The sequence below is a fragment of the Sciurus carolinensis genome, assembly GCF_902686445.1.
Source record: "Sciurus carolinensis chromosome 14 unlocalized genomic scaffold, mSciCar1.2 SUPER_4_x, whole genome shotgun sequence".
NCBI lineage: Eukaryota > Metazoa > Chordata > Mammalia > Rodentia > Sciuridae > Sciurus > Sciurus carolinensis.
Genome location: NW_025920103.1, coordinates 1808435 through 1952613, shown reverse-complemented (window position 1 = coordinate 1952613; position 144179 = coordinate 1808435). Strand labels below are relative to the sequence as shown.

At 40.6% G+C, this 144179-nt stretch overlaps 2 pseudogenes; one reads left to right on the top strand and one right to left on the bottom strand.

Moving 5' to 3' along the window:
• Positions 1-32350: 32350 nt before the first annotated feature.
• Positions 32351-124777, bottom strand: LOC124973076 (DNA-directed RNA polymerase II subunit RPB2-like; annotated as a pseudogene).
• LOC124973091 (uncharacterized) lies at positions 69486-69584 on the top strand (annotated as a pseudogene).
• Positions 124778-144179: the final 19402 nt, after the last annotated feature.

Sequence of the window (144179 nt, the reverse complement as noted above, 5' to 3'; positions counted from 1 at the left end):
AATCCAGCAGCAGTGCTGAGTGCCTCCACAGTCCTTTCCTTGGATAAGAGCTGACCTCTCCATTTCATTTTCCCTTAGATGAATTTCCAGGGTCTGCCCCAGTGTGACTCATTGACCACCTCTCTGCCCACATGCTCAACCCTGAACACCTCTGACATCTGCCTCCATTGTCTTGACATGCCACTACTTGTGAAGTTTCAAGGTCACATGCTTCATTGCTGATGACTGGGCATATTTTCCTCCAGATCACTTATAAAAACATCACCAGTGCTACTCACTGAAACTGGAAGCTGATACTATTCTTGTCAGAGTTACCTCTGTCTCCTCCCTGTCCCTACAGAATCTTCTTTTTCATTTGAACAACCCACACTGCCCACCCCATATTATGCTAACTATGGGTTTCAAAACATTGTTTTACAAAGAACTAAGGGTGAAGGGCTCTTTGAACATCTAACATGTTACTTCCATGTGTTTCTTAACTGTTGAAAATAGACTGGTTTATTTCCTACAAGATCCATCAACCAGGCCTGATTTTCCTAATCAGTTAATGGCACTTTCTCCCCAATTTCATTTTCTTGGTGGTTGAATGATTATATTTCTTATTCTGAGTCTTCATCTTGCCCAGAGCACAAGTGATGTTCACTTGAGTCTTCTCAGGGTCCTTGATGGACAACCTCCTCCAAAACTTATTTTTACCAATGTGCTTTACCCTCAGACAATATGAAGAGGTTCATGGTGCCATAGGCAAGGTTTATTTTTTTTCAAACTCTCTCTTTTAACAAAGCAGCTATTTTGTTCCACAAAGTGTTATGAGGACATTCATTTATTCAATAATATTTATTTTAGGTCTACTCTGTGCCATTTTCTTTTCTAGGTCCTTGGAATTTATCAAGGGACCAAAGTTTGCAGTCTGTGGAGCTGACAAGTAATTGCAGGGAAGTAGAAAGAGGAAGAAGAGAGAAAGAGCAAAAACCATAATTAATGAATTATATTGTATATTCAAGGGTGATAAGTGTGATGGCACAAAGGAGAGTAGGCCAAGGAAGACAGGGTATCCCCACTGAGAAGGTGGTATTTGAGCAAAGATGTGAGAGAAGTGAGGGTTTGCGCTGTGGGGATTAGTGGGGGAAAGTGTTTCAGATAGCAGGAATAGGTCTATCAATTGATGAGGCCTGAAAGGGCCCAGGAACACCAAAGATTGGTGGAACAGATAAGGCCTACAATTCTGCAGGATGCAGGTCCTTCCAGGCTATTAGAACCTTGGTTTCTGGACTGTCATGGTAGTATCTTAAGCAGGCAACTGCCATGATCCATGTAATGTATTAAGAGATCTACCATGTAGCCAGGAACAATAGCATATGCCTGTATTCCCAGCAGCTTGGGAAGCTGAGGCAGGAAGATCTCAAGTTCAGAGCCAGCCTCGGCAAATTAGTGAGGCACTGAGCAACTTAGCAAGAAACCTATATCAAAATTAAAAAATAAAAATTGTTTTGGATGTTTCTCAGTGGTTAAGCACCCTTTGTTCAATCCCTAGAACAAAAATGCTTACTATGTAAACAGTAAAATAGACAAGTCAACCTATTTGAAGGGGAGAGGAAGAGGCAACCTATCATCTGGCAGATCCAATACCCCAGAGTGTCTGCAAAGTCCAGTGTCAAATCTTCAAGTCCATAAAATATGTGTGTTTTAAAACATAGAATTCATTATTGTTTACGAGTGGCAAGTCCAAAAGTTTAGAGTAAGCTGTCACTGAAGAGGTAGCTCATTATGTCCTCTTCCAAGTTAAAGGGGGCACCACATAGCATGAGTGCAACATGGGGGTTGGAGCACTGGGGTCAGTCAGAGACAGAGGAAGGGAGAGGAAAATGTGAGCAAGAGCCCTTAGTGTGCTCTCTATGAGAAGGAAGAGGTAGGGTAGGGTAGACAGTTTTAGGGTTGACTGACTTAAATAATTTCAGTAGGCTCTGGTACACAATACTGACCTTTATAATCTGCTGTCTGATCCAAAGGGGATTAGAACAGGTGGATCATGGCCCAGGGAGTGCGATCTCAGTAAAAGAGGCTGTTGAGGGCATGGGTTCTGCCTTGGCTGACTCACATTTGAAAAGCCTACTCAGGCAAGAATTGTTTGCCATCTCTAGGAATTAGCTAAGTCTGGGGGTGGAAGAAAGTCCCTACTGGATCAGTAAGACCCAAAGATGTCAAAGTATCAAATATACAGAATAAGAAGATATGATTAATGCACAGTGGTTTTTATTAGTGCCACACATGTCACTTGAGACCCACAGTAACCTTTGGCCAACCAGGTCAGGATAAGGGGGAGAAGGAGAGTCTAACACTAAGGCAGTGCTGAGATCCACACCTCACAACTCTATCCTCCCCAAAGACAGAGTCCTAGTGGGGAGGCATAGAGTGGGAACACAACTGAGCCACCACCAACCCTCAAATCTGGACCCTGTCACTTTCCCTCCATGAGTCTTAGCTTCAGGCTCTGTGGAATGAGAACTATGTTTTGATGTTGCCAAAAGGACTGAATAAATATTGCTCATTTTGCAGATTTCTTTACCCAAGAGTGTTTGAGGTCAGTTCAGAAACAAGACTTTGAGTGACATCTTCACCTTTCTTCTCATTTCACTTTGCGTGATTGGCATTGGTGTCCTTGAATTATCCTTCAAGAAAATGCTGAGAGTTCCTTAAAAGCAATCAGTGGCCATTCATCAATTTATCTGTGGTACAAAGCAAACACTTCCTGCATTACTACCATGTATCACATAGTTTAAAGGTCAGAGAAAAAGAACAGAATAAGCCCCTGTCCTCAAAGAACTTATGACTTATAGGATAATACAAAGAGAAAGAACAAATTATAATACAAATGATATTTCTGCTATCACAACACAATTAAGATTATATCACAAGAGCTTAAAAAGACACAGCATTTGCTGAGCACAGTGGTACTTACCCATAGTCCCAGAAGCTCAGAGGGCTAAGGACACTTTTTTACAGTAGTATTATTGTTCATGTTTTACTGATAATAGCTATTGTACCAATGGCATGCCTTAAGAATTACCATTAATTTACCTACCTAAGTCATTCCCTCTTTTGCTCCAGCATGCTTTGATGTGTACCAAGATCCACTCAAGGTTTGCCTGTGGTATTTGTCTTGGGACAGAATGGACCCTCCTCTTTTTTCTGGTTTGTTTTTAAGGACTCGATTGTTTTCTGAGTCTGGGATCAGTTGTCTCACAGAATGCCCCTTTTTCTGAGTTGCTGATTGTTTCCTCACAAATAGATTCCAGCTAAACACTTTGGCAAGAACACGAGTATGTGAGCTCTTTGCACATCACAAGAGTGAGTTGTCAGAGCACTCTCATTCAGGTGTCCCACTATTGGTAAGGCCCCATATGACAGTTGGTTAAGGTGGTATGAAGGGTAAAAGTGATGGGGTGCCTGACTGTTTTTCACAATAAGCAGATCAGTACCCTAGTGTGCTAGCGAACAGTGAATGAGTCAAGAAGTCATGGAGGAAAGTCACCAAAAGGTCAACAAAATAATACTAACAACTGTACCTAATGAGTACTTACTGTCTCTAAGGCAAATGATTGATATCTCCATGGAATATCTAACTTAATCTTCATAATTGCCCAGCAAGGAAGGTATTACAGTCTTTATTTTACTAATAAGGCTGAGAGAGGTAACAGTGATTAGCCCTTGGTAACACAGTGAATTAAAGGACCAGCTAGTATTCAAATAGCCATCTGACTACAAATGCTTGTGTTACTAGGTGGTCAGACCACATTCTAACCACAAAGCAAGTTCAGTATTTGGGTAAAAAGCACATTCCCAAGATTAACTTACTTAGATTTCTTATTTAAAAGGATAATACAGTCAAAATATGCTTTAGAAAGTCACAAGAAGGGAATTAAAAAGAGCAAATAACTTCAAAAACAAAATTGCGTTAAGGCAATAGAAGAACAGTGCATCATTACAGATTGGATGTGCTTTTATAAGTCTGTTTTACCCTTTCAACCTCTGTTTTCTCTTTAATATTCCAGGCAGGCCAGGAGGAAATGACCATCCTACGACTTGGAGCATAGAAAGAATGTAGAAGAAATATAGGCTGCTGTGTCACAATTCAGAAATGCAGAAGTGGTAATTAGCTGCAAGTTTGAATTGGAGCTGCCAAGAATCATTCCCCTTGATGTTCGTCTCTTTTGTGAGATGCTGACTTGCAGGATCTGCTCAGTACTGTCAGTGGCATTGTATGGCAACACTCTTATAAACACTCTGCAGAGATTCAGTTATATGGGTGTTGTTATGAGAATGGTACAATTATGGTCAAATTGAAATGGTGATGGGGGACAAAAAGGAAGTGGATTGGGGGTGGACAAAATTGCTGTTTTTATCCAAATGTATTTTGACTGGTCCCCTGGTGTGAATGAGAAAGTAAATCAGGACAAACAGGTAGCAGAAACCCTGTTTGACGCCAGGGATTACAAACCCAAATTTTTACTGAAAAAAAAAAATCTTTTAAGAAAGGAAATATCACAACCTCTTATTGTCTTTGTGATTTTACAAAAGTACTATGATTATGTATGAGTCCAGGAAGTCCAATGATGTTTGGAGACTTAATGTCACTTCCTTACTTTTATTTAAACAATTCTATACTTTATTATATAGACTCAAAACATAAAACAAAAACTGACAGTACACAACTAAATAGACAAATTCACAAAATGGTAGACAATTCTGATCCAACTCTTCCAGTAACAGACACAATCATTTATAAACATAACCTTCTTTTCATATAGAAAACAATGCAACTGACAGATATAAATTTTATATTCTTTCCAAGTAAGCATGACATGTTTTTGAACACTGAGAACAGGCTAGGCCTTTACAAATTTCTAATAAAAATATAACTATGAAATCCTCACATATTTGAAAATTAAGAAATATGATGTAAAAACCCACAGATCTACATCAGAATGAAAATTTAAAAATATTTTGAACTGATAATTAAAATATAATATTAAAATTTATGAGATGCAGTTAAAAAGTCATGCTTAAAAAGAATACAGAGCTTTAGGTATTAGGAAATCCAAATTAACAAAGCATGCATAACCAAAACAATTTGTTTATAACAAAAAAACCCGTATCCTTATCCTTTCTCAGTTTTTTCTAAGTGTAACTTCTATAAATTAACAAAGGAATTTACCCCCACAATATTCTGGATGAGTTATTCACCCAATTACCCCCACAATATTCTAAGAAAAAAGATGTAACTACCTCTATAAAAATATTGCATCTATTGGCAAGGTCCTCAGCAAATTTATCCATTTTCTGCTCTTTTTGGTATATATGAGGGAACAACACCCACTGAGAAAGATCAAGGAAATAAACAAAATGTGGCAGGCAATGATGAAAAATAAAGAAACATTTTTTTAAAATAAAAAATCCTTGAAATAGGATCTTCCAGTTATAGATAAATGATTTCCTGCAGAAGAATACAACCAAAATAAAACCTCAATGGATGGGTCTAACAGAATGGAGGGAACTGAAGATCAGTGAACCTGAAGATTCAGCAATAGAAATTACCCAATCTAAACAACAGAGAAAATACACTGAAACACAAAAGAGAAAAATGACAGTACTTCAAGAACTGTGGCACTCTAGCAAAAGATCTAACATCCACATCTTTGGAGTTCAGCAGAGGAGAAAATGGGTGGGGTTAAAAAATTTCCAAGGAAAAAAATTTCCAACTATGAGTGACTGAAAAGTTCCCAAATTTGGCAAAAGACATAAATTCATAGACTGAAAAACATGAGTAAACTCTAAACAGGATAATCCAGAATAAATCCACATCATAGTCAAGTTTATGACAGCTGTTAAATTTAAAAAGAAAAGAAAACTCTCAAAAGCAGTGAGAGAGAAATGAGATCTCCCCCACAGGCAAGACCCAAGTCATATCACAGCAGATTTCTCATCAGAAAATGGGGAAGATGGTGGTACAAGACTTCAAGCATGTAAGCAAATAACTGTCAATCCAGTAAATATCTGGATTACTTCAGAAATAATGAAGTAATCCAGATATTTATTTTTGAGTGTTGAGGATAGTATTTATTTTCAGAAATGGGTGTTTTATTTTAAGAGATGCTGTGTTGTCTGGGCTGGTCTAGAAGTCTTGGGCTTGGCAGGACATGGTTGTACACACCTCTAATCCCAGCTGTTGTGGGCATGAGAAAGGAGGATTTCAAAGCCAGTCTCAGCAATTTAGTGAGAACCTGTCTCAAAAAAAAAAAAAAAAAAAAACATAAAAAGGGTTGGGGATGTGGCTCGGTGGTTGAGTGCTCCTGGGTTCAATCCCTGGTACCAAATCCAAAACACAAAACAAAACAAAACAAAAACCCAAAACTCCTGGGCTCACATGATCCTCTTGCCTCAGCCTCCCAAGTAGCTGTGACCATAGATATGCACCAGTTCTTAAGAGATTTTTTAAATCAAGAGAAGAATCTGTCACCAGAAGACCATGCTAAAAGAGTGGTTAATAGAAGTTCTCTGAAGAGAAAGAAAATGACAAAAAGATATCTTAGAAAATCAGACCAGAAGAAGAAAAACAAGAGACTCTTGCAATAGTAAATTATGGTAGATAGTTGAAGCAAATAGTATATCTCTGTTGGTTGTGATTCTCAGTGTATGCAGAGGGAATTATATCATAAATGGGGAAAGATAAAGGGACATAAAGAGAAGTAAGTTTTATACATTTCACTTGCTCTGCTAAAACTATGAATACTAGTAGACTGTGAAATATTAGGTATATATAATAAAATACCTTGAACAAAAATAATAATCTCTAAAAATATATTCAAAAGCACCATGAATAAATTAAAATGGAATTGAAAAATAAACAGTTAAATAACCACTAGAAAACAAGAAAAAGAAAACAAGAATTAAAATCAGGTGTTTGGGGGCTGGGGTTGTGGCTCAGTGGTATTAGTGCTTGCCTGGCACATGTGAGGCACTGGATTCAATTCTCAGCACCACATTAAAAAATTAATTAATTAAAAAAAGGTAAAAGAAGAGGAGCTTGGAACTTTTTACTCTCATGTTCAGAACAAGAAAAAAATCTAAACAAATAGAAAAGCAACACTTCTTAGATCCATCACAGATCCATAACAAAAGAGTGACTTGAAATTTGGACACTTAGGTGAATTCAAAGAATCAGTCTATGGAGAGCAGAAGTAACTAGGCCTAGGAACAAGTAGAATCAATTAAAATGTAATTGACCAGTGGAGGTGGAATATGGACTACCTAAAGAGTTGAACACTCCTGGGTCCCAACTTTTAAGATTCCCCACACTTTTGTGAGTTTTACCCCCAGGAGACTCACCAGGTTCTTTTCATGAAGACTCTGGGGGAAATTCCATCATGCTTCAGGTAGGAGGAAATAAAAAAGTCACCATTTTGAAATACACCCACAGAATTCTTTGTTTAAAACAAAGTTCTGCTCCCCAGAAAAACTTATGTGATTGAGGGCCATTAAATAGCCAATAAAATCCATTTCTCACATAAGGGGAGGGAAAAATTAACCAGCTGAAAAACTATTCTGACAGGGATTCAGGCCTGCCAAAGAAAACAAAACCCTCAGATTTAATCATTAGATTATAGACCATGTCCCCTTTTCAGCATCTTGCCACCATAACAACAGGGTCCATTATAATAGCAGTGGATTACAACTGGGAGAACTGAAAGACACAGACTCTTCAAAAGGAAGTTTCCAGGCAAACCCAAGGACAATGGGGGAGAAAAACAACAACAATAATCAAACAAGGACATGAGAAGAAATTGAGGTTTCTGACACCTATAGCTCCAGGATACATTAACCTCAGCCTAACTCCCAGCCAGAAAAACATACAAACTCTCATTAAAAAGCCTGTTTGCAGGGTTCAAGGAATAGCTCGATTGCAGAGTGTTTGCCTAGCATGAGTGAGGCACTGGGTTTGATCACTCAAAACATAAAAATAAACAAATAAAATAAAGACATGCTGTCCGTCTACCACTGCAAAACATTTTTTAAAAGCCTGTTTGCCTCAGTTTCTATTACTTGATATATCATGTCTGTCTTTCAACCAATAATCATAGGCATACAGAAAGTAAGAAAAACCATCTAGAGAGTCAAAGCAAGTATCTGATCCAGATAATGATATGATAAAGATGATAAAATCATCAGGTTGGGAATAATTAATATGTGAAGGGATCTAATGGGGACAACATGAAAGAAGATATGGGCAATACAAGTGGAGGGATGGACATGGTAATGAGAAATCAAAAAGAATTGATAGAATTAAAGACACTGACAAAAATTAAAAGTCCTTTGATGGATCATCAGTAGACTGGCTACAGCTGTGGAAAGAATCAGTGAGTGTGAAAAATGTCAATAGGAACTTCCCAAACTGAAATGCAAAGAAGAAAAAGAATTTTACCTTCCCCTCTAGTTCAGTCTGAGCCCACAGGGTGGACAACATGGCTGTTGAAACAATAGGGCTGACATGGTCAGGCTTTGTAGAATGGGGGTGACCAGAACATGCAATGAGGATTTCCAATGCACTCTTCCAAGAAGGGATCAAGAAAGCTGCTAAGCATGGATTCAATTAAAGTTGAACTATTTGGAAGGTACTGTGAGTAAGTAACTAAATGTGGATTTGCATGGTATAGCCCCCACCACAGAATTCTTAAGTTTCACCAATACTTCAAATGGGAGGAAGTTTTCTACTGCTTTGCTTAGTCTGGCACCATTAATTGTTTTGTGTTTTGTTTTGTTTTTTTATTATAAAATTCTGTACTTTTTCTGGTGCTACAGCAAACAGAATTCCCCTATTCTTTCTCTAGTTTCAGTAGCCCAGGAAGTTGCCCTGTGAGTGCATTTGAGGGGTCATGCTCATTCTGATAGTGTTGGTTGTCTGTTGAATAATAAGGGTGGCTGCCACAGTAAAATAATAGGGAGAAATTTGTGTGAATGAGGTGGCCCAGGAAAGACTGAATCAGGGGTTGCCAGTTAGGTGTTCACAAAAACATGAAATGCCATGTTCAGGATTGACTGCTAATATGATGTTCCAGTTAATGTCACAGTTTCCTGGTGGGCCAAGATTTTTCTTCTATCTGGAAGGTAACACTTGTCCACTGGTCAGTTCCTCCTGACAAGAAGTTCTACTTGACAATTACTGAGGTCTTTAATAAATAAAATATGGGGAGATGAATTATTATTTAATAGATGCAGTGCTGTTTGGGTGATTTCCAGGGTGCCCAGGTGGTACACTGGCAGCCTGAGGGCAAGAGCCAATGTTTGGACATCTTCTACTTAGTCTGCACAGAATTTCAGGTTGTGTTTTATTGATTCACATATTAGAGAAAAAATTTTAAAATAACTTCTCTATATTAATTAGCTAAAGTTTTTAAATAAGAAATTTATAATATTCTTGCTATATATATATATACATATATATATATGTATATATATACATATATACATATATATATATGTATGTTCCAAATACCAGGATACATATTTCCAATGCCAATTACTTTTAATATTTCATTTTCAATTTTCATAAATATGATCATTAGCTTCATCCCAGTTGAGTTATTTGTTAATTACTTGAGATGATTGACTCCCTCAATTGATCCTTCATATCAGACCAGAATATTTTTAATTGAGGGATAGTTCACAAAATACTGTTGAAAATATAGCACTCATTAATTCTTAATTATTTTTTCTATTCAAATGTGAACATATCAAAACCTAAAAATGTTTACAGGTTCTGTCTTTCTGTCTGTGCCTTTCAGTGTCTTTTTTTCATAAATATTTATGCAAGAAAAAATCATTTGATTAGTTTTTTTATATTTCATGCTTTGTTTTAAATTATCCACAATGTGCTAAAAGCTTCATAGGGTTGTATTTTAGCTGTCCATTAACTGAACATTTGAACTAAAGTCTCACTTTGAATAAATTTTAACTGAAATATAGAATGTTGTTCTCAAAATGTTAAATGACACACTGAGATCTTTATGTTGATTTCTAAAATAGTTCTTCCAAGGGCAGATATTTCTAATATACTACTGATAATGACTTCAAAGAGAAAAAGGGCATAATAGAATGCAGAATTTGTTGTTATGTATTCTTTCCAGAGCTACAGAACTAAAACTTGATAATTCTGTTGCATTTGGTCTATGTTGTGTGTGTCTCTCTGTGTGTGTATATATGTGTGTGTGTAAATATTGGTAGTTGCAGTTTATTTTCCAGTTGACAGAATATGATAACTAATATTAACAGCATTCAGAGTGATGTCTGATGATTATGTTTTGAAAATGAAATTCTAGTGACTTTTGATTTCATAAATTGAATTAAAAACTCAACTTTTTCAGGAATTAATTGACTTTTTATTTGAAGTATCCAATGACATTGATATGAACTGGAATTATTTTATTGTGGAGTTCTGATAACACAGGTATATATTGCTTTTTCTTTATTTTTTTACTGAGAGTCTTACACTTATACATAGTAGTTGGGTTCATTTGGACAGAATCAAATATGCGTGGAATTTGATTTATTCTCTTTGGTACATAATGCCCCCAAGTTTCCTTTCCTCTCTCTCCCTCTATTCTCTTTCCTCAACTCTATTAAACTTCCTTTCTCTTGTTTATTTATTGGACATATACTGCTTATTAGTTCACATTTGATAGGACATAAAGAAACATAAAGATGAAAATAGAGTATAATACATGTTGAAAATCTATCTTATATTGAGTTCAAAAGATAACTTTAAACATATTACTATAATTATACTTGCTAAATCATGTATTTGAATGCACATGTCTCATGTGGATCAGTTTTACACTGATTGTTTAACCAACTTGAACTCAAATTTCTTGAGTTCAATTGTTTCCAGCATGGATAGCAAAAGTATGTCAATATTTTGTGGGATTATATTTTCTTTTTTTTTAATATTTTAGTTGTATGTGGACAAAATTCCTTTATTTTATTCACTTATTTTTATGTGGTGCTGAGGATCGAACCCAGTGCCTCACCCCTACTAGGCAAGTGCTCTACCCCTGAGGTACAAACACAGCCCTGGATTATATTTTCAATATAAATTTCATAAACAATGGAATTTCAGAACTCATTTTTTCCAACAAGTATATATTTTTCTGAGTTTATTGCTGTTGATTAAAAAAAACTGTAATCAAACTACAAAGACAAAAGCATGACCATCCAGTAAATATTGAAATGTAGATTTGAGCAACAATAGGCATAGGCAATCACTGTAACAAACATCCATACAGATATGTTCTACTGAAGAACTGCTTATTCTCTACATAATGCATGTATTTCAAATATAGTTAATAAAAATTGTTAGCATTTCTCATTAACCCTGATGGATTTCATTATCTTTGAAGTTTCATTGCCAATGATGGCCCACTAGGTATTGATGAAGTGATTTGCCAGAATGGCCAGATAGAAGAGCATATTTAATTTTTTAATGCAATCTTTAAAGATGTCCAAGAGGTGGAGGATTGAAATGAATCTCCATGCAAGGTTTAATTTGGGAAATAACAAAGAATATGATTTCAACCTGCAGCCAGTTCCAGGTCAGGGTGGCCTTGGTATGTCCAAGGAGCAAAGGAATGTTTGAGGTTCCATTGGAAAAATGGAAAGGTAGCTAAAGTGTTTTGTAAAAAAAAAAAAATCATTGGCATTTTTAAAGTTGAGTGATAGTGAACTCTTATTGTTAAATGGCTACAGTTTGTAGGCATTAATTGTTAGAGCTAAAATAATTAAATCTTAGAGTAAGAGCTAACTGATAGAATTGGGCTTACAAGATGGCATGTCAGGCAATGTTTTAATATAAATGGTAAGTTGTCTGCTGGTTCCTGTTACAACATGATTTGGGCACAGAGCCCTCTCTTCATGGCCTGCCCCTGCTTTTTTTTTCAGGACTTGAAATAGGCAAATGTATGTTGGATGACAACCTTCACAAAGACATTCATTTTTTGGGTTTAGGAAATAACCAGAAAATAAGAACTGAATTTTTGGTTAGATTGCAGAATTAAATATGTGAAAGAAATCAGTTTACTGAACTAGATAATGTTCTTATCTAATGCTAAAGAGGAAATGGCAGAAGATGAAAGTGAAACAAAAATATGCCAAAATCATCCTGTTAATTAAACCATTGATAATGATTTTGTAAGATAATAATAAATTAGAATTGTGTTTATAAGCAATATGGGTTTGAAGACATGAAGTTTAACCTGTCAGTTGCCCAGGAAAGCTAATATTTGGTTATCAATGTTATTGAGAACATCTTCACCATAGAACCACATTTGAAATTATCACTTTGTTAGAGTGTTGTTGTTATTCTCATTATAAAAAATAAGTTTCATTATCTCCCAAACTCAAAAATCATGTGAAGATTGAAGTTCCCCAAAAGAGGAAAACTCAGGATATGATTCTGAAATATTCAGAATAAGTATCTGGATTGATTGCTGAATACAGTAAAAGTTAAATATCTCTGTAATTCAGTTGCATTTATTGAGTCTATTCAATAAATCTTATCTGATATCACAGTCATATGATAGTCTTATTCCATAATGAAAAGACTAAGAATGCTAAATATATTTAAAGGTAGAAAACACATCAGAATAAGGATAGTTGGATTCCATGAGGGAGGTGTGGAAGTGGAACACTAGGAAGTTGAAGGTCACTTTGACATTTTAACATAGCATCAACATGCCATTAATAACAGACACAGTTATTCATAGTGTAAACAGTTTTTTTCAAAACAGAAATGATTTCAAACTCCATTTTATATTACTACAAATAATTTAGAAAATGATTAATGAGATTATAATTTTGATGGAGTTTATCTTAAAATAATTTGTGTCACTATGGCTGGAAAGGATCAAGCTTTAATTAGACTCAGAAAAAATCCACAGTGAATAAAAGCAGGTCCATTTTCAGATGCTCAGACCTTCCTCTGCCTGATTCACCTTCACACTTGGCTATTGTTCAATCTGGTTTTTTAAAATTTTTTGTAATTGTAGATGTATGCCTTTTTGATTTTTATTTTTATGTAGTCTTCAATACTTTCCTGTTCCTTCCCCCTCCTCCCTCCCCTGTTCCCTTTCCTCTACTCCAGTGTTCTTTCTTCCATTTATAAGTAGTTTTGTTATAAATTAGAACACTACGTATTTATATAAAGATAAAATTAATTGTGATTTTTTCAATAATTACATAGGAAAATATAATCAGATTCATTCCCCCATTCTTCCCTTTTCTTGTCCTTCCTCCTTCCCTCTTGATCTCCTCCTTCTACTTCACTGATTTCTACTTTCATGGGATTCTTCCCACTGCCCACTTTTTATTTTTTCTTTCTTTCTATCACCCACCTATTATTTTGGTCTGGTTTCCACATATGGGAGAAAACATTAGACACTTGAATTCCTGGATCTGAAATATTAGACAGGGCATGATATTCCATTCATTTTCAAGCAAGTGCCATAATTTCATTTTTTTGTAAGGCTGAGTAAAACTCCATTGTGTATATATACCACATAGTTATTATTCATTAATCTGTTGATGGCATAGAGTCTGGTCCCTCAGTTTGGTTATTATGAATTATGCTGCAATAAATATTAATGTGTCTGTGTCACTGTACTGTGCTGATTTTAGGTCTTTTGGATACATATCAAGAAGTGGGATAGCTGGGTAATATGGTGGTTCTATTCCTAGATTTTGAGGAATCCCCATAAAGCTTTCCAGAGTGGACATACTAATTGGAAGTCCCACCAACAATGACCAAGTGCTCCTTTTTCCTCACATTCCTTCCAACATTTATTATTTGCATTCTCCAAGGGCACTCTATCACAAGCTTCAAACTTAATTTTATGTACAAGATTCTTCATCTTAGGTTTTTGTGGGTATCTTTTTGTTTGTTGTTTGATGTTTTTATGGTGTGAGGGATGGAAACCAGGGATACTCTACCATGAGTCTCAACCCCAGTCCTTTTTATTACTTTTTAATTTAAAACAGAGCCTTTTTAAAATGGTTGATGCTGGCCTCAAACTTGTGATCCTCCTGTATCAGACTCCTCAGTATCTATGATTATGTATGTGCTGCACTGTATCTGTCCTCACTGAATCTCAAATTTGACTACTAAAATAAATCAATAAGCATCTACAATTTTCCTATCAGAATTAATTAAGACTGTATGAGCCAATGACTTTTTTCTCATCGAGTAGGTATTTCAATTATAAAAGAATTATATTATTTATTCAGAACTACTCAGACAAGGTATGGTGGTTTATTATTCCCTCTGTGAACTTAACTCCTTTTAGCCTCCATTATACCTTCCTTTGCCTGTGAGATTCCTCCTCATTCTTGCAAATATGACTTCTGTATTTTTAGATATTATACCTGTGTTCCAAGAAATAAGAGAGGAAAGAGGAAATGCAGGAGTCAAAATTTACAAGTGTATTCTATTGAATTTACCAACTCCAACACTCCCAAGCAAAGAGCATGAAGTATATTTTGGCATAAACATTCAGATTAAGAGCCAGGTAGGTCACAGAGAATAATAATTGGATAACAATTTGAAGAGTTAAAAACAACCTTAAGATTTACCACAGCTGAAATTCAGAAGACTAAATAGTGAGTAGAGCATTTCACATTATCTGAAATCAGAAATTAGGCAAATAAATAGAAGTAAAGTTAAACAAACCTAGGTATATTGACACCAGAGTTCAAAGTATATAAGAATGCAGTTATTTGGAAATGAAATAAGTAAAGCATGCACATAGCTATGTTTGTGACTAAGAAAATTGAAATATTGTATATTAAATATAATTTCAAATTTCACTTTGTGCATTGAAAATGGAAAATAAATGTATGTGGTTCACAATTGTTTGTAAGGGGAAGTGATAACTTCAAAATACTTGATACATTTTTTTTTTTGCCAGTAAGAGTATGACTGTAAATATGTATCTTCATCATGACTGGAGTGTTTCAGAATTATAGTATCAATATCAGAGAGTGCTCAAGCTCACTATTTCTAAATATTTCAGTTTTTAGAGCCATTTTAGATTTATGGGAAAATTGAGAGTAAGATACAGAGATTTCCTGTCTATCTCCTACATCCCAATGTGCATAAGCTTCCCCATTATTAACATCCTCCACCATAGTGGTGCAGTCTGTATAATTAATGACCCTACATAGACACATCAAAATCATCCAAAGGCCATAATTTATGTTAAGAATCTCCCTTGGTGTGCATTCTATACAAGTATACTTTTAAAGAAAGCATAGGTTTTTTGACAGGGTGCTATGATGAAGAGATCTCATCTGTATAAGTGGTATGAATATTTACTTTACTCTTACTAGTCTCTTGAGTCACATGATATTTCATCCTAACACAAAGATAATATGAATATATATGGACAAGAATGTTAAAATTAATTGGGCAAAACAAAACATCCCAAGATATTTAAAGCATATGAAATTGTATATGTTCTAAAATTACTATGAATGTATGCACATGTGTGTACATATCCATATACATTTTTAAAAGGAATAATTTAAAATTTTATTTAAGTTAAGTAGTTCACTGAAAGTCCCAGAAAAGCTTTAACTTCATAAGCACTTCAAAGATGTAGTTCACTTATAAAGAAAAACATCAATTTTCCTAAACAACAAAAACATGTATTAAATTGTTAATACTTTAGTTAGAAACTGCCATTTCATAAATTACCAGTTTTTGAAATTTGTTGGTCAAGACCCTTTTTTAAAAAAATTAGTTTTAGATGGACACAATAATTAATTAATTAATTAATTTATTTATTTATTTAATGTGGTGCTGAGGATTGAAACCAGTGCCTCACACAAGCTAGGCAAGTGCTTTCCACTGAGCTACAACCCAAGCCCCAGTCAAGATTGTTTGACAATAATATTTTATGCAAAATTCCAATGTAGAAAGTGTAAGAAAACTGCTCCAACTGAAACAGAAGTCTCTGGAACTCTGCTCCCTGTCTCCTGGTCCAACCCAATTAAGGCTTCAGAGGCAACCAGAAGTTTCCTTAAAGCATTAAAATAGGCCATGAGTATACCTGTATTTCATATTAAACAATTTTATTACAGAACTTAATCTCATTAACTCACTTAAAAAAAAAAAACATGAGGAAAGGATAAACAAATCCAAGGCTCACTAGCCCTTGGAGGACAGGAGGAAACCCCGGACAGAGAACCCACATTTTTCCTTAGGCCTGATGTCTCTGTGTCCCTGTTCACCCGAGGCTTCCACTTTCTTTCACCTCCGACAAGGGGAGAAAACTGACTAGAAGAGTCATGGACCAGATGGTCACAACCAACTCTAAGGATATCTGATGCAAATGGCTTGTACATTCTAGTCTGTAACTCTGAGAAAGAAATCGGATATGCACTGTCAAATACCTACTCCTAAGTTTTACTGCCCTTTGATACTTGATATGATCTTTCACTATAGCTTCTGTTTATCCCAGAACCCAAACCCTCAAATCCATGTGCAGTTTCCTGTTGAAGTATAAAGTTGTTTGGGAACCACCTCAGTGGCTGTAGTGTGCATAAACTGTTGTGTGTACTGGGTGTCACACCCTAGGACAAGCAGATCCAGTGGCAGCCCAATGCAAGGGGCACACATGAACAATATTCTCACTGCTAAATTTCTTCCTGTTCTATTTGGGCACTCCGCCACATTCAAGGTAGAAATCTTGAGTGCTGTCCCCCCACCCCCCAGCCCCCAAACCCCAACAAATGAAGTGATGATCTCAGAGAACAGAGATCCAAGTCTTCACCATTAATTAAACAGAGCTTTCCAAGGTGCCAGGAATATTCTTAGAAGTGTACTGGGACGGGGCTGTCAGGGCTTGGCTCTCTGACTCAGACGGGAACTCAGCACAGCTTCTTTTTTCTGAGCCTCCAGGAACTTATAAATCACTCCTCTGATCTGTGACTGAAGCTGTGGTTGATTTTTAGATTCATCTACTGAGAACAATCCTGTCTACTCCTGCTTCCATCATCCCAGACTTTCTTGAACCACACTTTGCCTCAGCCTGTTTCGTAACTGGTTCTTGTTCATTGCAGGATTCCATTTCTGCTTGTCCAGATGTGTCTACACAAAATCATCTTTTTGCAGACTGCGGTGTCTGCCTTGGGTCCCTAGGGGGCACAGGCAGAGCAGGAAGCGGCCACATCCCGGGCGACTTTGCAGGCGGAAGGGTGTGGCGAGTTTGAAGAGGTGAGCACCAGGGGGTGGACCTGGGCGTGGTAGCTGCCTCTTCCGGCCATTCAGCGGCTGGTGGCATGTATGGCAGTCCGTTCCTGGGGACTGTGCGTGGTGATGGCGGTGTTACAGGCCAGAACCTGCATGGGGGGTGGGCGCTTTTTGTTTTCAGCGCGGGCCTCGGTCACAAGTGACGAGGGTGGCGTGTGAAGAGTTTGTCCCTGACAACTTCCCCAGGCCTTCCTCTGGCTTGGGACACCACCTGTCAGCCCCATGCCTCTCCTGGCTGGTCCAGGTCGTTCCTGCCTAATCGGGCGCCCCCGGTGCTCGACTCTCCATGCTCAGCGGTGGTGCGACACCCCCTGAACCGGTGGGCACCGGATGGCTACAGGCAAATGCTTCGCGACCCGGGTGCGACCTCCTAGGGCCTGGTTAGGTGCCAGAGAACCTCGGCCCCAGCATGAGGCGGCAAGCGGCAAAGTTTGGCCCAGGCGATCTGGGATGATGGGCTCTGCTAGAGCTCCAGCTGTATCAGTTCTGGTCCCTGCCGCAAGGTAGGTGGGCGCTGGGCGCTGTGGGGGTGATGGAAGGGTGCGGACTCGGGTGGGCACCTGCCAGGTGGTTTATGGTGGGCGTGGACTGGGTAGGCTCTGGCTTTCAAGCCCTGTCCCAGGGGCTCAGCATCGCGAACTTTGCAAGGGGGAACTCCTGCGTTTCTGAATTCTCTTCTGAGTCACTGGATTGGGACTGTGCTTTGCTATGTCTGGAGGCAGTGAATGGGTTATTGCGGTGTGCCTTTAATCCAAGCAGGAATTGGAAGAGAGGAAAACTGAGCTGTAGAGGGGAAATGCTGGGGAAACACCTGGCATGCACAGGGTTGTTTTGAGTATTAAATGGACAATACCCTTTCCAAACATGTAAGAGGGTTTTCGAATGGCAATCATTATTAGAGTCTTACAGAAAGATAAGAATGAGACTTGACATTTAGACTACTGAGAAAGAGGGAGAACATCAGTATAGGGCAAAGCAAAGTCAGCACAAGAAGGCAAGAGGAAGAATCATGTCATTTTTGCATATAGGGATAAAGGAGCCTTGTAATGTACCTGTTGTAACTATGAATGTAGCTGAGTGACAGAGTGCCTGCCTAGCATGTGCAAATCCTGTATTCAATCCCCACTACTGCAAAAACAAAAACAAAAACATGAACAGAAAACATGTTGGTTGACATTGTCAACTACTAGAATCAGTTGGGCAGTTGTGTAGAAGATTGGGTTGTGGGAAAGGAGATTAGAAGCTGTACTAAAGTGATAGCAAGGCAGCTGAAACAAGAGTAGAGTACAAGTGAAAGCTCCAACAGCAGGAGAGGCCTTAGGGATTTCCATTTGGCAAAGTGGACTGTGTGCATATGGAGAATGAAGAAAAGAATGATGTTGGAGATAATTCCTAGGTTTGTGGCTTGGAAAACCCTTGAAACTAATTATAGAAATACTTGTTTTTACTTTAAGATGAAGATTTTGAAATGGCTGTCAGGAAACTTAATGGAAAACTCTATCTGGATGATTCAGAAAAACATAGGCCATTAGAACAAAATCTAGCAGGTACGTTAAGTTTAAATGACTAAGTAGATTTTTTTTAAACAAATAATGTTTGAAAGGAACCTCCTGATCTGATGATGAAGAATAATCAATTTTATTTATTTAACATATCCTTGTTCCTGGTGATTTAAAATATTTCAAAAATGATGCTACCTGGAAAATGTGGTTCTCTTAGTGATCCTTGTTCCCACTAGTATTCATAGGTCTTGTTATGTGGGTTTTTGGATTACCTTGAGGTCCAGTGAAAAGCTGATCATTGTTGTAGAGTAGTTGAACTTAATCTAATTTTATCTTTTCTTTTGGTTGTGTTGTTTGGATTTTTCAGATAATGAGAACGAATGTGTTATTGTCTGGGAAAAGAAGCCTACAGTTGAAGAGAAAGCAAAACGAGACTCAGTAAAGCTCCCACCTACATTTTTTGTGGAGTCTGCAGTGATACTGATGAGGACAATGGAAATGGGGAAGACTTTCAGTCAGAGCTTCAAAAAGTTCAGGAATCTCAGGTAAGAACGTCTTCTTTGTTTTCCTTTTGATTCCATTGACTGTTTATGTAGTAAACAGTAGAATGTTCTTAGCAAATGGTAATGATGGGTGTGACTAGCAGATAGAGTGAATCTTAGTAAGTGGAGAGGCATATTATTTATGAATTGGTACACTAAAAATGGTTAGGATATTAAATTTTCCAAAATTGAGCTATAGATTTAAGGTGCAGTGCCAGTCAAAATTTCACCAGGATTCTTTGAAGATATAAATAAGCTAATTCTTAAAATTTCTATGGAAAGTTACAATTATATATTTGTTATTATTGATGACTGAGACATTATCAACCAGAGTTTTGAGTTTTGACCTAAAATGGATATTCAAATTTGTCCAATTTTTTTACTCCATCTATTGTTGCAATGATGGAACTTTTTGTGAAATCTATGAAGGATATTGATTTTTGAATGTTCAGGAAACCAACATTGCTTTCATGGAATAAGCCTCAATTATGAAATATGAATTATAAATTTTATGTGCATTCAGGTTTGAGTAAATTTTGTTACTGCTTTTGGATTTATATTTATCAGGGGTATTGGTCAGTAGTTTTTTCTGGTAATTAGTTTCCATATAAGAATTAATACTGGTATCATGAAATAAATTGAAAAATATTTCTGGTACTGTGGTTTCCTGAAAGAGATTGTGTTATTTGTAGCTATTTCTCCTTGAATGATTAGCAGTTTTTACTAGAGAAATCATATAAGATGAAATTTTATGAAGACTTTTTTAAAAAATACAGTAAAGGAATAGAGAACTGTAGGATATCTGTTCAGGTTATCTAATAGTTCTAGAGTGAATTTTGATAATTTGTGTCTTTCAAGGAATTGGTGTCAAATTTGTGTGCCTAGAGTTGTTCCTTTAAATCTCTTTTTAGTCTTTTAATGTCTGTAAGTTCAGTATAGTATCCTTTTTTATGTCTTTCTTGCTCTTTCTTGGTTAATCGGGTTAGAGGTTTATCAATTTCATGAGTACTTTTCCATTTCCACCAGTAGAAATAGATTTTGCCTTCACTGATATTCAGTCTGTTGTCTGTGTCAAATTTCATTAATTTCTGTTCTTTATTATTTACTTCTTGCCTTGGGCTTATTTTGCATTTTTTTTGTACCAGGGTTTGAACACAGGGTACTTAATCACTGAGGCATATTCTCAGACCTTTGTTTTTTTTAATTTAAATTTAATTTATTTATTTGTTGCCAGGGATGGTACCTAGGGGCAGTTAACCACTAATCTACATCCCCAGACCTTTTCATATTTTGTTTAGAGACAGAGTCTTACTAAAGCTGAGGCTGGCATTGAACTTGTGATCTTCTTTCCTCAGCCTCCCAAGCTGCCAGTATTACAGGAATCTGCCAGTGTGCCCAGCTATTTCTAGTTTCTTAAAGTAGAACCTTAAATTAAGACCATTATTTAAAGAATTTAACCTTTATTTTATTTCATTTTATTTATTTATTTATTTATTTATTTATTTATTTATTTATTTATTTATTTAATGTTTTGCTGAGGATTAAATCCAGTGCCTTACTGTGCTAGGCAAGCACTGTACCACAGAACTACAATGCAAGCCCACATTGTTCATATTTTTTTAAATTTATTTTTATTTTAAACAAATGGGATACATGTTCTTTCTGTTTGTACATGAGTAACAGCATACCATTTGCATAATCATACATTTACATAGGGTAAGGATGTTTGAGTCATTCCATTATTTTTTCCTTCCCCCACACCCCTCCCACCCCTCTTTTCCCTCTATACAGTCCCTCCTTCCTCCATTCTTGCCCTCCTCTCACCCCCCATTATGTGTCATCAACCACTTATTAGTGAGATCATTTGTCTTTTGGATTTTTGAGATTGGCTTATCTCACTTAGCATGATAGTCTCCAATTTCATCCATTTGCCTGCAAATGCCATAATTTTATTATTCTTTATAGCTAAGTAATATTCCATTGTGTATATATACCACAGTTTCTTTATCCATTCATCAATTGAAGGACATTTAGGTTGGTTCCAGAGTCTGGCTATTGTGAATTGAGCAGCTATGAACATTGATGTGGCTGTATCTCTGTAGTATGATGATTTTAAGTCCTTTGGGTATAGGCTGAGGAGTGGGATAGCTGGGTCAAATGGTAGGTCCATTCCAAGTTTTCTAAGGAATCTCCACACTGCTTTCCAAAGTGGCTGCACTAATTTGCAGCCCCACCAGCAATGTATGAGTGTACCTTTTTCCCCACATCCTCTCCAACACCTATTGTTGCTTGTGTTCTTGATAATCGCCATTCTAATTGGGGTGAGATGGAATATTAGGGTAGTTTTGATTTGCATTTCTCTTATTACTAAAGATGTTGAACATTTTTTCATTTGTTTGTTGATTGCTTGTAGATCTTCTGTAAAGTGTCTGTTCATATCCTTAGCCCACTTGTTGATTGGTTTATTTGTATTCTTGGTGTAGAGTTTTTTGAGTTCTTTATATATGTAGGATATCTGTTCAGGTTATCTAATAGTTCTAGAGTGAATTTTGATAATTTGTGTCTTTCAAGGAATTGGTGTCAAATTTGTGTGCCTAGAGTTGTTCCTTTAAATCTCTTTTTAGTCTTTTAATGTCTGTAAGTTCAGTATAGTATCTGTAGGCTCTCTCTTCACATTGCTGATAGTTTCCTTTGCTGAGAGAAAGCTATTTAGTTTGAATCTGTCCCAGTTATTGATTCTTGCTTTTATTTCTTGTGCTATGGGAGTCCTGTTAAGGAAGTCTGATCCTAAGTCAACAAGTTGAAGATTTGGACCTACTTTTTCATCTGTAAGATGCAGGGTCTCTAGTCTGATTTCAAGGTCCTTGATCCATTGTGAGTTGAGTTTTGTGCAGGGTGAGAGATAGGGGTTTAGTTTCATTCTGTTGCATATGGATTTCCAGTTTTCCCAGCACCATTTGTTGAAGAGGCTATCTTTTCTCCATTGCATATTTTTGGCACCTTTGTCTAGTATGAGAAAATTGTATTTATTTGGGTTTGTGTCCGTGTCCTCTATTCTGTACCACTGATCTACTTGTCTATTTTGGTGCCAATACAATGCTGTTTTTATTACTATTGCTTTGTAGTATATAGTTAAAGTTCTAGTATTGCAATACCCCCTGTTTTATTCTTCCTGCTAAAGATTGCTTTAGCTATTCTGGGTTTCTTATTCTTCCAGATGAATTTCATGATTGCTTGCTCTATTTCTGTGAGGTACGTCATTGGGATTTTAATTGGAATTGCATTGAATCTGTATACCACTTTTGGTAGTATGGCCATTTTGACAATTTTAATTCTGCCTATCCAAGAACATGGGAGATCATTCCATCTTCTAAGGTCTTCCTCAATTTCTTTCTTCAATGTTTTGTAGTTTTCATTGCGGAGATCTTTTACCTCTTTGGTTAGATTGATTCCCAAGTATTTTTTTTTTTTGAGGGTATTGCAAATGGGGTTGTTTTCCTCATTTCCCTTTCAGCTGTTTCGTTGCTTGCATATAAAAATGCTTTAGATTTATGTGTGTTGATTTTATAGCCTGCTATTTTGCTGAATTCATTGATGAGGTCTAGAAGTTTTCTGGAGGAGGTTTTTGGGTCCTCTAAATATAGAATCATGTCATCAGCAAATAGTGACAGCTTAAGTTCCTCTTTTCCTATTCGTATCCCTTTAATTTCTTTGGTCTGCCTAATTGCTCTGGCTAGAGTTTTGAAGACAATGTTGAATAGAAGTGGTGAAAGAGGACATCCCTGTCCTGTTCCCATTTTTAAAGGGAATGGTTTCAGTTTTTCTCCATTAAGAATGATGTTGGTCATGGGCTCAGCATAAATAGCCTTTAAAATGTTCAGGTATGTTCCTACTATCCCTATTTTTTCTAGTGTTTTGAGCATGAAGGGGTGTTGTATTTTGTCGAACACTTTTTCTGTGTCAATTGAAATAACCATATGATTCTTATCCTTAAGTCTATTGATATGATGGATTACGTTTATTGATTTATGAATGTTGAACCATCCTTGCATTCCAGGGATGAACCCCACTCGATCATGGTGCACAATTTTCTTAATATGTTTTTGGATATTGTTTGCCAATATTGTTTTAAGGATCTTTGCATCTATATTCATCAAGGATATTGGTCTAAAATTTTCTTTCATTGATGTGTCTTTTCCTGGTTTGGGTATGAGGGTTATATTAACTTCATAGAATGAGTTTGGTAGGTACCCTCCTTTTCTATTTCCTGGAATACTTTGAGAAGTATTGGAATGAGTTCTTCTTTGAAGGTCTTGTAGATCTCGGCTGAGAATCCATCTAATCCTGGGTTTTTCTTGGATGGTAGGTTTTTAATGGCTTCTCCTATTTCCTTGCTTGATATTGATCTGTTTAAATTGTGTATGTCCTCCTGGTTCAGTTTGGGAGGAGCATATGTCTCTAGATATTTGTCAAAATCTTCGGTAGTTTCTATTTTGTTGGAATACAGATTTTCAAAGTAGCTTCTCATTATGTTCTGTATCTCAGTGGTGTCTGTCGTGATATTTCCTTTTTCATCATGTATTTTAGTAATTCGAGTCTTCTCTCTCCTTCTTTTTGTTTGTGTGGTTAAGGGTTTGTCTATTTTGTTTACTTTCTCAAAGAACCAACTTCTTGTTTTGTCAATTTTTTGAATTGTTTCTTTTGTTTCAATTTCATTGATTTCAGCTCTTATTTTAATTATTTCCGGTCTTCTACTACTTTTGCTGTTATTCTGTTGTTCTTTTTCTAGGGCTTTGAGCTGTAATGTTAGGTCATTTAGTTGTTGACTTTTCATTCTTTTCTGGAATGTGCTCCATGCAATGAATTTTCCTCTTAGCACCGCTTTCATAGTGTCCCAGAGATTTTGATATGTTGTATTGTCATTCTCATTGACCTCTAAGAATTTTTTTATCTCCTCCCTGATGTTTTTTGTTATCCATGTTTCATTCAATAGTATATTATTTAGTCTCCAGGTGTTGGAGTAATTTCTCTTTTTTATTTTGTCATTGATTTCTACTCAGTCCATTATGATATGACAGAACACAAGGCAGTATCTCTATTTTTTTTGCATTTCCTAAGGACTGCGTTCATTTTTATACAAGTATTTAATGCAAGAATTTCCCTGTAAACCTTGTTTAGCTGCATCCTACAAGTTTCAATACGATCTTTTTGCTTTTATTGTCCTTGCCATTCTTCTTGACCTGTGCATTAGTTTAAAATACTTGGTTATTTTCCACATATCATTGCTCTTGATCGCTACTTTATAGTTCATAAATATTTGAATAATTTTAGTTGTTTGAGATTAGTGAGATCTGTTTTCATGATTGTTTCATGTGTACTTGATAAGAATTTTGTAGTCTGCTGTATTTGTGTATGGAATATTATATAATTGTTAATTAGGTCAAATTAGTTGATACTGTTTTTTGGGTCTTACATATCTTTGATAATTTTTTGTCTGCTTATTCTGTCATTTGCCAAGAATGTTATCAAGTATAATTGTGACTGCCTGCCTTTCACCAGATTTCACTTCTCATACTTTTTTTAGTATATTTTTAGTTGTCAATGGACCTTTATTTTACTTATATGCAGTGCTAGGAATTGGATCCTGTGCCTCACACATGCTAGACAAGCACTCGACCACTAAGTTAAACCCCAGCCCTCATACTTTGTGATCTCTTGATTTAACTTTGTTAATTTTTCAAAACTCTGTATTTTTTTGTTCTATTCTTTTATTTCCTTCCTCCTGCTTACTTTGGATTTAGTTTTCTCTTTTTCCAGCTTCTTAAGATGTAAAGATTTTTGGCTTGTGATCTTTGTTTTTTAGCGTTTACAGCTTTACATTTTTCTCTAAGCATTGCTCTAGCTGAATTCAGTAAATTTGGTAATTTTTGTTTTTTAAAATGTTTTTTATTTTTCAATTTTTTTATAGTGCTGGAGATCAAACATAGGACCTTGTGCTTGCAAGACAAGTATGTTACCAACTGAGCTATCTCCTCAGCCCCGTTTTCTGTTTTTAAGCCTGTTAAAGCAGTAAAGTTTGGTTTACAATTACTGTTATAAAATGCATCTTTAGAAATTATGATTTATAAAATGCCAGGGAAAGGAGTTACCAAATTTTTTTTTTGCTTATAGTTATTACTTACATATTTTATAGCTCTGTATTGATTCAAGTTACCATCTACATTGTATGTTCTCTCAATTCCATGTACTGGACTCATTTAGTACTTATTTAGTCCTAGGACAGGTCTGCTAGCAAGTTTTTTTCAATTTCTGTTTATCTGTGATACCTTAATTTCTCTTTTTTTCTAAATGGTAGTTTTGCTGAATATAAAACTCTTGGTTGAAATTCTTTCATCATTTTGAATATGTAATCCCATTGTTTTCTTTTTCTTTTTTTAGTTGTAGATAGACATAACTTTATTTATTTTTTTAATGTGGTGCTGAGGATCAAACCCAGTACCTCACATGTGCTAGACAAGGACTGTACCACTGAGTCACAACCTCAGTCCTATCCCAGTTTTCTGATTCTGATTTCTGGAAGTGCTTTGCTATTAATTCTTTAAATTTTTTTAGTTGTTGATGGATCTTTATTTTATTTATTTATATGTGGTTCTGAGAATCAAACCCAGTGCCTCACACATGCTAGGCAAGCACTCTACCACTGAGCTACAACCCTAGCTCTTCTATTAATCTTACTGAGCATCCCTTTATGGAATGAGCTTTCTTCTTTCAAGAAAGTTCTCTTAATATTTAGCCTTTGATAGTTCATCTGTGATGAATTTAGTGTGTATCTTTTTTATTGTATCCATATTGGAGTTCATAAAGACTTTTTGGACATTTTTGGACATTACTCAAATATTCTATCCTTTTCTCTCCTTCTGGGTTTTCCATTATGCATATGTTGGTATGGTTGATGGTTTCGTGTAGGTCTTTGAAACCTTTTTGAGTTTTATTCACTGGTTTTTTTTCTTTAGATTTCTTAGGCTAGATAATCTCAATTCATTTATCTCTAGCTTAATGATTTCTTTTGCCAGTCAGATCTGCTGTTGACCCTTGGAGTGAATTTGACTTTACTTTATGGAGCAGATTTAGGTTTATAGGAAGGTACCAGAGATATCCATGTATCTCCTGCCCTCAACATAGACATGTTCCCCTCATTAACATCCTGTATCATGGGGGCATATTTGTTACAATCCTAAAACCTGTGTTCATGCATCACCACCCAAAGTTTAAAGTTTACACTAGGTTTACCCCTTGTCTTGTACTTTCTATGAGTTTGGACAAATAATGAATGCTGTGTATACCATTATAATGTCCTACTATGTGATTTCACTGTCCTAAAATCCTCCTTACATCCCTGATCCCCATCCCTATCTGCCACAGATCACATGGTTGGGCTATGTTTTCTAGTATCTTTTAGTTATCAATGGACATTTATTTATTTTTATGCAGAGCTGAGAATTGAACCCATTGCCTCACAGTGCTCTACCACTGAGCTACAAACCCATCCCCTCTTTGTTTAATTTCTAGGGTTGGTTATGAAGTTGATTTTGATCATCTTTGTTAATGTTTTTCTTGTTTTTACAAAGGGGTGTATTTATAATAGCCCTCTCTCTACCATTTCAGAAGCGATAAATTGACCACTTTGTCTTGATCATCCTTCTTTTTTTTATTATTATTTTATTTTTTTTCTTTTTATTGTAAACAAATGGGATACATGTTGTTTCTCTGTTTGTACATGGCGTAAAGGCATACCATTTGTGTAATCATAAATTTACATAGGGTAATGTTGTTTGATTCATTCTGCCATTTTTGCCCTTCCCCCCCACCCCTCCCACCCTTCCCCTCCATCTATACAGTCCTTCCTTCCTCCATTCCTGCCCTTGATCATCCTTCTTTATCCCTCGTTATTTTTCTTGAATCTGCTTTATCTGGTAAGAAAGATTAACTTAATCATATTTTTGTGTTTAAGTATGTGTATTTGTGTGTTATAATCTTTTTTCTTAGCCACCTATATCATAATAATTCTCTTTGGACTGAATTTTGACAGTTTCTTTAAAAATCTAATTGGATAATGTTTTATTGGTGTTTAAACAATTTACATTTAATTTAATGTAATTGTCATGGTTAGACTTTTATAATTTTATATTTAGTTACAAGTATCCCTTTTATTTTTCATTACTGTTTTCATTTTTTTAAAAATTATTTTAATATCCTTCAGAATTCTTTTACATTTTATTGTTGTACCATTGTTGCGGTACTAGGGATTAAAAAAAAGAGCTTTGTGTGGGCTACACAAGGGCTCTATCACAGAACTATATCACTGTTGCTTTTAAAAATTTTATTTTGAGACAGGGACATGCTAATTTACCCAGGCAATCCTACCTCGACTTTCTGAGTCATTGGGGGATTTACAGGTGTGTGACAATATATCCAGTTGGCAATTGACTGTTTCATATTCAGTTATTAACTTATAATCTTGTTATTACTTAGCAGTTTCAGGAAACTGTGTATTCTTTGGGTTTTTTATTTTTACATTTACAATCATATCTTCAGTAAATATTGACAGTTTTCTTTTTTCCTTTCCAATCTTTATACCTTTTACTTCAGTGTATCTTGTGAATTTCTAATATATCTTCTGATATGAGGGAACATTCATACCTTGCTATTGTTCTTAATAAGAAAGCTAGTCTCTCACTGTTAAATATCATGTTAACTGTAATTATTTGGTAGATGTTCTTTATGAAATTTATTAAGTTTCTTATTCATAATTTATGGAGAGTTTTTATTATGGTGTTGGATATTGGCAAACAAATATTCTGCAACTATTAACATGAGCTAAGGATTCATCTTTCAGCTGTTTATGAGTACATTGCTGTAATCAGTTTTCACATGTTCAACCAGCCTTCCATCCTTGGAGTAAACCTTACTTGGTTGTGGTATATAATTCTTTTTATATATTGATATTTTTCTCCCATATTTTTAAAAATTGGTGAATTAGAGTTTTGCATAATGGGATTTGTTGTTATGTATTCATAGTTGCATATAACATATTAATGTAATTTGGCCAATATCACTCTCCAGCCAACCACTCCCCCCACCTCCCACTCCTTGAACCCTTTTATCTAGTGACCTCCCTTTGATTTTTAGGAGATCCCCCCCCCACAGCCACTTATTCTTTCTTTCTTTCTTTCTTTCTTTCTTTCTTTCTTTCTTTCTTTCTTTCTTTCTTTCTTTCTTTCTTTTGAAGGGAGCGGGTGCCAGGGTCTTGAGTTTTGGAAGAAATAATTCTATCCTTGTTGCCTGGGTGATGAGGAAACAGGCTGTAAGTGGTATAGAACCCCTTGAGCCATAAATCCCCAAATATGCAGGCAAGACAAGGGATCCCATTGAAGTCTGACAGCTCACACTTCCACCCAGGTCAGCTAGGTGGCGCAGTGCTCCATTGGCCACACCATTCTTGCTGACAGGCAGCTCATCTGAATCCTGATGCAGGCTATTAGCCCCCACAAATTCCAGAGGAACAAGCTGGGACAGAATGGTGCTTGAGAGCACAAGGATCAACAATCTTAGCACTGGCACCAGTGAATTTGCCCTCTGACCCCATGCCTCCAGGACTGGGAAAACCCAGGTTTTCTTCAGAGTAAGGAAAATAGCCTAGGGTCCTAGTAGCCACATGGAGAGATGAGTGGTGAGTGCTCAGCTCAGTAGAGCATGCAGTGTAGCACCATGGTTTAGGTGATCATTGATTTGTGACACATCACATTTCATCTGTCGGGTTTCTCATCCTAACCTATGAAGTTTGGAAAGGAGACAACTGGAACATGGGATGTCCATGTTCCATGTGAAGGTGAGTGGCTCCTCTAGAGGCTCATGAAGAGAGGAGTGAGTCATTTACTCAGCATGTTGGAAGGACAGGACGAACCTGACATGCAAGGAGAGTTCTTCTGTGCTCATTCCAACTGCCAGGCCCCTCCTCCTTGGCTGCTGCCTTACAACTAGGCTGAACCCAGAAACTTAACTGCTGGGATTTTTCCAAGAGATGTCAATTCAAAACAAGATGCAGAAATTCCTTGCCAATCTGTATTCACAAAATGGTTTGTGTTCTTGACCAGGTAGATACCACTCGGTCGCAAGGGTCTGTGGGATATTCACAAGAGTCTTCTAACCAACCCCAGGATGGAGCAGACCACAAGATGGAAGATGAATTAACAGGCTGGTGATAGCATGATTAGCACAGTTTCATAGGGAATAACACCAGGTTTGAACATAGACCGTACTGAAAGTAGAATGGTTCAAAGCTTCAAGCTGAATATTCAAAAGAGGAGAGTAAGGATATTAGGGGGATGAGAAAAGCTGAAGGTTGTTGGTGCTAGAAAACAACTTTGGACAAGAAACCCAATGAAACTCGCCAACATTCACGGTCAACCCACACACTCCACGACATATATTCAGTCTCATCATACACCACAAGTAAAGAAGTAGTTTTTGCGCGTTCATTTTCTATGCAACCATGAATACCGACCCTCATTCCCCTTTTAAGGACAACAAAGCCCTTGCAATTTCCTGTGTCTTTTCTGTTGCTCCAAAAGGACAGCAAAATATAAGAATCATGATTCCTATTTTTTTTTTTTTTGGCACAAGAACCATGTGAATAGGATTTCCAACCTTCACAGCACATTCCCCACAACCTAAAATTTAAGCCAGTTGATCCAGGGATATGCAAAAGTAATCCCTGCACTTCTCCTCTTGACGACATCCATCAATATTAACAAGAGTCTACAAAAGGGCTCCATTCCTCTTGACACTGGACTCCAATGATATTGGGTGAGTGGGTTGTAAATGCCCCATGATCCTCCTGAATTCTATTAACACAGGCTAACATCAATTCAGCCCCAAATCCTAACTTTATTCACCAAGAAATCACAGGCAAGACTCTGCAAAGCAAAAGTGTGAGAGAAGTTTCAGGGAAATAGCAGCTGTCTTTTGTGTTCACCTCTTGGTTTTCCAGTAGACATTGAGGTACACATGGAAAATGCTCCATTGTGGAAGTCCCCTTCATTGGCAGAAAGTGTCTCAGTGTGTCCAAGAATCCAGGAGAGTGTCAGGTACAAGTGCAGATGTCATTTTGAATTTCTTGCCACTGAAACCTGGTGCACAATGTGCAGATGAAGAAGGTGATGAAGAATTATCCTCGTAAGCATACTCATGAGAGACCCGTGATCTCTGTCCTAAGGAGAGTAGAGTGACTTCATGGAACAAGTACTCTAAAGAAATGCAGTTGACTGGGAAGCACTTCTCTCTTGGAACACAGTAGCCTGCTGAAAAGTATTGGTGGAATTGGGTTGCGTGTAAAATTGGTGCTGTTTTAGAGTGTCGAATTCTTTTGTGTCGAGAGGAGAAAAGAAAGGAAAAAGAGAGATCATGGAAGGTTGGGAGGCTCAGAATTGGTTTCTTTTGTTTGTTATTCTGCAATCCCACAGTGCTAGGGACTCGAACCTGGGCCTCACGCATACAAGGCAGGCACTCTACGAAATGGGTTATATGGCCTGCACAGGAATGGCTTCTCTGAGTTACAACACTTGATCACCTACAGTCTTAATGTGTGAAATTGTATGCAGAGAAGCAATCATGACCAAGCCAAACAATGTCAAAGAATTCTTAATTCTCCTGTTCACTACAATCCATCAAGGAACATTTTTGCATGTCAATACCCAAGCCTAGCCCTGTGTTCATAGGGTAAGATTTTTCTCCTCTTCACTAAGGATGAAAATGGAAAGAGCTGATAGATCTGTGAGCAGAAAAATTTATCAGAGATCCAAGGATGCCAGGAACAGGGGCAGAGGCAGGACTATGTGGGACTGAGAATATGCTCAATTGGTGAATATGAATACAGATATTGGGGATCATTCACACATAAATCCCTAGCCATTACATTCAAAATCAACTGACAACTTCCTAGAAAGTATTTTTTTTCTCAGTTTTACTTTTGACCTGTTCTTTAAAAATTATAAGAGCAGAGAGCAATGCATAATACACAAATCATTTCAGGTGCTGGATCTTGCCCACCATCTCTGGAATGGGTGAGGCAGAGGAAGTTGTGCCTCTTGTTCTAAGCATGTTTCCCTCAGTAAAAGTGCTTCAGCAATTTAGCCAGATGCTGTTGGGAGATATAAACAGACGAAAGTGTGTGGTGATAACTCATATGTTCTGGGGTCCCAGAATCAAAATGTTGCAAAAAATAAACATTCCTCATCCAATTTCTATCTTATCTTTGTTATGTTTTCAGTTATTACTCTCAAGATTTATTACAGAGAGATAAGTGGCCAAAATCATATCCTTGATACTTCATTCATTTCCTTGCAATCAATTCCACTCCGAAAAACATAACAATTGGTTACCAGTTCTCCTGTGACATGAAAGTCATACATGGGAGAACTCCTCTAATCAAAGGGAAAGGAGCAGGCATTGGTCAGCTATGTTGTGAAGGTCACAAGGTTTGGAATCTTCAGTAGAGAAGGCACTTGATTGCACTCCCCAGAGTGTTTATAAAGCCTTAGGCAACATGAACTTTCACCAGTGACTCCAGTGACATTGCTCCTGCACCTCAGATTCCACCTGAGGTCATAGAGGTGTGGACCGAGAACTCGGAAACATCATTGTTCCCATGGCAACCAGATAACTGTCAGCACCTGGCCGCTTCAAACCCACATTCAAGACATGTGGCGGCTCGGCTGTAAGGGTAAGAGGATAGATGAAGGAAGCGGGTGCCAGGGTCTTGCATTTTTGAGGAAATGATTCTATCCTTGTTGCCCGGGTGATGAAGAAACAGACTGTAAGCATTATGGAGCCCTGTGAGTGATAAATCCCTCCATATCCAGGCAGGACAAGGGATCACATTGTAGTCTGATAGCTCACAATTCCAGGTCCGCTAGGTGATGCTGTGCTCCATTGGCTGCACCATTCTTGCTGACAGGTAGCTCATCTGGCTCCTGATGCAGACTATTAGACCCCACAAACACCAGTGGAACAAGCTGAGACTGAAGGGTCCTTGAGAGCACGTGGGTCAACAATCTTAGTACCAGCAACAGTGGATTTGCCCTCTGACCCCACTCCTCCAGGACTGGGACACCCCGGGATTTCTTCAGATTCAGAAAACTAGCCTAGGGGCCTAGCAGACACAGGGAGAGATGGGTGGTGAGTGCTCATCTCAGTAGGCATGCAGTGCAGTGCCATGGTTTACGTGATCTTTGATTTGGGACACATCACATTCCAGCTGTTGGGCTTCTCCTCCTATCCTACGAAGTCTGGAAAGGAGACAGATGGAAACTGGGATGTCAATGTTCCATGTAAAGGTGAGTAACTCCTCTGGTGGCTCATGAAACAAGGATGGAGTCATTCACTCAGCATTTGGAAAGAAGACAGGATGAACCTAACATGAAAGGAGAGTTGTTTTTGTGCTCACTCCAACTGCCAGGCCCCTCCTCCTTGACTGCTGCCTTACAACAAGGCTGCACCCAGTAATTTACCTTCTAGGATTTTTCCAGCGTCACATAAAATCAAAATAAAATGCAGAAATGACTTGCCAATCTGTATTTACAAAATAGTTTGTCTTCTTGAGCAGACAAATACCTCTCTGTCACAAGGGCCTGTGGGATATTGCCAGGAGTCCTGTAACCAGCCCCAGGTTGGAGCAGATCACAAGCTGGAGGATGAATTAACAGCCTAGTAAAGGCATGGTGAGCACAGATTCACAGGACATAACACCAGGTTTGAACATATACCGTGCTGAAAGTGGAATGGTTCAAAGCGTCCAAGTTGAATATTTAAAAGAGGAGAGTAAGGATATTTGGGGGTCAGAAAAGCTGAAGGGTGTTGATGCTGGAAAACAACTTTGGAGTAGACACCCTATGAAACTAGCCATTGATCATGGTCAACCCACAAACTGCATGACATATATTCAGCCTCATCCTACACTACAAACACAGGAAGTAGTTACTGTTCGCTCATTTTCTATACAACCATGAATACTGACCCACATTCCCCTTCTTAGAAAAACATTGCCATTCCTGTCTCTTTTCTGTTCATCCCAAGGGACAACCAAATATAAAAATCATGATTCCAATTTTTTCTAGCACAAGAACCATGAGCATAGGCTTTCCAACTTCTCAGCACCTTCCCCCATGACCTACAATTTAAGCCAGTTGATCCTGGGATATGCAGCACTAATCCCTGCACTGCTTCTTTTGAGGATGTCCATCAATATTAACAAGAGTCTACAAAAGGGCTCCATTCCTCTTGACACTGGAGTTCTAATGATATTTGGTGAGTAGGACATAAATGCTTTGTGATCCTCCTGAATGCTAACAACACAGGCTAAAATCAATTTAGCCCCATTTCCTAACTATATTCACCAAGAAATCACAGGCAAGCCTCTGCAAAGTAAAAGTGTGAAAGAAGTTCCAGGGACAAGAGTGGCTGTCTTTTGTGTTCACCTCTTGGTTTTCCAGTAGACATTGTGGTACACATGGAAAGTGCTACGGTGTGGAAGCCCATTCATTGGCAGAGAGTATAGCAGTGTGTCCAAGAAACCTGGAGAGTGCCAGGTACAAGTGCGGTTGTCATTTTGAATTTCCTGAAACCTGGTTCACAATGCGCAGCTGAAGAAGGTGCTGAAGAATTGTCCTAACAAGCATACTCCTGAGAGAGCGGTGATCTCTGTCCTAAGGAGCATAGTGTGACTTCATGGAACAAGTACTCTGAAGAAATGCAGGTGACTGTTAAGCACTGCTCTCTTGGAGCACAGTAGCCTGCTGAAAGATTTTGGTGGAATTGGGTTGCATGTGAAACTGGTGCTGTTTTAGGGTGTTGATTCCTTTTGTCACGAGAGGAGATAAGAAAAGAAAAAGAGAGACAATGGAAGGTTGGGAGGCTCAGAACTGGTTTCTTTCGTTTGTTATTTCCACAAACCCACAGTGCTGGGGACTCGAACTCGGGTCTCGAACACGCAAGGAAGGCACTCTACGAGAAGGGCTATATGGCCTGCACTGGAACGGCTTCTCTGAGTTACAACACTTGATCACCTACAGTCTTAATTTGTGAAATTGTATGCAGAGAAGCAATCATGACCAAGTCAAATAGTATCTAAGGAATTTCTTATTCTCCTGTTCACAGAAATCCACCAAGGAACTTTTTGCATGTCAATACCCTATCCTAGCCCTGTGTCCTCAGGGAAAGATTTATCCCCTCTTCATTAAGGATGAAAATGGAAGTAGCTGATTAATCCATGAGCAGACAAATATATGAAGGATTCAAGGACGCCAGGAATAGGAGCAGAGGCAGAGGGATTGAGAAGATGCTCAGTTGGTGAATATGAATGGAGATATTGGGGATCATTCACACATGAATGCCTAGCCATTACATTCAAAATTAACTGACACTTTCCTAGAAAGTATTTTATTCTTATTTTTCCTTTTGACATTTTCTTTGAAAAATTCTAAAGAGCAGAAAACTGTGCATAATGTACAAGCCAGTTCAGGTGCTGGATCTTCCTCAACATCTCAGGAGTTGGTGAGGCAGAGGAAGTTGTGCTTTCTGTTCTAAGCATATTTTCCTCAGTAAAAGTGCTTCAGCAATTTAGCCAGACACTTTTGGGTGATATAAACATGCAAAGGCATGTGGTCATGGCCTTATGATCTGGGGGTTCCAGAATTGAAACGTGGTGGCAAAAAGAAAACATTCCTCTTCCAATTTCTATCTTCTCCTCATTATGTTTTCAGTTATTACTCTCAAGATTTATTACAGAAAGATAAGTGGTTAAAGTTATATCCTTGATCCTTCATTCATTACGTTGCAATCAGTTCCACTCTGAAAAATATAACAATTTGCCAGTTATCCTGTGACATGAGAGCCATATGTGGGAGAACTCCTCTAATGAAAGGGGAAGAAGCAGGCATTGGAGAGCTAGGTTGTGAAGGTCACAGGGTTTCGAGGCTTTGGTAGGAGAAGTCAATTGATTGCACTCCCCAGAGTGTTTCTAAAGTGTTGGGCAACATGAAATTTCACTAGTGGCTCCAGTGACATTAAACTTGCACCCCTCATTCCACCTGAGGTTATAGAGGAGTGGACTGAGAACACGAAGACCTCACAGTTCCAATGGCAACCAGAGACCTTTCAGCTCCTGGCCGCTTCAAACCCACATACAAGACATGCAGTGGCTCAGCTGTGAGAGTAAGAGGCTAGATGAAGGGAGCAAGTGCCAAGGTCTTGAGTTTTGGAAAAATGATTCTATCCTTGGTGCCTGAGCGATGAGGAAACAGGCTGTAAGCAGTACAGAGCCCCGTGAGCTAAAAATCCCGCCATATCCAGGCAGGACAAGGGATCCCATTGAAGTCTGAGAGCTTGCACTTCCACCCAGGACCACTAGGTGGCGCTGTGCTCCATTGGCCGCACTGTTCTTGCTGACAGGCAGCTCATCTGGCTCCTGATGCAGGTTATTAACCCCCACAAATTCCAGTGGAACAAGCTGGGACCAAGTGGTGCTTGAGAGCACATGGGTCAACAGTCTTAGCACTGGCACCAGTGGATTTGCCCTCCCAACCCACTCGTCCTGGACTGGGACAACCTGGGTTTTCTTCAGAGTCAGGAAACTAGCCTAGGGGCCTAGCAACCACATGGAGAGATGGATGATGAATGCTCAGCTCAGTACAGCATGCAGTGCATCGCCCTTGTTTAGGTGTACTTTGATTTGGGACACATCATTTTCCATCTGTCTGGCTTCTCCTACTATCCAGCGAAGTCTGGATAGGAGACAGAAGGAACCTGGGATGTCCATGAACCATGTAAAGGTGGTGGGTTCCTCTGGTGGTGCATGAAGAGAGGAGGGAGTCATTCACTCAGCCATTCGGAAGGAGGACAGGACAAACATGACATGCAAGGAGAGTTCCTCTGTGTTCACTCAAACCACTACCCCCCCTCCTTCACTGCTGCCTTACAACTAGGCTGCACCCTGAAACTTACCTGCTGGGATTTTTCCAGGGTCACATCAAATCATAACAAGATGCAGAAATGACTTGCCAATCTCTATTCACAAAAAGGTTTGTCTTCTTACCAAATACATCTCTGTCCCAAGGGCCTGTGGGATATTACCAGGAGTCCTCTAACCAGCCCCAGGATGGAGCAGACCAGAAGCTGGGGGATGAAATATCAGCCAGGTGATGTCATGATGAGCACAGTTTCACAGGGCATAACACCAGGTTTGAATATAGACTGTGCTGAAAGTGGAATGGTTCAAAACTTCCAAGCTGAATATTCAAAAGAGGAGAGTAAATATATTTGGGGGGCCAGAAAAGCTGAAGGATGTTGATGCCAGAAAACAATTTCGGAGAAGACACCCTATGATACTCGCCATCAATCATGCTCCACCCTCAAACTCCACAACATATATTCAGCCTCATCATACACTACAAATACAGGAAATAGTTATTGCCCCCTCATTTTCTATGCAACCATGAATACCGACCCTCATTCCCCTTTTTAGAACAACAATGCCCTTGTAAATTCCTGACTCTTTTCTGTTGCTCCCAAGGGACAGCCGAATATATGAATGTTGATTCCTATTTTTTCTGGCACAAGAACCATGAGCATAGGATTTTCTAACTTCACAGCACCTTCCCACATGACCTACAGTTGAAGCCAGTTAATCCTGGGATATGCAACCCTAATCCCTGCACTGCTTCTCTTGAGGGCATCCATCAATATTAACAAGATTCTACAAAAGGGCTCCATTCCACTTGTCACTAGAGCTCCAATGATATTGGGTGAGTAGTTTGTAAATGCCCTGTGATCCTCCTGAATGCCATCAATACAGGCCTGCATCGATTCAGCCCCAAATCCTAACATTACTCAAAGGGAAATCACAGGAAAACCTCTGCAAAGCAAAAGTGTGGGGGGAGTTTCAGAGACAACAGCAGCTGTCTTTTGTGTTCACCTCTTGGTTTTCCAGTAGACATTGTGGTACACGTGGAAAGTGCTCTGGTGTGGAAGCCCCTTCATTGGTAGAGTATGGCAGTGTGTCCAAGAAGCTTAGAGAGTGCCAGGTACAAGTGTGGTTGTCATTTTGAATTTCCTGAAACCTGGTGCAAAATGTGCACCTGAAAAAGGTGCTGAAGAATTATCCTCATAAGCATACTCAAGAGAGAGCCATGATCTCTGTCCTAAGGAGAGTAGAGTGATTTCATGGAACAAGTACTCTGAAAAAATGCAGGTGTCTTTTGAGCACTGCTCTCTTGGAGCACAGTAGCCTGCTGAAAGATTTTGGTGGAATTGGGTTTCCTGTGAAATTGGTGCTGTTTTAGGGTGTTGATTCCTTTTGTGATGAGAGGAGAAGAGAAAAGAAAAAGAGAGACAATGGAAGGTTGGGAGGCTCAGAACTGGTTTCCTTCATTTGTTATTTCCAAAGTCCCACAGGGCTGGGGACTCAAACCTGGGCCTCAAACATGCAAGGAAGACACTCTACTAGAAGGGCTATATGGCCTGCACTGGAATGGCTTCTCTGAGTTACAGCACTTGATCCCCTACAGTCTTAATTTGTGAAATTGTATGCAGAGAAGCAATCATGACCAATCCAAACAATGTCTAAGAAATTCCTAGTTCTCCTGTTCACAACAATCCAGCAAGGAACTTTTTGCATGTCAATACCCTATCCTAGCCCTGTGTCCATAGGGAAAGATTTTCCCCCTCTTCATTAAGGATGAAAATGGAAGTAGCTGATTGATCCATGAGCAGAAAAATATATCAGGGATCCAAGGACACCAAGAACAGGGGCAGAGGATTATGTGGGACTGAGAAGATGCTCAATTGCTGACTACAAATGGAGATATAGGGGATCATTCACACATGAATCCCTAACCATTACATTTGAAATCAACTGACATTTTCCAAGAAATTATTTTTGTTTCCTTTTGACATTTCTTTGAAAAATTCTAAAGAGCACAGAGCTCTGCATAATGCACAAGCCAGTTACAGTGCTCTATCTTACCCACCATCACAGGAATTGGTGAGGCTGAGGAAATTGTGCCTCCTGTTCTAAGCCTGTTTCCCTCAGTAAAACTGCTTCAGCAATTTAGCCAGACATTGTGGGGAGATATAAACAGGCAAAGGAATGTGGTGATGTCTCATATGGTCTGGGGTCAAAAAATCTAACGTGGTGGCAACAAGAAACATTCCTCTTCAAATTTCTATATTCTCCTCATTCTATTTTCCATTATTTCTCTCAAGATTGATTACAGAGAGATAAGTGGCTAAAGTCATAACCTTGATCCTTCATTCATTTGGTTGCAAACAGTTCCACTCAGAGAAAGGTAACAATTGGTTAACATTTCTCCCATGACATGAGAACCATACATGGGAGAACTCCTCTAATCAAAGGGAAAGGAGCAGGCATTGGTCAGCTACGTTGTGCATGTCCTGTCGTTTTGAAACTCCAGTAGGAGGAGTCACTTGATTACATTCCCCAGAGTGTTTGTAAAGCCTTGGGCAACAAGATCTCTCAGGAGTGGCTCCAGTGATATTGCACCTGCACTCCAGATTCCACCTGAGGTCCTAGAGGAGCGGATTGAGAACACGGAAGCCTCACAGTTCCCATGGCAACCAGAGACCTTTCAGCTCCTGGCCACTTCATCCCACATTCAGGACTTGTGGTGGCTCAGGTGTGAGGGTAAGAGGATAGATGAAGGGAGCAGGTGCCAGTGTCTTGCGTTTTTGAAGACATGATTCAATCCATGTTGCCTGGGTGATGAGGAAACAAGCTGTAACCAGGATAAAACTGTGTGAGTGATAAATCCCCACAGAACCAGGAGGGCAAGGGATCCCATTGAAGTCTGACAGCTCACACTTCCAGACTGGTGCACTAGGTGGCGCTGTGCTCCATTCTCCACACCATTCTTGCTGACAGGCAGCTCATCTGGCTCCTGATGCAGGCTATTAACCCCCACAAAATCCACTGGAACAAGCTGGGCCTGAGGGGTGCTTGAGAGCACTGGGGTCAACCATCTTAGCACCAGCACCAGTGGAATTGCCCTAACGCTCCACTGCTCCCGGACTGGGACAACCCGGGTTTTCTTCAGAGTCAGGAAAATAGCCTAGGGGCCTAGTAGCCACATGGATATCAGTGGTGATTCCTCAGCTCAGAAGAGCCTGCAGTGCAGTGCCATGGGTTAGGTAATCATTGATTTGGGATAAAACACATTCCATCTGTCCTGTATCCACACCTAGCCAACAAAGTCTGGAAGGAGATTGATTGAACATAGGATGTCCATGTTCCATGTGAAGGTGAGTGACTCCTCTGGGGGCACATTTCATCAGCATGTTGGAAGGAGGACAGGACGAACCTGACATGCAAGGAGAGCTGTTCTTTGCTCACACCAACTGCCAGGCCTCTCCTCCGTGGCTGCTACCTTACAACTAGCCTGCACCCTGAAACTTACCTGCTGGGATTTTTCCAGGGTCACATCAAATCAAACGATGCAGAAATGACTTGCCAATCTGTATTCACAAAATGGTTCATCTTCTTGACCAGACAAATACCTCTCTGTCAAAAGGCCCTGTGGGATATTGCCAGGAATCCTCTAACCAACCAGAGGATGGAGCAGACCAGAAGCTGGGGGATGAATTAACAGCCTTGTGATGGCATGATGAGAAGAGTTTCACAGGGCGTAACCCCAGTTTTGAGAATAGACCGTACTGAAAGTGGAATGGTTCAAAACTTCCAAGCTGAATATTCAAAAGAGGAGAATAAGTATATTTGGGGGGGCAGAAAAGCTGAAGGGTGTTGATGCTGGAAAACAACTTTGGAGAAGATACCCTATAAAAATTGCCATCGACCATGGTCACCCGAAAACCTCCACGACATATATTCTGCCTCATCATACACTACAAATACAGGAAGCAGTTATTGCCCGCTCATTCTCTATGCAAATGTGAATACCAACCCACATTCCCTTTTATACAACAGCAATGTCCTTTCAAATTCCTGGTGAGCAATGCACAGCTGAAGAAGGTGCTCAAGAATTATCCTCATAAGCATACTCATGAGAGACCTGTAATCTCTGTCCTAAGGAGAGTAGAGCGAATTGATGGAAAAAGTACTTTGAAGAAATGCAGGTGCTTGGGCAGCACTGCTCTCTTGGAGCACATTAGCCTGCTGAAAGATGTTGCTGGAACTGTGTTGCATGTGAAATTGGTGCTGTTTTTGAGTGTTGATTCCTTTTGTGACGAGAGGAGGAAAGAAAAGAAGAGAGACAAAGGTTGGGAGGATAAGAATTGGTTATGTTTGTTATTTGCACAATCCCATAGTGCTGGGGAATTGAACCTGGGTCTCAAGCATGGAGGCAGGCACTCAACGAGATGGGCTATATGGCCTGCAGTGGAATGGCTTCTCTAAGTTACTATACTTGATCACCTACAATCTTAATTTTTGAAATTGTATGCAGAGAAGCAATCATGACCAAGCCAAACAATGTCTAAGGAATTCCTAATTCTCCTGTTCACAACACTCCAGCAAGGAATTTGTTTCCATGTCAATAACTAAGCATAACCCTGTGTCCTGATGGAAAGATTTTTTCCCCTCTTCATTAAGGATGAAAATGGAAGTAGCTGATTGATCCATGAGTGGAAAAATATATCAGGGATCCAAGGTCACCAGGAACAGGGGCAGAGGCAGGACTATGTGGGATTGAGAAGGTCCTCAAATGGTCATTATGAATGGAGATATTGGGGATCATTCACACATGAATACCTAGCCATTACATTCAAATCAACTGACACTGTCCTACAAAGTATTTTTTTTCTTATGTTTCCTTTTGACTTCTCTTTGAAAAATTCTAAAGAGCAGAGAGTTGTGCATAATGCACACACCATTTCAGGACCTTGCCCACCATCTCAGGAATTGCTGAGGCAGAGGAAGTTGTGCCTCCTCTTCTAAGCCTGTTTCCCTCAGAAAAAGTGCTTCGGCAATTTAGGCAGACGCTGTTGGGACATATAAACAGGCAAAGGCATGTGGTGATGGCTCATATGATCTGGGGCCAAAGAATCGAAATATGGGGGCAAAAAGAAACATTCCTCTTCCAATTGCTATCTTCTACTTGATATGTTTTCAGTTATTACTCTCAAGATTTATTACAGATGGATAAGGGGCTAAAGTCATATTCTTGTTCCTTCATTTGTTTCATTGCAATCAATTCCACTCAGAGAAATGTATCAATTTGTTAATAGTTCTCCTGTGACATGAGAGCCATACATGGGAGAACTCCTCTAGTCAAAGGGAAAGGAGCAGGCATTGGTCACCTACGTGGTGAATGTTGTTGGTTATGGAAACTCTGGTAGGAGAAGGCACTTGATTACAATCTCCTGACTGTTTATAAAGCCTTTGGCAACATGAACTTTCTTGAGTGGCTCTAGTGACATTGCACCTGCATCCAAATTCCACCTGAGGTAATAGAGGAGTGGACTGAGAATACGGAAGTGTCACAGTTTCCATGGCAACCGGGGACCTTTCAGCTCCTGGCCACTTCATCCTACATTCAAGACTTGCAGCGGCTCAGCTGTGAGGGTAAGAGGATAGATGAAGGAAGCGGGTGCCAGGGTCTTGCGTGTTTGAAGAAATGATTATATCCCTGTTGCCCGGGCAAATGGGAAACAGGCTGTAAGCAGGATATAGCCCCGTAAGCGATAAATCCCCCCATAACCATGCAGGACAAGAGATCCCATTTAAGTCTGAGAGCTCACACTTCCACCCAGTTCCACTAGGTGGCGCTGTGCTCTGTTTGGCGCACTGTTCTTGCTGACCAGGCAGCTCATCTGGCTCCTGATGCAGGGTATTAGCCCCATAAGTTCCAGTGGAACAAGCTGGAACCGAGGGGTGCTTGAGAGCACTTGGATCAAACATCTTAGCACCAGCAAGAGTGGATTTGCCCTACAACCCGACTCCTCCAGGACGGGGACAACCCAGGATTTCTTCAGTGTCAGGAAACTAGCCTAGAGGCCTAGCAGTCACAAGGAGGATGGGAGGTTTGTACTAAGTTCAGTAGACCCTGCAGTGCAGCTCCATGGATTATGTGATCATTGATTTGGGACACATCACATTCCATCTGTCGGGTTTCTCCAACTTTCCAATGAAGTCTAGAAAATAGATGGAACATGGAATGTCCATATTCCATGTGAAGGTGAGTGGCTATACTGGGGGCTCATGAGAGAGGAGGTATTCATTCCATCAGCATGTTGGAAGGAGGAAAGTATGAACCTGACATGAAAGGGAGTTGTTCTTTGCTCACACCAACTGCCAAGGAACTCATCCTTGGCTGCTGCCTTACAACTGGGCTGCACCTTGAAACTTACCTGCTGGGATTTTTCCAGGGTCACATCAAATCAAACAAGATGCAGAAATCACTTGTCAATCTGTATTCACAAATTGGTTCATCTTCTTGACCAGACAAATACCTCTCTGTCAAAAGGGCCTGTGGGATATTGCCAGGAGTCCTCTAATCAGCCCCAGGATGGAACAGAACACAAGCTGGGGGATGAATTAACAGCCTGGTGATGGCATGATGAGCAGTTTCACAGGGCATAACACAGGATTGACCATAGACCATGCTGAAAGTGGAATGGTTCAATGCTTCCAAGCTAAAAATTCAAAAGAACAGAGTAAGGATATTTCGGGATTCTAAAAGCTGAATAATGTTGATGCTGGAAAACAACTTCAGAGAAGAGACCCTATAAAATTCTCCATCGAACATGGTCACTCCACAAGCTTCAGCCTCATAATACACTACAAATACAGGAAGCAGTTATTGCCTGCTCATTCTCTATGCAAACATTCCCCTTTTTAGAACAACAATGCCATTGCAAATTTCTGGTGCACATTGTACAGCTAAAGAATGTGCTGAAGAATTATCCTCCTAAGCTTACTCATGAGAGACCCATGATCTGTGTCCTAAGAAGGGTAGAGTGACTTCATGGAAAAAGTGCTTTGAAGAAATGCAGGTGACTGGGCAGCACTGCTCTCTTGGAGCACAGCAGCCTGCTGAAAGATGTTGCTGGAACTGTGTTGCATGTGAAATTGGTGCTATTTTAGAGTGTTTATTCCTTTGTGAGGAGAGGAGTAAAGAAAATAAAAAGAGACGATGGAAGATTGAGAGGCTCAGAACTGGTCTCCTTTGTTTGTTATTTCCACAATCCCACAGTGCTGGGGATTCTAACCTGGGCCTCAAGCATGTGAGTCAGGCACTCTACGAGATGGGCCATAAGGACTGTGCTGGAACAACATCTCTGAATTACAACACTTGATCACCTACAGTCTTAATTTGTGAAATTGTATGCAGAGAAGCAATCATGACCAATCCAAACAATGTCTAAGAAATTCCTAATTCTCCTGTTCACAACAATCCAGCAAGGAACTTTTTGCATGTCAATACCCTATCCTAGCCCTGTGTCCATAGGAAAAGATCTTTCCCCTCTTCATTAAGGACAAAATGGAAGTAGCTGATTTATCCATGAGCAGAAAAATATATCAGGGATCCAAGGACACCAGGAACAGGGGCAGAGGCAGGTCTATATGGGATTGAGAACATGCTCAATAGGTTATTACGAATGGAGATATTGGGGATCATTCACACATGAATCCCTAGACATTACATTCGAAATCAACTGACATTTTCCAAGAAATTATTTTTGTTTCCTTTTGACATTTCTTTGAAAAATTCTAAAGAGCACAGAGCTCTGCATAATGCACAAGCCAGTTCCAGTGCTCTATCTTACCCACCATCACAGGAATTGATGAGGTTGAGGAAATTGTGCCTCCTGTTCTAAGCCTGTTTCCCTCAGTAAAAGTGCTTCAGCATTTTAGGGAAACACTGTTGGGAGATATAAACAGGCAAAAGGCATGTGGTGATGGCTCATATGGTCTGGGGTCAAAGAATTGAAACGTGGAGACAAAAAGAAACATTCCTCTTCCAATTGCTATCTTCTACTCAATATGTTTTCAGTTACTACTCTCAAGATTTATTACAGATGGGTAAGTGGCTAAAGTCATATCCTTGATCCTTCATTCATTTAGTTGCAATCAATTCCACACAGAGAAATGTATCAATTTGTTAACAGTTCTCCTGTGACACAAGAGTCTAATCAAAGGGAAAGGAGCAGGCATTGGTCAGCTACATTGTGAATGTTGTGGTGTTCCGAAACTCCGGTAGGAGAAGGCACTTGATTGCACTCCCCAGAGTGCTTGTAAAGCCTTGGGCAACATGATCTTCACGAGTGACTCCAGAGACATTGTGCCTGCACTCCAGATTCCACCTGAGGTCATAGAGGAGCGGACTGAGAACACAGAAGCGTCAAGGTTCCCATGGCAACCAGAGACCTTTCAGGTCCTTGCCACTTCATCCCACATTCAAGACATGCAGTGGCTCAGCTGTGAGGGTAAGAGGATAGATGAAGGAAGAAGGTGCCAAGGTCTTGCGTTTTTGAAGAAATGATTCTATCATTGCAGTTTAGGCGGTGAGGAAACAGGCTGTAGGCGGGATAAAACCGTGTGAGCGATAAATTCCCACGTAACAAGGCAGTACAATGGATGCCATTGAAGTCTGAGAACTCGCACTTCCACCCACTTCCACGAGGTGGCGCTGTGCTCTGTTGACCACATCATTCTTGCTGACAGGCAGCTCATCTGGCTCCTGATGCAGGCTATTAGCCACCACAATTTCCAATGGAACAAGCTGGGACCAAGGGGTGCAGGAGAGCATTGGGTCAAACATCTTATCACCAGCACCAGTGGATTTTCCCTCCAACCCCACTCCTCCAGGACTGGGACAACCCGGGTTTTCTTCAGAGTCAGGAAATTAGCCTAGGGTACTAGCAGCCACATGGAGAGATGTGTGGTGATTGCTCAGCTCAGTAGAGCCTGCAGTGCAGTGCCATGGTTTATGTGATTATTGATTTGGGACACATCACATTCCATCTGTGGGGTTTCTCCTCCTATCCTACAAAGTTTTGAAAGGATACACATTGAATATGGGATGTCCATGTTCCATGTGAAGGTGAGTGGCTCCTCTGGTGTCTCATGAAGAGAAGAGGGAGTCATTCACTCAGCATGTCGTTTGGAGGACATGACGAACCTGACATGCAAGGAGAGATGTTCTGTGCACACACCAACTGTCAGGCTCCTCCTCCTTGGCTACTGCCTTACAACTAGGCTTCACACTGATACCTACTGGGATTTTCCAGTGTCACATCAAATCAAAACAAGATGTAGAAATGGTTTGCCTATCTGTATTCACAAAATGGTTCGTCTTCTTGACCAAATACCTCTCTGTCACAAGGGCCTGTGGGATATTGCCAGGAGTCCTCTGCCCAGTCCCAGGATGGAGCAGACCACTAGCTGGTGGATGAATTAACAGCCTGGTGATGGAATGATGAACACAGTTTCACAAGGCATAACACCAGGTTTGAACATAGACCGTGTTGAAAGGGGAATGATTCAAATCTTTCAAGCTGAATATTCGTAAGAGGAGAGTAAGGATATTTGAGGGGGCCAGAAAAGCTGAAGCATGTTGTTGCTTGTAAACAACCTTGGAGAAGACACCTTTTGGAACTCAACATCGATCATGGTCACCCCACAAACTCCACGACATATACTCAGCCTCATCATACACTACAAATACAGGAAGTAGTTATTGCCCGCTCATTCTCTATGCAACCATGAATGCCGACTGTCATTCCCCTTTTTAGAACAACAATGCCCTTGAAAATTCCTGTCTCTTTTTGTTGCTCCCAAGGGATACCGAATATATGAATCATGATTCCTATTTTTTCTGGCACAAGGACCATGAGCATATGCTTTCCCAACTTCACAGCACCTTCCCCCACGACCTACAATTTAAGCCAGTTGATCCTGGGATATGCAACCCTAATCCCTGCACTTCTTCTCTTGAGGACGTCCATCAATATTAACAAGAATACAAAAGGACTCCATTCCACTTGACGCTGCAGCTCCAATGATATTGTGTGACTAGTTTGTAAATGCCCCGTGATCCTCCTGAATGGTATCAATACAGGCTAACATCAATTCAGTCCCAAATCCTAACATCATTCACCAAGAAATCAGAGGGAAGTCTCTGTAAAGCAAATGTGAGAGAGAAGTTCCAGGGACAAGAGCAGCTGTCTTTTGTGTTCACCTCTTGGTTTTCCAGTAGCCATTGAGGTACACGTGGAAAGTGCTCTGGTGTGGAAGTCCCCTTCTTTGTTACAGAGTATGGCAGTGTGTCCCAGAAGCTTGGAGAGTGCCAGGTACAATTGGGGTTGTCATTTTGAATTTCCTGAAACCTGGTGCACAATGAGCAGCTGAAGAAAGTGATGAAGAATTATCCTCATAAGCATACTCATGAGAGATGCTTGATCTCTGTCCTAAGGAGAGTAGAGTGACTTCATGGAACAAGTACTCTGAAGAAATGCAGGTGACTGGGCAGCACTGCTCTCTTGGAGCACAGTAGCCTGATGAAAGTTGTTGGTGGAATTGGGTTGCTTGTGAAATTGGTCTGTTTTAGAGTGTTGATTTCTTTTGTGATGGGAAGAGAAAAGAAATGAAAAAGAGAGAAGACAGAAGGTTGGGAGGCTCAGAATTGGTTTCTTTTGTTTGTTATTTCCACAGTCCTGCAGTGCTGGGGACTCGAACCCAGGCCTCAAGCATGTGAGTCAGGCACTCTATGAGATGGGCTATAGACTTGCACTGGATCGGCTTCTCTGAGTTTCAACCCTTGATCACCTACAATGTTAATTTGTGAGATTGTATGCAGAGAAGCAATCATGACCAAGCCAAACAATCTCTAAGGAATTCTTAATTCTCCTGTTCACAACAATCCAGCAAGGGACTTGTTCACATGTCAATACCTAAGCCTAGCCCTGTGTCCTGAGGGAAAGATTTTTCCCCTCTTTATTAATGACAAAAATGGAAGTAGCTGATTGATCCGTGAGCAGGAAAATATATCAGGGATCCAAGGACACCAGGAACAGGGACAGAGGCAGGACTATATGGGATAGAGAAGATGCTCAATAGGTTATTACAAATGGAGATATTGGGGATCATTCACACATGAATTCCTAGACATTACTTTCGAAATCAAGTGATATTTTCCAAGAAATTATTTTTGTTTCCTTTTGACATTTCTTTGAAAAATTCTAAAAAGCAGAGAGCTCTGCATAATGCACAAGCCAGTTACAGTGCTCTATCTTACCCACCATCACAGGAATTGATGAGGTTGAGGAAATTGTGCCTCCTGTTCTAAGCCTGTTTCCCTCAGTAAAACTGCTTCAGCAATTTAGCCAGACATTGTGGGGAGATATAAACAGGCAAAGGAATGTGGTGATGTCTCATATGGTTTGGGGTCAAAGAATCTAATGTGGTGGCAACAAGAAACATTCCTCTTCAAATTTCTATATTCTCCTTATATTTTCCATTATTTCTCTCAAGATTGATTACAGAGAGATAAGTGACTAAAGTCATAACCTTGATTCTTCATCATTTGGTTGCAAACAGTTCCACTCAGAGAAAGGTAACAATTGGTTAACATTTCTCCCATGACATGAGAACCATCCATGGGAGAACTCCTCTAATCAAAGGGAAAGGAGCAGGCATTGGTCAGCTATGTTGTGAATGTCCTGTTGTTTTTTGAAACTCCAGTAGGAGGAGTCACTTGATTACACTCCCCAGAGTGTTTGTAAAGCCTTGGGCAACAAGATCTCTCAGGAGTGGCTCCAGTGATATTGCACCTGCACTCCAGATTCCACCTGAGGTCCTAGAGGAGCGGATTGAGAACACGGAAGCCTCACAGTTCCCATGGCAACCAGAGACCTTTCAGCTCCTGGCCATTTCATCCCACATTCAGGACTTGTGGTGGCTCAACTGTGAGGGTAAGAGGATAGATGAAGGGAGCAGGTGCCAGGGTCTTGCATTTTTGAAGACATGATTCTATCCATGTTGCCCGGGTGATGAAGAAACCGGCTGTAAGTGGAATGAAGCCATGTGAGCAATAAATCCCCACATAACCAGGCAGGACAAGGGATCCCATTGAAGTCTGACAGCTCACACTTCCAGACTGGTGCACTAGGTGGCGCTGTGCTCCATTCTCCACACCATTCTTGCCGACAGGCAGATCATCTGGCTCCTGATGCAGGCTATTAGCTCCCACAAATTCCACTGGAATAAGCTGGGCCGGAGGAGTGCTTGAGAGCACTGGGGTCAACCATCTTAGCACTGGCACCAGTGGATTTGCCCTAAAACCCCAGTGCTTCAGGACTGGGGCAACCCGGGTTTTCTTCAGAGTCAGGAAAATAGCCTAGGGGCCTAGTAACCACACCGAGATATGGGTGGTGATTGCTCAGCCTAGAAGAGCCTCCAGTGCAGTGTTATGGGTTAAGTAATCATTGATTTGGGATACATCACTTTCCATCTGTGCTGTATCCAAACCTATACAACAAAGTCTGGAAAGGAGACAGATTGAACATGGGATGTCCATGTTCCATGTGAAGGTGAGTGACTCCTCTGGGGGCACATGAGAGAAGAGGGAGTCAATCTGTCAGCATGTTGGAAGGAGCACAGGATGAACATGACATGCAAGGAGAGTTGTTCTTTGCTCAAACCAACTGCCAGGCCTCTCCTCCTTGGCTGCTACCTTACAACTAGCCTGCACCCTGAAACTTACCTGCTGGGATTTTTCCAGGGTCACATCAAATCAAACAAGATGCAGAAATGGCTTGCCAATCTGTATTCACAAAATGGTTCATCTTCTTGACCAGACAAATACCTCTCTGTCAAAAGGGCCTGTGGGATATTGCCAACCAGAGGATGGAGCAGACCAGAAGCTGGGGGATGAATTAACAGCCTGGTGATGGCATGATGAGGGGAGTTTCACAGGGCATAACCCCAGTTTTGAGAATAGACCGTACTGAAAGTGGAATGGTTCAAAGCTTCCAAGCTGAATATTCAAAAGAGGAGGTAAGGATATTTGGGGGGCCAGAAAAGCTGAAGGGTTTTGTTGCTGGAAAACAACTTCAGAGAAGAGACCCTATAAAACTCGCCATTGATCATGGTCACCTGACAACCTTATTGACATATATTCAGCCTCATCATACACTACAAATACAGGAAGCAGTTATTGCCCGCTCATTCTCTATGCAAACATGAATACCGACCCACATTCCCTTTTTAGAACAACAATGCCCTGTTAATTTCCTGGTGAACAATGCATAGCTGAAGAAGGTGCTGAAGAATTATCCTCCTAAGCATACTCATGAGAGACCCGTGATCTCTGTTCTAAGGATAGTAGTGACTTCATGGAAAAAGTTCTTTGAAGAAATGCAGGTGACTGGGCAGCACTGCTCTCTTGGAGCACAGTAGCCTGCTGATAGGTGTTGGTGGAATGAGGTTGCATGTGAAATTGGTTCTGTTTTAGATTGTTGATTCCTTTTGTGATGAGAGGAGAAAAGAAAAAAAGAGACAAAGGAATGTAGGGAGGCTCAGAATTTGTTGCATTTGTTTGTTATTTCCACAATCCCATAGGGCTGGGCCTCAAGCATGTGAAGCAGGCACTCTAGGAGATTGGCTATATGTCCTGCACTGGAAAGGCATCTCTGAGTTACAACGCTTGGTTACCTACAGTCTTAATTTGTGAAATTGTATGCAGAGAAGCAATCATGACCAAACCAAACAATGTCTAAGGAATTCTTAATTCTCCTGGTCACAAAAATCCCGCAAGGATCAGGTTTGCATGTCAATACCTGAGCCTAGCTGTGTGTCCTGAGGTAAAGATTTTTCCTCTTCATTAATTATGATAATAGAAGTACCTGATTGATCCGTAAGCAGAAAAATATATCAGGGATCCAAGGATGCCATGAACAGGGGCAGAGGAGGATTATGTGGAATTGTGAAGATGCTCAATTGGTGACTATGAATGGAGATATTGGGGATAATTCACACATGAATCCATAGCCATTATATTGAAAATCAACTGACACTTTCCTGGAAAGTATTTTTTTCTTATTTTTCTTTTTGACTTTATTTGAAAACTTCTAAAGCAGAGAGCTCTGCATAATGCACAATCCAGTTCAGGTGCTCTATCTTGCCCAACCTCTCAGGAATTGGTGAGGCAGAGGAAATTTTGCCTCCTGTTCTAAGCCCTTTTCCCTCAGTAAAAGTGCTCCAGCAATTTAGCCAGACACTGTTTGGTGACATAAACAGGGAAAGGCATATGGTGATGGCTCATATGTTCAGGGGTCAAAGAATCGAAACAAGGTGGCAAAAAGAAACATTCCTCTTCCAATTTCTTTCTGATCCTCATTATGTTTTCAGTTATTACTCTCAAGATTTATTACAGAATGATAAATGGCTAAAGTCATATCCTTGATCCTTCATTCATTTCATTTCAATCAATTCCACTAAGAGAAACATAACAACTGGTTACCAGTTGTCCTGTGACATGAGAGCCATACATAGGAGAACTCCACTCATCAAAGGGAAAGGAGCAGGCATTGGTCAGCTAGGTTGTGAAAGTCGTGGTGTTTCAAAACTCCAGTAGGACAGTGCACTTGATTGCACTCTCCAGAGTGTTAGTAAAACCTTGGTCAACAAGATCTTTCATGAGTTGCTCCAGTGACATTGCAACTGCACTCCAGATTCCACCTGAGGTCATAGAGGATACAAATGAGAAAATGGAAGCGTCACGGTTCCCATGGCAATCAGAAACCTTTCAGCTCCTGGCCACTACATCCCACATTCAAGGCATGAGGCAGCTCTGCTGTGAGGAAAAGGGGATAGATGAAGAGAGCGGTGCCAGGGTCTTGAGTTTTTGAAGAAATGATTCTTTCCTTGTTGCACGGGCGAGGAGGAAACAGGATGTAAGTGGGATAAAGCCCCATGAGCGATAAATACCCACATAATTAGGCAGGACAAGGGATCATATTGAAGTCTGACAGCTCGCACTTCCTCCCAGGTCCACTAGGTGGAGCTGTGCTTCTTTGACCGCACCATTCTTGCTGATAGGCAGCTCATCTGGCTCCTGATGCTGGGTATTAGCCCCAACAAATTCAGTGAAACAAGCTGGGACTGAGGGGTGCTTGAGAGCATGGTGGTCAACCATCTTACCACCGGCACCAGTGGATTTGCCCTCCGACCCCACTCCTCCAGGACTGGGACTACCCATGTTTTCTTCAGAGTCAGCAAAATAGCCTAGGGTCCTAGCAGCCACAAGGAGAGATGGGTGGTGAGTACTCAGCACAGAAGAGCCTGCAGTGCAGCGCCATGGGTTAGGTAATCATTGATTTGCAACACATCTCATTCCATCTGTCAGGTTTCTACACCTATCCAACAAAGTCTGGAAAGTGGACAGATGGAACATGGGATGTCCATGTTCCATGTGAAGGTGAGTGGCTACTCTGGTGGCTCACGAGAGAGGAGGGAGTCATTCCCTCAGCAAGTTGGAAGGAGGACAGGATGAATTGGACATGCAAAGAGAGTTGTTCTTTGCTCACAAAAACTGCAAGGCCTCTCCTCCTTGGCTGCTAACTTACAAGTAGGCTGCACCCTGAAACTTACCTGCTGGGATTTTTCTAGGGTCACATCAAATCAAAGATGCAGAAATGACTTGCCAATCTGTATTCACAAAATGGTTCATCTTCTTGACCAGACAAATACAACTCTGTTGCAAGGGCCTGTGGGATATTGCCAGGAGTCCTCTATCCAGCCCCAGGATGGAACAGAACACAAGCTGGGGGAAGAACTAACAGCCTGGTGATGGCATGATGGGCACAGTCTCACAGGGCATAAAACCAGGTTTGAACATAGACAGTGCTGAAAGTGGAATGGTTCAAAGCTTTCAAGCTGAATATTCAAAAGAGGTGAGTAAGTATATTTGGGGGGCCAGAAAAGCTGAAGAGTGTTGATGCTGGAAGACAACTTCAGACTAGTTACCCTATAAATCCCGACATCGATCATGGTCACACCACAAACTCCACGATATATATTCAGCCTCATCATACACAACAAATACAGGAAGCAGTTATTGCCCAATCATTCTCTATGCAAACATGAATACCGACCCACATTCCCCTTCTTAGAACAACAATGCCCTTGCAAATTCCTGTTGCACAATGCACACCTGAAGAAGGTGCTGAAGAATTATCCTCATAAGCATACTCATGAAAGACCCGTGATCTCTGCCTTAAGGAGAGTAGAGTTACTTCATGGAAAAAGTACTTTTAAAAAATGCATGTGACTGGGCAGCACTGCTCTCTTGGAGAACAGTAGCCTGCTGAAAGGTGTTTGTGGAATTGGGTTGAATGTGAAATTGGTGCTGTTTAGAGTATTGAATCTTTTTGTGATGAGAGGAGAAAGGAAAAGAAAAAGAGAGATGATGAAGGGTTGGGAAACTCAGAGTTGGTTTCATTTGTTTCTTATTTCCACAATCCCACAGTGCTGGGGACTCGAACCTAGGCCTCAAGCATACCAGGCAGGCACTCTATGAGATGGGCTATATGGCCTGCACTGGTTTGGCTTCTCTGAGTTACACTTCATCACCTACAGTCTTAATGTGTGAAATTGTATGCAGAGAAGCAATCATGACCAAGCCAAACAATGTCTAAGGAATTTTTAATTCTCCTGTTCACAAGAATCCAGCAAGGAACTTTTTTGCATGTCAATACACAAACCTAGCCCTGTGTCCTGATGGAAAGACTTTTCCTCTGTTCATTAAGGATGAAAATGGAAGTAGCTGATTGATCCATGAGCAGAAAAATATATCAGGGATCCAAGGACGCCAGGAACAGGGGCAGAGGCAGGACTATGTGGGATTGAGAAGATGCTCAATTGGTGACTATGAATAGAGATATTGGGGATAATTCACACATGAATCCCTAGCAATTACATTCAAAATCAACTGACACTTTCCTAGAAAGTATTTTATTCCTATTTTTCCTTTTGACATTTCTTTGAAAAATTCTAAAAGTAGAGAGCTGTACATAATGCACAATCCAGTTCAGGTGCTCTGTCTTGCCCACCTTCTCAGGAATTGGTGAGGCAGAGGAAATTGGGCCTCCAGTTCTAAACCTGTTTCCCTCAGTAAAAGTGCATCAACAATTTAGCCAGATGCTGTTGGGAGATATAAACAGGCAAATGCAAGTGGTGATGGCTCATATCATCTGGGGTCAAGGAATCAAAACATGGTGGCAAAAAGAAACATTCCTCTTCCAATTTCTTTATTCTCCTCGTTATGTTTTCAGTTATTACTCTCAAGATTTATTACAGAGAGATAAGTGGCTAGAGTCATATCCTTGATCCTTCATTCATTTCATTGCAATCAATTCCACTCAGAGAAACATAACAAATGGTTAACTGTTCTCCTGTGACATGAGAGGCATACATGGGAGAACTCCTCTAATCAAAGGGAAAGGAGCAGGCATTGGTCAGCTACATTGTGAAGGTCGTGGCATTTCGAAACTCCGCTAGGAAAAGGCACTTGATTGCACTCTCCAGAGTGTTTGTAAAGCCTTGGGCAACATAGACTTTCTCGAGTGGCTCCAGTGACATTGCGTCTTAACTCCAGATTCCACCTAAGGTCATAGAGGAGCGGATTGAGAAAAAGGAAGCATTCACGGTTCCCATGGTAACCAGAGACCTTTCAGCTCCTGGCCACTTCATCCCACATGCAAGATGGGGCTGCTCAGCTGTGAGGGTAAGAGGATAGATGAAGGGAGCGTGTGCCAGGGTCTTGAGTTTTTGAAGAAATGATTGTATCCTTGCTGTCCAGGCGATGAGGAAACAGGCTGTAAGCGGGATAAATCCCCATGAGGAATAAATCCCCACATAACCAGGCAGAACTATGGATCCAATTGAAGTCTGACAGCTCGCACTTCCAGCCAGGTCCACTAGGTGACACTGTCCTACCTTGGACGCACCATTCTTGCTGTCAGGCAGCTCATCTGGCTCCTGATGCAGGCTATTAGCGCCCACAAATTTCAGTGGAACAAGCTGGGACCGAGCGGTGCTTGAGAGCACTTGGGTCAACAATCTTAGCACAGGCACCAGTGAATATGCCCTCCAACCCCACTCCTCTACCACTGGGACAACCAGGTTCCTTCAGAGTCAGGAAACTAGCCTAGGGTCCTAGCAGCCACACGGAGATATGGGTGTGAGTGCTCAGCTCAGAAGAGCCTGCAGTGCAGCGCCATAGGTTAGGTGATCATTGATTTGGGACACATCACATAACATCTGTCAGGTTTCTCCACCTATCCAATGAAGTCTGGAAAGGAGACAGATTGAACATGGGATGTCCATGTTCCATGTGAAGGTGAGTGGCTCCTCTGGTGACTCATGAGAGAAGAGGGAGTCATTTCCTCAGCAAGTTGGAGGACAGGATGAACCAGACATGCAAAGAGAGTTGTTCTTTGTTCACACCAACTGTCAGGCCTCTTTTCCTTGGCTGCTGCCTTACAAATAGGCTTCACCCTGAAACTTAACTGCTGGAATTTTTCCAGGGTCACATCAAAACAAACAAGATGCAGAAATGACCAACCAATCTGTATTCACAAAATGGTTCATCTTCTTGACCAGACAAATACCTCTCTGTCACAAGGACCTGTGAGATATTGCCAGGAATACTCTAACCAGGTCCAGGATGGATTGGATTGCAAGATGGGGAATGAATTAACAGCCTGGTGATGGCATGATGTGCACAGTTTCACAGGACATAACACCAGGTTTCTACATAGACCGTGCTAAATGTGGAATGGTTCAAAGCTTCCAAGCTGAATATTCAAAAGAGGAGAGTAAAGATATTTGGGGAGCCAGAAACTGAAGGGTGTTGATGCTGGAAAACAACCTCGGAGAAGAGACCCTATAAAACTCACCATTGATCATGGTCACCCCACAAACTCCATGAAATATATTCAGCCTCATCTTACACTACAAATACAGGAAGCAGTTATTTCCTGCTCATTCTCTATGCAAACATGAATACCAACCCATATTTTTCTTTATAGAACAACAATGCACTTGCAAATTCCGGGTGCACAATGCACACCTGAAGAAGCTGCTGAAGAATTATCCTCATAAGCATACTAATGAGAGACCCATGATCTCTGTCCTAAGGAGCTTAGAGTGACATCATGGAAAAAGTACTTTGAAGAAATGCAGGTGACTGGGCAGCACTGCTCTCTTGGAGAACAGTAGCCTGCTGAAAGGTGTTGGTGAAATTGGGTTGCATGTAAAATTGGTGCTGTTTTAGAGTTTGATTCCTTTTGTGATCGGAGAAGAGAAAAGAAAAAGAGAGATGATGGAATTTTGGAGACTAGACTCAGAATTGGTTTTGTTTGTTTCTTATTTCCGCAATCCCACGGTGCTGGGGAACCGAACCTGGGCCTCAAGTATGTGAGATAGGCACTCTACGAGATGGTCTATATGGCCGGCGCTGGCACGACTTCTCTGAGTTCCAACACTTGATCACCTACAGTCTTAATTTGTGAAATTGTATGTAGAGAAGCAATCAGGACCATGTCAAACGATGTGTAAGGAATTCTTAATTCTCCTGGTCACAAAAATCCAGCAAGGAACTGGTGTGCATGTCAATACACAAGCCTAGCCCTGTGGCCTGAGGGAATTATATTTCCCCTCTTAATTAAGGGCAAAAATGGAAGTAGCTGATTGATCCATGAGCAGAAAAATATATCAGGGATCCAAGGTCGCCAGGAGCAGGGGCAGAGGCAGAACTATATGTGGGATTGAGAAGATGCTCAATAGGTGACTACCAATGGAGATATTGGAGATAATTCACACATGAATCCCTAGACATTACATTCAAAATCAAATGACATTTTCCTATAAAATATTTTTTCTTGTGTTTCCTTTTGACTTTTCTTTGAAAAATTCTAAAAAGCAGAGAGCTGTGCATGATGCACAAGCCAGTTCAGGTGCTGAATCTTGCCCAGCATCTCAGGAATTGTTGAGGCAGAGGAAGTTGTGCCTCCTCTTCTAAGCCTGTTTCCCTCAGGAAAAGTGCTTCAGCCAGACCCTGTTGGGGGATATAAACAGGCAAAGGCATGTGGTGATGGCTTATATGGTCTGGGGTCAAAGAATCGAAACATGGCAGTACAAAGAAACATTCCTCTTTAAATTTCTATCTTCTCCTCATTATGTTTTCACTTATTACTCTCAAGATTTATTACAGAGAGATAAGTGGCTAAAATCATATCCTTGATCCTTCATTCATTTCTTTGCAATCAATTCCCTCAGTGAAATGTATCAATTTGTTAACTGGTCTCCTGTGACACGAGAACCATCCATGGGAGAACTCCTCTAATCAAAGGGAAAGGAACAGGCATTGGTCAGCTATGTGGTGAATGTTGTTGTGTATCAAAACTCTGGTAGGAGGAGGCACTTGATTGCAATCTCCTGACTATATAGCCTTTGGCAACATAAACTTTCTCGAGTGGCTCCAGTGACATTGCACCTGCACTCCAGATTCCACCTGAGGTCATAGAGGAGCGGACTGAGAACATAGAAGTGTGACGGTTCCCAGGCTACCAGAAACCTTTCAGCTCCTGACCACTTCATCCCACATCCAAGACATGTGGTGGCTCAGCTGTGAGGGTAAGAGTATAGATGAAAGGAACGGGTGCCAGGGTCTTGCCTTTTTGAAGAAATAATTCTATCCTTGTTGCCCAGGTGATGAGGAAACAGGCTGTAATTGGGATAAAGAACCGTGAGCAATAAATCCCCACAGAACCAGGCAGGACAAGTTATCCCATTTAAGTCTGAGAGCTCGCACTTCCAGCCAGGGCCACTAGGTGGCGATGTGCTCCGTTGGACGTACCATTCTTGCTGACAGGCAGCTCATCTGACTCCTGATGGAGGCTATTAGCTCCCACAATTTCAGTGGAACAAGCTGGTACCAAGGGTTGCTTGAGAGCACTGGGGTCAACCATCTTAGCCCCGGCATCAGTGCATTTGCCCTCCGACCCCACTCCTCCAGGACTGAGACAACCTGGGTTTTCTTCAGAGTCAGGAAACTAGCCTAGGTGCCTAGCCACCACACGGCGAGATAGGTGGTGAGTGCTCAGCTCAGAAGAACATGCAGTGCAGCGCCAAGGGTTAGGTAATTATTGATTTGGGACACATCACATTCCATCTGTTGTGTTTCTCCACCTATCCACCTAAGCCTGGAAAGTAGACAGATGGAACATGGGATGTCCACATTCCATGTGAAGCTGAGAGGCACTTCTGGTGGCTCATGAGAGAGGAGGGTGTCATTCCCTCAGCACTTGAAAGGAGGACAGTATGAACCTGACATGCAAGGAGAGTTGTTCTTTGCTCACACCAACTGCCAGGCCACTCTTCATTGGCTGCTGCCTTAAAACTAGGCTGTACCCTGAAACTTTTCTGCCTGGATATTTCCAGGGTCACATCAAATCAAACAAGATGCAGAAGTGAATTGCCAATCTATGTTCACAAAAGGGTTTGTCTTCATGACCTCTGTCACAAGAACCTGTAGGATATTGCCAGTAGTCCTCTAACAAGACCCAGGATGGAGCAGACCACAAGCTGGGGGATGAATTAACAGCCTGGTAATTGCATGATGAGCACAGATTCACAGGGCATAACACCAATTTTGAACATAGACTGTGCTAAATGTGGAATGGTGAAAAACTTCAAACTGAATATTCAAAAGTGGAGAGTAAGGATATTTTGGGGGCCAGAAAAGCTGAAGGTGTTGAAGCTGGAAAATAACTTCGGAGAAGAGACCCTATAAAACTCGTCATTGATCATGGTCACCCCACAAACTCCATGATATATATCAGCCTCAACATACACAACCAATACAGGAAGCAGTTATTGCCCACTTATTCTCTATGCAAACATGAATACTGACCCACATTCCCCTTTTTAGAACAACAATGCCTTTGCAAATTTCTGGTTTACAATGTGCACCTGAAGAAGGTGCTGAAGAATCTCTGTCCTAAGAAGAATAGAGTGAATTCATGGTAAAAGTACTTTGAAGAAATGCATGTGACTGGGCAGCACTGCTCTCTTGGAGAACAGTAGTCTGCTGAAAGGTGTTGGTGGAATTGGGTTGCATGTAAAATTGGTGCTGTTTTAGAGTGTTGATTTCTTTTGTGATGAAAGGAGTAATAAAAGAAAAAGAGAGATGAAAGAAGGTTGGGAGGCTCAGGATTGGTTTCTCTTGTTTGTTATTTCCACAATCCCACAGTGCTGGGGACTTAAACCCGGGAGTCAAGCATTCGAGGCAGGCACTCTGAGATGGGCTATATGACCTGTGCTGGAATGGCTTCTCTGAGTTCCAACACTTGATCACCTACAGTCTTAATTTGTGAAATAGTATGCAGAGAAGCAATCGTGACCAAGCCAAACAATGTCTAAGGAATTCCTAATTCTCCTGTTCTCAAAAATCCAGCGTGGAACTTGTTTCCATGTCAATACCTAAGCCTAGCCCTGTGGCCTGAGGGAAAGCGTTTCCCCCTCTTAATTAAGGACAAAAATGGAAGTAGCTGATTTATCCATGAGCAGAAAAATATATCAGGGATCCAAGGTCGCCAGGAGCAGGGGCAGAGGCAGGACTATGTGGGATTGAGAAGATGCTTAATAGGTGACTACCAATGGAGATATTGGAGATAATTCACACATGAATCCCTAGACATTACATTCAAAATCAAATGACATTTTCCTATAAATATTTTTTCTTGTGTTTCCTTTTGACTTTTCTTTGAAAAATTCTAAAAAGCAGAGAGCTGTGCATGATGCACAAGCCAGTTCAGGTGCTGAATCTTGCCCAGCATCTCAGGAATTGTTGAGGCAGAGGAAGTTGTGCCTCCTCTTCTAAGCCTGTTTCCCTCAGGAAAAGTGCTTCAGCAATTTAGCCAGACCCTGTTGGGAGATATAAACAGGCAAAGGCATGTGGTGATGGCTTATATGGTCTGGGGTCAAAGAATCGAAACATGGCAGTACAAAGAAACATTCCTCTTTAAATTTCTATCTTCTCCTCATTATGTTTTCACTTATTACTCTCAAGATTTATTACAGAGAGATAAGTGGCTAAAGTCATTTCCTTGATTCTTCATTCATTTCATTGCAATCAGTTCCCCTCAGAGAAATGTAACAATTGGTTAACAATTCTCCTGAGACTTGAGAGCCATCCATGGGAGAACTCCTCTAATCAAAGGGAAAGGAGCAGGCATTGGTCAGCTACATTGTGAATGTCACTGCTTTTCAAAACTCTGGTAGGAGAAGGCACTTGATTGCACTCCCCACAGTGTTTATAAAGCCTTGGCAACAAACTTTCACGAGTGGCTCCAGTGACATTGCACCTGCACTCCAGATTCCACCTGAGGTCATAGAGGAGTGGATTGAGAATATGGAAGCGTCACTGTTCCCATGGCAACCAGAGACCTTTCAGCTCCTGGCCACTTCATCCCACATTCAAGACATGCAGTGGCTCAGCTGTGAGGGTAAGAGGATAGAAGAAGGAAGCGGGTGCCAGGGTTTTGCCTTTTTAAAGAAATAATTCTATCCTTGCTGCTCGGGTGGTGAGGAAACAGGCTGTAATTGGGATAAATCCCCGTGAGCGATAAATCCCCACTTAACCAGGCAGGACAAGGGATCCCATTGAAGTCTGACAGATCGCACTTCCACCCAGGTCCAATAGGTGGAGCTGTGCTCCATTGGCCACACCATTCTTGCCGACAGGCAGCTCATCTGGCTCCTGATGCAGGCTATTAGTCCCCACAAATTCCAGTGGAACAAGCTGAGACTGAGGGGTGCTTGAGAGCACTTGGTTCAAACATCTTAGCACCGGCACCAGTGGATTTGCCCTTCAACCCTACTCCTCCACCACTGGGACAACCCGGGATTTCATCAGAGTCAGGAAACTAGCCTAGGGTCCTAGCAGCCACATGGAGAGATGGGTGGTGAGTGCTTAGCTCAGAAGAGCCTGCAGTGCCGTGCCATGTGTTAGGAGATCATTGATTTAGGACACATTCCACCTGTTGGGTTTATCCACCTATCCAAGGAAGTCTGGAAAGGAGACAGATTGAACATGGGATGTCCATGTTCCATGTGAAGGTGAGTGACTCCTCTGGGGGCTCATGAGAGAGGAGGGAGTCATTCCCTCAGTGTGTTGGAAGGAGGACAGGATGAACCAGACATGCAAAGAGAGTTGTTCTTTCCTCATACAAACTGCCATGCCTCTCCTTCTTGGCTGCTGATTTACAACTAGGCTGCACCCTGAAACTTACCTGCTGGGATCTTTCCATGGTCTTATCAAATCAAACAAGATGCAGAAATGACTTGCCAAACTATATTCACAAAATGGTTACTAGAAAGAAATAGATCTTATTTGTTGTTTCAGTACTAAAAGACAAAAATTTTAAAGGAAATTTACCATATCCTTCCCTTTCCCACTGAGTTCTAACAAATTAAGGGGAAATTAATCTAAATTTAGCCTGTGATCCCTTGTCGTTTAGTTTTTGTTTTTCTTTTGATGAAGCTCTTTTTATCTCTCTGATTACCAACCTGATTACTGATATGCAGATGATTTTGCATTGTTTTTCAGCTGATTACCTGGCTCAGGCATTTGATTATTTCTCTCTGTTTGGATTTGATGACAGATGAAGGAAAAACATTGTTTTTGGAGTATCAAGCAGTTCCTGTAATATTAGGTCTTTTGAGAATATCCAGTAAAGGACTCCTATCCAATGTCATTGATAGTTTGCTTGAGATGACAGTAAAATCTAGTAAGTCTTCAAATTTTATAAATGCAAAAAAATCAAAGTGAAATGTTTTTCTATCATCCTCTAGTCTGTAACTTCACATATCAGAGTGAAGTTACTTTACATATCAGACACTATTTTATTTTATAATTTAATTTGTGTTATAATTTATATAAATTTAATTATAATTTAAAATTTAAATTCTTGAATATAATCTCAACAGTTGTATAATTGAATCAGCAATATCATGAAGAGTTAAAAACCATAGGCTGGCATTGTGCCTCAGTGCTAGAGTGTTTGCCTAACGTGTGAGGAGGCACTAGGTTTGGTTCTCAGCACCATATAAAAATAAAAGTATTGTGTCCCTAAAACTGAAAAAAAAATTAAAAATAAATAAATGTTTGTCAACAAATAAAAATATCTTTTAAAAAAACAAAAAAAGTCTAGTCCTTTGTCCAGATATTTATTAATAGCACAATTTCCAGTAGTCCTTTGTTTATGGGTACCCTGTAAATGTTACATATTTGAGTCTCTTTGTCTATTCTCTTTTGTTCTGTTGTCCTAACAGATCCAATCATATAATCCTTGTTTGCTCAGGGGGAGTGAGATCATCAAATATATCTTTAGCTAAAGTGAGAATAAGGACAGAGATATGTACCTGTTCTTGCCTGTTCGTCTTTACTGTTTTATTGGAAGAAATGAGAGCAGAGCAGCAATACTTTGGTGGTATATGTGGCTAATCTGTTTAACTTGCATTTGTGATATTTTTATGGTCTGTGGGGTTTTTCTTTGTGGATTTTATATTTAACATATATTACATAGAAATTCTGAATATAAATGATTTAATTAGGTATTGCTCTTTGAATCTCATGTAACCTCTCAATGTGTGACAAGTAGCCATTTTGCTTAAATAATTCTTTTTCATTTGTAGTGTTCTATTTCCTTTACAACACTTCTAAAAATAAAATTTTTATACCTTCCAGAGGTGGAATCTCAAATTAGAAACTCATTGCCCCTCCTGGTAGCAAGTGACCTGTGAATTTGATGCTGCTGTGGGTAGCTCCCTAGTGGTTGGGTACAAAGCATGGGTATTCTTCTTAGTAGGTGCATTTGGTGTGCGGCTTTACATTTTCAATTCATTTCTGTATATAGTTCTGCTTTTCTTGGAAGTAGGACTGGTAGGAAAACTGAAGCCTAGGACAGTTGGGTAACTTCTTCAGGGTACCCACAATATCCAATGTAAAACTGAGTCTTTGAGTCTATATATGAGGCTTATTCTACCACAGCAGTGTAATTGGATTTCTGAGTTGTTTTTTTTTTCCTTCTGCTCCAAAATATCATTTGTTTTGTGATATATTTTATCAATATATATAGCCATTGTAACTGTTCAGATATTAGATTTATAGTTCAGGATCTGACCACCTGGATGAATAATCTTGGAGTTTAGTATCTCAGATTACTAATGTAATAAGTAGAACAAAATTTTAAAGATTACTAAGATTACTTGTTTAAGTGACTAGACTTAAAACTGTTTTGCAGAAATTTTTTTTTGTTTTAATGAGGTATGAAAATTCTAACAGACTCAAATGTTTATTTCTTGGAAACAAATCTTTTTGAATATATCCAGTAGAATAACTCTTTATTTTTATAATTAAAGGAAAATTAAATATAATTTTATAAAATAGCTGACATACTTAGGCGAGATGACCTTGTGGCATCACAATTTTCCATTTGGAGAAATTGTATTAGATTAGTCAACAGGTGTTCAGTTTTTTGTGTTTGTTTACCTTTGATCAGGTTACTCTCAAAATCAATTCTTACTCAAGTTGAGTAAACCAATTTCTACTACTTATTTCTATTAAAACACTAAATTAAGTTTACTAACAAAGTTTTAGTAGATCAGAAATGGCAAGTCTTTGATATCTGACTGAAGCATATTTATTTGCTTTGTATAATCCCCATTTTAAATGGAAATCTAGTACCTGGTATTTATCACTTAAAGTAATAGGTCAAAATGGAATAGGTATTTATTGAGCTTTCTTATTATTATTATTTTGATTCATTGTACACAAAGGGGGTACAACTTTCATTTCTCTGGTTGTACGCAAAGTAGAGTCACACTGTTTGTGTAAACAGACAAGTACATAGGATAAAGATGTCTCATTTTATTATCTTTCCTTCCCCCTGTCCCCACCTCATTCCTTATTTTCCTCTACAAAATCCATCCTTCCTCCATTCTTCTATCTCCCCCCACCTCCCATCATGTTTCATCATCCATTTATCAGAGAAATCCTTTGGTCTTTGGGTGTTTGGGATTGGCTTATTTCACCTAGCATGATATTCTCCAACTCCATCCATTTACCTGCAAATGCCACAATTTTATTCTTCTTTATGGTTGAATAATATTCCATCGTGTATATATGAAACAGATTATTTATCCATGCACCTGTTGAAGGGCATCTAGGTTGGTTCCACAATCTAGCTAGTGTGAATTGAGCTACTATAAACATTGATGTGTCTGTATCACTGTAGTATGTTGATTTTAAGTCCTTTGGGTATAGGCCAAGGAGTGGGATAGCTGGGTCAAATGGTGTTTCTAGTCCAAGTTTTCTAGGAATCTTCATACTGTTTTTCAGAGTGGCTACACCAATTTGCAACCCCACCAGCAATGTATGAGTGTACCTTTTCCCTCACATTCTTGTCAACACCTATTGTTGCTTGATAATGAGTTTTAAATGAGATGAAATCTTAGGGTGGTTTTGATTTACATTGAGACGTGGAACACTTTTTGTGTATTTGTTGATTGCTTGTAGATCTTCTGTGAAGTATCAACTCATTTCCTTATACCATTTATTGATTGGGTTATTTGTATTCTTGGTGTAAAGTTTTTTGAGTTCTTTAAAAATTCTGGAGGTTAGTGCTCTATCTGAAGTGCATGTGGCAAAGATTTTCTCCCACTCTGTAAACTCTCTCTTCACATTGTTGATTGTTCCTTTTGCTGAGAAAAAGCTTTTGTTTGAATCTATTCCATTTTTTGACTCCTGCTTTTATTTCTTGTGCTTTGGGAGTCTTATTAAGGACGTCTGATCCTAAAACAACATGGTAAAGTTTTGAACCTACTTTTTCTTCTATTTGGTGCAGGGTCTCTGATCTAATTCCTAGGACCTTGATCCATTTTCAGTTGAGTTTTGTGCAGGGTGAGAGGTAGGGATTTAGTTGCAGTTTGCTGCATATGAATTTCCAGTTGGACTATTGTTTTTTTAAATTTTGTTTTGTTTGTCTAGGTTTGAGATTGGAAACTCTTCACTTTGCATAATTTTCACATGCTATTTTATTTAAGATCATAGAGAAAGAAAAGTTGTGGGAAAAGAAATCTCAGTGGAATTTATTTGTGGGTGGCTGATGTGGTCTAACTAGTGAGCACTGGGTATCAACTGTGAGTGTCATGTTGGTGGTGCTCCACTCCTGCCCCCACCAGGAAGAGGTATCAGTGAACTGGAGCTGCAGTATGTCAGTACAGAAACTGAAGGTTTTGGGAAATGTGGAGTAATTTGATAATAATTTCTCTCTTATGTCATAATAATTAAACATATAAGCTTGTATTTTCTATTCCATTTTTTAATTTTCTAGTAGTTTTTGAATGACATGTTGTGTAAATGTGATATCTGTGTTGAACTGGAAATGTAAAAAGACTGATCATTCACCACACTACAAGAAGTAGGCTTTTTTTTAATTGATGGACATTTATTTTATTTATTTATCTGGTGCTGAGAATTGGACCCAGTGCCTCACGCATCCTAGGCAAGTGTTCTGCCCAGCTCAGCAGAAGGCTTTGAGTTAATCTTATTAGTGGTCCTTCAGAGTGACTTTTCTTCTCTTGTATCCCTCTCCCAGATGCATCAATTCAGTTATGAGAAATGTTATCAACTGTATAATTTTTGATTTTCAAAAGGTGCTAAAAATCATTTTTTGGAATACAAATTAAAATTTTCACCTTGATTTATCCAGCTATTTATATATTACGAGCACTTTTTTTTAAGGTTGAAGGCTTATGATTTTGTCTACTTTTAGTACGGGTCTATAACATGTAATAACTTTCTGGTGTTGCTTTTGGAAAATTAATTTGTGGTTCCTATTTATTGTCAGTATTTGAAAACTATTATTTACTTTTCTAGGTTTAGCTGTATATGAATTTGAGTCATTTTGTTACAAAGAATACTTTCCTTTTCTTCTCAGTCTTAGTTCAAACAAAGGAGTTTAAGTTGTATTTATTTTATTCTCTTCTGTGACCTAGAAATTGTTTTGTCTAGGTAACCATGCTACTCTTAAATGGCAACCACATATTTGAGTATATTTTGCAGGCTTTTTTAAAAAGTGAAGTTTATTTTTACTATAAAAGTAGAAGCTTGGAAAACTGCAAGTATGCAAAAAATAGTCTTGGTGGGGATTAGGGAGATGCTGGTCAAAAGATACCAAATTTTAGTTAGGAATAAATTCAGTTCTGTCTTATAATGTGATGAATATAGTAATTACATGTACTGTGTACTTGAAAATTGCTAAGATAGTAAATTTTATCTGCTCTCACCACACTGCTCAAAAATGTATGTGACTTATATGCTAGTGAGCTTGATTTATGCAGTCTGGGGATATAACTCAATGGTAAGAGTATATGTCTAGTTTGTGTGAGGTCCACACCATCTCCAGAGAGGGTCCTTGATTTAGCCGTCCCATATTGTATATATATTCTAAAACATCATGTTGTACAACATAAATAATACAATTTTATTTGCTAATTTTTTTAAATTCCAGAAAAAAAAACACTCAAAAATATGCACATTTACTTCCTGTGAAGTTCAACTTTCTATTATTTTGCTATGAATGGTTTTTGTGATGTTGGTTACCTTTCTCTTTCTCTTTTCTTTTTCTTTCTTTTCTTTTCATTTCTTTCTTTTCTTTCACATGATTGGATCCTATGGTCTCTTACCAGAGATTTAGGCCATAGGGGTCCTAAGTTCAAGGGGTTCCAAAAAATTAGATCTGGTCACTCACTGCAGAAGTCAAATGGGAAAAAGTAATGGAAAAAGACAATTTAATCAGTAGAGCTAAATCAGAAAGACCAGGGGGATCAAAGACCAGCCTGCCTTTGAGGATATTGATGTGAGCTTTAAGTTCAAATAGAAGAAGAATTGGAGCAGGAAGCAGGAAGTATGCATAATTAGACAGTGTTGGTCATATTGGTGTGGTTGGTCATTATTTCAGAATTGGTTCTATGAAGCTTAAGAAGTAATCAGCCTCATCATTGGCTGATTTGCCTGTTTCTGGAACATTAAGGACAATGACTGGAGACTCTTCGGTACCATTCTGAGGGACTGGGACAGGATGGCACAGAAATTGGCAGTTAACAGGCCATTAACATTACCTTACTTCTCTTATTGATCTCCCCAGTCTTGGAAAAGATGGGATAGAGTAGGTAAGCTGAGGGTTAATCAAACTTGTATTATCAGTTTTTAAACACTCCTTAAGTGAATAGCATGCCTATTTGCAAAGTTGATCCAAAGTTTAAGGTAATAAAAGAGACAATGGAGGCAGAAATGCCGAGATGTTTTATCCTGCTTTTAGTTACCCATTAGGCAAAAACAGCTTGTTAAGTTCTTGTTTCCTACATGCAGTTGTGTATTTGGACATTCAGGCAACATGTATTTGTTTAAAGTATCAAAATGCAAGAAAATCTTTGGAGATGTTGCAAAGAATTTTTTTTAATTTTTCTGTTTAAATTCTGTTTGGGAATATAGATAAGAAAAAGTAATACATTTAAAGATGCCAAAGAATCATCAAATATTTTGAACTCTGATGCTCGCATTAAATGTGTTTTGTAGATCAAGAACTTATTTCTAAAACATATCCTTATTTCTTAGTTGGTGTAACTAGCATTTTTCATTGACAGTTAATGTTCCTTGATTTGGGTAACAAAATCTTCCCTTCTTGCCATTTTTAGAATATTCTGTGATCTTTTTATTAAGGAAATTAAAACAAGAATAATCTAATAAAATTATACATATGATATTTCCAACAAAGCGCCAATCTAATGCACACTCACCTGTTTGTAGTCATTACAGTTTCTAGTCCATGTAAATACATCATGTTTTCTCAGTATAAAGTTTTTATGTGGGGAAATTCCCTCATAAGAAAACAGAGTAAGATTTATTTTTAATAAATAAAGAATATTTACTCTGTTTTTTAAAGTTTTAAAGAAGCTAAGAGGGCAGCATATTTGGAAACTATACTTTTTAGCTTCCCTGTGGCTCAGAATTGAAGTAGCTGCAGAACAGCTGCACAATCATGCAAGTGTCTGAGGGAGTTCACTGCTAGACACAGAGACTGGAAGAGACCCAGAAAGTCTGGTCTTTGTCATAGAGGGCTATAAAGGATACATCAGTACTCTGCCTGATGGCAGTGACAGTAGCAAAACCTGGCAGGCAGACATTGTGAGAAAAGAAAAAGAGAAACATAGTGGTCATATTTGGCAAAAAAAAAAAAAAAAAAAGGAAGTACAGTTACAGAGCAGAAAGGCAGTCTGAACTTAGCTCACAAGTGATTCACATTTCTCAACTTGTGAGCAGAGTCCTGTGGCAGAGAGCCATCTTGTGGAGGTCACAACTGAATTCACTGCTGTGAAAACCCTAGAGTGCCTACCATGTGGCCCAGGGTGACTGTGGTGGAATGCTATTGAAATAGGCACAGAGAAGTTTATACACAATGAGATACAGGAGGAAGTTCAGCCTTCTTTCCTTTTGAGTCTGGTAGTGAGGACAACCAGTTGAAGAGTTTGGGAGATTGAATGGGAACAAGTGATTGTGAGAACTGGACCTTGGAAGGCCATACTTGTGTGAGTGCACTGTGCAGGGTTCTGATGTAGCCCCACCCCCACCACCTGAGATGTTTGGTCACTGCATTCTACAAGTAGAAATCTTGGTAAGTTCCCAAGATCCAGACACACAGCAGTGACAGACATCTGCCAGGCCCTAGTGGTATGTCTATCTGATCTGTACAGAGTAGACTTCAGCCAAGGAAATATCCCATGCAGAGCTTGGTGTCTGATGGTTAAACTTTCCATTTAGATCTCCAAAAATTAGCAGCACTCTGGGAGTGCCTCAACCTAATCTGTCAAGAGTAAACTCAAAGAGGATGGTACTTTTCTCATTCCACGCTACCAAGTACTGATGAGAAGGAAATCTGAGAACCATTTAAGTCAGTTTTAGTCCCTGACTACTCCAACTGATGGCTTGGAAACTGACCCAAAAGGAGAAGGGGGTTAATAATCCCCATTTGGTGAGTAGCCCAAGAAGACATGGTTAGAAGTGTAGATTGGCATAGATAGTGAGTCTGCTTTTATCCACATTTGATGGCCTTTATACTAACAACCTGAGCATATTCTAATTCCCACATGTGCCTGCCTTTCCCCTGACCCAGGCCCCCATGCTCACTGATGTCATTTTCTGCTCACTGATCAGTTACAACCCTTTTCCTCCTGCAATAGACAGGGATAAACCTTTCCCCTCATGATACTGTCCTAGATTGTGGGTCATGATGTGCACAAAATGTTCTTTGCATGATTGCTGGGAAAAGGAAAATGAAGAATGCATTAGAAATTTGTTGGCTTTGTCTGAGACTGGTTTTTCTGCATAGAATTTCAGATACTCAGACCCATATAGGATCTAGAGGGTACCTAAAAGGGGTTCTTCTGGTGCTGAAGAAATAGGTAATTTTTTAGAGCATTCACCTAGCAAGGGCTAGGGTTTGAATCCCCCATGACTCAGAGAAAAAGAAATAAAAATAAAAAAACTCTTTTGAATATGCTAACCCTCCCTGGTCTCAACTTTTTCTCCTTATTCATCAATAGAATCAGCACAGTTGAGCAAGTACCAGATGGACACACAAGCCTCTTACAATCAGACTTTCAGCATGGAGCTGTGCTGAAAGTTAGTAGTGCTTCAATAGTCACCTGCATTTCTTAAGAGGAGGTGTTCCTTGAGATAAGTCAACTCTCAGGAATTGAGAGGTGAGATCATTGTCACGAGTATGCTCTTGGGGTTATATCATTAGCAAGTTCTTGATGAAGACGATGCTCACCAGGTTGCAATGGCAGGAATCAACTACTCAGTTGCTAAGATCCAGTACATCTGTGCTATAGTGTTTTTGTTTTGGTCATACACAAAACCTTTATACAAGTGTTTGCTTTGGCAGCAGATATACTAAAATTGGAATGCTACAGAGATTAACATGACCCTGTGCAAGAATGACACACAAATTCATGAAGCATTCCATATTTTTAATCAGGTAATAAAAGGATGAAAATGATTGTTTTTTATCTTCACTTTCCTAAAGCATTAAAACAAAGATATTTCTCAAAAGCAAATCCACCACTAAAAATCTATACAATTCTTGGATTTTATAAATAAAAGCCACAGATATTACTTTAACCACTGAACCAAATTACTAATTATCCCAAATTATTAAGATCCATTATTTTTCTGTGTGTGTGTGCATGTTGCATGTGCTGGGGGCCACACCTCAGTCCTTGCACCTGCTAAGCAAGCACTCTAACACTGAGCTATACCCTCAGCCCCAAAACCATTTTTAAATAAGTAATTCAAAAGCTACTAAAATACACCATTTCTGCCAGGTATTTGGAGAATTAAAGGAAAAACATAGCAGTTATCCATTTTGTCTTTATAAGCATTCATATGAGAAAGATTGAATTACCTGGTTTTCTCTAATGGTAGCAATGTGAGAAAATTCCATTTAAAAAATTAACAATGACTTTGGCATAGAAGAAAATGAAAAGAAAACTACCTCTCTGAAATTTAAATCCTTCCTAATTACAAAGATAATAACAATACTCACTTGGTTCTTAAAAGACACCTAGATAGAATGAACAAATATTGCTTCCTGTATCTTTTTTAAACCTTAAAATTTTGTACTCTGCAACTAACTTGCTAAGGAGTACACGTGGAGGGACTACAATTTCTTCTGTTTTCCAAAGCTTATATATATTGGCCTTAAACTAACTAAATTTTCTCCTAACCCATCTTCTGAATCTCCTCATGACATGCACAGAAATAGGCAGCAAGTTTTATCATAAGAGAACAAGGACAGCAGTATGTATCTAACAGGACTTTTTGACCTCAGGTCTTCTGTAAATTATTTGATGAATACTTAGCCTTCAGAAAAAAAATAACAGAACTACTTTGAACTTGAGCTACTATTTATCCATTTATTAGGTTGTTATAGGAAGAGCCTGAAGCTCACCAAAGATAAAACTAGCACTGGGTGAAAGTTTGTCAATCTAACATGGCCTGTTGGGCAGGAAAGGCCAAGCACTGAGGAGAATTTCTAAGGGCCTGGGTGAGTGATAGCAGTCAATGGCAGAAAAGCCTGACCTCACACATTCCCCACGCTTGTAGAAAAGTACATTAGTTTTGGTTGAAACATGCTGCTTAGAGGAAAACAGAAAATGTAAGAGGACCTCTGTTTTGTAAATATTGGGAACAGAAGAAATATAAGAGAACCTCTGTTTTGTAAATATTTGGGGAAAAGGAACAAGTAGGTAAAGTGCTGATTTTAACCCAATGAGAAAGTCTGATGACCACCATGTGCAATTCTGGCAATGTATCCATTTCCAAGTTGATGTTTTGATGAGGAGAACTGACTTCCCTTGTGTTTTTGCAGGTACAAAGGAGTCAGTATGGAGTTCGAAGGACAGAATGCTTGACTGGGAACTGGGGCAACCTGGTCATTCAGACCCAGGGTGGCCCAGAAAAGCATGAAATAACTACCTGTGTGTTGGTGAATACCAAGAGCTGGCAAGAATTTGTTTCTTAGGATTAGACACACACAGGCCTGGCAAAGGTACCCAATGTCTTTGCCAGCCTGAAAGTACTTCCTCTTCCACATCTCTTTGGAATAGTTTGACCAAAAATTCACTGGTCCCATTCAAAGGAAACTAAAGGAAGTGATGAAGTTGGATATTTTAGAAACAACCAGTGAGTTAATGAGAACTCAGTTTTTTTCCTAAAAGTTCAAAGCAAAATTCTCATAGGAAACTAAATGACCCAAGCATTATTTTGAGTAGTGATTAATAAATTATATTTGACCTTTGATAATCAGATATTACTCAGAAAATATCACCTATCAAGGTTTCTCTCAAACTGGCATGTGCACCTATCCAGTTTTTAACCCTCAGCACTATTTCAAAAGTTGACCACGGGGTTGTAGCTTAGTGGTAGAGCACTTGCCTAGCATGTCATCAGACACTAGGTTTTGATCCTCAGTACCACATAAAATAAGTGAATAAATAAAATAAAGATATTGTGTCCATCCTAAAATTTAAAAAAAAAATTGCCAGTGACATTTCCTCAGAGTATGAATCCTCTCAACAGACAGTAAGTCTTCCAGCACAGGATTTGCACTAATTCTAGCAGTGTCTTTGATGCAAATCCCTTGGTAATCTTAGGAAATTATGATGTCATGGAAACTACTAGGGGAACAAAAAGAGTACCAGAGGAAACAAAGATGCTTCTTTCCTCCACATGTATCTCCCATAAGTAAGGAAGATGCTGGAGAATATGAACTTCATGCATCCAATTCCCAAGGACAAATTTCCACTTCAGCAGAAATTACAGTGGTTGATGCTTTACATAAAATACCAGTGAAAAAAGGTATGTAATCAATCTCACAGCCACTCAAAAGAATGACTAGTACTTCTGCTTAATAAACAGAACCACGAATCAAAGCATCAAACACAACTATTAATAAAAATTCAGTTAAGTTAGGAATCCCCAAGGGCATTTAGTATGCCATTAATTGTAGATTACATGGTTCCAAAAGAGTATTTGGATGACTGACAAAGGCAAATATTATGACTTAGAGGCTTTCAACTTATCTTTCATGTAGAATCAAAACTCAAACCTGACTGGAATGGCTTCTATTTCCCATAAGTTTTTCTACACACGTGGCATTTTTGAATGATATGTGAACCACAAAAGAAAATTCCTTAGCCTTGCTGGACCTCATCTTAGTGTTTCTGAACTGTCCGCTTCCAGGCCTATAATAAGATCCTCTTTTGTACATAGACCAAAGCAGTAAAACTACCTTCCATATCTAACATTGTATAGCTAAAATTCCTCAGAGAACTTCAACATGTCATTTATACTATTACCCATTTATCCTTTATCCAAATGTTTTGTTTTGCATTTCTAAAGAGATGGTGTCTTGCTATGTTGCCCAGGCTGGGCTTGAACTCCAGGGTCAAAGAGACCCTCCTGTAGTAGCTGCTGAAGTAGCTGGGACTGTGTGTGAGTGCCCATCACCATGCCCTACCCTTTATTCCTGCATTTTAGCATCTTTTTTTATCTGTAACACTGAAGTAATTGCTAATTAGAAAGTCAACAATATCCATATATGTAACTGATTTTTATCTTTTTACCTTTTAACAGGTGAAGGTGCTGAACTATAAACCTAAAAACTACATTACTCAACAATAGCTAAAAGTAGTCCCAGATAATTACAATCCTGTTCTTGCCTAGTAACAAGTTTTTATAATCCAATCCACTAATGTTTGTTATATTCACTTGTTTTAACACAGAAAAATACCAATTAAAGACAACACATTAAGACTCTCTAGAAAACTTTATTGTCTATTTACAGAAGAAAAGCATTCATATCATTAAACAAAACAAATTGTTTTCTATTGCAACAGAATACATTGTCATTCTTTTAAAGCTATGTCATAGAAATAAGACACTTTTTTGTTATTTTTCCTGGTACTGTGGATAAAACCCAGGGGTGCTCCACCATTGAGCTATATCCCCAGTTCAATTCATTTACTTATTTATAAAAAAAGTCTTGCTAAATTATTGAGGCTGACTTGAACTTGCCATTCTCCTGCCTCAGTCTCCCACATTTCTGGGATTATAGTCCTGTACCACTGTGCCCAGCAAGAACACTCATCATTCAAGGTGCAATGCTCATAGATATAAGTTCCTGGAACAACAGCTTGCATGCGTAAGACATTCACACCAAAGAAATCTGAAAAGAAAAATTAAGTAGTAATTAGCAGGATTGTATGCAGTGACCCCACTTTTCTAGCCCCAGAAAAAGGTAAGAATTTGATACTATAGCTGACAAGTGAACAAGCAGCACTGAAGTGTTCACCTATCCTGTCTCCTTGCTTCAGGTACTTCTTTCCCCTAACCAGGCTCTGTGATGTTTTCTACCTTTTTTTTTCCAGACACAATTTGTATTCATCCTCCTCAAAAGGTTTAAGAAAAGCTTGCTCTTTAAAATTCCTGTGCAAGGAAGGTCTTATTATTTCAAAACCATGAATGGCCTTGATAAATTATCAAAATTCCACGGACTTGGAAAAATAAGTCTTTTTCCTTGTATAAAACTAGGCATCTCACAGAGGCTATGTTACCAAAATTGGGAAAAGACCAACCTGTTCCATCATACTCAGTCTTCCTGGATCAATAGCCCAACATGATTATATCTTAAAAAATGATCAAGTCTATACACACCTGGATTTTATTGCGACAACCCCTGCATTCATATGTATGGGTCCTGGTGTTAACAATTACCATTATTACACAAAGATTGCAAACATGAACCTGATATGGATCTGATGCCTGAAACAAACTTTGTCTTAAAACTGGGCTGCTCCATGGGCAATCTGACAATCTTGTTCCATTTCTCCAAAATGCAGGCCGCCATCACTATTGAGGGGAAACATCAGATTATTTTGTACTTTTTTAAAATTATAAACACCACCTTGACTAACAACAAAGGTTAAGGATGATACTAGCAAAGAAAGAGAATCCAACCTTAATTTATATACCCTAGGGTTATATGTGGTATCCCCCAAAAGCCCATGTGTGAAACAATACAAGAAGGTTCAGAGGAGAAACAATTAGGTTGTAAGAATCTTAACCCAATCAGTGAATTAATCCCCTAATAGCAGTTATCTGAGTGGTAACTGAAGTGGTGGGGTGTGGCTGGAGGAGGTGGGAATTGGGAGCATGGATTTGGGGGTTTATATTTGTATCTGACAAGTGGAGTCTCTCTGCTACTTGCTCACCAAATAAGCTGCTTCCCCTTCTGCTACACTCTTCTTCCGTGATGTTCTACCTCACCTTGAGCCAACAAGGAATGGAGATAGCCTTCTAAGGACTAAGATCTTTGAAACTGTTAGTGCTCAAATAGACTTTTCCTCTTCTACAATTGTTCTGGTCAGATTTTTAGTCACAGCAGCAAAAACAGCTAACTAAAACACCTAGCATTCTCTCTGCTGGTAGGAAAGAGAGAAGCCTAACAACCATTTGATGTTCATTAGAAGGCACCCAAATGGAATAAATACATTATATCTCAAGTACAGCATGTAATTTTCCTCATAAAACACATGGTGAATAGGCTCATCATATTATTATTTAACTTTCTAGAATTCAACTCTACATTCAAAAGTGAATTACAAAAGTAAATCTAAACAAAGCAGCTTTTCAATAAACGAGCTTCCCAAGAAGAAACACCTGAAATGATAAATGTAATGTTGGCAAATGCAATAGAAAAACAGGTGAATGATTATAGGTTTCCCCAACACAGAAATGAAATACATTGTGCCAGAGGATGATAACAAATGTATTAACATAAAATACATAAAACAAAACAAATAGATTTACAGTATTACAAAGAAAAAAAAATGTTCCCACTGATGGGCCTCTGGAACAGGAGTCCCCTATGTGTTTCTCAAAAAAAAAAAAAAAAGTCATTATTCAACTTTGAAGAATACTGAATAACAAACTCATTATTTTGAAATCTGCTTAAGACAGTGATCATCAGTAGCTACTATATCATAAAAAGAAAGGTGACCAGACACTATAAATACATGATACCACGTAAGAGGTATAACTGTCCAAACCTCAAGCCTGAGGCCAGGCATGGTGGCACACACCTGTATTTCCAGAAATTTGATACCCTGAGATAGAAGACTGCAAGTTCAAGGCCAGCCTCAGCAATTTAGTGAGACCCTGTCTCAAAATAAAAAGAGCTAGGAGTGTAGCTCAGTGCTACTGCACACTGAATTCAATGTCTGATACATTTAAAAAAACCCTCAAACCCTAAGTATCATTGAACCTTTTGATATAATTAGCTCTTTATAGAACAACATAACCATGAGATGTAAACAGCAAAACCCAGACTATTTTAAACCTTCCAAAATAAATAGTCCTATTTCTTCACCTATCTACAAGAAGAAAAGGATGGAGGTCAGCCTCTAGATTATTTTTAAAAAGGACTTCAGAAACATATCAATTGCAAAACATAACCCTATTTTCATCCTGTTTAAAAACCAACAAATTTCCCAATGACATTCCTCATAGAAATAGAGAAAGCAATCATGAAATTCTTTTGGAAAACTAAGAGACCCAAAGTAGCCAAAGCAACACAGCAAGAAGAGTGAAGCAGGAGGCATCAAAATACCAGATGTTAAACTATACTATGGAGCTATAGTAACAAAAATGTCATGGTACTGGCACCAAAATAGACAGGTAGACCAATGGTACAAAATAGAAGGCACAGAGACAAACCCACATAAATACAGTTATCTCTTACTAGACAAAGGCACCAAAAGTATACATTGAAGAAAAGATAGCCTCTTCAACAAATGGTGCTCATAAAACTGGAAATCCGTATGCAGCAAAATGAAATTAAACCTCTATCTCTCACCCTGCACAAAATTCAACTCAAAGTGGATCAAGGACCTAAGAATTAGACCAGAGATCCTGCATCTTATAGAAGAAAAGTAGGCCCAAATATCCCTCATGTTGACTTAGGACCTGACTTCCTTAACAAGACTCCTGAAGCACAAGAAGTGAAATCAAGGATCTATAAATGGGATGGATTCAAATTGAAAAGCTTCTTCTCAGCAAAGGAAACAATCAGTAATGTGAAGAACAAGCTTACCAAATGAGAGAAAATCTTTACCACACACACAGAGCACTAATCTCTAGGATATATAAAGAACTCACAAAACTTAACACCCCCCCAAAAAAATTAAGTCAAATAACCCAATCAATAAATGGGCTAAGGAATTGACCACTTCACAGAGAAAAGCAATCAATCAATAAACATGAAAAAATGTTCTTCATCTCTTGCAATTAGAGAAATGCAAAACAAAACTGGTCTAAGACTTCATCTCACTCCAGTCAGAATGGCAATTATCAAGAATACTAGCAACAATGAGTGTTGTCAAGGATGTGGGGGAAAAGGAACACTCATACATTGCTGGTAGGACTGCAAATAGGTGCCACTACTCTGGAAAGCACTATGGAAATTCCTTACACCATTTGACCCAGTCATCCCACTCCATGGTATATACCCAAAGGACCTAAAATCAGCATATTACAGGGACAGAGTAATATCAATATTTATAGCACCTCAATTCACAATAACTCTTCAATAGATGATAAATGATAAGGAAACTGTGGCATATATTTACCACAATGGAATATTACTCAACCTTAAAGAAGAATGAAGTTATGGCATTTCCAGGTAAATGGATGGAGCCAGGGCATATCATGCTAAGAAAAATAAGCCAATCCCAAAAAACCAAAAGTCAAATGTTTTCTTGTGATATGTGGATACTGATCCATAATGGGAGTGAAGGGAGGAAGGAGGTATGGGTATGGGAAAGAAGGTGGAATGAGACAGACATGATTACCCTATGTACATGTATGATTGCAAGAATAGTGTGACTCTGAATTGTGTATAACAAGAGAAATGAAAAGTTGTGTTCAAAGAAAAAACTGTTTAAAGAATTATGTAATAATTGTAAGTCTGAACTCATATTTAGTAATACTAAGAAGGTTAGGACCTTTTTAAAATGTACTAATCTTTTAGAACAGAGTCTTTCAAAGTGTGCTCTGTAGACATCCTGAGTGTCAAAAATATTTTTATAGTAATACAATGTATTCTTTGCTTATTTCACTGTGTTGACACTTGTACTTGATAATGCAAAAGTGAATAAAACTAGTGACATGTTAGCATAAATCAAGGCAGTGGAATCAAACTTTACCAGCAGTTGTATTTGGCCTGAAGTAAAGGTCAGTTTTACTTAAGAATGTCTTTGTGTGTGTGTTTGTGTGTGTGGGGGGGCTGGGGATTCAAACAAGGGCATCATGCATGCACTCTACCAACTGAACTACATTTCCAGTCCAAGAATGTCCTTAATGAACAGTAAAAATGATTATCAAACCCTGATCCTGGAATACCCATCTTTTTAATATTCCAAACAAAAAGAAAGTCCTCAAAAAAGTATCCACTATAGGAAGAAGATGATTGTCCTTCAGAAAAGCACTTGCACAATTCTGAACAACTAACTTTATTCCTAATAACAGAACATCTTTTCTACCTGAAAGCCAGCTGACACCAACCATGTTATCAATAACATTCACACCAACAATGTTAATTCAAACTTAGATATCTGGCAAAGAAATCAAAGAAAATGAACAAAGTGAACTTTTTACTCCAAGAATAACAATTTTAGCTCTCTCTTTCTCATTCTCACTCACTTTCTCACTCCCTCCTTCTTCTCCTCACTCTCACTCACTTTCTCTCCTTACTCTCTCTCTTACTCTTGCTCACTCACACTTTTTTCTCACTCTCTCATTCTCTCTCTCTCTCACACACACACATTTTCTCTCTCTCTCATTCACCCTGTGGGCAGACTCTCTTCCTGTCCCTTTAACAAAATCTCTTGCATGAAAAAAAAGAATAACAATTTTAAATATCTGCTGAAAATCATGATTAAAAATTGACCTAATGGGGCTGGTGTTGTGGCTCAGTGGAAAAGTGTTTGCCTGGCATGTGCAAGGCACTGGGTTCAATACTCAGCACCACACAAAAATAAACAAAATAAAGGTATTGTATACATCTAAAAACAAACAAAAAAATTTAAAAAATTTTTTGTCCTAAGCAAAAAAAAAAAAAATCAGGATTTTAGAAAATGACCCACAACCATGGACTTGATGCTTCTCCATATAGCCTTTTCTAAATGATATCAGTGGTGATATTAACAAATACAATTTTTTAACACACACACATGTGTAATGAAATATGTCAACAAGTGAAATTCTGTATAACTCAGTAAACCATTATTTTACAAATGACCAATTATGATGCTTCAAAACTATGCATTTGGGGAAAAAAACTGTATTTGCAAAAAATGCATTCAAAGCTCACAACAAATCAATGAAGTTTAGATTCTATTATCATGACTAACCTTTAAGTAACTATAATTTGTAGTGTTGGTGTCACATCAAAAAATAAATGCAATTACCTGAAAAAATCAAAATATCCCTCCCCTTTCTAACCAGGTATCTTCATGAGATCAGATATTCTTCATGTACTTAAATATTTTTTAAAAATTTACAATACTGTAATGGAATTAATAAGAAGGGGCCAGAAAAATCCAGGTTTTCTTTGTGGTGCTGGGGACTGCATATCATTTTATAAAGTTGGGATTTTTGTTTTTGTTTTGTTTTTTAAACCAGGTATCTTTTAAAAAGTCAGTTCATTAAAGAAATGTACAAGAATGTAAACCATGATCACTCTTGTCAGAATTGGAAAATGCATCTATTTTAAGCACATTATTTATGTAACATGTAATGAGTTTATAAATGTTTTCAAAATAAATTAGTAAATATTTAAATCTTTCAAATTAATTTTTTGGGGTGTGTGTGTGTGTTTTTGCGATAATAGGGATTGAACCCAGAGGAACTCTACTGATGAACCCTAGCCCTTTTTTGGATAAAATTGTTATAGAATTATTATAGCCCGTTTTGTTTATACATTGTTGAAGATGGCCTTGAACTTACAATTCTCCTGCCTCAGATATGTACACCACACCTGCTCCAGTTTTAATTTCTAATGTAATAAGTATCAAGAGATACCTCACTTGCATGAACAAAAGCTCTCTGGACTCTTAGGATCAAGAAATTTGAGAATTGCTTTTTTATAGATACAACTGAAATATTTATAGAAGAAATTACATGATGTTTGGGTCTTGTTTTAAAATAATTATGAGTTATTCCAAGTGAGAAGATGATATGGTAATAAAATCATTCACAAGTTGATTACTAGAAGTGGAGTGACAGAAACATTATACAACCTTTCCTATTTTTCCATGTTTGACATTCTTCAAATAAATGGCTAATTAATAACAAGATGATGATGAAGCACAGAACTAAACATTAAACAAGTTTAAAGGACATATGTATATGTACTATATAGTTCCATTTGTATAAATCAAAACAGATAAAACTAATGTATAATGTTAGCAGTCAAGAGAGTGCTAGCTTATAGTGTGGGTAGGAGGAAGTGAGTAGAAGGGGGCTCTAGGCATAAAAAGGTGATTTTCCTTTCCAGATGCTTACATTAGTCATGCAGGGATGTTTACTTTGTTAAAATTCATCAAGCTGTTCATTTATGATTTGTGTGCATATTTTAAATATGTGCTAAAAGGTTTGATTTTGAAGAATAAAACTATGCAATAAAGAATACACATAAAAAATTACTACAGTAAGAGAAAATATACCTCATTTCCTCTGAGATGATAGCCATAATCAGACAAAAGATTAGAAATCTTCTGTATATTAACAGCATCATTAAATGGAGTGGCATCACCAATTTCACCCTTGTTAGCCAATACCTTTGAAATAAAAGTGTTAAAAATGCTGCTTCACACCAGTTTAAAAAAATCTTAATAAAATTGCTGTTTCCATTTTGTTTTCCCTTACGAGTTATATATCAATAAAAATACACTCAAGTAAAAAAAATCTCTTTCTATAGTAGGCAAATTTTAGGACTTAAAAGCTGTAAAATAAAGAGATTCATTTTATTAACATCTTCCACAAAATATTCATAACAAATTAACATAAAAGAGAAAAACTCAAACTTTAATCCTTCAAATACATATCTATTCATGGGCTAATGTACAAAAACAGTAATACTCCCAAATACTTCCAATGGCTCAAGGAAAATGACATCATTTATGTATTAGTCTATAGCCATTCTATCTTGTTAAGGTACTTAACACTAGAATGCCTCCACAGAAGAATGCATGCACAGCTGACAATACAGCTATAAAATTACTAAGTTCACAATATATGAACCACCAATAAATTAACTCTTCCATATGTAGAAAAGAACCAGTTAATAAGATAAACATATATGTTGATAAAGTTAATGCATCTTAAAAAATTATGTATTGATCATAATTTTGCAAATTTCTTTAATAAAAAAGCAGAACTTTAACCAACTTGAAAGCTGGAAAATAAGTATGATACCAACTTTTAACAAAGTACCCTGGCTCAAATATGAGAGAAACAATCCATCATTGTTTAGGAAAAATCATCATTGACAACCTATATTTTTCAAAACAATCTCTTACCTTGCCTTGCAGACATTCAATCAAGTGACCAATAGTCATATGAGAGGGGATGGCATGGGGATTTATGATGATATCAGGCATAATACCTTCACAGGTAAAAGGCATGTCCTATAAAGAAAAGTTTTTAGAGAAAACTTAACAGATATTGAAAATCTTACTTTTAGTTACAAAACCAGAACAGACACCACCCCCAAATTTTTGTATGTCCTAAATTCTGTTCAAGGTGATATGTTCACATTCAACACTAAAATGTAAAAGTTAATTAAGTTAAAGAAAACTGTGAATTAATAAAATGTTCACCAAAACTCTGGGTTAGGAGTGAGGGAGATCAAAGACACCTACCTCTTGTCTATACTGAATACCATAGATACCCTTCTGACCACGTCTGCTCGCAAATTTGTCTCCAATCTGTGGAATTCTAATAGTGTGTACCTGAAGTCACATAAAAATAGGTTAAGTAAAATTGGTTTACTTACTAAAACCAGTTACACAAAATGGATAAAGCTATATTCACCCTTATTTTACAAAATTTATATCCTTCCTGGTTGAGAGATACCTTAACCTGATCCACAATGCCTGTTTCACTGGTTCTGAGGAAACTGCTACAGTCAGTCTGTCTTGGTACAGCGACAGTTGGTGCTCTCCAATTCATCCTCATTTTCAGGCAGGATGACTATCTTACCTATTATGACATCATCTCCAGATACACGAACCTCTGGGGCTATCAAACCATCATCATCCAGCCTGTCATAAATAGCATGCCTCATACCTGTGAGAAAACATTTAATTTTTAAAAATTATACTCCCATGCATAAAAGTAATGAAAATGTCCCATAATCCCCAACAAAGATTAAAATCCACACACACCAATCAGTTCTAAGTCAGTAAGAAGTTCATAGCAATCTCTACCACTACAAATCAAGTTTATTAGTAATCTAAAGCCCTCATTCCAAATACTACAAACTTCTAAATTCTGTAATACCACAGTTTATAAACAAAGTTTGTAAGAAAAAAGAACACTGGACTGAGCAGATGCTCCCATGACAGACATCTACTGAGTGGATTTTAGTATGTGTATGTATTGTCATCTCCACATTATATGAGACACAGAAAATCTGTGTTCTCTGCACATCTCCTCAAAGAATTGTGAATTCCATCTTGTGCTATCTTAACTCCACTGAACATCAACTCACTACCACATAGAATAAGCCAATGGAAATGAAGTAACAGGAATAAACCAAAGGGAATTGAATACATTCATCTTTATGCAATGCCCCTGAGAAATCAAAATTGTAGAAGATATATCTCTCTGGGAACATCCCATCTATCCCACTGTATAAGTAGTTTTTACATGTCCATAAAAATAATAACAACTTTAGAAAGTATGTTCACATTTTCTATTTGAAACAGCAAATTCTTAATATGTTCTCATTTGTTTTTTTAAATGTTTACAAGTATTATGGTTGAACAAATATTATAGCCACATCACAGTGTGGGAGAGAAAAGGGGAGTTCATATGCAAATGTACAAAATGAAAAACAACTATAAACATAGAACAGTGAGAATAGGACTGTGAGGTACAGCCCATGAAATTACTCAACCTCTCTGATTTCCTAAATTTCCTCCCCATGCAGGAACATTCCTTGAAGGTACAAAGAGATTCAGCAAATACACTAGGAGTTCTAGGAAGAACATGAAAACACATTCCCATAATGCAAAATAAGGGGGTTAAGGGGCACAACCTGGCAAAATTACTTAGGAAAACTACTATAAACTAACTTTAAATTCCATGATTTAAATATTAATGTCACTTACCCTGGCATGTTTCACGTGTAGTCTTCTCAAAAACCTCTTCTTGATCAAATCCTTTTTTAGACTCCTGTTCTTTGTATGAGCAATAGAAAACAGACCTAAAAACATGGGATTTGAAAGATAACTTCCATTTTCTATTAAATAAAAGGACTTGGAATAGACCAACAATTTCTCATTTAATTGATATTTGGGAGACTGTCTAAGCAATGCACAAGAGTAACCACACAAAGGATCAAAGTTCAATCCTAAATGGGCTACACAAGTATCATTTGACTCAAAATCTTAACCACATGGAAGCACAAGTGAAACTAGGAAGGGCTCACATTCACTGACACCAAACTCCTACCCAATACAAGATTCCCCCCCCCCTTTTTTTTTTTTTCGGTGCTGGGGATTGAACCCAGGGCCCTGTGCTTGTAAGGCAAGCACTTTACCAACTGAGCTATCTCCCCAGCCCCAAGATTACCTGAGATCTGGTTACCCAGGGTCTGCTTGGATATTTCCAGTGACAAGTTTTTATAGTAAGCCATAATGTTCACCCTCTAAAACTACAAAGGAGGGAAGTGGGAGGGGAAAATAAAAACATTTTCCCCTCTAAAGTCCCCAAATTTTAAAATATTTTTTTAGTTGTTGGTGCACACCTTTATTTTTATTTATTTATTTTTATGTGGTGCTGGACATCGAACCCAGTAACTCACATGCACTCAGTGAGTGCTCTACTATTAACCATAACCCCAGCCCCAAATGTTCCTATTTTTAAAATAAACTTCATAGGCAGTAGTTTTGAGACAAACAATTTTGTCAATAAAACCACCTAAGTGAAGTGTAATAGAATCTAGAAGAAAAGAAAAAACACTAGAATTTTCTTTTACACCTCATCTAAATTTACTTGATCTTAATATTCTGCTATGTTCCCATTTTATTTCATTTTTGAAAGTTGAGATATTTGTCTTTTAAAAGGTGCTGGGTGCAGTGGTGCAGACCTGTAATCCCAACAACGTCAGAGGCAGGAGGATTACAAGTTTTGGGAGGTGGGGGTAATGGGGATTGAAATCAAGGGTGCGTTACCACTGACACATGTCCCCAGTCCTTTTTATTTTTTATTCTGACACAGTTTCTTTGTAAGTTGCTTAGGGCTTTGCTAAGTTGTTAAGGCTGTCCTTGTCCTTGAACCTGGTGATCATCTTGTTTCAGCCTCCTGCATTGCTGGGATTACAAGCATGAACACACTAGAATTTTAAAAGTATGTACTAATGGGTTCTAAGATTATGGGCTTATTTCTTTTTAAATTTGTCTTCTTCTTCACCAGAGAGTGAAGCCAGGGGTGATTAATCACTGAGCCACAACACCCATCCTTTATTATTATTTTTTTTATTATTTTGAGTCAGAGTCTCACTAAGTTGCTGAGACTGGCTTGGAACTTGCAATCTTCCTGGCCTCAACCTCCCAAGTTGCTGGAATTACAGGCATGTGCCACCACATTTGGCTTATTTCTTCTTCATATGTTTCTATATTGTCTAAATGCAAATGTGTATTTGTTTACAAAAGAAAAGACCAAAATCAAAATATTAGCATCTGAAAATTCAGAGGGATACAAGCAGCAGTATCATCAGTTGTCTGGACCATCAAACAGGCCTTTTGATTTTGGGAGCAGGGCATAGTCAAATCTATTTAACTACTCTTTTTTTGTTGTTTGTTTTTTTGCAGTGCTAGGGATCAAACCCAGGGCCTTGTGTATGCAAGGCAAACACTCTACCGACTGAGCTATCTCCCCAGCCCTCTTTATTTTTAAAATAACAATAATATTTCCACTATATATCTGTTTTGACAAATTGTATAAGAAACTGACCTGAAAAAGCTTTAATCTATAGCTGAACAATTCATGATAATGGAGTCTTCTTGATTATATCCAGTGTATGATGCTATGGCCACAATTGAGTCGATACCTGCCATGAATTTAAGAGCATATATTAAATCATCAGCCAGGGGGAAAGGAAAAATAACCTTTTCTTTTAAATCCATTTTATTCAATCATATTTGCCATAAATGCTTGGATGTTTTTAAGCATGGCAACTGTTAGTCTACTCTACCTGGAATAGGAGTCTGTGAGATAACTACTCTGCTGGTTAAATGTTTCATACAAGCAAATCCTAAGCCTGTCATTCCCAATGTATCCATTTTTATAATCAATAATTGTATACAAGTTGCCTCATATTTATAGTACTTCCCTAAGCTAAGTTTTATGATCCTGTTACAGCAACTGTATGCTTCAAACAAGGTGCTATCAAGAAAAAGCTAAACAAATAATTTATATATGATTCCAAAGTTAATAAGCAATAGGCTCAAGCCCCAGGTCCTTGCCTCCTGATTTCCAGTCTTAAGTTTGAAACTGGTACTACCTTGTTCCTAACCCTAAGCCACCAAAAAAATGGCACTGCATTTCCCACCACAAAGTAATTTTTGGTTGCTGCTGCCAAAAAACTACTTTTGATAAGGTAATAGATAAAGTAATAAGTATTAAAGGAAGAAGACCCATTCCCCAAAGACCAGGAACTGGGAAAGATGTGACTGGAAAGAAAGAAAAGACAAGACAAACCAAAAACACTATACCACTATAAAATGGTGAACTGCAGGGGTTCAGTAATAATGCGCTTGCCTCACACATGTGAGGCATTGGTTTGATCCTCAGCATCACATTAAAATAAATAAAATAAATAAAATAAAGATACTATGTCCATCTACAAATGAAAAGTGCTTTTATTAAATAGTTTTAAAAAATGGTAAACTGAATGTGAGTGGGTTTTCATTAAATGTAACTGAAAAATATTAATATGTGAATCATCAGATGTCCTAAGAATTAAAATTTGCTCAAATCTAAACCTACAGTTAAACATAGCAACTCAATATAAACATTTCAAATGTGGAGGGCAAATTATAAATATGGAATGCAAACAACTAAAATCTAGATGACTGAATATTTTGGTTGGCTGAATAAATAGCTATTATTTTCCTCCTTAAAGCTAAATTCAATTTTTAAAAACATTCACTCTTCTTTTTTTGTTCCAAGTACTGGGGATTGAACCTAGGGACACTGCTACTAAGTTATATCCCCTAGCCCTTTTTATTTTTAGACAGAGTCTCATTAAGTTGCCCACATTGACCTTAAATATGAATCCTTTTGACTCAGCCTCCTGAGTCACTGGAATAATGGGGTACATACCACACCCAGCTCATTTACTCCTTTATGTGCACAATGGGGGAGCAACAGTTCTAACAAGTAGAGAGGTGCAGATAAGTGCTGACAGCAAGTATAGACACATAGCATAATCACTTACCCCACAGGATAAATGGGCTCATAATATAGAGTCAATAATCATGCACAAATTTTCAGTTCTAGGTCATTCTCTGAGCCTTGCCTGCCTTTGGTGAGGCATTGTTGCTCTCTCTAAGCTGTAAATATGCCTGAGTCAAATCCCAGGGCCCAACTGCTTCAGAAGGCCTGGAGCAACTCAATACTCTTCTCTGATTTGATAGGTATAAAGGAGGCCAGCTACTTGCTAAGGATGTTACAGTTTTTCCCCAAACCCAGTGATTTTGAGCACATGTCAAAATTTTTAGGAATATGTAAAGTTTAAAATAAGCAATACCTTAAATATATTTCAAACTTCAAGGTAATCCAGCTCAGAGACAGATGCCAATACAAAAAAATTTTCACTGGTTTATGCCTTGTCTAACAAATCTTATAGACCCATGCTCTCTTAGCTAATTAAAGATTCTTACATCAGGAGCTAGAGATGTTTCTCAGTGACAGAGCACTTGCCAAGTGGACCCAGGCCCTTGGTTGGATCCCTAGCCCCACAACAATTCTTACGTCAGACATAATGATGTACATCTGACACCACAATTTCCTCAGGGTGTTCATAAGTTGTTCAGGATCTTTATGTATTCCAACCCAGCAGCCATTAACAAAAATCTTAGTCACACTAAAATGAAAAGCCAAAAGAATTTTGCACTTACCATTTATATAGTAAGCTATAACTAAAGAGTAAAAAAAAATGTTTAAAAAGAAAACTTCATTTATACACACTCAGCAATAGCTGCAGGGGAAATTTCTTCTAAACTTTCTGTAATCCATTCTTCCAAAAATTCCAGAATTGAAGAAAGTAGAGATCCAACTGAAATATAAGCCATTAGGGCTAAATTCTTCACAAGTCCTACAGCATGGTCCTAAGGAAAAAAACAAGTAATTACCCACATAGATTTTACATATTTATAAAAATTCTTTTCCACACACATTTTTCCTTCAATTTGATTTCAAGAATTACTTTCCAAGAACAAAATGGTTAATAATATCTTAGGTCTAAACCATAATGAATAATTACAAAACTATTCATAATTATGTCTTACATAATCACCAGCAGACTCTTTGAACTGAATATAAATTCTAATTTATTACCTCTGGGGTCTCAGCAGTACAAACCATTCCCCACAAAGTATTATTTAACTAACTATCTTGTTTCTGCTAGTTTGCAATCTCTACCAATAGGAGAATTTAAATGACGCAGGTGAGAAAGAGTAGATGCAAAAGTCAAGCAGTTTAATACCTAGGAGAAAAATAAATTCATTAAAGTTTGGGCATCCCTGAGATTCACAGTATCACATTGAAGAAAAGTCAAATTTCTACACATAATACAATGGGTATCTGTTCCCATACCTACCTTTTAATTTTTTAAATTTATTTTTATTGTAAACAAATGGGATACATGTTGCTTCTGTTTTACATGGAGTAACAGCATACCATTTGCATAATCATACATTTACATAGGGTAATGATGTTTGATTCATTCCGTTATTTTTTCCTCCCCCCCACCCCTCCCACCTCTCTTTTCCCTCTATACAATCCCTCCTTCCTCCATTCCTGCCCCCCTCCCACCCCCATTATATGTCATCATCCGCTTATCAGTGAGATCATTCGTCTTTTGGATTTTTGAGATTAACTTATCTCACTTAGCATATTCTCCAATTTCATCCATTTAACTGCAAATGCCATAATTTTATTATTCTTTATAGCTTAGTAATACTCCATCATATATATATGATATATATATATATATAAATATGATATATATATATATATATATCACGGTTTCTTTATCCATTCATCCATTGAAGGACATCTAGGTTGGTTCCACAGTCTGGTTATTGTGAATTGAGCAGCTATGAACACTGATGTGGCTGTATCTCTGTAGTATGCTGATTTTAAGTCCCTTGGGTATAAACTGAGGAGTGGGATAGCTGCGTCAAATGGTAGGTCCATTCCAAGTTTTCTAAGGAATCTCCACACTGCTTTCCAGAGTGGCTGCACTAATTTGCAGTCCCACCAGCAATGTATGAGTGTACCATTTTCCCCACATTCTCTCCAACACATATTGTTGCTTGTCTTCTTGATAATCACCACTCTAGTTGGGGTGAGATGGAATCTTAGGGTAGTTTTGATTTGCATTTCTCTTATTACTAAAGATGGTGAACATTTTTTCATATATTTGTTGATTGCTTGTAGATCTTCTTCTGTGAAGTGTCTATTCATTTCCTTAGCCCATTTGTTGATTGGGTTATTTATATTCATGGTGTAGAGTTTTTTGAGTTCTTTATATATTCTGGAAATTAGTGCTCTATCTGAAGTATAAGTGGCAAAGATATTCTACCACTCTGTGGCTCTCTCTTCACATTGCTGATAGTTTCCTTTGCTGAGAGAAAGCTATTTAGTTTGAATCTATCCCAGTTATTGATTCTTGCTTTTATTTCTTGTGCTATGGGAGTCCTGTTAAGGAAGTCTGATCCTAAGCCAACAAGTTGAAGATTTGGACCTACTTTTTCATCTGTAAGATGCAGGGTCTCTGGTCTGATTTCAAGGTCCTTGATCCATTGTGAGTTGATTTTTGTGTAGGGTGAGAGATAGGGGTTTAGTTTCATTCTGTTGCATATGGATTTCCAGTTTTCCCAGCACCATTTGTTGAAGAGGCTATCTTTTCTCCATTGCATATTTTTGGCACCTTTGTCTAGTATGAGAAAATTGTATTTATTTGGGTTTGTGTCCGTGTCCTCTATTCTGTACCACTGATCTACCTGTCTATTTTGGTGCCAATACCATGTTTTTGTTACTATTGCTTTGTAGTATAGTTGAAGTTCGGGTATTGCGATACCCCCTGTTTCATTCTTCCTGAATGAATAAAGGATTGCTTTAGCTATTCTTGGTTTCTTACTCTTCCAGATGATTTTCATGATTGCGTGCTCTAAATTTGTAAGGTATGTCATTGGGATTTTAATTGGAATTGCATTGAATCTCTATAGCACTTTTGGTAGTATGGCAATCGTGACAATATTAATTCTTCCTATCCAAGAACACGGGAGATCTTTCCATCTTCTAAGGTCTTCCTCAATTTCTTTCTTCAATGTTTTATAGTTTTCATTGTAGAGATCTTTTACCTCTTTGGTTAGATTGATTTCCAAGTTTTTTTTTTTTTTGAGGCTATTGCAAATTGGGTTGTTTTCCTCATTTCCCTTTCAGCTGTTTCGTCACTTGTGTATAAAAATGCTTTATGCATGTTGATTTTATAGCCTGGTATTTTGCTGAATTCATTGATGAGGTCTAGAAGTTTTCTGGAGGAGGTTTTTGGGTCCTCTAAATATAGAATCATGTCGTCAGCAAATAGTGACAGCTTAAGTTACTCTTTTCCTATTCATATCCCTTTAATTTCTTTGGTCTGCCTAATTGCTCTGGCTAGAGTTTTGAGGACAATGTTGAATAGAAGTGGTGAAAGAGGACATCCCTGTCTCATTCCCATTTTTAAAGGGAATGGTTTCAGTTTTTCTCCATTAAGAATGATGTTGGCCATGGGCTTAGCATAAATAGCCTTTACAATGTTCAGGTATATTCCTACTATCCCTATTTTTTCTAGTGTTTTGAGCATGAAGGGGTGTTGTATTTTGTTGAACGCTTTTTCTGTGTCAATTGAAATAACCATATGATTCTTATCCTTAAGTCTATTGATATGATGGATTATGTTTATTGATTTACAAATGGTGAACCATCCTTGCATTCCAGGGATGAACCCCACTTGATCGTGGTGCACACTTTTCTTAATATGTTTTTGGATATTGTTTGCCAATATTGTTTTAAGGATCTTTGCATCTATATTCATCAAGGATATTGGTCTAAAATTTTCTTTCATTGATGTGTCTTTTCCTGGTTTGGGTATGAGGGTTATATTAACTTCATAGAATGAGTTTGGTAGGTACCCTCCTTTTCTATTTCCTGGAATACTTTGAGAAGTATTGGAATGAATTCTTCTTGATGGTCTTGTAGAACTCGGCTGAGAATCCGTCTGGTCCTGGGCTTTTCTTGGATGGTAGGTTTTTAATGGCTTCTTCTATTTCATTGGTTGATATTGATCTGTTTAAGTTGTGTATGTCCTCCTGGTTCAGTTTGGGAGGAGCATATGTCTCTAGAAATTTGTCAATGTCTTCGGTAGTTTCTATTCATTGGAATACAGATTTTCAAAGTAGCTTCTCATTATGTTCTGTATCTCAGTGGTGTCTGTCATGATATTTCCTTTTGCATCACATACTGTAATGTGAGGTCATTTAGTTGTTGACCGTTCTTTTCTGGAATGTGCTCCATGCAATGAATTTTCCTCTTAGTACCACTTTCATAATGTCCCAGAAATTTTGATATGTTGTATCATCATTCTCATTGACCTCTTAAGAATTTTTTTTATCTCCTCCCTGATGTTTTTTGTTATCCATGTTTCATTCAATACCGTATTATTTAGTCTCCGTGTTGGATTAATTTCTGTTTTTTATTTTGTCATTGATTTCTGCTCTTAGTCAATTATGATCTGATAGAACACAAGGCAGTATCTCTATTTTTTTGCATTTCCTAAGGGCTGCTTTGTGACATAACATATGGTCTATTTTTGAGAAGGTTCCATGTGCGAATGAGAAGAGAATCCGCTCATTGATGGATGGAATGTTCTATATATGTCTATTAAGTCTAGGTTATTGATTGTGTTATGGTTTCTTTGGCTGGATTTTGTTTGGAAGATCTATCTAGTGGTGACAGTGGTGCGTTAAAGTCACCCAGAATTATTGTGTTGTGGTCTATGTAATTCCTGAAATTGAGAAGGACTTGTTTGATGTACACGGATGCACCATTGTTTGGGGCATAAATATTTACTATCGTTATGTCTTCCTGATTTATGATTCCCTTAGCAGTATGAAATGTCCTTCTTCATCCCTTCTGACAAACTTTGCCTTGAAGTCCACTTTACCTGATATAAGGATGGAAACCCCTGCTTTTTTACAGAGTTCATGTGTGTGGTACGTTTTTTCCCATCCTTTCACCTTTAGTCTGTGGATGTCTTTTTCTGAGATGAGTCTCTTGCAGGCAGCATATTGTTGGGTCTTTCTTTTTAATCCATTATGCCAGTCTATGTCTTTTGATTGATGAGTTTAGGCCATTAATATTCAGGGTGATATGATTTGTATTCCCAGTCATTTGGCTTATTTTTGGTTTTTAAGTTGGCTTGGTGTCTCCTTTGAGTGGTTTTTCTCTAAGGTAGTTCCTCCCTTTGCTGACCTCCATTGTTGTTTTTCATTTTCTCCTCATGGAACATTTTGTTGAGAACATTCTGTAGTGCAGGCTTTCTATTTGCAAATTCTTTTAACTTTTGTTTATCATGGAAGGATTTTATTTCATCTTCAAATCTGAAGGTTAGTTTTGCTGGGTATAGGATTCTTGGTTGGCAACTAGGTTCTTTCAGAGCTTGAATTATGTTGTTCCAGGCCCTTTTAGTTTTTAGAGTCTGGGTTGAGAAGTTGGCTGCTATCTGTATTGGTCTCCCCCTATATGTAATCTGATGCTTTTCTATTGCGGCCTTAAAAATCCTATCTTTATTTTGAATGTTAGGCATTTTTATTATAATGTGCCTTGGTGTGGATCTGTTGTAATTTTGTGCATTTGGTGTTCTATAAGTCTCTTGTATTTGATTTTCCATTTCATTCTCTAGGTTTGGAAAATTTTCTGATATTATTTCATTGAATAGGTTATTCATTCCTTTGGTTTGTATCTCTGTGCCTTCCTCAATCCCAATAATTCTTAAATTTGGTCTTTTCATGATGTCCCGTAGTTCTTGGAGATTCTGTTCATGATTTCTTACCATCTTCTATGTTTGGGCAACTTTATTTTCAAGATTAAATATTTTGTCTTCATTGTCGTAGGTTCTGTCTTCCAAGTGGTCTAGTCTGTTGGTGATGCTTTCCATTGAGTTTTTTAATTTGGTTTATTGTTTCCTTCATTTCAAGGTTTTCCATTTCCGTTTGGCTTTTTTTGAGAATATCTATCTCTTTGTTGAAATGATCTTTTGCTTCCTGCACTTGCTCTTTCAACTTATTGGTATTATCATTCATTGCCTGCATTTGCTCTCTTATCTCATCCTTTGCTTCACGAATCATCTTAATCATGTATAATCTGAAGTCCTTTTCTGACATTTCTTCTAACATACTGTCATTGGATTCTATTAATATAGAATCTAGATTTGGATCATTTTCTTCCCTTGTTTTTTCATGTTGTTCATGTGTCTTCCCCTCAGGAGTGCAGATCTGCGGTATTGCAGATTTCCCCCTATAGGCTTATCGTGGCTCTATAGGTTTCCAAAACCCTTTCTTTCAGGGGAGATCAATATTAGCAGTGCCCAATTCAGACACTATGCAATCCTAGACCAAATAGCCCCTATGGGGACAATAACAAAATTGTCATAGTAAACTGAATGAGTTCAAATATTATCTTCATTAAAACAAACAGATTGGCAATAAGGTCTGCAGTTTATAATGGAGGACAAAGAGGATGCAGAGGAATGTAGAATGTGACTGTTAATGGGATAAGAAAAGATTATACAGAAGTTCTAGATAATAGAAAGGGTGAGAGTGTAATCAAAAGAAATTGGATATTAGCATGCAAAAAAGGGAGAAAGAGACACTGAGGGAACAGGTATACAAAAGGAAAAGACTGCAAGAAAAGTAAAGAAATAAAAACTTAAATTTTTTAAAAAGGAAAAAAAAGAAAATCTACAGTGTAACAGTCATATAGTAATGAAACCTCCCAGTGTTCAGTAGCCTGATGCATGAGAGTTACCTGACAATGAGCTTCAAACCTCCCGCAGGCGTCTCAGGATGGGTTTTGTCCCACCTAAAGATCAGAGCTATGGCTTCCAGGATTATCCAAGATGACTGCTATGGCTTCAAAACATGTTGGCAAATGGGGAGCTGCAGCTCAGAGGTGGACGTGGTCAGTTGGAGGTCCTGGAGACGGAATGCGGTTGGTCTGGCAGAGGTCCTGGAGGTCCGTTTTGTTTCATGTGGTTGTAGGATCCTGGATGCTGGGTGTAATCAGTCATTCTGGGGTCCCAGTGATAGGGTGCAGTCAGCTGGTCTGGGGTTCCTGGTGGCAGGGAGCAGTCAGTCAATGTGAGGGCCCCAGAGTCAGGGAGTGATCAGTCGGGCTGAGGTATCCTGGAGACAGGGCTCAGTCAGTCTGGCCAGCTGTCCTAGGGGCCTGGCTGTTGTCTCACAATGGTGGCAGCCACGTGTAATCAAACCTGCAGGTACTGTAATAGTGAACTTCCAGGCAACAGCAGGCAGCCAGTGCTCCACTGGCAGTTGGCGATCAGTTTGCTGACTGTTGTGGGACGATCGGGAGGTGAACATTGTGGGTTGGGTGATGGATAAGTGTAAGGCAGGCCATGGACAGGCGAGAGGCAGGCAAATGGTGGATGGTAGACGCCTGACAGTGAGCAATCTGCACTCAAAAAAGGCGTCGATATGCTGGCAGACTGCAGGTCATCACAGCAGACAAATGGGGTAAACACGTGGGGATCGATAAGCATCAAAAACTGCCTCACTGAGAAACAGATATCTGCTTGAAACTGGAGTTATGGAGCGACAAGGAACGCAGCCTCCCTCTAGTCCGCCATCTTGGATTGTTCCCCCTACCTTTTCTAACCTTTCCTTGGGTAATCTTGTTTAGAATCATATCTAATCTAAACCTTATTATAGCAGGGATGGCAAATATGTGATGTACAGTTCTAACACAACATATAAGCATTTTATGATCTGTCTCCAAACACAAGGACATTAGTTCCACAAAGGCAAAGATTTTCTTTTTTTAAATGTTTTATTCTCAATTGTTCCAAGTATCCAGAAACACTGCGGCATGCTTTTGCTAATAATTTAACATTTATTAGAAGTGTTAAATTAAATACTACCAACTTACTCCTGCCTTTGACTACAGCAGACATCATTAATCCATCTTAGGACTTTTTCTAGGCTGAGGCCTCTGAATTTTAACACAGATTCAAACATTAATTATCAATACATATAGGAAATTTTAAGCAAGATGAATAAGATAATATTTAGAGAGGAAAACAACAAGCAATTCAAGCTCAAATTCTAAATAAATTACCTACTTTTAGCCAGCCCTAAAATAACCCCAAACCTCATCCCTCTTCCTAACCTCTGACTCACCTCCAGGAAGAACTCTTCTCTTTACTATATACTCTAAGGAGCTTTCCATAATTCCTAAAAATTTCTTAAATTTGACCCCATTTCTCTAGGTCTACAAAACTGCTCTCATCAAGGTCCTATTAGGGTTAATGTCATCACTACCTTACCTTGATCTCCCAGCCTGGAAATCTTGTCTCTCAAGTTATTCTTTCCACACATAAATATACATGATATTGATTCTATCTCCTTCTACACATCAATAAACATACCCTGTCAATCCAATCTTCAAATTTTCTAAAACATCTAGCCCTCTGATCCCAGTGTTACAACAGTACCTTGAATCAGCGGTTTACTGCACACCTATATTTACCTAACTTGTTGTCTTACATCTACCCTCCTCAGTTTCCAGATTTACTGGAAATTAATACCTGGCTTCAGTAGAGCATGCCATTAAAGCCCTTCTCATTGAAGACCCAAATACTTTTCCCCTACCAGTCTCCTGACATTCTTGCACTCTACTGACATTGCCACATACTTTCACCACTTTGCCTTGGACCATGCTATTGCCACAGAGGGGAACACACTTCTCCTTTGTCTTGTCTGATGAACTGTTATCACCTCTACAAAAGCCATCTGACTCACCTCCAGGAAGAACTCTTCTCTTCACTATACACTCTATGGAGCTCTCTATCATTCAACTAGTCAATCATGAAGTCTTATAAAAGCAACTTCCTAAAAATTTCTCAAATTTGACCCCATTCTCCAGCTCTACAAAACTGCTCTTATAGAGGTTCTAATAACTTCTCATTCAGGCTGTTACTATAATCTCCCTACACAAACCTTGTACTCCTTAATTCTTTTCTCCATATTGTCAATTACTATGTGAATAAAAAACAAAAATAACAATGTCACTACCCATCTGTGAGCTGTTTACAACCCCCCTTTCCAACTCTACCTAACCATATTAATTTGAAAATCCTAAATTGTTGTAGCTCCTGTAATACACATACACTCTTTCTTGCCTCCATCCCTCTATTCAAGATGTTAAGAAGTTTTTTGCTGTTTTTCTGTGAGCTGCCAGTTCTACCCTCCTCTCCACCTTGTGCTGTTTCCCAGCTATTCTTCAAGATTAGGTTCGGATGTTACCTCCTAAAGATTTCTTTTCACCCTCTGAAACTGTGATAAAGCCTTTCTCCAGCATTCCCACAGAGCAGGTGTGCGGGTCTCTTATTTTGATATTGTACCATGTTGTAATTACTTGCTTACATCCATCTACAAGTGTAGGTAGTAAACTACCGAAGACCAGGGATCTTGTTTTATTCATCTTTCCATCTCTACTATGTAGGAGTGTAACTGAAACATCACAAGGTCCAATAATAATTCACTGAACTGACTTTGCAGTCTGGCATCATTTATCATATCAAAGCTCAGGGTACAGGAGCTTGATATAAATGAATGTTACTCTGCTAGTTGCTGATGAACTCCTTGATGGTTGGCACAGAGGTTTATTCAGTTGTGAACCCAGCATCAAAAACATCAACTATACCCCCCCCAAATTCTTAATGAATTAAAAGGAACTAGAAATTTAACTTTGCTATCTGCAGTATCCTAGAATTTTATAGAGCATCTAGAGTTTAGGAATTTGAATTTGTTATCTAAATGCCAAATCAATCAGGTAATGCCTAAATATACCCCAAAAGGGAGTATTTACCCCCAAAGCCCATAAAGCCAGATCAGTACATTCTAGATTTAAAATCTAATAGGAAAAGAAAACATATATAGCATGGTGGTAAAGACCAGTATTTGTGGCAACTTGGAAGGCTGAGACAGGACTCTGGGTGTAGTGGCACATGCCTATAATCCCAGGGACTCGGGAGACTGAAGTGGGGGACCCCAAGTTCAAGACCTGCCTCCATAACTTAGCAAGGTCCTATCTCAAAATTAAAAAAAAAAGGGCTTGGAATATAGCTTGGCACCTTGAATTCAATCTCCAGTTAGCAAAAACAAAAAAAGCAAAGCAAATATAAAAATATATTATTTAAAAAATGCCTAATGAGCCTTTTTTAAAAGCTTTTCCTTAATATTCCAGTTGAGATAAGTGACTGCATTCACTACATTAAAAACTCAGAAGTTCCACACATTTTTCAACAAATGAAAGGCATAGCTATTTATTTTCTCAATCAGCTTCTAATATGGAACTTTTAATATTTTTCTTTTTTGGAGTTTTTTTAAACACACAAAGCTTTGCTAACACATACTCTCTCACCTCCCATGTAGCTACTCTTATTAACTATCTTGAGTTTCTAAACTGTAAGTCAAAAACTTAAGTTCCTCTTTGTTATGCTAATAGCTAAAGAAAAATATCAATTTTATAATGTAAAACCCCTAGTGATTTCATATTTGAGAACAAAATAAAAAGCAAAACAACTTATGATAAGTAAATTAAAGAAACTACTAATCCTATAATATTTTTTCTATGAATCCTATAGTCATAGTTGACACCCTTACCTGAGGTACTCCAGCTCTGGCTTGATGAGTTTTCTTTTGGTCACCCCGGTTTCCAGTAACTAAAGAGTATTTTAAGCCATCCGGTATTATTCTCATTTTAGGCAAGCACTCTATCAACTGAGGTATACCCCCAACCCTTATTATTCTCATTTTAATTGCCAACTCCAAGTTAAAGTTCTTTCCTCATTCAATAAACTTCTGTGCATATATTCACACTTCTTTCAGCAATTCTTAAACATACTGCCTAATAAAATGGTATTGCTTTAAACATGTTAATATCTACAAAATTCATTCTTAACAAGGACAATATTGCCACAAGGGGGTGAAAAGGGTTGTGGCAGGGCACAAAACCAAAACAAAACCAAACAAAAACACCCACACACATACATAATATATACACATATGTGGCAGACAAAGCAATTAGGAAAATGTGTCAAAAGTGTCTCAGTGGGACAATAACAAAAAAGGCTGAAAAATACTAATCTACAACAAACTAACGAGACCTATGCAAAATACTAATGTTAATAATCTTTTTGTAATACCTACGCATTTTGCTATTAAAAATAACTTTTCTGAAAGTTCACTATAGATAATATGGGAAACATTAGAAACATCAAGAATAAAATTTAAGGCCAAATTACACTGTTATATTGTGTGCATACAGCAATATGTAACAACAAATATCATTATGTGTCGGGGCGCCGCGGACCCCTGGCCCTAGGTGTGGCTTGGCTGCCTGGGTGTGGCATAGCTGGCTTGGCTTACTTAGATGCGTATCCAAGATGGCGCCTGGCAGCTTGCCAGTGCGGCTGCATGCAGCTGATTTGTGAGACAACAACTAGCGTCACTTTGAGGAAGTTGTTCGGATTGGTTAGGCTCCTTCGTAAACACTGCATGTCTAGTGTATGCCCTAATTGCCTCTCTGTACCTGTCCACGCTCTCCCCGCATGCACTTGTATCTGATTGGTTAAAGGATTGTATATATTGAGCTGCGGAAGGAGAACAAAGAGAGAACAAAGAGGAGGAAGTAAGCGCGCAAAATAAAGAGCTCAAAAGAACCAGGTTTGCGTCTCGTCTCTCTGCGGGCAGGGAGCGCAACAGGTGGCGCCGAAACCCGGGAACCCTAAAAATAACTCTAGAATAAGTATAAGGTAAGTATTTAATAAAGTAAATTAAACAGTAAAAAGGCCTTAAAAGTTCGCGGAACAGCGACTAGTTAAAGTTCGCGGTGCAGCGACTAGTTATAAAGGTTCGCGGAGCAGCGACTAGTTATAAAGGTTCGCGGAGCAGCAACTAGTTATAAAAGTTCACGGAACAGTGACTAACCAAGGGGTTTTGTGTTGTCTGTGTGTATGAAGTGGTGGTAGATTTTCTGTGTAGTAAATGTCTTTGTTACATCAATTGTGTGGTTTGTTCGTGTGATTGGGTTAGCTCTTAGTGTTGCAAGTTTTAATCATGGGAACAGAACTGTCTAAAAATAGAATGCAGCAGCCTCTTAGAGAGCTGTTAAAGAACCATGGAACACCGTTAAAAACAAAAACAGCACGAATGTTCCTGGATACCATAGAAAAAGTCTCTCCGTGGTTCTTAGACGAAGGTTTATTAAACATTCCTCAGTGGGAGCATTTGGGAGAGGATTTAAGAATAGCAGATAGACAAAAAACATTACCGGTGGGAACACTGGCCATTTGGTCTCTGATAAAATCTTGCCTACAACATAAAGACAAACGAAATATTAAGGGACCCCTAGAAGAGGGAAGCCAGGTTTTAGAAGAAATTAAAGAGGAGCGTTCTCACCGCTCGGAGGGGAAGTATGACTCAGATGAGGGAAAAGAGTCAGAAGGGGAACTGTCAGGGGGGGAGTTAGAAAAAGCTCTTGAGAAGTTAACCACGCGGGCTGAGCGCCCCCTAGTGCCTTTAATACCTAATGCACCTCCCAGGGACTCTATGGATGGGGAGCAATCTAACAGACACCTAGACTGGGCATCTCATACACCCACCATGTTTCCGGTGTTTGAGGATGTACAAAATCAACGTTTCCATCAACCACTAGACTTTAAAATTGTAAAACAATTAAAGGAGGCAGTAAGTACTTATGGCCCTCAATCTGCCTTTACAGTGGCTCTGGTAGAAACTATGATGTCTCAGAATCTCATACCTTTAGATTGGGCTAATTTAGCTAGAGCCACTTTATCAGGAGGACAGTACCTTATGTGGAAAACAGCCTGGCAAGAGCTTTCCATGGATACTGCAAGGCGTAATGCAGCAGCAGGGAATCCACAGATAGATAGAGATATGTTAATGGGAACAGGACCATATGAAGGGTTACAGGCACAGCTTAATTACCATCCAGCAGTGTTTGCTCAAATTGCTGTGGCTGCTACCAAAGCATGGAAAACCTTACAAGGATCTGGAGACTTACAGGGACAATTGTCCAAGGTGACCCAGGGAAGTAATGAGCCTTATGCAGACTTTGTAGACAGATTAATTCAAACAGCTTCAAGAATTTTTGGAGATGCTGACCAAGCAATGCCTTTGATAAAACAGTTAGCCTATGAACAAGCTAATAAATGGTGTAAGGAAGCTATTAGACCATGGAAATCTAAAGATTTATCCACTTATCTAAGAGTTTGTAAGGATATTAATGAGTCCACTGGACAGAGTGCTGCATTTGTGGCTGCAATTGACAGACAGACCTCAGCGCTTACTACAGCCTTAGCTTTAGGTGGTCAAGGAAAGCAAGGGTTTAAGAGAGGACCTCTAGGTTCCTGTTTTGTATGTGGACACATGGGTCATCTGAAGGCTACTTGTCCTTATAAAGCTCCTGTGCAAAATCCTAGTCACAATCCAGCCCCGGGTATTTGTCCCCGATGTAAAAAGGGAAATCATTGGGTGAGAGAATGTTACTCTGTAAGAGATAAAGAAGGAAACCCATTGCCACCAAACCCCAAGTTACAAAAAAACGGGGTGAGGGGCCCACCCCGGGGCCCGCAACAAATATACGGGGTAATTCAACAGATGCCGCGTCAATGGTACCCGCCAACAGAAAAAGGGATGAAAATCAAAAAAGAAGGGCAATCACAGGAAGTGCAGGATTGGACGTCTGTGCCACCTCCAGACTTGTACTAACACCAGATATGGGAATTCAGATGATAGACACGGACTGGGAAGGTGATATTCCTGCAGATTCAGTAGGGTTGCTTTTAGGTAGGAGTTCCTCTACTTTAAGAGGTCTGATAGTCCATTCAGGAGTAATTGACCCTGATTTTAAAGGACAAGTTAAGGCTATAATTTCTTCACCTAATGGGATTACAGTCATTTCCCCGGGAGATAGGATAGCACAGATGTCAGTTTTACCTAGTCAGCATTCCCAGTGGCCTAGTAAGGAGACAATAAGAGGAGCTAAAGGATTCAGGTCTACTGGAGGACCCTGGGCTAATTTTACTATGGATCTTCAAGACAGGCCTATCATGCAATTGATAGTAGGGCACAAACCTTTCATAGGGCTATTAGACACAGGAGCTGATAAAAGTATAATCAGTGAGGCTGTTTGGCCTAAAGGATGGCCAGTAATTACAGCTAGTCAGAACCTACAAGGGTTAGGTGTAGCTCAGTCGCCTGGCCAAAGTGCAGCTTCGTTGTCGTGGAGAGACAATGAAGGACATTCAGGAATTTTTCAACCATATGTCTGTAAAATACCTATCTCTTTATGGGGAAGAGATGTCCTCACCCAAATGAATGCCAAATTAACTACAAATATTAATTCTGAGCCTGTACAACATATGATGAAGAAAATGCAATATACCAAAGGCCAAGGACTAGGACGAGGACAACAGGGATTGTTACAGCCCTTGCCATTGCCTCCTCCAAAAAATAACTTTCAGGGTTTGGGTTTTTCGTAGGGGCCACTGTTGTTACACCGATTCCAATAGTTTGGAAAAATAATGAGCCACAATGGATCCCACAGTGGCCCCTTACTACAAAAAAGTTACAAGCGGCTCATGATTTAGTAAAAGAACAATTTCAGGCAGGACATTTACAACCCTCTACTTCTCCTTGGAATACCCCTATATTTGTCATAAAAAAGAAATCTGGTAAATGGAGACTATTACATGACCTGAGAGCCATTAATACTCAAATGTTTCCCATGGGTCCTATACAAAGAGGATTGCCTCTAGTTACAGCTCTTCCAAAAAATTGGCCTACTATTATTTTAGATTTGAAAGATTGCTTCTTCTCTATTCCGTTACACAAAAGGGATTGTTGGCGGTTTGCGTTTACTTTACCCTCTCTCAATCATGCACAGCCTGACCAAAGATTTGAATGGACTGTATTGCCACAGGGCATGGCTAATAGTCCTACGTTGTGCCAGATATATGTAGACAAAGCTTTGAAACCTATAAGAGATGACTTTCCAGATTTATTGATTTATCATTATATGGATGATATCCTTATCTGTCATAAAGACAAACAATTGTTAGAAAATGCCTTGCAAATATTGATCTCCACCTTAAAACAGTATAGTTTAAATATTTCTCCAGAAAAACTACAAATGGGAGAAGCACAAGAATATCTATGTACCAAACTTACAGCTACTATGGTAAGGCCCTTAAAGCTAACTATTAGAACTGGTGCACTTAAAACTTTAAATGATTTTCAAAAACTTCTTGGGGATATTAATTGGGTTAGACCATATTTAAAGCTTACCACAGGAGAATTGAAGCCTTTATTTGATATACTTAAGGGAGATCCTGATCTTAACTCTCCAAGAGTCCTTACTTCAGAAGGAAAAAGAGCCATTGCTATAGTGGAACAAAGATTACAAACGGATTACACAGATAGGTGTGATCCATCCCAGCCTCTTATGTTGATTATTATCTCAGAACAACATAGTCCATATGGAATTCTGTGGCAGGGAGGACCTTTACAGAGTATTAATCTCCCAGCATCGCCTACAAAACAATTACAAACATTTCCAAAAGCAATAGCTCAGTTGATCTATAAGGGGTTAGAGGCCTGCGTTACTATATTTGGAGGCCACCCTAAGGTCATTATTATCCCCTATACCAAACTACAAGTTCAGTGGTTAATTCAACATGATGATGACTGGGCTGTTTTGTATTGCTCAACTACAGCAACATTTGATAACCATTATCCTAAACATCCCTGGATACAATTTTGTAAAAATGTTCCAATTATATTTCCAAAAGTTACTAAAACACAGCCTTTGCCTCATTGTCAAACTATATTCACTGATGGATCTAAGAATGGAGTGGGAGCAGTGATAATTGGTGATAAAATTGAAACTATAATTCTTCCTCCTTCATCTGCTCAAGTGGTAGAACTTGCTGCAGTAGTCTTAGCATTTAATATCATGGTAAATCAGCCTTTTAATTTGTTATCTGATAGTTATTATGTGGTACAATCAGTGCCTTGTTTAGAAACTGTGCCATACATTCCTGATGGATCTGCAGTTACTCCTTATTTTCGAACTTTGCGTGCCTTAATTTTAGACCGCAAGGATCCCTTTTATGTAGGACATATTAGAGCTCATTCTGGACTGCCAGGACCACTTGCTAAAGCAAATGCTCAAGCCGATAAGGCTACAAAAACTATCTTTGCTTTTACAGTAACAGAACAAGCTAAGCTGTTTCATTCTCAATTTCATGTTAATTCTACCACTCTTAGAAGAAAGTTTAATATTTCTAAGGATCTTGCCAGACAGATTGTTAAAACATGTCAACACTGTGCTCCTCTATTGCCAGTACAGTCTGTTGGGGTAAATCCCAGGGGACTGTTACCTAATCATATTTGGCAAATGGATGTTACTCATTTTTCAGAATTTGGAAACCTTAAGTATGTTCATGTTTCAGTAGACACCGCTTCAGGGGTGATCATGTCTTCTGCTCACACTGGTGAAAAGGTTAAAGATGTTATACAACATTGTTTACAAGCATTTGCAGCCTGGGGCATTCCAAAAATCATCAAAACTGATAATGGGCCGGCTTACACACCCAAAAGTTTCCTTCAATTTACACAAAATTTTGGTATACAGCTTATCACAGGAATTCCCTATAATCCTCAAGGACAAGGCATAGTGGAACGCACTCATTTAACGTTAAAAAATTGTTTAATAAAACAAAAAGGGGGAATAGGTGCTGATTTTGAGCACCTAAAGATAAACTAAATTTAGTACTTTTCATTTTAAATTTTTTAAATGTGGATAAGATTGGAAGTACGGCTGCAGAGAGGCATGCTAATCCCACAAGTACTCAAGTGTGGGTAAAATGGAAAGATATTCTCACAGGAACATGGAAAGGCCCAGATCCAGTTCTTCGGTGGGTCCGAGGGTCTGTTTGTGTCTTCCCGCAGGATCAGCAAACACCGATCTGGATACCTGAAAGGTTGACTAGACTGGTGCATCAAAGCAATGATGAAGAACATCGTGCTGATAAGCATCCTATTGATGATGACAATGACACCGGTGAAGACTCGAGACCTGTGGGCAATAGTTAAAGCTTGGCCATATCCTTTGCCGCTAACTAACACCTCCTCTACCCTCCCACCTTTGTTTTCTACAGGACCTAGGACTGGATTGCCAACTGTCATCATGGATCCCAAGGAAGAACCTTATAATTTTTCTACCCTTTCTTTGCCAGGTACCCTTTGCTTTGATATCTCTACCAATAACAAATTTGTTAATGACACTTCTCTTAGGCCTTGCATTCAATTACAGCGTGAAGTGCAAGGGTTATTTTTAAGACAGCCTACTAAAGGGATTGGTTTCCAAGAGAGTATGACTATAACCCAGGGTAAAGTTACAGGGACAAGTAAGGTTATTACTTCAGGGCAAGTTGTCTTTCTTGAAGGATTGATTCCAAAGCGACTAAAACTGCCATCTACTGGATTTCATACACCTCGTATTTTCCCTCCTTGTGATCCCAAATTTTCTAGTCCTCCCGTTTGGACAGGTTGTCAACATGCTGAAAGAGCAGCTCCTATTCAACATGGATTTTATTTCACCCCAAACTTTACATACCAGCAATCTGTAAACAATTTTATCCAAAACCTCGCCTACTTTGGTTTTTGCCAAAGTATAAATCCTTTTGATAATTGGTTTCTATTTACCTCCCAAGCAGGATATACTAATCTTCAGCCTTTGTTTGCTCTGCAAGGAGGTTCGTTTAAGGCCTGTTATTGGAATCACACTTCAGATTATACGGGCACAGGCCCTTCCCAGGTCAATAAGATAGCTTGTAACAATACTGTAACATTGTATTCCACTCCTGTATGTGTCTACCCTCCTTTTATGTTCCTATTAACTAATGTTTCTAATGGCACGACCCTCAACTGCTCTGGAACTAATTGCTATCTTTCTCAGTGTTGGGACGCAACAAAATATTACCGAGCTGTCATTATGCGTATTCCTACCTTCTTGCCTATGCCAGTCTCTGTTACGGATGATGAATTGCCAGTATTGCTTTCCAGAAATAAGAGAGATTTTGGAATCACCGCAGCAGTCATCACCGCCGTAGTTGCATCAGCGGCAGCGGCCACTGCGGCGGCTGTAGCTTTAACTACGTCAGTGCAGTCTGCAGCTACGCTCAATAATGTGGTTCAGCAGACTGCTACTGCCTTATCTACTCAGCAAGCAGTGGATCAACACTTAAAAGCAGGGATTCTTTTAGTAAACCAGCGAGTAGACTTGCTTCAGGAACAGATGGATATCTTACAAGAACTGTTAAATGTGGGATGTATTTATCATCTGATGGGACTGTGTGTTACACCTGTAGCTTACCATAACTTTAGTTATGCAGCAGACTTGTCTAGGATCTTATCTGTTCAGCTACGTACCAACTGGTCTTATAAATTTGATAATCTTACTGCTATTCTTAGATCTCAAATTGTTAGCCTTAACGCTACTAGAGTTGATATAGCCCCAATGTCTGAAGTGCTAAGTTGGTTATCCTCTTCTTTCAGTTTTGTAAAGCAATGGGCAGGAATGGGAGCTTTTTGTATGTTGATGATTATTGCTGTTGTCTTCCTCACACGCTTTATCATGCGCATGCGCCAAGATCAAGATAGAGATCGCATCATCTTCCATCAGGCCATGGCCGCCCTAGAGGTCGGCAGTTCCCCACAAGTATGGCTCACAATGCTGGACCGGTAGTCATACGGGTAAGGAAGGAGGTGACCCCGTACCAACCTAAGACAGGAGCTGTAGCATGCTCTGCAGTTATCCGATGACGGGTAAGGACGGTGGTCGACCACTCCGCCTAAGACAGGCACGGTCCCGAGCCTTTTTCTTGTAAAAGAAAAAAGGGGGAACTGTCGGGGCGCCGCGGACCCCTGGCCCTAGGTGTGGCTTGGCTGCCTGGGTGTGGCATAGCTGGCTTGGCTTACTTAGATGCGTATCCAAGATGGCGCCTGGCAGCTTGCCAGTGCGGCTGCATGCAGCTGACTTGTGAGACAACAACTAGCGTCACTTTGAGGAAGTTGTTCGGATTGGTTAGGCTCCTTCGTAAACACTGCATGTCTAGTGTATGCCCTAATTGCCTCTCTGTACCTGTCCACGCTCTCCCCGCATGCACTTGTATCTGATTGGTTAAAGGATTGTATATATTGAGCTGCGGAAGGAGAACAAAGAGAGAACAAAGAGGAGGAAGTAAGCGCGCAAAATAAAGAGCTCAAAAGAACCAGGTTTGCGTCTCGTCTCTCTGCGGGCAGGGAGCGTAACAATTATGCACAACTATAATGTACCAATAAAAAAATGCAGGGAGGGCTGGGGTTGTGGCTCGGTGGTGGAGTGCTTGCCTAACCTGTGTGAAGCATTGGGTTGTAAGCTCAGCATCACATAAGAAAATAAGTTATTGTGTCCATCCACAACTAAAATTATTTTTTTAATGTGGGGAAAAGGGTGTCAGTTCTGCTGTTTAGTTCTTACTGCAGTCCCAGCCCTTCCATTAGGAGTATTGTGTTTCCTCTCCTCTCTCACCACCTCCCTCTTCTTCAGATGTTTCATCAGCATCCTCCCCCAGTGTCCCAGTGAATTTGGACTGGCTAGTTTTGAGCAGCAGCAGTGACCGAACTGTGAACCCAGTGGGGGAAGTAGAACTGCAGGTGGGAGATGCAGCATTTTCTCTAACCAAACTTCTTGAAGCCACATCTGCAGTAACAGCTCAAGTGGAAGAGCTTGCCCTCCAATGTACAGAAAATGCACTGATATTTCTATTGCAGACCAGTATTTGTTTATTCTTAAATACTTTCTGCCCTCTAAACTTCTATAGAATTCTTTATGGAAGTTATTTCCATCAGTAGATAATTACTGTTAATAGTGCTACCAGTAGCATACTACACAGATCAAGATGCAAGAATGGTAGACTTTGATGGTGAGCTTCATTTTATGGTCCAAAGGTGTTAACTAAGGTTGCTTATGCTAGACCCAACTCCATTAGGGTAAATTCTCCAAAACCTATGATTGAGTCTTGCTTTTATATACTTAGCACCTGAAACAGGGACTCACAACACTTGCTAAATCTTTGTTGAATAAAAGATTTGACAAACATAATTAAAAGCTTTTTTTCTTCCTGTTTTTAGAATGAAGACTGTAATTGTTTCTCTAAATAAATATATGAATCTGAACTTTATTGACTTGAAGGAAAACATTCTCTTTTTTAATGGGGATTTGAACTTTGTTGATAGTTTAAAAAATATATATTTTTGACCCTTTGGAGATGCTTTTTAAAAAAGCATGTCAGAAAATGATAGCAAGTCTAGAAAGAATGCATGATTTTGACCTATCTATTTCTATGGCTAATTGCTCTCATTGTTAATATTTCTTATATTTTACATTTTTGTATGTGTGAGTGCTTCCTTTAAAATACCTTATCAAATTTGTGACTCGGTACTAAATTGCAAGTTATTTACATAATAATTCTAAAGAAATTGCTTTGTTTCCAGAGTATCAAATTTAAATGACATGTTATTTGATCTCAGTGACAGTGTTCTGTTTTATGTGTTCTGTATCTTATATTGCTTTTTAGTGGTTTGTGTCATGTGTCAACAATTAAGCCAACTCTGATGCTCTACTGTATTATAATTTTTCAAACATATTTGATGTGGCATCTTAATTCTTTGTAAATTTGGAGATGTGTCCAAAGTATATTCTTAAGTCCCCCAGTGAGGACAATGCAAGGTGACATATGGATGGGCAAAGAATAGTTTTGTTCAGCAAATTAGGTCATAGATCTTCATTAATATTTTTAGTTCAAAATCACACATATTATGTGATTTTTATACCAAAGAGATGCTCATTTCAGTATTATAAAAATATTTTTCTTATATATTTCTGAAAGTTGCAGTTTTTAAAATGCATAAAAATAAACTTATTAAAAGCAAAATAATAATCATAATAAATAATTAAATGTGGGGGAAAAATAAAAAACAGGTCTGGTGGTGCATGCCTATAATGCCATCAACTTGGGAGGCTAAGATAGAAGGCTCACAAGTTTGAAGACAGTCTTAGTCAATTTAGCAAGGCTCTGGGCAACTTAGTGAGACTCTGTATCAAAGAATTAAAAGGATGGGATATAGCTCAGTGGTAAATGTACTCTGGCTTCAATTCACAGTAACAACAACAACAAAAAAAAAACAGAATAAAATTTAAAATCCCAAATGCTTAAAGAAATGATCACTGCTAATATTTTCATACATTTTTCTCTAGCTTATGTGTGTATTCTTTAAGAGAAGATACAAAACAAGACTAATAAAGATTTTAGTATCAGCTTAGAACATTAAGGCATGGCTGGGAATATAGAATACAGCTCAGTGTTACAGTGCATGCCTTGCATGCACCAGGCCCCAGGCTCAATCCTCAGCACTGCAAAGAAAATAAAAAGAAGAAAGAAAAATCAAGGCAATGTATTATTTTCTCACACATTTCTCAAGGCTACCAGCGGAATAGAGAAAATATGAACTGCTGGGTACAGGGGCACATGCCTATAATCCCAGCTTCTCAGAGGCTGAAGGAAGAGGATCACAAGTTCAAGGCCAGCCTCATCAACTAGCAAGATAACCATAAAAAAAACTGGAAATGTAGCTCAGTGGTAAAATGCCCCAGTGTCCAATCCCAGCATAAAAAAATATAAATAAACAAACATAAATAAGAAATACACTGTGCTCGCAAATATCATTACCAGATATGAACCCAAACTAAATCTGGGCAAGTATCAAAGAGAACATAGCAAATTTCAGAGGTACATAATATGGTACCAAGTTGGTTTAGCAACTCCAAGTGTAATTTAACAATCTACACTCAGTCTCCTTATTTCAACAACTTTCTTCTGAAACATCTTATCCTCCAAATAAGAACACAAGTAGTGGCCCAGCAAGATCCAGTCTTTTGTTTCCATAGTGATCTGTGTCATCTTGTTCTCTTGTACCCAAAGTGGCCAGAAACAACCTATGGACCATATATCTTTAAAAAAAAGGAAAAAAAAAGTGAAAACAACACTTAGTTTTGTTTTCTGCCCCATAATATTTATCAAAAAAATCATTCTTTACATTTAGTTTTAAGAAAAACACTCTATCTCAACTATATCTTAGTAGAGAACTTAAAACAATGAAATGTAAAATACCCCAAGAAATATATTTTTTGGTCTCAAAAAATCACTAACACCAACATGAGGAAGCATTTCTTTTTGTAAGCCTTCTTTTGCATATTTAATTCTTTTCTCTTTAGTAATGCCAGGCTTCGCCCCTCTTGAACCAATGAAATTTAATGCAACACTCTGTTCTTGAATGACAAAACCTTCATCAAGAGAAGGTTTAAACTGTCAAATAATTTATATAGAAATTTTCAAATTCATATTTTCACCTCAAAATGAGTCAGCTCTCATTTAACTTAATAACATGCCAAATATTCCTATGAACCTAATCAAATATGTGTTTTTAGAAAATCAAGGAATTATGAAAACCTTAGAGCCAGAAGAACCACCTCAAAGGGCTGGGAATGTATCTTAGTGGTAAAACACTCCTGGGTTAAATCCCTGGTACCCACAAACAAACAAACAAACAAAAATGCAATGAATGATCCTGAATTGGAGGCTGAGGCAGGAAGATTCCAAGTTCCAGGTCAGGCTAGGCAATTTTGCAAGACTGTCTCAAAATATACAAAAAAAAAATGGGATATGGGGATGTGGCTCAGTGGTAGAACACTTGCCTACCAAGCTCAACGCCCTGAGTCTGAACCCCAGCACTGCACACACTCACTCACCTACTCACTCCCACACACACACACAAATGAGACTGTGGCTCAGTAGTATAATGCCCCTAAATTCAATCACCTATTCAGTGGAGGGGAAGAAATGGTATTACGGGGACAACTAGCAAATATATGAGTAAGATCTGCATACTCACAGTATTACATCTACATTAAATTTCTTGATTTTAGAAATTATACTATGATTATGTAAGTGAGTAGCTTGGATTTTAGGAAACAGACACTGAAGTATTAGGAGTAAAGAGGCATAATACCTGTTAACCTACTCTCAGATGGTCCAGAAAAAAGTCATGTAGATAGAATAATAAAGCAAAAGTAGCTAAGTTAACAATTAAATCTAAATACAGAGTTCTTGGTACTACTCTAGCAACTGTTGTCTAAGTTTGAAATTCCTACAAAACAAAAGGTTTTTCTTTCCTCAAAATAAAAAGAAAAAAAGGTATCAACTGCTCATTTTTCCTTTTTACTAAATTACAATAAACGAGTGTACTTTTATAATTTTCCTTACTGCCTTTTTTATGGGACTGCCATTGAACTTTTCACTATCTCTATTTTTCAAGTCTATTTTACATGGAACTGTCAGCAGAGAGGCCTAGACAGGGAAGACTTTCACTACACATGAAATTTGTGACAGTCATATTGCTCTTCAGTACAGATTTCTGTTGTTTTAGGGTTTGTTTGTTTTGGTACCAGGGATTGAACCCAGGAGCACTTAACAACAGAGGCACACTCTCAGTCTTTTTTTATACTTTATTTAAAGACAGGATCTTGCTGAGTTGTTTAGGACCTCACTGAGTTGCTGAGGCTGGCTTTGAACTTGCGATTCTCCTGCCTCAGTCTCTGAAGCTGCTGGGATTACAGGTATGCACTGCCATACCCAGTTTTTCTATGTTTTAAGTTAGCAACAATTAGTACCTCTAAATTTCTTATCAGACACTATGAATACATTTTGTTTTCACATTATCATTTCCATCATCTCTGGATGTTCAAAATCATAAATAATATGTTCTAGGATATCTCTATCAGACACAAAACCTAAACCTCTGAACACAATAATGTTGGGAATTTCTTGTTTGATATATGGTAGAGATGCCACAATGTGCTGACCAGTAGTACTTTTTTTGGCACCCTAGAAAAATAAAATACCATTAGAACACAAATATACAAGAGCTCAGAGAAATATAAAAGCACCAAGAAAACCATTTAAATTCTAACTACTCAGATGGCTGAGGCGGGAGGTTTATAAATTTGAGGTCAGCCTTGGCAAAGTTCAAACCAATCTCCACAACTTAGAAAAACCCTGTCTCAAAATAAAAAAAATAAAAAGGGATAGGGGTAAAACTCAGTGGTAAAGTAGCTCTAAGTTCAATCCCCAATACCACCAAACAAAAAAAAAAATTTAAAAACCCCCAAAAAATGGGAGAGAGCAAGCAAACCATTTAAGTTCATATATTTCAAAAAATCATGTCTTCCCATACTCTGAGGAACCTCCTACAACTGCTTTTCAAAACCGCTTAAGTAAGTTAACTAATTTTACAGACAACCTGGTCATTTAAACCATATAGAACTTCCATTCTTATCCATCTGCCTGTCAAGATCCTCTAAGAATGAACCAAATACCACACTTGGAAATGACTTTTGGCTGTCAAAGAATACAAATACAATTGATACCTTTCTATCCCCTCCCCACTAGGGGTTGGGGAGTCTTGGGAAGAAAAAAATAGATGAGCAGTAAAAGAGCAAGGACATAAATAGACAAATATAGAAAAAACTAAGTACAGAATAAAAACTAAATATTTAATCAGAGCCAATCTGTGAGTGCTATGGTTTAGATGTGATGTTCCCCAAAAGTTCACATGTGAGATAATGCAAGGTATGGAGAGGAAATGATTGGGTTATATCCTTAATCTAATCAGTGAATTAATCCAGATAGGGATTAACTGAGTGGTAACTGAAATGGCAGGGTATGGCTGGAGGAGGAGGCAGAAATTGTGGGCGTGCTTCAGGTATCTGGCAAGTGGAGTCTCTCTGTTTTCTGACCACCATGAAGGCTGTTTCCCTCAGTCCCACTCTTCTGCCATAATATTCTGCCTCACTTCAAGCCCCAAGGAATGGAACCAACATTCTACAGACTAAGACCTCTGAAATTGTAAGCCCTCAACCTTTTCCTACCCCACAAGTGTGCTGGTCAGTCCTTTAGTCACAGCAGCTAAAAAGTTGACTAAAATAGTGAGGTATTTTCTTGTTTGAATACCCCTTCAAAACTAACAAACAGCCTCTTACATACAAGCTTCTCTTTTCCAATTTCTTCTGAAGGACTGGGGATGTAGATAGTAGTAGATCACTCCTGGGTACCCGAGTACCACAAAGAAAAATAAAAACTTATGATAGAATCCCTGAGTAAGCTATATAAAAGAGTTGTTCCAGCTTGCTTATATTCTCTAGCTCTTCTGCCAGTCCCCACTCCCCATTATAGGAATTTCACGGGCCTTTGTGGGCATTCTACCACATCCTCGGCACCAACCTCCTCCCTTTATTTTTTTTGAGACAAGGTCTTGCTAAGTTTCTCAGGCTGACCTGACACTTATAATCATCCTGCAGCCTCCCAGGTTGCTGGAATTATACACATGTGTCACTGTGCCTGGCTCTATGGCTCTTTGTGCTTGCTCTCTGTGTCAGTTACTGAATGGAGAGGACCACATGGCAAGAAACAGAGAGGCTTCCAACCAACAGCCAGTAAAGACCTGAAACTGTCCAATGGTCAGTAAGGAACTGAATCCTGCCAACAACCATGTGAATATGCTTGGGATGACTGCAGCCTAGGCAAACAACTTGACTGTCACCTTATGAGAGCCACTAAGTCAGAGGACCCAGTTAAGCTGCGCTCAGATTCCTGACAAACAGAAATTACAAGATGATAAATGTTGCTGTCGGAGTAATCTGTTACATGGTAATAATAATAAGACCTAACACATAACACCAATTACATGCTCCAGAGAAGCTTTTTTTGACTAAGAATGCAAAACAAGACACAAAGGAATGAAAAAAACAACATATCATATCCCAGACCATACCTGCCTTCCTCTTGCCAGCATACTAACCCATATAGTACTGGTAGGTCGGGAAGAATTCTCCAGACATGACCTACACTCTCCTGTGTAGGCATATTTAGAATCCTTTTTGGCAAACACATAGACTGTGTTTGTTGCCATTTTCTCTTGGGCCATCAGAACCTATATGGGCAATAAGAAAGTTATAGCCATGAAACCAAAGGTCATTGAAGTACAAAGAGTGAAATGTACACCTTAATTTAACTTGATCATAAAGGTTCACAGAGAAACAGTAATTCTTGAACTTTGCAAACTGCATTTTGCATTAAATGCTTTGTAAAAATATATAACTCTAACAAATGATGAAATGCTAATTTATATTATTTCATCTAAATAAAGCTTAAGTTTAGCTGTCACACCATAAATCATTTTAAATCCACTTTGTGGTTAACCTGTATGAAAGTCTACTTTTTTATTTCAAATTTAATAATTTAAATTTTAGCTATCATTTGGTAATTCTTTAAAATAATGTTACTATGCCTTTTCAAATCCATCAATAGTATAATAGCCACCAGAATCCAAGGGACATTCATTTAACTCACAAAGATCATGATCTGTTAAGTCATTCAACAGGCAGTAAGTTGAACACAACATAATTGGAATTTTTTCAATAAAAGTTTTCTGATTCTGAGTCTTAAGTTGTTCTTCACCTTCTTTAATGACTGTTATGTAAACATAAAGTGGCGCAGAATACCTTGAAAATAGAAGTAGGTCACAGTTGAGCAATAGTAGGGTATTTGCTAAAACATAAATCTTCACCTGGCTAATATATATTTTTTGAATTCTATTTCAGTATCAGCTGATGACAAAAAATATATATTTCTTACATGAGATTACATGGCATCATTGGTGAAGGAGCACCATCTCTTTCCTAATGGGTAGGTTTGGAGAGGTAAATTTGTTCAAATTTCAACAAATACAATGGCTAAAATTAAACAAGAAACAGGAAAAGGGTAAATAAATTTTCCCATAAACACATAATTGACTCTGACATTAATAACTGACATTAATATTTTAAGTAAAATTAGCTCTTCAAACTGGCAAAATTAATCTATTTTATTGATAAAAGGACTCTTCAAAGTCAACATACACACTACATATATGTGTAGTTTTACACCTAATTGCTTTCTTAAGGCAGAAATAAGATGACAATATGCCACAGGTACATAAAAACTGCATACAGGTTTATATCAGTCAAAACAAATTTTATTAATGATCTATACAATTTCATACCCCTCTCTCTGTTTAAGGTCAAAAGTACAAAATGACCAGAGAAGAAAAATAAATTGACATTTAGAACTTCTCAAATCTAATCAATAGAATATTAGAAAAAATAAACCTAACTCTTCCATTAAGCAACCAAAAAATAAAAATTAAAAAGGCAGGCACAGTGGCACAAGCCTATAGCTCCAGTGACTCAGGAGGTTGAGACAAGAGGATGGAAAGTTCAAGGACAGCCTTAGCAACTTAGCAAACTCCTAAGCAACTTAGTGAAACCCTGTCTCAAAACTGTACAAAAATTTTTGAAAGACTTGGGATACAGCTCAGTGGTAAAGCACCCTTGGGTTAAAATCCCAGTACCAAACACACTCACCAAAACAGAAATCCTAATCATTCTCATTCTGTATAAAGTACTAAGCACTTCCAAACCTGGTTGACTATATAGCTCAGCCCACAGCAAAATACAGATAAACAAAAAGTTCTCAATTAAACATCTGCTGCCTAATGAAACATGATCCATGAACATAACTCTTCAGAGAGAAACAGATACAGAATTTCTCCCTACATCAAATCTCATACAAGATAGGACTAAGCAGACCCTTTCCTAAGGGAAAATTATTGGTGTCCAATGCTCCCAAGCTGGAATAGATAAAGGGAAAAGAGAATTGGTAGAATTGAACCAAAGGAAAGGAATCCTCCATTCCTTATTTCCATCATCACTCTAGTTTAAGAAACTATCTTAGACTATTCTAAGATTTTCAACTCCTTCCAGCCTCCTTCCCTTTCAAGTAAATACTATTTCCAAAGTGACCTTTCTTAAATAATGCTTTATGCATATTCTCTGATAATTTTTCAACAATTCCTTACATCATCCAAAATCTCTGACAATCTGGCTCCATCTTATCATCCAGTAAGACCCAAAACAAACTGAGCTGGGTGTAGGGGCACACACTTGTGATCCCAGCTACTTGAGTGGCTGAGACAAAATCTGCCTGGGTAACTCATTAAGACCCTATCTCAAAATGAAATAAGAAGGTCTGGGAATATAGCTCAGTGGTAGAGGACTTTCCTCACCACAGGTGAGGCCCTGGGTTAAATACCTTGTATTATGGGGTGTGAGGTGGGGGGAAGATAAACTAAAATTCAGAGGTTGATTGCTGTGGTTCCCATTCCGTTCTCAAACAAAATACATCAAATACTTTCTTGTGGAATTGCCTAAGCCTCTTTCTCCTCTGCTCTTCTTTTCTATTAAGCTCTGATAACAACTTTACAGATCACTTCTACTGGTACTCTGAATATGCTGTTATACTATTCTATCTACTTATGCATAAACTATGAAGAAAAAAATGAGAAAAAAAGAAATCTTTTGTTCCTTTTTCCATCACAGCCCCTGAAAATTCAATTACTTTTGCTGTTGACAGCAAAATTCTGTGTAGCATGTCCAATTAGAATGAGAACAAACCAGCCCTCTTAATATAAGCTATGGAGAAAGAAGACTGAAATGCCTAGAAATAACCACTTTCCCACTAACTCTACCTCATTTTGCTTTACAGTTTTCCCTGTTAATCAAAGTCACATTATCCCACATTGCCCTCTACATTTCTAAAACTGGGTACAATCAACACATTATTTTGGACTTTACAATCATTATATAAAACTAAAATCATACATTCAAGAATGTTATAATTTTAAGTTATAATTTTCACGATGCTTAAAATGCACATATGTGAATAAAACTTTAAAGAACTGAAAAAATAAAAAGGTCTAATAAGTTTTGATGATTTTCCTTTTCATCTTTTGTTTGTACTTTGAGAATGGTCTCCCCTTCTTACCCAGACTGAACTCAAACTGGAGGTCCTCCAGCCTCAGCCTCTGAAGTAGCTAGGATTACAGAAAGGCACCCCCACATTCAGTTTGTGATTTTCCTTTTTTTTTAGTCTCATTTTGTTATGATAATGCATCCCATGTAATAAACAAAAATCTGGAGAAAAAGTCCTAACACTTTTCCTTATCCAGGCTTGATGACACTGCCTATAATCCTAGCTACTTGGAAGTCTAAGGCAGGATGGCTTTCAGGTTTGAGGACAGCCTTTTTTTTTTTTTTTTTTGGACAGTCTTTTTAATGAGAAAGAGTCTCTCAATATAAAATAAAAAGTGTTTGGCACATAGCTCAGATGTCGAGTGCCTTTGTAGCATGTACAAGGTCCTGGGTTCAATCCCCAGAAATGGAAGTGGGGAAAAGAGGCAAAATGTAAAATTATGTAAAGCAATTACTTCTGGCTTGCTTCTCTTAGTTGTTCATCTTTGAATTCCTTCTTCCCAAATATTAAATACCCCCCAAGTGCAAAAGGATTAGGGTTTTGACTTACTTACAAAAACACATCTCTAATAAGAATAAATCAGAAGTTGACTAAAGATGGTATATGTACACTGATAAAACTCTTACTTTTAACCTTTAAGCCAAGTGCAAGCATGGTTGAAATTTTAAACTCTCTTCTATCCATGTTCTATCTAAATTATTAGAATAACCATCTTACCAATTCTTCGACTTCTCCACTAGCATGTTGAGCTTCAGCTTGTAGGTCAATAGGTGCAGCATCTTCCACAATTCTTTGAAGAAACATCTGAATAAACTCATCAAAAGAATCCAACTGTTGTCTGACCAAGACTTTTTCATCAAAATAAGAACTAGGAAAATAATGAAGTCCAAAATCAGTTTCAACTTGGTTTGTTTTCTAGCATATTTCTTCATTCTCATTATAATTCTATTCAAATACTCTTAAGAACCAATCACTATATGCCAACCACTAAACAAGATATTATGAGGTACCTTAAAAAAAAGAATAATGTCAGCACTAGGTATTTTAGAGACAAATTTTATTCAACCTCTTTAAACATTTCTTGAAAAAAGGGTGAAAGAAATTGGAGAGTGAAAAATAATATTAAAAATTTTAATTTGAATAAAAGGGAGGATGGTGATATTAACAACTAAAATAGGGCCCAGGAACAGTGGTAGATGCCTGCAATCCCAGTGACTTGGGAGTTAAGGCAGGAGGATTGGAAGTTCAACACCAACCTCAGCAACATAGTGAGGCCCATAAGAACTCAGCAAGACCCTGTTTCTAAATAAAATACAGTGGTTAAGTGCTCCCAAGTTTAATGCCCAGTTCAAAAAAAAAAAAAAAAAAGAACAAAAACAAACAAAACTAAAATAGGGAATGTGTATAAAATTTAGGTTAAAAATCATTAGATCTAGGGTTGGTGATATTGCTCATTAACACACGCAAGGTTCTTTGTTAGAACCCCAGCACCAGAACAATAGCAAAAACAAAAATTGTTAGTTCTCTTTAGAATATTTTAAAGGAGAGATGAGAGTAAGTCATTTCAGTGAAAATACTCAGCAAATGACTGGTGATAAAAATGAAGCATGTTTGAGAGATGAGTTAGTAGTATAGATACAGAAATTAGAAGGTCCCAGAGGAGGATGGACCCTTCCAGAGGAGGAACAGGCCCTTGTTCAGGAAAGGGACAGGGAAAGAAACACAGAAGACAAAAAGAGATAAAAATGCAAGTGAAATCTCAGCAGATGATTCCCCAATACCACCCAGGAAAGCTGCAGTTAGGCATCAGAGGCTGGAGATCTTGCACAACCCTAAAAACTGGATTGAATCATCAACCCTCAGCAGTAGGAAGTACCCCATCACATCTGTCTCAATTCCTCCACCTTGTGACACTGCCATTTAATACCTGAGTCTTTCTTAGCTTCTACTCCCCTCTTCCTAATAATTACTGACTGACTCTTTTAGATCCTTACATTAATTTTCTGAGATATGATCACCAGTCTCCCATTTTAGCATCATCAAATCACCTAGGTCATTGGCAGGCCTACAAAATGGCTGACTCTAACAAGACTTTAACCTGATTCAATCAATTATGACCACCAATAAAAAGTTAGGTCCTATGGTAGAGAATAAAGCATACAACCATCCTTGTATAAAGCACAACCTAAGAATGGGCCATTTTCTTTTCTTTTTAATCTTTATTAATTTATTTTAATATGGTAATGAGGATTAAACCTAGTGCCTTAAACATGCAAGACAAAAGCACTACCACTGAGCTGCAGCCCCAGTGCCTTTCTTCTTTTTATTAAGTGGTTGGGGCATTTTCTTTCAGTAAACTGTGGGATAGCAGGAAAAATTTCTCAACTATTTGGGACATGTACTGATATGTACAAACCACATGGAAGGCATGGCCTAATATAAGTAACAATTGTTGTTATGGAGAATTTAAGATGAAACATCTTCACAAAACTATACAAATGGTTCATTACTTCAGGACACTGAATCATAACTATTTTCATTAAAAACTTAAATTAGTACTTCATTAAAATGCTGTCCTGTTTGTGAACACAGATCAGTGGTAGAGCAAAAATCTGTCAAGCATACATATGGCTCTGGATTTGATCTCTAGCACCCTTCTCGCTAACACACACAACAATCTAAACAGCTAGGTGCATTGGCATGCACCTGTAAGTCCCAACTACATGGGAGGCTGGGATAAGACCAAAATTTGAACCCTGGAGTTTAGGGACAGACTAGGCAACAGAAAGACACAATCTCTCTAATTTTGGGGGGAAGAGTACAAGGGATTGAACTCAGGGGTACTTATCCACAAAGCAATATTACCAGTCATATTTTCTATTATATTTAGAAACAGTATCCGAGTTGCTTGGCACCTTGGCATTATTGAGACTGTATTTAAACTGAAGATCCTCCTGCCTGAGATTCCCAAGCCACTGGGATTACGGGCATGCATAACAAACTCCAAAAAACACCCATATCTTTAAAGAAAATGAAACACTTTTGAATATGCCAACCCTACATGGTCTCAAATTTTTCTCCGTTTTTCATCAACTCAATCAGCACAGTTAAACAAGTAACAGTTGGACATGCAAGTCACTCCACTTAGACTTTCAGCATAAAGCTGCGAGTAAAGTTAGCAGTTCTTCACCTGTCACCTGCAATTTTTCAGAGGTGATGTTCTTTGAGATGAGTCAACTCTAAACGCTCATAAGTTAGATCACTCTCATTAGTATGCTCATGGAGGTATATCCTCAGCAAGATTTTGAAGACGATGAAGCCCACCAGGTTGCATTGGAAGAAATTTCAAATTGACAATGCACTAGTCTTGGCCACGGGAACCTTGATAGCACCGAGGTCTCAGGCAGCCACTCTATGATATCAGGTGCTGTCTGAGGTGCAGGAAAGAGGTCACAGAAGCCAGTCCTCAACATCCAGGTGGCCCAAGGCCTGGTCAAAGCCTCTAGGAAGAAAGAGAAAGTGCGTGCTACTATCAGAGCCTGGCACCACCAAGGAAAACCACCAAGCCCGAAATTTGCCCCTTGGCTACCCAACTTTGGATCTCACAGCACAGGACAACTGGAAACCACAAGTGAGGCCAGATTCAGAGGGGAGAGGATTGCGGTTGAAGGATTGGGAGATCACAGATATGACATTCAGTCACTTATCTCACTCTGCTGAATCTTGAGAGAAAGAGTTGCAAACATAACTAGTGGCAGGTGGACATTGGATGACTAATTATTTTCCTCCAGTAATTTTCACTCCTGGGTCAGTCGTGATGGTTGCTCACAAAATGATCTGGCACTGACTGCCTGCTGTATCTGTACAGTATGCTGAAGCTGAAGAAATCTCCTGGAATTTGGACATAAATCTTAAACAGTGCCCATTATGTTAGTGTCACTTCATTGAAGTTAGTTTTCAGCTCCAAATCCTATGCTTTTCAGACCACCGAAATGTCCTTACTCCTCCTTTTGGAGGATTCAACCTTGAAGCTTTGTGCCATTCCTCGTTCTTCACTAGGCATGTCACCTTTGGCATTCTGCCCTGTGAAAATGTGTTTATCATGCCAAGAGCAGGCCCTCTTCATCCAGTGCCTTGTGCTGTGCATCTTAGAGGGGCTGGAAATAAGATTCGTGGCCAATTCTCAGAGGGCCCTGTGCCACAGAGGCACTAGTCTGGTCAAGGGAATGAACCCTTGGGTGAACAGATATTGGCTCGATATTTCTGCACCTGAAGGTGTGTTGAAGGACCTCTGGAAAAATCATAGCAGGACAAATTGTGAGTGCAGCCCAGCTGTAAGGCAGCAGCCAAGGTGGTTGGCCCTAGCGAATACAGTGAGCACGGAACATCTCTCCTTGCCTGGTACTTCCCTCCTGTCTTCCTTCCAACAGGCTGAGTGAATGACTCCATGGTCTCCTCAGGAGCCATCACAGCAGACAACCACCGCCGCATGGAAGAGAAACAGCCCAGGATCCAGCTGTCTATCTCCTGTTAGGGCTATCTCAGAAAAAAGGAGACCGACCAGACTGGTGTGATGTTTCCCAATTCACGGAGCACCTAAGCCAGGGAGTTGTGCTGCAAGGTCACCTGCCGAGAGCTGTCAGCAGCAATCAAGCCCTGTCACTGCTAGGAGCCTAGCGGAGTTGCTGGATGTGGCCGAATAATGATTGTGCCCAGACCTGGAGGAATGATTTCAGAGGGTAATGCAGGTGGGGACACTGCTAAGCTGGGTGACCCACATCCCGTCATGCAACCCACCATCCCTGCCTGGTGCCCCAACCTCATGGGGACTTACTCCCCACAAAAAGATCTAGGCAACTGGACTGTCAAGATACCCGTTGCCACCAAACCAGCACAGCACAACCTAGCAGGTCTGGAGTGCAATGTGAACTCTCAGGCTTCAGTAGGGTCCCCTGACCTGCCTGAACCCAGAACTATCCACAGCCCACTCGCCTGTGTCCTGCACACCCCATAGCTCCATTTCAACTGGGCCAAGAAATAGGATCCCATTTCTTGAAAGATCAGGCCCCTGGCCCTCACTCCATTTCTCTTTCCTCTTACCATCACCGCTGATCAGTCTCTTCTTTTCAATTTCCATCTGAAGCAGCCAGAGCAAGGAGCCTCTCTGGTTGCCATAGCAATGGTGATGCCACCTTGCTCTCAGGTCGCCCCTCTGTGACATCAGGCACTGGCTGATGTGCAGACACGAGGTCACAGAAGCCAGTCCTCAACATCCAGATGGTCCAAGGCCCGGTCAAAGTCTCTGGGGAGAGAGAGAGAAAGTGCATGCTCCTACCTGAGCCTGGCACCACCGAACTCTTACACCCACCATGCCCAAAGTCTGAACCTTCCGCCAAGAATAGAGTCGCTCTCCCATCTTTGGCTCTCACGGCACAGGACCACTGGAAACCAGAAGTGAGGCCACTTTCAGAGTGCAAAGGATTACAGTTGAAGGATTGGGAGATCCTGGATATGACTTTCAGCCACTTATCTCACTCCACTGAAACTTGAGAGAAAGAGATGCAAATCTAACTGGTGGCAGGTGGACATCGGACGATTAATTTTTTTTCCTGCCAGGAATTATCGCACCTGGGACCCCAGATCTCCTCAGGTATACCACTTCACTTTGCCGGTTTACATTTACTGACAGGGTCTGGCTGTGTTCCTAAGGCATTTCCTCAATTAGGAAAAAAGGCTTTGCCCAGGACAAACAACTTCCATTATCTCACCCATAAATTAGATGGTAGTTCAGATCCAGCAACTATACTGTGATGTGTGCTTTGCCCATATAAATCCTGGTTAGAAATTTTCAAAGGGAAATGCCAGGAGAAAAAGAGGGGATAGGAAGGAATCAGTGCATTGTGACTGGAATGGATAGGTATTCAGATGTGAATGATCCCAGAAGTCTCCCTTCATACTAACAACCTAAGCATATTCTCATAGTCTTGTAGGCCTGCCTCTCCTCCTGCCCCCCAGCCTCCATGCTGACTGATACCATTTTCTACTCACTGATCAGCTAAAAGCCATTCCACCTTGAATTGGCAGGGATAAACCTTTCCCCTCATGACCCACCACTAGATTGTGGATCTTGGGAGCACAGAAGATCCTTGCTGGACTGCTGTGAAAAGGGAAATGAAGATTTTCTTAGAAATTTATTGGTTTTGTCTGGGACTGGGTTTTCTGCAGAGAATTTGAAAGTCAGACATTAGAGGATCTAGAGAGTGCCTAAAACAAGCTGATTCAGAGCTGATGAGATAACTCATGTAGTAGGGCGCTTGCCTAGCATGCACAAAGGACCTGTGTCAAATCGCCAGGCCCTCATTTGATGGTGGAGGATTCAAAGATTCTTTGGAAGATGCAAACCCTCCCTAGTCTTAGTTTTTTCCTCTGCTCACCAACTGAATTGGCACAAGGGAAAAAGCACCAGTTGGACACACAAGCCTTTTCCAGTCTGACTTTCAGCATGGGGCTACAGTGAAAATTAGGACTTCTTCTGCGAACACACACCTTTCTAAAGAACAGGTGGTGTTTCTTCATATGAGTCCACTCTCAGGAACTGATGGATAAGATCCTTTTCAGGAGTGTGCTCACGGGGCTATATCCTAAGTGAGTTCTAGAAGACCAGGTCCAACATGTTTAAAGGCAGGAACATCAAAATGACAACTGCAGTAGTCTTGGTAATCACCAGGGTTCCTGTGCACACTCCAGACTCTATGCAACTGAAGTGTACTTGCAAACCCAGCACTTTCCATGTCAACCTCACCGTCATCAGGAAAATCAAGAGGGGAGGACCAAAGAGAGTTGCCTTTGGCCTGGAATTCCCTCAATCAGTTTTCCTTGGCATTGGATTGCACAAGAGTAGATGTCAAAATGTAGGAATTGGGGATGAACACATGTTAGCTCATGCTGATAGCATTCAGAAAAAATACAAGGATTTCGCAACCTAGTCTCCTGGTATCATTTCAGGTCCAGTGACAAGTGGAATGAAGCCCATCTAGAGAACGTTGTTAATATTGATGGATGTTCTCAGGAGATGTGGAGAGAAATGTGTTAAGTGTATGATTTTCTCATGTGTACCATAGTTTGGGGAATGAGTGCATTGTGCTTTCCAGGATCAGGAAAGAAAGAAGAAGCCGAATTTGAAAGAAGACACCCTAAAAAAGGAGAGCAGAGACACTAGGCACTTTGCATTTTGGTGGAGGATATAAGGCAGTCCAAGAACTAAAAGGATGGTAACATTTGAAAACGCTTGAGGATACACACTCCCAGGTCCCTAAGGCCAATCACACGTTTGGATGTTATTTAAGGTATCCTCTTTTGATAATCGGGTTTTTCCCATGTTGATTCTTCACTTATGCTTCTGAGCAGGAGGGTTTGGACTAATGAATGACATTGAGGTGCATTCCAGATTTTCAGAGCCATGCTTCAGTACTGCATATCCCAACATGAGGTGGTTTACATTGAAGGTCAATGGAGTAGAGGGTGTGGTGTAAGGAAAGCCTTTCCTCATAGGTCTTGTGCTGAAAAAAATGAAAAATCAGCATATATATCATCTGCTGTCTCTTGCAAGCACCAGGAAAGAGTCAGGAATTAGCAAGGTCATTGAAGTCCTTGAGGGGGAATTCAGGTCAGTCGTGAGGGTTGCTCACAGAATGATCAGGCACTGACTGTCTGCTGTATGTGTGCAGTTTGCTGAAGCTGAAGAAGTCTCCTGGAATTTGGTCATAAACCTGCAACCATGCCCACTATGTTAGTGTCGCTTCACTGACGTTGATTTTCAGCTCCGACACCTTTTTGCTTTTCAGGACCCCCAACTGTCCTTACTCATCCTTTTGGAGGATTTGGCCTTGAAGATTTGTGCCATTCCTCGTTCTGCACGAGGCATGTCACCATTGGCAATCTGCCCTGTGAAAAGGTGTTCATTGTGCCCAGAGCAGGCTCCTCTATATCCACTGGCTTGTGCTGTGCGTCTTAGAGGGGCTGGAAATAAGATTCTTTGCCAAGGTTCTGAGGGCCCTTGTGCCACAGAGGCACTAGTCTGGTCAAAAGAACGAACCCCTGGGTAAACAGATATCAATATTTCTGCACCTGAAGGTGTGTTGAAGGACCTCTGGAAAAATCACAGCAGGACAAATTGTGAGTGCAGCCCAGCTGTAAGGCAGCAGCCAAGGTGGTTGGCCCTGGCAGGTGGAGTGAGCACGGCACATCTCTCCTTGCCTGGCACTTCCCTCCTGTCTTCCTTCCAAGAGGCTGAGTGAATGACTCCCTGGTCTCCTCAGGAGCCATGCCAGCAGCCACCAACCTCCACTTGGAAGACAAACTAGCGAGGTTCCACTTGTCTATCTCCTGTTAGGGCTATCTCAGAACAGAGGGGCAATCGACCAGACTGTTGTGATGTTTCCCAATTCACGGAGCACCAAAGCAGGGAGTTGCACTGCAAGCACCCCTGCCGCGACCTGTCAGCAGCCCTCAAGCCGCATGGCTTCGAGGAGCCTAGGGATTTGCCGAACTCGGCCAATTACTGGGTGTGCCCAGACCTGGAGGGTGGTTTCAGAGGGTAATGCAGGTGGGGCCGGTGCTAAGCTGGGTGCTAAGCCGGTGCTAAGCTGGGTGACCCAGGTGCTGTCATGGAGCCCTACGTCCCTTCCTGGTCCCCCAGACCTCATGAGGGCTCACTGCCCAAGAAGGGATCTAGGCAACTGGGGTGTCACAATGCCCGTTGCCGCCAAACGAGCACGCCACCTAGCATGCCTGGAGTATAGTGGAAGCTGTCAGGCTTCAGTGGGGTCCCTGGTCCTGCCTGGACCCAGAACTCTTCACGGCCTGCTAGCCTGAGCCCCGCACACCCCAGAGCTCCATTTCAACCGGACAAGAGATTAGGATCCCATTTCTTGAAAGATCAGGCCCCTGGCCCTCGCTCCCTTCCACTTTCCTCTTACCGACACCTCTGAGAGGTCTCTTCAATCTCCCTCTGAAGCAGCCAGAGCCAGAAGTGTCTCTGGTTGCCATGGGAACCGTGATGCCACTGTGCTCTCAGGCCGTCCCTCTGTGACATCGGGCGCTGTCTGAGGTGCAGGCACGAGGTCACAGAAGCCAGTCCTCAAATCCAGATGGTCCAAGGCCTGGTCAAATACCCTAGGGAGAAAGAGAAAGAGCGTGCCCCTACCAGAGCCTGGCACCACCGTGCTCTCACCTCCACCATGCCCGAAGTCTGACCCTTCCACTGAGGATAGAGTCGCTCACCCATCTTTGGCCCTCTCGGCATGGGACCACTGGAAACCAGAAGTGAGGCCACTTTCAGAGTAGAAAGAATGGCAGTGGAAGGATTGGGACATCCCGGATATGACTTGCAGCCACTTATCTCACTCCACTGAAACTTGAGAGAAAGATCTGCAAAACTATCTAGTGACAGGTGGACATTGGATGACTCATTTTATTTTCCTGCCGGTAATTATCACACCTGGGATCCCAGAACGCCTCAGCTATACCACTTCACTTTGCCTCTTTAGATTTACTGACAGGGTCTGGCTGTGTTCCTGAGGCATTCCCTCATTTAGGGAAAAAGGATTTGCCCAGGAGAAACACCTTCCTCTACCTCACCCAGAAATTAAATGGTAGTCCAGATCCACCAACTCCACTGCGTTGTGCATTTGCACAGATAAATCCTGGTTAGACATTGCCCGAGGAAAAAGAGGAGACAGGTAGGAATCAGTGCATTGTGACTGGAAGGGCTAGGTATCCAGATGTGAATAATCCCAGAAGTCTCCCTTCATACTAACAACCTGAGCATATTCTGATAGTCTTGTTGGCCTGCCTCTCCTCCTGCCCCCCAGCCTCCTTGCTCACTGATATCATTTTCTGATCAGCTACAAGCCTTGTCCACATTGAATAGACCGGGATAAACCTTTCCCCACACCACCCGCCACGAGATTGTGGGTCTAGGGAGCACAGAAGATCCTTGCTGGACTGCTGTGAAAAGGGAGATGAAGCGTTCCTTAGAAATTTCTTGGCTTTGTCTGGGACTGGGTTTTCTGCAGAGAAGTTGACAGAGTCAGACACTAGAGACACTAGAGAGTGACTAACAGCAACTACTTCACAGTTGATGGGATAGCTCATGTTGGATGGTGCTTGCCTCCGATGCCCAAAGGCCCCGGATCAAATCCGCAGGTCTCTGATTAATGGTGGGGAATCCAAAGAACTCTCTGAAAGATGAAAACCCTCCCTCGTCTCATGCTTTTTGCCTCTGCTCATCAACTCAATCGGCACAACGGAAAAACCAACAGTTGGACACCACAAGCCTTTTCCAATCACATTCAGCATGGGGCTGTGGTGACAATCAGCACTGCTTCTGCCATCACCCACCTGTCTTACGAAGGGCCGGGTGTTCCTTCAGATGAGTCCACTCCCAGGAACCCATACATTAGATCCTTCTCACCAGTGTGCTCATGGGGCTACATCCTCAGTGAGTTCCTGAAGAAGTCGAGGCCCAAACAGTTGAAAAGGCAAGAACATCAAAATGACAACTGCACTAGTCCTGGGAATCGCCAGGCTTCTGGGCACACTCCAGACTCTGTGCAACTGAAGTGCATTGCACACCCCAGCACTTTCCATGTCAACCTCACCGTCATCAGGAAAAACAAGAGGTGAGGTCCAAACAGAGATGCCTTTGGTCTGGAATTCCCTCACTCAGTTTTCCTTGGCATTGGGTTGCAAATGACTGGATGTCAAATTGTACGACTTGGGGAGGAACACATGTTAGCGCCTGCCGATAGCATTCAGGAGCAACAAAGGGGATTTCGCAACCTAGTCTCCCGGTATCACTGGAGGTCCAGTGCCAAGAGGAACCAACCCCTTTAGAGACCGTTATTAATATTGATGGAGATTCTCAGGAGATGTGGTGTAGAAATGGGTAAAGTCTATGGTTTTCTCATGTGTACCATGGTTCAGGATTTCAGTGGATTGTGCTTTGCAGGGTCAGGAAAAACACAAGAAGCCCGATTTCAAAGGAGACACACTGAAAGAAGGAAAGCAGAGACACTAAGCACTTGGCATGTTGGTGCAGGATATAAGGCAGTCCAACAACTAAAAGGATGGTAACATTCGAAAAAGCTTGAGGATACACTCTCCCTGCTCACTAAGGCCAATCACACGTTTGGATGTTCTTTAAGGTATCCTCTTTGGATATTCGGGTTTTTCCCACGTTGGTTCTTCACTTATGCTATTGAGCAGGAGGTTTGGACTAATGTCTGATATTGAGCTGCATTCTTGATTTTGAGAGCCATCCTTCAGTACTGCATATCCCAACGTGAAGTGGTTTACACTGAAGGTCAATGGAGTAGAGGGTGTGTTGCAAGGAAAGCCTTTCCTCAGAGGTCATGTGCTGAAAAAAATGAAAAATCACCGTATATATCACCTGCTGTCCCTTGCAAGCACTAGGAAAGAGTCAGGAATGAGCAAGGGCATTGAAGTCCTTCCAGAGGAATTCGGGTCAGTAGTGATGGGTGCTCACACAATGATATGGCACTGACTGCCTGCCATATCTGTATAGTATGCTGAAGCTGAAGATGTGTCCCGGAATTTGGACATACACCTTAAAGAGTGCCCATTATGTTAGTGTCGCTTCACTGACATCGATTTTCAGCTCCGACCCCTTTCTGCTTTTCAGGCCACCCAAGTGTCCTTACTCATTCTTTTGGAGGATTCAGCCTTGAAGCTTTGTGCCATTCCTTGCTCTGCATGAGCCATGTCACCTTTGGCATTCTGCCCTGTGAAAAGGTGTTCACTGTGCCCAGAGCAGGCCCTTCTTTATCCACTGGCTTGTGCTGTGCATACTAGAGGGGCTGGAAATAGGATTCGTGGCCAATTCTCAGAGGGTCCTGTGCCATAGAGGCACTAGTCTGGTCAAGGGAATGAACCCCTGGGTGAACAGATATTGGCTCGGTTTCTCTGCACCTGAAGGTGTGTTGAAGGACATCTGGAAAAATCACAGCAGGACAAATCGTGAGTGAAGCCCAGCTGTAACGCAGCAGCCAAGGTGGTTGGCCCTGGCAGGTGGAGTGAGCACGGCATATCTCTTCTTGCCTGGCAGTTCCCTCCTGTCTTCCTTCCAACAGGCTGAGTGAATGACTCCCTGGTCTCCTCAGGAGCCATGACAGCAGCCACACACCTCCACTTGGAAGACAAACTAGTGAGGTTCTAGCTGTCTATCACCTGTTAGGGCTATCTCAGTACGGAGGGGCAAGCGACCAGACTGTAGTGATGTTTCCCAATTCACAGAGCACCTCAGCCAGGGAGCTGCGCTGCAAGCTCCCCTGCTCTGACCTGTCAGCAGCCCTCAAGCCACATGGCTGCTGGGAACCTAGGGAGTTGCCGGACTCGGCCAAATCGTGGATGTGCCCAGACCTGGTGGAATGGTTTCAGAGGGTAATGCCAGTGGGGCCGGTGCTAAGCTGGGTGACCCACCATGCCGTCATGGAGCCCTCCGTCCCTTCCAGGTCCCCCAGACCTCATGGGAGCTCACTGCCCAAGATGGGATCTAGGCAACAGGGCTGTCAGGATGCCCAATGCTGCCAACCAGCACAGCACCACCTAGCATGCCTGGAGTGTAGTGGAAACTGTCAGGATTCAGAGGGGTCCCATGTCCTTCCTGGACCCAGAATTATCCACGGCTCGGTAGCTTGAGCCCCGCACACACCCTTGCACCATTTCAACCGGAAAAGAGTTTAGGATCCCATTTCTTGAAAGATCAGGCCCCTGGCCCTCGCTCCCTTCCACTTTCCTCATACCATCACCGCTGAGAGTTCTCTTTAATCTCCCTCTGAAGCAGCCAGTGCAAGGAGCTTCTCTGGTTGCCATGGCAACCGTGATGCCACTGTGCTCTCAGGCTGCCCCTCTGTGACATCAGGCGCTGTCTGAGGTGCAGGCACGAATTCACAGAAGCCAGTCCTCAACATCCAGATGGCCCAAGGCCAGGTCAAATCCCCTAGGGAGAAAGAGAAAGAGCTTGCTTCTACCGGAGCCTGGCACCACCGTGTTCTCACCTCCACCATGCCTGAAGTCTGACCCTTCCACAGAGAATAGAATCGATATCCCATTTTTGGCTCTCTCAGTACTGGACCACTGGAAACCAGAAGTGAGGCCACTTTCAGAGTAGAAAGAATGGGAGTTGAAGGATTGGGACATCCCGGATATGACTTGCAGCCACTTATCTCACTCCAATAAACTTGAGAGAAAGATCTGCAAAACTATCTAGTGACAGGTGGACTTTGGATGACTCATTTTATTTTCCTGCCGGTAATTATCACACCTGGGATCCCAGAACGCCTCAGCTATACCACTTCACTTTGCCTCTTTAGATTTACCGACAGGGTCTGGCTGTGTTCCTGAGGCGTTCCCTCATTTAGGGAAAAAGGATTTGCCCAGGAGAAACACCTTCCTCTACCTCACCCAGAAATTAAATGGTAGTCCAGATCCACCAACTCCACTGCGTTGTGCATTTGGCACAGATAAATCCTCATTAGAAATTGTGCAAAGAAAATGCCAGGAGGAAAAAGAGGGGACAGGAAGGAATCAGTGCATTGTGACTGGAATGGCTAGGTATCCAGATGTGAATAATCCCAGAAGTCTCCCTTCATACTAACAACCTGAGCATATTCTGATAGTCCTGTTGGCCTGCCTCTCCTCCTGCCCACCAGCCTCCGTGCTCACTGATATCATTTTCTGCTCACTGATCAGCTACAAGACTTGTCCACATTGAATAGACCGGGATAAACCTTTCTCCACACCACCGGCCACTAGATTGTGGGTCTTGGGAGCACAGAAGATCCTTGGTGGACTGCTGTGAAAAGGGAGATGAAGCGTTCCTTATAAATTTCTTGGCTTTGCCTGAGACTGGTTTTTCTGCAGGGAAGTTGACAGAGTCAGACACTAGAGCATCTAGAGAGTGACTAACAGCAACTACTTCACAGCTGATGGGATAGCTCATGTTGGATGGCGCGTTCCTCCGATGCCCAAAGGACCTGGTTCAAATCCGCAGATCTCCGATTGATGGTGGGGGATCCAAAGAACTCTCTGAAAGATGCAAACCGTAGCTTGTCTCATGCTTTTTGCCTCTGCTCATCAACTCAATCGGCACAACGGAAAAACCAACAGTTGGACACACAAGCCTTTTCCAATCACACTTTCAGCATGGGGCTGTGGTGACAATCAGCACTGCTTCTGCCATCACCCACCTGTCTTGAGAAGGGCCGGGTGTTCCTTCATGTAAGTCCACTCCCAGGAACCCATAGGTAAGATCCTTCTCACCAGTGTGCTCACGGCGCTATATCCTCAGCAATTTCCTGAAGAAGCGAAGCCCAACAGGTTGCAAAGGCAGGAATAGCAAAATGACAACTGCAGTAGTCTTAGGAATCGCCAGGCTTCTGGGCACACTCCAGATTCTGTGCAAGTGAAGTGCATTGCACACTCCAGCACTTTCAAAGTCAACCTCACCGTCATCAGGAAAAACAAGAGGTGAGGACCAAAGAGAGATGCCTTTGACCTGGAATTCCCTCATTCAGTTTTCCTTGGCATTGGGTTGCAAATGACTGGATGTCTAATTGTACGACTTGGGGAGGAACACATGTTAGCGCCTGCTGATAGCATTCAGGAGCAACAAAGGGGATTTCGCAACCTAGTCTCCCGGTATCATTGGAGGTCCAGTGCCAGGTGGTACCAACACCTTTAGAGACCATTGTTAATACTGATGGAGGTTCTCAGGAGATGCTGTGTAGAAATGGGTAAAGTGTAAGGTTTTCTCATGTGTACCATGGTTCAGGGATTCAGTGGATTGTGCTTTGCAGGGTCAGGAAAGACACAAGAAGACCGATTTCAAAAGAGACACACTGAAAGAAGGAAAGCAGAGACACTAGGTACTTGGCATGTTGGTGCAGGATATAAGGCAGTCCAACAACTAAAAGGATGGTAACATTCGACAAAGCTTGAGGATACACTCTCCCTGCTCACTAAGGCCAATCACACGTTTGGATGTTCTTTAAGGTATCCTCTTTGGATATTCGGGTTTTTCCCACGTTGGTACTTCACTTATGCTATTGAGCAGGATGGTTTGTACTAATGTCTGATATTGAGCTGCATTCTTGATTTTGAGAGCCATCCTTCAGTACTGCATATCCCAACGTGAAGTGGTTTACACTGAAGGTCAATGGAGTAGAGGGTGTGTTGTAAGGAAAGCCTTTCCTCAGAGGTCTTGTGCTGAAAAAAATGAAAAATCAGCATATATATCACCTGCTGTCCCTTGCAAGCACTAGGAAAGAGTCAGGAATGAGTAAGGGCATTGAAGTCCTTGCCAGAGGAATTCGGGTCAGTCGTGATGGGTGCTCACACAATGATATGGCACTGACTGCCTGCCATATCTGTATAGTATGCTGAAGCTGAAGAAGTGTCCCGGAATTTGGAAATACACCTTAAAAAGTGCCCATTATGTTAGTGTTGCTTCACTGACATTGATTTTGAGCTCCGACCCCTTTCTGCTTTTCAGGCCAACCAAGTGTCCAAACTCATCCTTTTGGAGGATTCAGCCTTGAAGCTTTGTGCCATTCCTCGTTCTGTACAAGCCATGTCACCTTTGGCATTCTGCCCTGTGAAAAGGTGTTCATCGTGCCCAGAGCAGGCCCTTCTTTATCCACTGGCTTTTGCTGTGCATCCGAGAGAGGCTGGAAATAGGATTCGTGACCAATTCTCAGAGGGCCCTGTGCCACAGAGGCACTAGTCTGGTCAAGGGAATGAACCCCTGGGTGAACAGATATTGGCTCGGTATCTCTGCACCTGAAGGTGTGTTGAAGGACATCTGGAAAAATCACAGCAGGACAAATCGTGAGTGAAGCCCAGCTGTAACGCAGCAGCCAAGGTGGTTGGCCCCGGCAGGTGGAGTGAGCACGGCATATCTCTTCTTGCCTGGCAGTTCCCTCCTGTCTTCCTTCCAACAGGCTGAGTGAATGACTCCCTGGTCTCCTCAGGAGCCATGACAGCAGCCACACACCTCCAGCTGGAAGACAAACTAGCGAGATTCCAGCTATCTATCTCTTGTCAGGGCTATCTCAGAACGGAGGGGCAAGCGACCAGACTGTAGTGATGTTTCCGAAATCACAGAGCACCTCAGCCAGGGAGCTGCGCTGCAAGCTACCCTGGTGCGACCTGTCAGCAGCACTCAAGCCTCATGGCTGCTGGGAGCCTAGGGAGTTGCCGGACTCAGCCAAATCCGGGATGTGCCCAGACCTGGTGGAATGGTTTCAGAGGGTAATGCCTGTGGGGCCGGTGCTAAGCTGGGTGACCCACGTGCCGTCATGGAGCCCTCCGTCCCTTCCTCGTCCCCCAGACCTCATGGGGGCTCAAAGACATGATGGGATCTAGGCAGCAGGACTGTCAGGATGCCCGATGCTGCCAAATCAGCACAGTGCCACCTGGCATGCCTGGAGTGTAGTGGAAACTTTCAGGCTTCAGTGGGGTCCCATGTCCTACCTGGACACAGAACTATCCATGGCCCGGTAGCCTGAGCCCCGCACACACCATTGCTCCATTTCAACCGGCCAAGAGGTTAGGATCCCATTTCTTGAAAGATCAGGCCCCTGGCCCTCACTCCCTTCCACTTTCCTCTTACCGTCACCACTGAGAGTTCTCTTCAGTTCTCCTCTGAAGCAGCCAGTGCAAGGAGCTTCTCTGGTTGCCATGGCAACCGAGAATGACACTGTGCTCTCAGGCTGCCCCTCTGAAACTTCAGGGGCTATCTGAGGTGCAGGCACGAATTCACAGAAGGCAGTCCTCAACATCCAGATGGCCCAAGACCAGGTCAAATCCCCTAGGGAGACAGAGAAAGAGCTTGCTTCTACTGGAGCCTGGCACCACCGTGCTCTAACCTCCACCATGCCTGAAGTCTGACCCTTCCACAGAGAATAGAATCGATATCCCATTTTTGGCTCTCTCGGTACTGGACCACTGGAAACCAGAAGTGAGGCCACTTTCAGAGTAGAAAGAATGGGAGTTGAAGGATTGGGACATCCCGGATATGACTTGCAGCCACTTATCTCACTCCAATAAACTTGAGAGAAAGATCTGCAAAACTATCTAGTGACAGGTGGACTTTGGATGACTCATTTTATTTTCCTGCCGGTAATTATCACACCTGGGATCCCAGAACGCCTCAGCTATACCACTTCACTTTGCCTCTTTAGATTTACCGACAGGGTCTGGCTGTGTTCCTGAGGCGTTCCCTCATTTAGGGAAAAAGGATTTGCCCAGGAGAAACACCTTCCTCTACCTCACCCAGAAATTAAATGGTAGTCCAGATCCACCAACTCCACTGCGTTGTGCATTTGGCACAGATAAATCCTCATTAGAAATTGTGCAAAGAAAATGCCAGGAGGAAAAAGAGGGGACAGGAAGGAATCAGTGCATTGTGACTGGAATGGCTAGGTATCCAGATGTGAATAATCCCAGAAGTCTCCCTTCATACTAACAACCTGAGCATATTCTGATAGTCCTGTTGGCCTGCCTCTCCTCCTGCCCACCAGCCTCCGTGCTCACTGATATCATTTTCTGCTCACTGATCAGCTACAAGACTTGTCCACATTGAATAGACCGGGATAAACCTTTCTCCACACCACCGGCCACTAGATTGTGGGTCTTGGGAGCACAGAAGATCCTTGGTGGACTGCTGTGAAAAGGGAGATGAAGCGTTCCTTATAAATTTCTTGGCTTTGCCTGAGACTGGTTTTTCTGCAGGGAAGTTGACAGAGTCAGACACTAGAGCATCTAGAGAGTGACTAACAGCAACTACTTCACAGCTGATGGGATAGCTCATGTTGGATGGCGCGTTCCTCCGATGCCCAAAGGACCTGGTTCAAATCCGCAGATCTCCGATTGATGGTGGGGGATCCAAAGAACTCTCTGAAAGATGCAAACCGTAGCTTGTCTCATGCTTTTTGCCTCTGCTCATCAACTCAATCGGCACAACGGAAAAACCAACAGTTGGACACACAAGCCTTTTCCAATCACACTTTCAGCATGGGGCTGTGGTGACAATCAGCACTGCTTCTGCCATCACCCACCTGTCTTGAGAAGGGCCGGGTGTTCCTTCATGTAAGTCCACTCCCAGGAACCCATAGGTAAGATCCTTCTCACCAGTGTGCTCACGGCGCTATATCCTCAGCAATTTCCTGAAGAAGCGAAGCCCAACAGGTTGCAAAGGCAGGAATAGCAAAATGACAACTGCAGTAGTCTTAGGAATCGCCAGGCTTCTGGGCACACTCCAGATTCTGTGCAAGTGAAGTGCATTGCACACTCCAGCACTTTCAAAGTCAACCTCACCGTCATCAGGAAAAACAAGAGGTGAGGACCAAAGAGAGATGCCTTTGACCTGGAATTCCCTCATTCAGTTTTCCTTGGCATTGGGTTGCAAATGACTGGATGTCTAATTGTACGACTTGGGGAGGAACACATGTTAGCGCCTGCTGATAGCATTCAGGAGCAACAAAGGGGATTTCGCAACCTAGTCTCCCGGTATCATTGGAGGTCCAGTGCCAGGTGGTACCAACACCTTTAGAGACCATTGTTAATACTGATGGAGGTTCTCAGGAGATGCTGTGTAGAAATGGGTAAAGTGTAAGGTTTTCTCATGTGTACCATGGTTCAGGGATTCAGTGGATTGTGCTTTGCAGGGTCAGGAAAGACACAAGAAGACCGATTTCAAAAGAGACACACTGAAAGAAGGAAAGCAGAGACACTAGGTACTTGGCATGTTGGTGCAGGATATAAGGCAGTCCAACAACTAAAAGGATGGTAACATTCGACAAAGCTTGAGGATACACTCTCCCTGCTCACTAAGGCCAATCACACGTTTGGATGTTCTTTAAGGTATCCTCTTTGGATATTCGGGTTTTTCCCACGTTGGTACTTCACTTATGCTATTGAGCAGGATGGTTTGTACTAATGTCTGATATTGAGCTGCATTCTTGATTTTGAGAGCCATCCTTCAGTACTGCATATCCCAACGTGAAGTGGTTTACACTGAAGGTCAATGGAGTAGAGGGTGTGTTGTAAGGAAAGCCTTTCCTCAGAGGTCTTGTGCTGAAAAAAATGAAAAATCAGCATATATATCACCTGCTGTCCCTTGCAAGCACTAGGAAAGAGTCAGGAATGAGTAAGGGCATTGAAGTCCTTGCCAGAGGAATTCGGGTCAGTCGTGATGGGTGCTCACACAATGATATGGCACTGACTGCCTGCCATATCTGTATAGTATGCTGAAGCTGAAGAAGTGTCCCGGAATTTGGAAATACACCTTAAAAAGTGCCCATTATGTTAGTGTTGCTTCACTGACATTGATTTTGAGCTCCGACCCCTTTCTGCTTTTCAGGCCAACCAAGTGTCCAAACTCATCCTTTTGGAGGATTCAGCCTTGAAGCTTTGTGCCATTCCTCGTTCTGTACAAGCCATGTCACCTTTGGCATTCTGCCCTGTGAAAAGGTGTTCATCGTGCCCAGAGCAGGCCCTTCTTTATCCACTGGCTTTTGCTGTGCATCCGAGAGAGGCTGGAAATAGGATTCGTGACCAATTCTCAGAGGGCCCTGTGCCACAGAGGCACTAGTCTGGTCAAGGGAATGAACCCCTGGGTGAACAGATATTGGCTCGGTATCTCTGCACCTGAAGGTGTGTTGAAGGACATCTGGAAAAATCACAGCAGGACAAATCGTGAGTGAAGCCCAGCTGTAACGCAGCAGCCAAGGTGGTTGGCCCCGGCAGGTGGAGTGAGCACGGCATATCTCTTCTTGCCTGGCAGTTCCCTCCTGTCTTCCTTCCAACAGGCTGAGTGAATGACTCCCTGGTCTCCTCAGGAGCCATGACAGCAGCCACACACCTCCAGCTGGAAGACAAACTAGCGAGATTCCAGCTATCTATCTCTTGTCAGGGCTATCTCAGAACGGAGGGGCAAGCGACCAGACTGTAGTGATGTTTCCGAAATCACAGAGCACCTCAGCCAGGGAGCTGCGCTGCAAGCTACCCTGGTGCGACCTGTCAGCAGCACTCAAGCCTCATGGCTGCTGGGAGCCTAGGGAGTTGCCGGACTCAGCCAAATCCGGGATGTGCCCAGACCTGGTGGAATGGTTTCAGAGGGTAATGCCTGTGGGGCCGGTGCTAAGCTGGGTGACCCACGTGCCGTCATGGAGCCCTCCGTCCCTTCCTCGTCCCCCAGACCTCATGGGGGCTCAAAGACATGATGGGATCTAGGCAGCAGGACTGTCAGGATGCCCGATGCTGCCAAATCAGCACAGTGCCACCTGGCATGCCTGGAGTGTAGTGGAAACTTTCAGGCTTCAGTGGGGTCCCATGTCCTACCTGGACACAGAACTATCCATGGCCCGGTAGCCTGAGCCCCGCACACACCATTGCTCCATTTCAACCGGCCAAGAGGTTAGGATCCCATTTCTTGAAAGATCAGGCCCCTGGCCCTCACTCCCTTCCACTTTCCTCTTACCGTCACCACTGAGAGTTCTCTTCAGTTCTCCTCTGAAGCAGCCAGTGCAAGGAGCTTCTCTGGTTGCCATGGCAACCGAGAATGACACTGTGCTCTCAGGCTGCCCCTCTGAAACTTCAGGGGCTATCTGAGGTGCAGGCACGAATTCACAGAAGGCAGTCCTCAACATCCAGATGGCCCAAGACCAGGTCAAATCCCCTAGGGAGACAGAGAAAGAGCTTGCTTCTACTGGAGCCTGGCACCACCGTGCTCTAACCTCCACCATGCCTGAAGTCTGACCCTTCCACAGAGAATAGAATCGATATCCCATTTTTGGCTCTCTCGGTACTGGACCACTGGAAACCAGAAGTGAGGCCACTTTCAGAGTAGAAAGAATGGGAGTTGAAGGATTGGGACATCCCGGATATGACTTGCAGCCACTTATCTCACTCCAATAAACTTGAGAGAAAGATCTGCAAAACTATCTAGTGACAGGTGGACTTTGGATGACTCATTTTATTTTCCTGCCGGTAATTATCACACCTGGGATCCCAGAACGCCTCAGCTATACCACTTCACTTTGCCTCTTTAGATTTACCGACAGGGTCTGGCTGTGTTCCTGAGGCGTTCCCTCATTTAGGGAAAAAGGATTTGCCCAGGAGAAACACCTTCCTCTACCTCACCCAGAAATTAAATGGTAGTCCAGATCCACCAACTCCACTGCGTTGTGCATTTGGCACAGATAAATCCTCATTAGAAATTGTGCAAAGAAAATGCCAGGAGGAAAAAGAGGGGACAGGAAGGAATCAGTGCATTGTGACTGGAATGGCTAGGTATCCAGATGTGAATAATCCCAGAAGTCTCCCTTCATACTAACAACCTGAGCATATTCTGATAGTCCTGTTGGCCTGCCTCTCCTCCTGCCCACCAGCCTCCGTGCTCACTGATATCATTTTCTGCTCACTGATCAGCTACAAGACTTGTCCACATTGAATAGACCGGGATAAACCTTTCTCCACACCACCGGCCACTAGATTGTGGGTCTTGGGAGCACAGAAGATCCTTGGTGGACTGCTGTGAAAAGGGAGATGAAGCGTTCCTTATAAATTTCTTGGCTTTGCCTGAGACTGGTTTTTCTGCAGGGAAGTTGACAGAGTCAGACACTAGAGCATCTAGAGAGTGACTAACAGCAACTACTTCACAGCTGATGGGATAGCTCATGTTGGATGGCGCGTTCCTCCGATGCCCAAAGGACCTGGTTCAAATCCGCAGATCTCCGATTGATGGTGGGGGATCCAAAGAACTCTCTGAAAGATGCAAACCGTAGCTTGTCTCATGCTTTTTGCCTCTGCTCATCAACTCAATCGGCACAACGGAAAAAACCAACAGTTGGACACACAAGCCTTTTCCAATCACACTTTCAGCATGGGGCTGTGGTGACAATCAGCACTGCTTCTGCCATCACCCACCTGTCTTGAGAAGGGCCGGGTGTTCCTTCATGTAAGTCCACTCCCAGGAACCCATAGGTAAGATCCTTCTCACCAGTGTGCTCACGGCGCTATATCCTCAGCAATTTCCTGAAGAAGCGAAGCCCAACAGGTTGCAAAGGCAGGAATAGCAAAATGACAACTGCAGTAGTCTTAGGAATCGCCAGGCTTCTGGGCACACTCCAGATTCTGTGCAAGTGAAGTGCATTGCACACTCCAGCACTTTCAAAGTCAACCTCACCGTCATCAGGAAAAACAAGAGGTGAGGACCAAAGAGAGATGCCTTTGACCTGGAATTCCCTCATTCAGTTTTCCTTGGCATTGGGTTGCAAATGACTGGATGTCTAATTGTACGACTTGGGGAGGAACACATGTTAGCGCCTGCTGATAGCATTCAGGAGCAACAAAGGGGATTTCGCAACCTAGTCTCCCGGTATCATTGGAGGTCCAGTGCCAGGTGGTACCAACACCTTTAGAGACCATTGTTAATACTGATGGAGGTTCTCAGGAGATGCTGTGTAGAAATGGGTAAAGTGTAAGGTTTTCTCATGTGTACCATGGTTCAGGGATTCAGTGGATTGTGCTTTGCAGGGTCAGGAAAGACACAAGAAGACCGATTTCAAAAGAGACACACTGAAAGAAGGAAAGCAGAGACACTAGGTACTTGGCATGTTGGTGCAGGATATAAGGCAGTCCAACAACTAAAAGGATGGTAACATTCGACAAAGCTTGAGGATACACTCTCCCTGCTCACTAAGGCCAATCACACGTTTGGATGTTCTTTAAGGTATCCTCTTTGGATATTCGGGTTTTTCCCACGTTGGTACTTCACTTATGCTATTGAGCAGGATGGTTTGTACTAATGTCTGATATTGAGCTGCATTCTTGATTTTGAGAGCCATCCTTCAGTACTGCATATCCCAACGTGAAGTGGTTTACACTGAAGGTCAATGGAGTAGAGGGTGTGTTGTAAGGAAAGCCTTTCCTCAGAGGTCTTGTGCTGAAAAAAATGAAAAATCAGCATATATATCACCTGCTGTCCCTTGCAAGCACTAGGAAAGAGTCAGGAATGAGTAAGGGCATTGAAGTCCTTGCCAGAGGAATTCGGGTCAGTCGTGATGGGTGCTCACACAATGATATGGCACTGACTGCCTGCCATATCTGTATAGTATGCTGAAGCTGAAGAAGTGTCCCGGAATTTGGAAATACACCTTAAAAAGTGCCCATTATGTTAGTGTTGCTTCACTGACATTGATTTTGAGCTCCGACCCCTTTCTGCTTTTCAGGCCAACCAAGTGTCCAAACTCATCCTTTTGGAGGATTCAGCCTTGAAGCTTTGTGCCATTCCTCGTTCTGTACAAGCCATGTCACCTTTGGCATTCTGCCCTGTGAAAAGGTGTTCATCGTGCCCAGAGCAGGCCCTTCTTTATCCACTGGCTTTTGCTGTGCATCCGAGAGAGGCTGGAAATAGGATTCGTGACCAATTCTCAGAGGGCCCTGTGCCACAGAGGCACTAGTCTGGTCAAGGGAATGAACCCCTGGGTGAACAGATATTGGCTCGGTATCTCTGCACCTGAAGGTGTGTTGAAGGACATCTGGAAAAATCACAGCAGGACAAATCGTGAGTGAAGCCCAGCTGTAACGCAGCAGCCAAGGTGGTTGGCCCCGGCAGGTGGAGTGAGCACGGCATATCTCTTCTTGCCTGGCAGTTCCCTCCTGTCTTCCTTCCAACAGGCTGAGTGAATGACTCCCTGGTCTCCTCAGGAGCCATGACAGCAGCCACACACCTCCAGCTGGAAGACAAACTAGCGAGATTCCAGCTATCTATCTCTTGTCAGGGCTATCTCAGAACGGAGGGGCAAGCGACCAGACTGTAGTGATGTTTCCGAAATCACAGAGCACCTCAGCCAGGGAGCTGCGCTGCAAGCTACCCTGGTGCGACCTGTCAGCAGCACTCAAGCCTCATGGCTGCTGGGAGCCTAGGGAGTTGCCGGACTCAGCCAAATCCGGGATGTGCCCAGACCTGGTGGAATGGTTTCAGAGGGTAATGCCTGTGGGGCCGGTGCTAAGCTGGGTGACCCACGTGCCGTCATGGAGCCCTCCGTCCCTTCCTCGTCCCCCAGACCTCATGGGGGCTCAAAGACATGATGGGATCTAGGCAGCAGGACTGTCAGGATGCCCGATGCTGCCAAATCAGCACAGTGCCACCTGGCATGCCTGGAGTGTAGTGGAAACTTTCAGGCTTCAGTGGGGTCCCATGTCCTACCTGGACACAGAACTATCCATGGCCCGGTAGCCTGAGCCCCGCACACACCATTGCTCCATTTCAACCGGCCAAGAGGTTAGGATCCCATTTCTTGAAAGATCAGGCCCCTGGCCCTCACTCCCTTCCACTTTCCTCTTACCGTCACCACTGAGAGTTCTCTTCAGTTCTCCTCTGAAGCAGCCAGTGCAAGGAGCTTCTCTGGTTGCCATGGCAACCGAGAATGACACTGTGCTCTCAGGCTGCCCCTCTGAAACTTCAGGGGCTATCTGAGGTGCAGGCACGAATTCACAGAAGGCAGTCCTCAACATCCAGATGGCCCAAGACCAGGTCAAATCCCCTAGGGAGACAGAGAAAGAGCTTGCTTCTACTGGAGCCTGGCACCACCGTGCTCTAACCTCCACCATGCCTGAAGTCTGACCCTTCCACAGAGAATAGAATCGATATCCCATTTTTGGCTCTCTCGGTACTGGACCACTGGAAACCAGAAGTGAGGCCACTTTCAGAGTAGAAAGAATGGGAGTTGAAGGATTGGGACATCCCGGATATGACTTGCAGCCACTTATCTCACTCCAATGAAACTTGAGAGAAAGATCTGCAAAACTATCTAGTGACAGGTGGACTTTGGATGACTCATTTTATTTTCCTGCCGGTAATTATCACACCTGGGATCCCAGAACGCCTCAGCTATACCACTTCACTTTGCCTCTTTAGATTTACCGACAGGGTCTGGCTGTGTTCCTGAGGCGTTCCCTCATTTAGGGAAAAAGGCTTTGCCCAGGAGAAACACCTTCCTCTACCTTACCCAGAAATTAAATGGTAGTCCAGATCCACCAACTCCACTGCGTTGTGCATTTGGCACAGATAAATCCTCATTAGAAATTGTGCAAAGAAAATGCCAGGAGGAAAAAGAGGGGACAGGAAGGAATCAGTGCATTGTGACTGGAATGGCTAGGTATCCAGATGTGAATAATCCCAGAAGTCTCCCTTCATACTAACAACCTGAGCATATTCTGATAGTCTTGTTGGCCTGCCTCTCCTCCTGCCCCCCAGCCTCCGTGCTCACTGATATCATTTTCTGCTCACTGATCAGCTACAAGCCTTGTCCACATTGAATAGACCGGGATAAACCTTTCTCCACACCACCGGTCACTAGATTGTGGGTCTTGGGAGCACAGAAGATCCTTGCTGGACTGCTGTGAAAAGGGAGATGAAGCGTTCCTTAGAAATTTCTTGGCTTTGCCTGGGACTGGGTTTTCTGCAGGGAAGTTGACAGAGTCAGACACTAGAGCATCTAGAGAGTGACTAACAGCAACTACTTCACAGCTGATGGGATAGCTCATGTTGGATGGCGCGTGCCTCCAATGCCCAAAGGACCCGGTTCAAATCCGCTGATCTCCGATTGATGATGGAAATCCAAAGAACTCCCTGAAAGATGCAAACCCTCCCTCGTCTCATGCTTTTTGCCTCTGCTCATCAACTCAATCGGCACAACGGAAAAACCAACAGTTGGATACAAGTCTTTTCCAATCACACTTTCAGCATGGGGCTGCGGTGACAATCAGCACTGCTTCTGCCATCACCCACCTGTCTTGAGAAGCGCCGGGTGTTCCTTCAGATAAGTCCACTCCCAGGAACCCATAGGTAAGATCCTTCTCACCAGTGTGCTCACGGAGCTATTCAGCAATTTCCTGAAGAAGTCGAAGCCCAACAGGTTGCAAAGGCAGGAATAGCAAAATGACAACTGCAGTAGTCTTAGGAATCGGCAGGCTTCTGGGCACACTCCAGATTCTGTGCAAGTGAAGTGCATTGCACACTCCAGCACTTTCAAAGTCAACCTCACCGTTATCAGGAAAAACAAGAGGTGAGGACCAAAGAGAGATGCCTTTGACCTGGAATTCCCTCATTCAGTTTTCCTTGGCATTGGGTTGCAAATGACTGGATGTCTAATTGTACGACTTGGGGAGGAACACATGTTAGCGCCTGCTGATAGCATTCAGGAGCAACAAGGGGATTTTGCAACCTAGTCTCCCGGTATCATTGGAGGTCAAGTGCCAAGAGGAACCAACCCCTTTAGAGACCGTTGTTAATATTGATGGAGGTTCTCGGGGTAGAAATGGGTAAAGTCTATGGTTTTCTCATGTGTACCATGGTTCAGGGATTCAGTGGATTGTGCTTTGCAGGATCAGGAAAGACACAAGAAGCCCGATTTCAAAAGAGACACACTGAAAGAAGGAAAGCAGAGACAGTAGGCACTTGGCATGTTGGTTCAGGATATTAGGCAGTCCAAGAACTAAAAGGATGGTAACATTCGACAAAGCTTGAGGATACACTCTCCCTGCTCACTAAGGTCAATCACACGTTTGGATGATCTTTAAGGTATCCTGTTTGGATATTTGGGTTTTTCCCACATTGTTTCTCCACTTATGCTATTGAGCAGGAGGGTGTGTACTAATTTCTAATATCGAGCTGCATTCTTGATTTTGAGAGCCTTCCTTCATATCCCAATGTGAAGTGGTTTACACTGAAGGTCAATGGAGTAGAGGGTGTGTTGCAAGGAAAGTCTTTCCTCAGAGGTCTTGTGCTGAAAAAAATGAAAAATCAGCATATATATAACCTGCTGTCCCTTGCAAGCACTAGGAAAGAGTCAGGAATGGGCAAGGGTATTGAAGTCCTTGAAGGGGAATTCGGTTGTCGTGATGGGTGCTCACAGAATGATCTGGCACTGACTACCTGCCGTATCTGTACAGTATGCTGAAGCTGAAGAAGTCTCCTGGAATTTGGACATAAACCTTAAACAATGCCAATCATGTTAGTGTTGCTTCACTGATGTTGATTTTCAGCTCTGACCCCTTTTTGCTTTTCAGGCCACCCAAGTGTCCTTACTCTTCTTTTTGAAGGATTCAGCCTTGTAGCTTTGTGCCATTCCTTCTTCTGCACAAGGCATGTCACTTTTGGCATTCTGCCCTGTGAAAACGTGTTCATTGTGCTCAGAGCAGGACCTTCTTTATCCACTGGCTTGTGCTGTGCATACTAGAGGGGCTGGAATTAGGATTCGTGGCCAATTCTAGAGTACCCTGTGCCACAGACGCATTAGTCTGGTCAAGGGAATGAACCCTTGGGTGAACAGATATTGGCTCGGTATTTCTGCACCTGAAGGTGTGTTGAAGGACCTCTGGAAAAATCACAGCAGGACAAATCGTGAGTGCAGCCCAGCTGTAAGGCAGCAGCCAAGGTGGTTGGCCCTGGCAGCTGGAGTGAGCACAGCACATCTCTCCTTGCCTGGCAGTTCCCTCCTGTCTTCCTTCCAACAGGCTGAGTGAATGACTCCCTGGTCTCCTCAGGAGCCATGACAGCAGCCACACACCTCCACTTGGAAGACAAACTAGCGAGGTTCCAGCTGTCTATCTCTTCGTAGGGCTATCTCAGAACGGAGAGCCTAGCGACCAGACTGTTGTGATGTTTCCCAATTCACGGAGCACCTCAGCTAGGGAGCTGAGCTGCAAGCTCCCCTGCTGCGACCTGTCAGCAGCCCTCAAGCCACATGGCTGCTGGGAGCCTAGGGAGTTGCCAGACTCGGCCAAATCCTGGGTGTGCCCAGACCTGGAGGAATGGTTTCAGAGGGTAATGCCGGTGGGGCCGGTGCTAAGCTGGGTGACCCACGTGCCGTCATGGAGCCCTCCGTCCCTTCCTGTTCCCCCAGACCTCATGGGTGATCACTGCCCACGATGGGATCTAGGCAACTGGCGGTCACGATGCCTGTTGCTGCTAAACCAGCACCGCGCCACCTAGCATGCCTGGAGTGTAGTGGAAACTGTCAGGCTTCAGTGGGGTCCCATGTCCTGCCTGGACCCAGAACTATCCACGGTCCGGTAGCCTGAGCCCCGCACACCCCATTGCTCCATTTCAACCGGACAAGAGGTTAGGATCCCATTTCTTGAAAGATCAGGTCCCTGGCCCTCGCTCCCTTCCACTTTCCTCTTACCATCACCACTGAGAGGTCTCTTTAATCTCCCTCTGAAGCAGTCAGAGCAAGGAGCTTCTCTGGTTGCCATGGCAACCGTGATGACACAGTGCTCTCAGACAACCCTCTGTGACATCAGGCGATGTCTGTGTTACAGGCACGAGGTCACAGAAGCCAGTCCTCAACATCCAGATGGCCCAAGTCCCGGTCAAATCCTCTGGGGAGAAAGAAAGAGCGTGGTCCTACCGGAGCCTGGCACCACCACGCTCTCACAAGCACCTTGCCTGTAGTTTGACCCTTCCACTGAGAATAGAGTCGCTCACTCATCTTTGGCTCTCTCGGCATGGGACCACTGGAAACCAGAAGTGAGGCCACTTTCAGAGTAGAAAGAATGGCAGTTGAAAGATTGGGACATCCCGGATATGACTTGCAGCCACTTATCTCACTCCAATGAAACTTGCAAGATCTGCAAACCTATCTAGTGACAGGTGGACATTGGATGACTCATTTTATTTTCCTGCTGGTAATTTTCACACCTGGGACCCCAGAACGCCTCAGGTATACCACTTCACTTTGCCTCTTTAGATTTACCGACAGGGTCTGGCTGTGTTCCTGAGGCGTTCCCTCATTTGGGGAAAAAGGATTTGCCCAGGAGAAACACCTTCCTCTACCTCACCCAGAAATTAAATGGTAGTCCAGATCCACCAACTCCGCTGCGTTGTGCATTTGGCACAGATAAATCCTCATTAGAAATTGTGCAAAGAAAATGCCAGGAGGAAAAAGAGGGGACAGGAAGGAATCAATGCATTGTGACTGGAAGGGCTTGGTATCCAGATGTGAATAATCCCAGAAGTCTCCCTTC